The sequence below is a fragment of the Rattus norvegicus genome, chromosome 20 (assembly GCF_036323735.1).
Source record: "Rattus norvegicus strain BN/NHsdMcwi chromosome 20, GRCr8, whole genome shotgun sequence".
Classification (NCBI taxonomy): domain Eukaryota; kingdom Metazoa; phylum Chordata; class Mammalia; order Rodentia; family Muridae; genus Rattus; species Rattus norvegicus.
This window is the reverse complement of record NC_086038.1, coordinates 9,657,418-9,798,016: the sequence shown is the minus strand read 5'-3', so window position 1 is coordinate 9,798,016 and position 140,599 is coordinate 9,657,418. Positions and strand designations below refer to the sequence as shown.

Below are 140,599 nucleotides of genomic sequence, written 5' to 3'. Positions count from 1 at the left end.
AGAGAGGATGGAAGTTTGAATGCCTGTCATTCCCCTAGACTCAAGAATCACCCAGAAGCCACCTCAAAATGGAGGCTGCATGTTATGATTTGTCCATGCTCAGCCAAAGGGAGTGACACTATTAGGGGGTGTGGTCTTTTGGAGTGGGTGTGGTCTTGTTGGAGTGGGCGTGGCCTTGTTGGAGTAGATATATCGCTGTGATCATGGGCTTTAAGACCCTCATTCTAGCTGCCTGGAAGCCAGTCTGCCCTTAGCAGCCTTCAGATGAAGATGTAGAACTCTCAGCTCCTCCCGCACCATGCCTGCCTGGATGCTGCCATGTTCCCACCTTGATGATGATGGACTGAACCTCTCTGAACCCATAAGCCAGCCACAGCCTAAATGTTGTCCTTTATAAGACTTGCCATGGGGGTTGGGGATTTAGCTCAGTGGTAGAGCGCTTGCCTAGCATGTGCAAGGCCCTGAGTTCGGTCCCCAGCTCCGGAAAAAAAAAAAAGACTTGCCATGGTTATGGTGTCTGTTCACAGCAGGAAAACCCTAACTAAGACACTGCCCCTAGCTGTATATGCGTTACCATAGTAACAGAGTCCCAGGAGACAGCTACAGCAGTCTTTGGCCACCCTTGACCCCTGTGAAGATAATTCTACAGTTCAGGAAACCCAGGTGACTTTTGCAGAAAGGGCAAGCCCAGAGCAAAGCAGACACAGCCATGGGGCATGGTGTAAGTTCTTCAGTTAGCCTTCAGCTCTGCCCTGGGACTGAGCCTGCAATGCCTTCTTGGTGTCCAGAAGGGCCAGTGTCCCTCTGACTGACCTGGATGGGTTTTGTCAACTTAACACAATCTATAGTCATCTGGGAAGAGGGAATCTCCTGAGAAGGTACATCCGTCAGATTGCCTATAGGCAAGACCGTAGGGGCTTTCTTGGCTACTAATTGATATGAGGACCCAGCCCATTGTGAGCCCAAGAAAGCGGGCTGAGCAATCGATTTGGAGCACGCCAGCAGGTAGCATTCCTTCACGGTCTCTGGTTCAGTCTCTGGTTCAGTCTCTGCCTCCAGGTTCCGGCATTGACTTCCCTTCATGGAGGGCTACAACCGTAACCTGGAGAAAGCCCTCTCTTACTTGGCCGTGGCGTTTATCACAGCAATCGAAACCTGACCAGGACATTCCCCAAAATAAGGCTTTGTCCAGTCTGCCTCACATGGTATGGCAGGCACGGGGGCTGTGTGGTCGTGGTGGCCGTATGCCACCCCCGCTCACTCCTCCCTAGGACCGGGACTGCCGCCCTGAGGAAAGACAAGAAGGCTCTGAGCAGGCAGGGGCTGTGGCAGCCTGGGCCAGCTTCTCTCCCAATGCTACTTCTGGGTCAGCTCTTCCTCCCTTGTCAAAGAACCACAGGGAATCTGGGGATATTTCCTCTATGCGTTGCCACCTGCAGAAACTCCAAGGACACCCATCCTTACCCTGCATGAAAAGATGGGAGCCTACATCCCTGCTCCACCTTTCCTGGTCAAGCCAAGCCTCCAGCCAAAAGCCTTAGGTATCCTTGACTCCCAAGAACCTTTGGGGTCTAGTTACGAAGCTCCTCACTTGACTCGGTTTCCCGATGGCTGCCAAGAGGACCGCATGGAGAAGGCTGAAATTTGGTAAGGGTATGCCTTCCTGCCTTCTTGCCTTCCTTACTTTTGATCAGATAGCAAGGGCTAGCCTCCAGTTCTTTATGTAGCTGAGGATAGCCTTGACTTCTTGTTCGCCCTAATTCCCTCCCAATAGATTACAGGCATGTGCCAGTAGCCTGGGTTTATAAGAAGCTGAGGACAAAACCCACAGCCTTGTGCGTGTTAGGCAAGCCCTCAACCAGCTGAGCCACATCCCTGGCCCTGGTGCCAATCGATGTAAACCCCTCCCACTTTCCCTTACCTTTACCCCCCCCACACACACACACACACATCTTCCTGGGAAGATGTACCCAGAAACTATGCACACTACAGAGGTTCCCAAAAGACCCCACTCCAACCCAGCCCTTCAGCCCTGCCTCCCCTCCCAGTGCTCAGGGCCAGCCAAAGCCACTGTCTCTGCCATATGGCAGAACTGTGGAAGAGTAACAGGGACCCTAAGTACTATTCAAGGTCATGTTTCCTTCCTGGAAGAAACTGCAGGGTCCCTGTCCTCAGGGGAAGCTCTCTTACATTCGTGGGTTCCTGGAACAAGTGTCAGGGCCAGAGGGTGGCGATACCCCAGGCTAGGTCAGAAGTTGCCTTTAAGCCTGTTAATAGGTGAGTCATGGGACGGACGCTAAACCGGGATCATCTGTGGGTGTGCACTGTGAATCTCCATAGAAACATCTAGAACAGAAACACAGGCTTTTCGTGCATCAGAGTGCAGCTCAGTCCATGGGAATCAGGAGTGGGTGGCCCCTTGCTGACCGCCTCGAGCAGACGTGTCTACGGTCAGCTCTGCAAAGAATCCTGAGGGCGGGAAAACAGGCTGGGCTGCTTTCGTGGTTTGTTGATTTTTTTTTTTTTTTAAGTGCACCACGAGCCATTTGTTTTAATTTACTGAATAAATCTTGAAATTTTTCTCGAGAGAATAAAGGAACTGGGGCCGGAAAAGGTGCCTCGGCAGTTAAAAGCACTTGGTGCTCTTCCAGAAGACCGGGATTCGATTTCCAGCACCCACACAGCGACTTACAACCATCTGTAACTCCAGTTCCAGAGGATCCAACATCCTCTTCTGGCCTCTGCCCAGTCCCTGGCACACATGTCGTGCAGGCAAAAACACTCAAAGAATAATACGATAGATAGTAAGTTTTTAAAAGAATAAATGAACTTAGAGCCCTTGACTTCCTGAACCACTTAGTGTGCTCCTGGCTCAGCCAGCTGAAGGCCTGGGGCTCTCCACCCTATACTTTTATAGGTCTCAAGTTTCTTCATCATTAAAATGTGTTGATATATGTCCTCGGACAGCTGGGGCTTCCTGGGGAGGGCAGGCACAATAGAGAGAGCTCCAAAGGCAAACTCGGGGACACTAGGGACTTGTGAGTGATCTCCTGTTCTCAGAAAGATATGACTTACTTCTAATATCCAGATCCAAATGTGTAACCTTATATGGAAATGAGTCTTCACCGAAATGACTGAGTTAAAGATGGAGTCATGGGGCAGGAGAGATGGCTCAGAGGTTAAGAGCACTGACTGCTCTTCCAGAGGTCTTGAGTTCAATTCCCAGCAACCACATGGTGGCTCACAACCATCTGTAATGGTGCCCTCTTCTGGTGTGTCTGAAGACAGCGACAGTGGATTCATAAAATAAATTAATCTTTAAAAAAAAAAAAAAAGATGGAGTCATTATATCCTGAGTCAATTGACCTTGAGAAGAAGTGGGAGCAGGGACCGATGGGAAGAACCACAGCAGAGGGTAGCAGAGGCTGGGCCATGCTTCCTGATCCCAGAGTGGAAGTCACCTCAGAAGGAGCTTGAAGTATCGGAATGTTAACTTTGGATTTTGCTCCTCTCAGTTCTTTTCTGTTTCCAACCACTGACTCGTGGCCATTTGTTGAAGAAGCGTGGGGCACGCAGGGACCACTGATGGGCGGGGCTCACTGAAAGCCAGCCCATAGCAGCCACCCAGAACACTGATGGGCGGGGCTCACTGAAAGCCAGCCCATAGCAGCCACCCAGAACACCGATGGGCGGGGCTCACTGAAACCCAGCCCATAGCAGCCACCCAGAACACCGATGGGCGGGGCTCACTGAAACCCAGCCCATAGCAGCCACCCAGAACACCGATGGGCGGGGCTCACTGAAACCCAGCCCATAGCAGCCACAGGCGAATAGGTCCGTAGAGCAAGCAGGGAACTCAGAGAGACAGCCCGGAGTTCACATGCCAGACACTGAATTTAATTAACTCAGTTTTACATCACATAATAGGCAAGGGTTCAGTAGCGACCTGGTGGGGGTTCCTGAGTGGGTCCACGCGAAGAATACCAGCTCTGTCCCACTCCAATTCACCCAGCAGCCCACACCACCACCATTGGTTGATGCTGGTCACTGAGCGTGCTCTCTGCTTCTGCACAGCCATAAGGATGTGGCACCAGGGTTTTAGCATAGAGCCTCCACATCCCTACAAGCTGGAAGTGGAATCTGGGGTGTACTGTCTTCTCACCTAGCCCTCCAAGTCTAATGTGCCCTTCTGCAAGGAGCTAAGGGCATGATGTGGGGCTCAGACGAAGAATAGGAATCCCCTCCCCTAACTCCACACAGCCCCTCCTTCCCAGTGACCTTCAGATGCCCTTGAACCTAAGGGAGAGGTACTATTCTCAGTGGAAAAACAAAATCTGTGTGTCTATCTGCATCAAGTTCAAGTACGAACTGGCACAGAAGGAAGCTAACACGAGACAGGCACATAACAGAGGCCAAAGCATGGCTGTGTGTGCCTAGGTGTATGTTATGTGTTTGTGGGGTGTGTGTGTGTGTGTGTGTGTGTGTGTGTGTGTGTGCTATGTGTTTGTGGTTGTGTGTGTGTGTGTGGCAAGTGTTTGTGTGTATGTGAATGTATGTGTGTGTGCTGTGTGTTTGTGCTATATTTGTGGTATATGTGTGTATGTGTGGTATGTCTGTGGTATGTGTATGTGGTATGTTCGTGGTGTGTGCATATGTTATGCTATGTGTTTGTGATGTGTATGTGTGTGATGTGTTTGTGGTGTGTGTGGCATGTGTTTGTGTGTATGTGCATGTATATGTGTGTGTGCTGTGTGTGCTGTATTTGTGGTATATGTGTGTATGTGTATACGTGGTATGTTTGTGGTGTGTGTGTGTGATCTGTTTGGGGTGTGTATATGTATGTGTGTGATGTGTTCGTAGTGTGTGTCTGTGGCATGTGTTTGTGTGTATGTGCATGTATATGTGTGTGTGCTGTGTGTTTGTGGTATGTGTGTGTGTATATGTGTGTGGTATGTTTCTGGTATGTGTGGCATGTGTTTGTGTGTATGTGCATGTATGTGTGTGGTGTGTGTTTGTGGTGTGTGTATATATGTGTGTGGTATGTTTCTGGTGCGGGTGGCATGTGTTTGTGTGTATGTGCATGTACGAGTGTGCAGAGTGAGTTTGTGGTTTATTTGTATTTGGTGTGTTTGTGGTATATACATGTGTGTATGTGTTTGTGCGCAGTGTATTTTTGTGGTGTTTGTGTGTGTGGTGTATTTATGGCATATGTATGTGCGGGTTGTTTTGGTATGTGTATGTATGTGTGTGTGCAGTATGTGGTGTACGTTTGTAGTACACGTTTGCACATGTGTGTCCGCGTATGCATTCTTACATGCCTGTGATATGACGCCTGTGTGCCTGCATGTTTTCCTTTCTGTTCTGCTCTCATGATGACTGCCTGCACACACAGGCTTGTGCCCCGCCTGCCTCTCAGTAAACTCAATCCTCAGCCAGGAATCTTGGAAGAAATCCCATGTCCTTGGGGCTCTCAGCCTCTCAACTAACAACAGCAGCCCCCATCCCCCTGCTGTGGGAGGGAGAAGCAGAGGCTGAGGGACCTCCTAACAGCTGCAGCCTAGGGCAGCATGAATGGGGCTCCCCTCTCAAGCTTCCAGAAGTGAGAGACCTGGGGGGGAGAGATAGAGGTTAGGAGTGGGGAGTTCTACCCTGCAGAGAAGGCTGGTGTCCTGAGGCAGCCTCCAACACTTCCTTAGTGCCTTTCCTTGTAAGCTGGGACTGTTCCACATAGGACCATAGGTCCCTGAGCCGGCTGACATTGACGACAGCAAGCACAGTCAGGCGGACAGAACCTATGATCACAACACGTGTTAGCTGAGGCTGCCTCGTAGGCCCTTCTCTCCCAGCCTCCCAGCCCCCACGCCTCCCAGCCCCCCACATGGGTCTCTGCAGCGTGGCAGGAAGGAAGCTGTTCTGGTTGCCTCTGCCAGAGGCTTCCCAGGAAGAAGCTATAACCCCTGGGGCCTAGCCGGCTCACAGCTCGCGTCATTGCGCGCTGGAGCTGCAGCAGAGAGAGCAGGCCAGCACGATGCTGACCTTGTTAGGCGACCTCCCCTTCCAAAGATCGGTCCATCAGGCTCATTATGAAGAAACACCACGGGGTCTCCAGCTCAGGTTCTCTGCTGGACCAAACTCCTGGGGCCAGGGCCATCTCCTACAGTTCCTTGTCACACAGGCAGTGGTCCCCAGAAGCAGGCCCCGGATGTTTATTGCAACTAGTCTCCTAGTGAAGGTGACCCTTAAGGCTGGGTGTTTTTGAGTCGGTGCTCGCTACGGTCTTGTCTTTGAGGCAATGCCTCTTCTGCCATCTGGTGGCCATACAATGTACCACACCATGTTAAACTTGGTTGCTATTTCATAGCTGTAATTTTTCTACTGCTGTCTGGTCTTTCAACCTCCAGAGGGGTCACCACCCATATATTGAGCTTGACAGAGTCTGAGATTACTGGGGGGCAGGGAAGCGGGGAGGGAAGGGAAGAGTCTCAATTGAGTAATAATCTTTATCAGATTGTCCACTGTGGGCAGCACCATTCCTCAGGCAGGTGATCCTGGGCTGTATAAGAAAGTTAGTTGGGGGGTTGGGGATTTAGCTCAGTGGTAGAGCGCTTGCCTAGCGAGCGCAAGGCCCTGGGTTCAGTCCCCAGCTCTGAAAAAAAGAAAAAAGAAAAAAAAAGAAAGTTAGTTGGGGAGGAGGGGGGGAGAGTTGGGGATTGCAAGCATAAGGCCCTGGGTTTGGTCCTCAGCTCTGGAGGGACAGAGAGAGAGAGAGAGAGAGAGAGAGAGAGAGAGAGAGAGAGAGAGAGAGAGAGAGCGCTAGTTGGGACTGGAGCAACCACTCAGCAGTTAAGACCACTGGCTGCTCTTCCAGGGGTCCTGAGTTCAATTCCCACCAACCACATGGTGGCTCGCAGTCATCTGTAATGAGATCTGATGCCCTCTTCTGATGTGTTTGAAGACCTCAACAGTGTGCACATATGCACAAAATAAATAAATAATTTTTTTTTTTGGAGCTGGGGACCGAACCCAGGGCCTTGCGCTTGCTAGGCAAGCGCTCTACCACTGAGCTAAATCCCCAACCCCAAAATAAATAATTTTTACAAAAAAGAAAGAAAGCTAATTAAATGTGAGACTTGAAGCAAGTCAGCCACCCTCATCTGCCATGATCTCTGTTTCAAGTCCCTGCTTGATTTCCCACACCAACTCCCCTCAATGATGGACCGAGACCTGGAAGTGTAAATAGAAAAAGCCCTCCCTCCCCTAAGTCTCTTTTAGCCAGAGAGTTTTACTAAAGCTACAGAAAGAGACCTAGAACCATGAGGGTGGTCGTGGCGATGACATCATGGTGCTCTTGGTGATAGGGTGATGGCAATGACATCATCAGGTTGCTAGGTCTCAAACCTGAGTGCCTATTAATGTATCCAAATGGATGCTGTCCTCAGCCTCTGCCAGCATCACCAGTACCCATTAGGGCATCATCGTAGCTGGCATGCCCTGCCCTGGTCACTAGGCTCTCCAGCCCAATGGTTCAGGAGTTCTTTCCACAGCCTGTGGGACTAGCAAAGACAGAAGCCCGGGTGCGCACGTGGCTGGGCAACCTCTAACAGCTAATCAAACCCCAAGAGAGCAGCTCGCCCTAGACACAGCTGTCCCCAATGTGTTAGAGCTGGGTCATCATAGCCTCCTACTGGGACCCCAAAAAGGTCAGGGTCACCTGCCACAACTCCTGATGCATACGTAGGGCCTGTGAAAGAAGCCCAAGTGGAGCTGCAGATTTCCAGGCCCTGCCTTTTGCTGCTGCAGGGCCTCACCGTATCCCTGACTAAGTCTGGGTTCCTCCTAGACAAACACGACAGTACTGATCCCCAGAGCTGCCTCAGGATGGCCATCTGCTCTATGCCTGCACAGGCTCTTGTGACCTTGGTCCCATGGTAGCTGTGTTGACATGAAGTCGCCTGGGATCCCGGGTAGGGCAGGCAGCTGGGGAGACATGGGCTACAGGCAGCCTCAGAAGGAGTGGGCAGCCAGGTCCCAAGATTAGTTTTGCCTGTTCTAAGAAAGGGGAGTCTCTTGGGGATCTCCCCTCACCCCAAGAGCCCAGAGCATCTTAGAGGGGAAAGCAGCCCCAACTATAGCCTTTAGGGCTCCCAAGTTTAAGAGGCATGTGCACAGAGGGTGAGAGAGAGGCATAGGAAAGAAATGGAGAAAGGGGGGGAGGGAGGGGGGAGGGAGGGAGGGAGGGAGGAGAAATGGGAAGCCCTGTTCTCCTCTTGGTGCAGTGACACAGTCAGGTTGGGTCAGGGGTCACTTGATGACCTTGTCACACCCAATCACTCCGTACAGATCCTGTCCCCAAAGACATCTTCATTCTGAGGACCAGGTCAGATAACTTTGGATGGTCCCGATACAGCCCACACAACCAAACAACTATGAAGGTCATAAGGCTTGAACGTCCAAGTACAGCTCAGCCTCCTGCGGCAGCCATAGCACCCAAGACCCCACCCCCATGACATCAAGGGATAGGCCAGGTAGTCAATACCTGGCTCAGGATAGAGATTTCCCAACACCAACCCCAAAACCTGGGGTTTGGGGTTCCGCCATGGTGGGAACTCCCTACCGTATGCAAGTGGTGGCATAGCCTGTGGGTGTCCTGTGGTGAGGTAGGGATTGGGCATGGCGGAGGGGGGGGAGGTGTCTTCCCCGGAGGGAAGCCATTTTAGACAAATTCAACAGGTGGGAGTGCTGTGTGCTGTGGTGGACGTGTGCACAGCGTGCAGAGTGTGTCGGATGTGACGTGTCCGATGGGTTCTGTATGTGTGACATAAGTACACTGCATGGGTGCTGTGCAGCGTGTGTGGTACGTTGTATGTTTGGGATGAGTGGTGCATGTGTATGTGTGCATGTGTGTGTGTGACATGTGGTATGCACTGTGGCATGTGTCATGCATGTGATGGGCAATGGGTGCGTTGCATCTCCTGAGTGCCGGGCCACCTGCAGAGCCTGGTTGTTACCCCTAAGAACCTGCCGCCTGCCGCTTCACCCCGAGTGGAAGACTGAGATCCTCTAGACAACACCCCCACCACCGCCACCACTGGGATCTGAACAGGCTGCTGTACACATGTAGACATGAACTTCAAGGTCCCAGATCTACTATGGTGGGGAAGGAGGGAGAGGAGGAGGAGGGCACCACCTCCAGCATGCGTTAGGACATTGCATAGCATTACAGAGCTAGCTGGGGAAGGGACCATGGGCTCAGGAGGCAGGATGGGATGTCAGAAACCCTCTCGGGGCAGGAAGGAAATACCTCCTGCACCCTCCCAGGCGCCCCACCCCAAAGGGAGACAGCACAACGCCAGACTGAAATTGCTTGTCACCTGCTCTTTATTGTCTGCCAGGGGCTCCATTCTCATGGGTGACCAGGGTCCCCAGGAGCGATACTACATAGTAGAGAAAGTCACAGGAAGAGGGCATGAGAGAAGCGGACTGTTGGAGCCCAGCATATACGCCTGCGGTAAGTGTGGGCAAAGGGGGTGGGAGGCTGCCATCCAGGGGCTTGGCAGAGGGCTCTTGGGGTTGGTTAGCCACCATTCACTCTGCCTTTGGAGCAGAGCTCGATGCCACTTTCCAGGAGGACAGGAAATCTTAAGAGTTCAATGCCATCATTCCCTCTGACCGGCTGGTGTTGAGCCTGGGTCACCCTGAACCCGCAGCCATCTCAGGCCAAGACCCCCCAAGCTCTTTAAGCCACTCTCTCAAATCCTCAGCCCTCTGAGAAAGTGGAAAGGAAACAAAGAGAAAGAAAAGAAGTCAGGAAGGCAGACTCTTTGCTGTGGCCCCTGGGCTGGATGGATCAGGGGCCTCAGGGGACAACCAAGGCGAGGCCTGCTCAGGACGAGGGTGCCGAGCTGGGCTTCTCCTCCCGTGACACGGGAATGGCCCTCTCGCTGTGGCCAGCATCCAAGCCAGACTGGACCTTGGGGCCAGAGAAGGTCAGCATGCCATCCGCAGACAAGGAGCAGGAGAGGGCGGACTGGTCCACATTGGAAGGCAGACGGTAGCGACGGTGAAATTCACGGGAAATGTAGCCATGGTCATCCTAGGGGGCCACCAGGGAGAGGCATATCAGGGGAGGATGGGCATCAGTGGCCACCATCCCACATTGGGAAGAACCTCTCAGACCACACAAGGGTGCAGGTGATCTCACGGGGGCTGGGCTTTAGGACCAGAGCACCAGTGCCTAGCTACCTCTCCATGAGATCTACAAAGCTGCAGGCTCCTTAAACCCTGGGCTTACAGCAAGCTCCCGGAGGACCTCTAGAAAGGACCAGCCACAGAGGATAGACCCGCTCAGGGCTCAGGTGTTGAAACAGCTTTTGCAGACTCTGTCCTAACTCCAATGAACTACACTATCCTAGTTCTGCATGTTCCCCAGCTACCTCATACTACAAGGATCTACAAGGACTGTCTGGGAAGCTTCAGCCAGGCAGAAAATTCACTTCCTGTAGAATTCTGGGCCTCTAGATTCAGCTCCCTGGCCCCAACTTCCTCCCTCTCAAGAGGCAAAGGTCAAAGGGTAGAAGATATACTCCCCCCTCCAGCCTGGCCTAGGTCAGGGAAGCCTTGTCCTGGCTTCAGTCACATAAAGACTGTGGTTTATCCAATACCCCTTCTAATGCTGATGGGAAAGCCCAGCTAAGAGAGACTCATACTGGGAATGAGAACCTCGCTCCTGGCCCCTCTCTGTTCCTATGTGCCATGGGCATGACACAACTAGCCAGCCTCGCTGAATTTCCTGCATAGTCCCAGCTCTGACAGGAGACACTATTTTCAGCCGGCTCTAGTGCCCAGGGCTTCCTCGATCCAAAGACCTGAGGGTCCTTCACATGATCGGGAGCCATGGAGCATGGTGGGTGACTGCCCGAGAGAAGCTTGCCCCTCCTGACCAGGGACCTACCTATACCTCAGGACTGCCACCCACTAACGGAAATACTGCAGGGGACTGCTCAACTTTTGGTGCGTGCAAAGCCGGCTCTTCTGTCCCCTCCCTGGCCAGGTTGTTTGTGAAAAACATGACTGTCAGATTTGGGAAGGGGGTCTGAATCTTCAGCTCTTTCCTTTCCTGTGATCATTGCTAATCCTGTCATCTGGAAGATCCAGTGGGAGAGCTAGCCTTGTGCTCATACAAGGGTTCTTATCCTGCATCCCTGAGTCTCACTTATCCTGCTGCCTGGCCCTGCTAGGGCTGAGGACAGTGATCTACATAGTCCTGGGAGGGGCCAGCACAGCACAGGAGGATGTGGCCCCTGCTTGCAGGAGCTGCTAAGCCAGAACAGCCTCCCATGTTCTTTCAGGGGGTGGGGATGGGGATGCTGCCCGAACTCACCTGCCTCTCGTTGTGTTTGCCATGGATCTCCACGAAATCTTCCAGTACCTTCACGGTGAGGTCCTCAGGAGAGAAGTGCTTCACATCCAAGAAGATGACAAACTTGTCCCGGTCAGATCGGACCTGAAACCCAAACCCACGTGTGGAGCTCCCCAAAGGGCCACCAGCTCCAGGGACAAAGGACAAGGAAACAGCTGTATGAGCCCTGATGGGTTGGATGAGACCAGACAAGGAAGAGCCCAGCCATCAGAACCGGTAGTCACTCCTCTACTTTCACAAGTCAAGAAGGCTGGTGTGTCCTGGGTCTGGGACTGTCACTTGGCCCCACAGGTAAGATTCCCCACTGACCGCCAGACCCAAGGACTGAGCAGTGCTGATTCATTGCTGGGTGTATACTGGGTCAGCCAACTGATTATAGGCTGGCTGGCTAATTGGTTATAGATTGGAGGGTTGCTTAGAGTAGAATGGCTGGTTGGTCAGTGGGTGCCTTGGCTGATTAGACTCCAAGTTATTGCTTATGGGTTAGCATAAGTGGCTTGGTCGTCGTCGTCAGACCACCCAGTTATAGGTTGTCCGGTTGTTTGGTTATGGTCTAGTGGCTGGTTATGATGGGTCTTAATGGGTTAAGTAGCTGGTTGATTCAGGGTAGCTGGTTGGTTATGGTTGATTAAGGGTGGCGGGTTCACTAAGGATTGTTTGCCTGGCTAGTTGGGACTGGTCAGCTGGTGGGACAAAAATCTGTGGTATATCCACAGCCCCAGGAGCCCACGTCCATACTACCAACCGTTTGGCCACACTACCGACTGCTAACACAAAGCATTTCCGGCTCCTCTCTTCCTACCCTGGCTAGAACCTGAATGTGGGCAATTTGCTTCCTTAGAGTCATGGCTGAATCTGCCCCGGGAGCCTTCTTTTGAAGCGAAGGGAGACAGCTCTTCCAGAACTGTGTCTCACATGGGTAGGGAGGGATGTGGCCATTCTTGGGGCATCCAGGAAGCTAGAAGGGAGCCCCAGCTACCGAAGGTTCCTGCCCTGTTGTCAGAAAGCCCCTCCTCTCTGGGCTTCAGGACATCCCACCCCCACACCAAGGGGAAAAAAAAGTACAGGGAGTGGCCGGCCCAGCACGTTTGCCTGTGCCACGTAACTTGCCTTGCCGGGGTTGTTCTTGGGGTTTCCAGCATGTGGTTGGTGCATTACAAACCACATATGGGTCATGAGCTGATGGGAGGAAAAGAGAGCAGTCGGGCTCGGGCTGGTTGGTCTCCTCCTCCGACCCCGTTCCCAGTGATGTGGGTGGCTTTGGCATAGGCATGTGGGCACCCACCCAGCCTCTACGGGGTACGAGGCTGGGAGAGGCAGGAACGTTGCTTGAGGAGAGCACAGGGTCGTAGCGCCCCCTCGAGGATCCCTAGCTGTTCTCTAGACAAGACCAAGACCCCTCTGAGCAACTAGGACAAACTGGTGTGGCTGCGTCTTACCTCAGAGATGCCGGAGTCCAACACTGTGCGGAAGAGAGACTGGCGGTAGTAGGGGCTGATGGTGGAAGACAGGAAGGGCAGCAGGTCGTATTCAAAAAGGCCCTCGCCGAAGAACTGGTCGAACAGTCGGCTGGGGTAGAAGGGCCCCAGGGCGCGCTTGAACCAAGGGTGCTGGATGGTGACGTCCATGTTCTGGTTGGTGATGCAGGGACCGAAGGCTGGCAATGAGTCAGGCAGGAGCCTCTGGGCAGTGCAGTGGCTAGCTAGCACTCTGGCCCTCCTTATATACGCCTGCACAGAATGGAGGAATTAAGGGATTTCCCAAAATGCCTACGCTCAGCTAGAGAGGGAGGCTGCACCGTCAGCACTGGAATGCTCACCCGCTGCCCAACCCCAGGGACACACGCGGGAGACAGCTCTTAGAACAGAGGTCGCCAAGAAGGTCTGGGGAGAGAGTCTTATCCTCCAGGCCTGAGACATCACTATTTCTTCACACCTTGTACTGAGGGATCCTCCTGGCCTCCTTTGGTGGAAGAATTCGGAGCCCTGTTTCACGGTTGAGGAGACCTAGGCACAGCTTAACGGGTCATCCGCCGAGGTCAAAACCTCCAGTGAAAGCACATCCTTCAAAGAAGAACACCCTTTTGTTTGTTTTTGTTTTTCCTGCTCAGAACAAAAATTACACAACTCACAAGGTTTCAAGGCAGGGAGAAGACAACGAAGAAACCAGCCAAGAATCCCATCCAAACCCTGCCCCGGTTCCTGCCCTTTCCGGGGTATCTGTATGCTGGATGTGATTCTGGACTTTCCCTTGTGCACCTCACTCTGCGCTCACCTCCCTGTGGCCAGCATCCTCAGCAAAGCCTCAAGTCTTCCCAGCATGACTTTGTGTCATGTGGGTATTAAACCAGCTGCTCCTGCCCAGTCCTGTAAACACAAATCGCTCAGAGGTCTTCTAAGTTCTTATGGCCTCAGCCTGGGGCTCTCATCCAGGTCCCACCAGGTAAAAGACATCCCTGAACTCCAGCTGAATGTGGCACTGGCAGATGTGATGAAATTGTCTGGTGGGCCTCAAAGACCTTTGCCCTGAAAACTTGTCACCCCAAAGGAGTGATTTCCTGGGGTTCTAGAAGCAACGCTAGGGTGCACGTGGTAAGTGCTACAGGAAGCAATGGGCAATCCACAGTCTGCCTCTTGTTGACCATAACTTAGCAGCTCTCTAGACCACACTAGGAGGCAGGTCCAACATCACCTGCAGGGAATCTCTGTGTAGAGCAGAACAATGGTCTTCAGGAGGCAAAGCAGCCGTTCACTTTAACATGACTAAGTAGCTGGTGTTGGTTCAAACTTCAGGAGTCTGACCCAGGGCAGTTTGTTTTAGGCTTATTTAAGCACAGCACAATTTGGTGACATTTTCTGGAGATAATGAATTCACTCCCATGTGCACAGTAGAGCGCACATAAATCTCTTTGGGAATCAAAGCAAGCTAAATACATATCAGATATGACCGCATCAACATTTTTTGTAAAACATGGATGGCAGGGCTGGAGAGATGGCTCAGGGGTTAAGAGCACTGGCTGCTCTTCCAGAGGTCCTGAGCTCAACTCCTAGCAACCACATGGTGGCTCACAACCATCTGTAATGGGATCCGGTGCCCTCTTCTGGTGTGTCTGAAGACAGTGACAGTGTACTCATATACATAAATAAATTTTTTTTCAAGTATGTATGACACCTCCTATACCTTTTGTGATGATGGGGGTCTATAGATTGATTGAGAAAAAGAAACTCATGATAAGGGTCCGGGGAAAGGTCTAGTGTGGTCTCCAGGCACATAGATACTGCCAAGGTCACCAGGCTAGAATACACGTCTGATCCTGGCTTTCTGGGAGAGTGACAGATATCGCATTCCTTCCCTTGAAGGAACGGCCCTGCGTGCTAAGATTCCAGGTTCTCCTGGTGCTTATCTGTGAGCACAGGCACCTCTATTTCCCCTACATCACCCCACTTTACAAACCAAGAAAGTGGGGCTTAGGAAGGCTCAACCGCATGACCACATCACTCCACTTGGAAGAACGGAAGGGCATCCAAGGCAGAGGACCCAGCTGCGTATTGATCTGGGGCTAACATCTAGGTAGTGGCAAGGGGTGAGTAGGGAGGGGCACCTTGCTATGTAGAGGGCCTGAGTTGGTAAGTTGAGAGGGGCTATGTCCTCCATGGGAGGCTCGGTCACACCAGGTCCATGGTCAGGGCTATTCGGGGCTGTCCTAGAGCTTGAGAAAAGACAAGACGGTAGTGTTCGTTTACAGTTGGTCATCTGGGGTTCAGCAAGATGGATCAGGAGGCAAGGGAGGTTGCAGCACAGCCCATTTCTGACCCATGAGAGGGTTGGAAGAGAAGATGGATTCCACAAAGTGAGCTCTAACCTCTGTACAAGGTGGCCACATATACATGCATACGTACACACACACACAATTATTATTACTATCAATTATTAATAACAAACAAAAAAACCCTATCAACTCTAACCTTTGGAGCCTGGTAGCTACTCCAGAAGCTAAGACAGAAGGATCCCAAGTTCAAAGCCGACCTTGGCTAGGGACGCTCAAGGTCACACCGAGTAGCTTAGTGAGTAGTCTCAAGAGAAAAGCAAGAAGGGCTTGGGGATGGGGCTCCGTGGGTAGAACGCTTGCCTGCCAAGCATGAAGCCCTGGGTTTGATCCCCAGCATCACAGAAACTAGGTGTGGTAGTGCACTCCCATAATCCTAACCCTGGCACTTAGGAGGCGGGGAGGCAGGAAGGTTGGGTGTTCAAGGTCCTTCTTGACTACTTAGCACATTCAAGGCCAGCCTGAGCTACATGAAACCCTGCCTATACTTAATCAATCAATCAATCAATCAATCAATTAAATGGGCTGGAGAGCTGGCACTGACTGCTCTTCCAGAGGTCCTGAGTTCAATTCCCAGCAACCACATGGTGGCTCACAACCATCTGTAATGGGATCTGATGCGCTCTTCTGGTGTGCCTGAAGACAGCTACAGTGTACTCATACATAAACTAAATTAATCTAAATAAATAAATAAAGACTTGGGGGAAGATTATGGTAGTGGAACATCTACCTACTTAGCATGAATAAACCCCTAAGTTCACTCGCCAGTATCACACACACACATACACATGCACGTGCACACACACACACACATACACACAATAGTTTCAACATTTTTTTCATCTTTTTTTAATCATAGATTTATTTTTAAGTCACCCTGACTCCTTTAAATGCTGCATTAAGGACCAGGCATGGTGGCTCATGCTTTTAAGGCAGACATAGGCAGATCTCTGCGTTCGAAGCCAGCCTGGGCTACAGAGTCAGTTCCAGGACATCCAGAACTACACAGAGAAACCCTGTCTTTAAAACAAACAAAATAAATAAAAAAAAAAAAACAATGTTGGGTTAAGACAAAAGGACTGTGTATTTTCAATCCCCACCCACAGCACTGAACAGAGAGGACAATATTCTGTTCTGTCTCCTAAACAGACCCTGTGTGTGGACGGAGACCAAGCTGGTACTGCATGCAGGAATAAGGCCAAGGTACCAGCCTGAGACGTTCTCCTGCGGGTCACACGGTTTAGTGTCATGGAGGATAAAGGGAGGATAAAGCAAGCTTTGATACCCCTCATATTCCTGCTCCTAGAAAGATGCTGGATTCCTACGTGCTACGGGCTCCGTGGGCTATGAGAAGCTCAGCTCTCACCACAGGGCTTGCTGTCGGCATAGCCAGGCCTGAGAACACACTGAACAGTAAAGTCTACAGAGGGAAACTAGAAGGTCCCACCCGTTCTACCTCAGCTCAGGTTCCTGTGTGAGCATCCTGTGCCTTCTGGGATACAAAGCCACACTCTGGGTGACTTAAACAACCCAGACGTGTTGTCCTGAAGCTCTGGAAGCTAGACATCCGCAATGTATCTCTTGGAGCTAAAGTCTAACATCCCACCGCTCCAGTTCTCACTCTCTTAGCTTCTTAGAAAGATTTGTCTCAGCCAGACAATGGTGGCACACACCTTTAATCCCAGTCCTCGGGAGGCAGAGGCAGGTGAATCTCTGTGAGTTTAGGGCCAGCCTGGTCCATAGAGCTAGTTCTAAGACAGCCAGGGCTCCACAAAGAAACCCTGTCTCAGGGTCCCCAGTAGAGGGATGGGGTCACCAACCAACTTTCAAAATTTCTGACCCAGAATTGTTCCTGTCTGAAAGAAATGCAGGGACAAAAATGGAGCAGAGATTGAAGAAAAGGCCATCCAGGGACTGGCCCAACTTGGGATCCATCCAATGGGTGGGCACCAAACCCTGGCACTATGACTGATGCTCTGTTGTGCTTATAGACAGGAGCCTAGCATGGCTGTCCTCTGAGAGGCTCTACTGAGGCAGCTGACTGAGACAGATGTAGATCTTTACAGCCAACCATTGGACTGAGGTCAGGGACCCCCATGGAAGAGTTAGGGGAAGAATTGAAAGACTGAAGGGAATGGCAACCCCATAGGAAGACCAACAGCGCCAACTAACCTGGACCCCTAGAAGCTCCCAGCCACCAACCAAAGAGCATACATGGGCTAATTCGAGGTCCCTGTAACATATGTAGCAGAAGACTGCCTTGTCTGGCCTCAGTTGAAGAGGATGGGCCTAATCCTATAGAGACTTGATGCCCCAAGAGAAGGGAGATGCTGGCGGCAGGAGCACCCACTCAGAGGCAAAGGGGAGGGAGAATGAGATGAAGAATTCTGGGACGGGAGCAACATCTGGAATATAATAAAGAAGATGATTGATAACAAAAAATAAAGAAACCCTGTCTCAAAGAGAGGAAGGAAGGAAGAAAAGAAGGAAGGAAGATAGATAAGTAGGTAGATTGATTGATTGATTGATTGATTGATTGATTGATTGATTGATTGATTTGTCCCTGCATACTACAATACCAGCTTTCCAGGCAAGATGAGCTTACTGCTGTAACAGTGCCATGTCTGTTACAGAAGCAACCAAACACCTTCTGCATAGGATTGAGACCAGCTCAACTCCTGCAAACCTCATGAAAAGCTCATGGCGGATGAAGGCCTAGGTGCTAGCACGAAACCTACTACGTTTCACTAAATGGACACATTGTCAAACCACCTTCTAAATGCTGACCTTCAGACCCATAGAGCAGTGCTGCTCTCACCCTGCCTCAGAGAAACTCCTTTTTGCTACAAGTAACAACCTGCGCAGACTCCTAACAAGTCAGAGTACTGAGACTAAGTCAATGAGGAGACTAAGTGACAGTTGAGTAGCGCCGAGGAAATGGGACGTTTACGTCAACATCCACACCTAAGTCACAAGGAGCATCGCAGAAGAAGGGGCGAAAGGGATATAAACTGTGGGATGCTGGCATCTGGACATGACATGGTCCATGTTCCTATGAACACACAGTAGCTACCTGAACAGAACCAAGACAGTCACCCTTTCAGAAAAGAACAAAACTGCTATTGGCAGTTGGTGGCTTCTGAGCAAAAGGGAGTCATTTTTGGGGGGGTGTAGCCAGGCTTGAGCGGATGCCTGTGCACAGCCATGAGCGTGCAGACGGTACTGTAGGACTCAGTGAGTTACAAAGACACAACATAAAAGAAGCCAGGAAGGCAGGAAGGAAAGTATTGGGGGCTCAAAGGAAGTGGGAGGGTAGATTGGGGGTGGAGATGATCAAGATGGGATTTTTTTTGTTTTTTTTTTTTTTTTTGGTTCTTTTTTTCGGAGCTGGGGACCGAACCCAGGGCCTTGCGCTTCCTAGGCAAGCGCTCTACCACTGAGCTAAATCCCCAGCCCTGATCAAGATGTTTATATTGATGTATGAAACTGTCAAAGAATGTTCAAAATGGGAGAAGGAGGAGCTGGGATCAGCCCTGTACCCCAAGACAGCCGCACTTTCCTTCTTCCAAGTGTAACTCTTGGGATCGGGGATCTAGGAGCTTTTAACTCACCTTTGTCCTGTGAGATGACACGATCCAGGTTCTAAAGCTTATAACGTGGATGACCATTGTTCTGCCTGCCACAGTTAAGGATATCTGTAAAATGAGCTGTCACAGAGGGTAGCTTCTAGCCTTCTTACCTTTATGTCACTAGGACAAGGACCAGCTTACAGCAAGGGGGTCATGGGACACCCAACTTCATTCATCTTGCATTTTAATTTTTTAAGATTTATTTATTTATTTTATGTATGAGCACACTGTCTTCAGATATACCAGAAGAGGGCATCAGATCCCATTACAGATGGTTGTGAGCCACCGTGTGGTTGCTGGGAACTGAACTCAGGACCTCTGGAGGAGCAGTCAGTGCTCTTAACTGCTGAGCTTTCTCTCCAGCCCCAGATCTTAAGTTTTTTGAGGACTCCTATTTTCACCTTCAGGCTCCATGGCCTCTCCTCCAGCCAAGGCTGAGCCCCTGCCCACAGCCACCTAGCTGCGTGTAAAATGTCTTCAGTCCTTGACTAGTTGAATGCTATCTACAAAATATACACTTTTTTCCCAGCCAAGGTCTCACAGGCCTTTCTTCAAACAGGCAATCACTACAGAGCTAAACTGGACTCAAACTCGAGATTCCTCTGCCTCAGTTTCCCAAGTGCTGGGCTAACAGGTGTTTGGCTCCTTGAAGGGTCTGTCCCTGCTTGCTACTATACCGACCGTCCAGGTGAGATGTGGACACACCATGATGTCACAGCATGGCTATGGGAACCCTAAAGTTACCGTGAATAATTCAAAGACAAAACATTTACTCTGTGGAGAAAATTTTAGGAGCTGCTAATCCCAAAAGTATCATTGCCCAGTGTCTGGCCAGGCATGTTTCTGTTCTGGAAGGTTCTGCTTTAGCTGTAGGGGAAGCCATGTGCCCTTAATCCTAGCACTCAGGAGGCAGAGGCAGGAAATATCTCTGTGAATCCAGTCTGGTCAACTTAGCAAGTTCCAGCCATGACTACCTAGTGAGACTCTGTCTCTAAAGGGGAGGGTGGGGAGCAGGCTGGAGAGATGAGTTGAAGAGTAACAGTGTTTACTGCTCTTCCAGAGAACCTGAGTTTGGTCCCCAGCACCCACCACAGTCAGCCACAATCACATGTAACTCCAAAACAAAATCAAATGCCCTCTTCTGGCCTCCATGGGCACCCTCACACATAGCATTAACTCACACAGACTTGCATGTACACATAAATAAAATGAATCCCGGAGGCAGGGGGTCAAGACATTTCTCTGTGTAGCCCTGGCTGTCCTGAAACTCGCTCTGTAGACCAGGCTGGCCTCGAACTCAGAGATCCCCCTGCCTCTGCCCCCTGAGTGCCGGGATTAAAGTCATGAGCCACCACCACCCAGCCTAAAATACATCTTCTAAGGCACTAAATAAGCTTCATATGAAAAAGCTTTGCTAATATGACACCTGAGAGGGGACAGTGTCCCCAGTTAACTCTGTTGAGAAAAAAATTTGCCTAGAGAAAAATTCTCCGCCATTCTCCACGCATCTTCAAAAGATGGCAAAGGGCCCGTACCTGTTGATTCTGGTGTCACACATGTTATCTGAGCAAACAGGTGTCAGTGTTCCATGGTTCACACGGGTGAGCTGAGCCCCCAGGTTCACACTCAAGGTCCTAACCTTCAATACCTTTAGAGGGTGTGTTAAGACAAGGCCTTTCAGAGGCTAACAAATGTGGACACAGGCAGAGCCTAATCCAACCCGTAGAATATATCTGGACATATAGAACAAGACTGGAGATGTACACAGGAAAGACCACATCAAGACTCAGCCAAAAGGATGCTCTGCAGGCCAAACAGGGAAGCCTCAGGGACCATGGGCTCCACTGATGTCTTCACCTTGGACATCTGCAGTTGCCCCCACCCCTTCACTAAGATTTTGCTTTCTGCACACCAACCGTGGTCAGAAGCATGATATGGAAGGTTTCGGGGTGGAGGGAGGGGAACCAGGAGAGAGCATCTGTGTGTTTTGAAGCACATACTGTTCCGACGAGTCTGCTGCGTAGCATCCGTCTGCCCAGTGTCTCTGAGCTATGTGCTACCAGCCCTCAGTCACCTCCAAAGTGTGAATTGTCAGAGACAGACTATTGTGACATCCCAGTGTTCCTGTGCTGTCCCCCCCCCACCCCTTTTACTTGCTAATCCCCCACGACAAGCATAGCAATGCTGACGACTGGAAAAACCAGCGAGAAGCTGAGAGGCCTCTCGTGGATGAAAAGGAGAAAGTGCTTAACTCCACAGAGATTGCCAGACTCTAGTAAGAACATCCCAGCCGTGAAACTGGGAGGCAGGGGTCGGGAATTCATGCTGTCACCCCTCAGACTGCAGTGACTGTGGAAAGAGCCCCCATCCCAGGGCTTGGTACCCTACAAGGTGGGTCTAAGGTCTTAGAACGTACTTCTGCCTGCCTGTGGGGAGAACAGAGGGGTCCCTAACCTTGTCCCACAGCCCTGCAGGCTTGCTGTGTAGAGAGCTCACTGTCTCCCGCATGGGCAATGGCTACAAAGCTTTCCTGAGATGGATCTGAAAGTCCAGAACTCCTCTTGGGGGCTCAGAAGAATCCCCGTTACTCCACAGATCTGCTCGAATCAACGGATTTCAAATTATCTCATTTGTGGGGCCGGTGGGGAGGGGGAGCTATTGGATCAGAGCTAATTCCGGAACCCTTGGGACCTTTTGTACTTTACAGCAGGTTTAAAGTTTAAGATTGTGAAACTGAGCCCAAACCAGACATCTTGTTTAAGTGCAAACATTGGCCTGTGCCTGACATACGTCACTGAATAGCAATGTACTCGTCTTCCTAACTGCTAATCGCTTTAAAAATGGGAATGGGGGAAAAAAAACGCCATTATCCACAGCTAACATTTGATTCCACTGGAACTAATTTTGTCCCGTGAAGGGTGAAGTGTTCCTAAAACAAGCAACCCGTGTGCATTCTGCCACCAGAGGGGTGACAGGCTTAATTCCCTGCTTCTCTTTGGCTTACACCAGTTGCCAGCTTTACACTTGAGCTGTGGGACACTATTAAGAAAAGTTTGGCCTTCAGGAGTACAACCACAGCGGCGCTGGCCAGCAGTTTCGACCCCTTGACTTGACCTTGGGAAGCGGCCAGCCCAGCATATCCCATCAACATGACGTCCCACTAGCAGGCTGAAAAAAAAATCTATTTCCCCAAAACCAAAGAAAAACAAAATACCAATCTCCTAGGGGAGAGAATCTGAGAAAAGACATGATTCCCTCTATCTGGAAATTTATATCCTGGATCCATGCTGGAGAACGAGGCTGTTAAAGCCTAGATGCGAATAGCTACCTACTTCTGTCCAGCCTCTGGGACAATCCAGGCTGTAGGGAAAAGGGAAAACCTACAAGGTAGGCCTCAGGCTGCTTAAGCAGCAGGAGCACCAGTCACTCTAGATCAAGGGATGAAGAGTGTGGGCTTGGTGCCAGATATTATGAAGGTAGAAGAGGTTCCAGGAGCCAGGGTGAGACAGAAATGGAGGGCGTTAGAGAAGAACCCCAGTGGACCACGTGTTTGGACTACGGCTCTACTGCGTGCCGCGTGTGCTGAGCGTGGGATGTGTGCTTGATTGTGTGTCTGTGATGTGTGGGGTATGTGATCTGAGTGATACACATGTGGCATATATGTAATATGTGTGTACTTCATGTGTGTGCTTCTGTGTCTATGGAGTGGGGTAGGGTAGAGTTGGGGGTAAATATGTATGTGTGTGAAAGTGGAGTGTAAGCCTCCACCATGGAGACCTTCTTCTCCAGTGTCTAAGCACATCTGGCAAGAAGGCCCTAGTGGGGGCTGGAGAGATTGCTCAGTGGTTAGAGCACTGGCTCCTCTTCCAGAGGTCCAGAGTTCAATTCCCAGCAACCACATGGTGGCTCGATCTGTAATGGGATCCCAAGCCTTCTTCTGGTGTGTGTGAAGACAGCGACAGTGCATTCATATGCATAAATAATTCTTCTAGGGACTTGCTTCCGGGCCCTCCCATCAGCCTTCCACCCAACCTCAGCGTTCTGGCTCGGCTGCACACAGCTCAGCCATCCCACCCTGGCTGAGCTGACATATGCTTGATCCTGAGGATTCCCGCGACGCCAGCAGTCTGCTGCGCAGTCAGAAAACCTCGCTCGATTTTCCACCCCAGGGGCCAGGGCTCCTGTACAAAGCAAGCACAGAACGACCAGCATTGTGGTGGGACAGCAGGAATGCGCCCAGCTAAGCCCTGGCCCCAGCCTCAGGGGTCAGCGGGTCAGACAGGACGCTCCATTGCAGAAACCATCACATCCGGGAAAGGAACGAGGGCCAGCCATGCCTGCCAACCCCTCTCAGGGCAAAGCCATGGCTGCGCATCGGTGGGATGCCCCCACCAAACATCTGAAGAGGCCAGCGTGGGAGTGGACCAGCAATCATCCCACCTTACCCTCGTTAAGGACTCAGACGGACCCTGGCTCCGCACATCTGGCTCACGGTTCCCACCCCCTCTGCTCCCTCATACTTAGTGTCATTGATTTTGACATAGGGGTAAAATGCTGTCTCGGTGGTTTTATTTTCATTACAAAAATATTCATGGGTCTCGGAGGTAGGAAAAACAGCACAATGGGCATCGGGCCAGATTCAGAAATTGGGGGTTTGCCCCAAGTGCTGCTCTTCCTCTCCTCCTCCTCCTCCTCCTCCTCCTCCTCCTCCTCCTCCTCCTCCTCCTCCTCCTCCTCCTCCTCCTCCTCCTCCTCCTTCTCCTTTTCCTCCTCCTCCTTCTCCTTTTCCTCCTCCTCCTCCTTCTCCTTTTCCTCCTCCTCTTTCTCTTCCTCCTCTTCCTCTTTCTCCTCCTCCTTCTCCTTCTCCTTCTCCTTCTCTTTCTCCTTCTTCTCCTCCTCCTCCTCCTTCATCATCATCATTTATTCAATTATTAGTTATTTGTTTTGTTTTGTTCTGTGGGTTTTTGGGGTTTTTTGTTTTGGTTTGGTTTGGGGTTTTTTTGTTTTTTGTTTTGTTTTGTTTTTGTTGTTTGTTTGGTTGGTTTTTTGCAGTTTTGGGGGGTTTTGTTGGTGGTGGTGGTGGTTGTTTTGTTTTGTTTTTTGACAAGGGCCCACTATATAGCCTTGGAACTCATTATATAGAGCAAGCTGAACTCGAACTCACAGAGCTCTGCCTGTCTCTGCCTCCCAAGTATTGGGATTGAAGGGAGGATCCACCACCACACCCAGCCTATTAATCATTTAAAGCAAAACCCAGTCACCAAACCTCTGCTGTCTTTCATGTTCCAGGCAATTCTTTTAAAAATACATGCATTTCCTGGTAAGAGCACAAGATCCATAGTGTAGCTGGCATGACCAGATACTGCCTGCAACTACCTGCATCAAATGATCCTGATTATTCCACGTGGGTCCTTTTGTATTGATCTCAGATACCCCTAGCCCCACTCCCTGCTCTGGTTCTCTCTCTTTTTTTTTTTTCCTTTTCTTTTTTCCGGAGCTGGGGACCGAACCCAGGGCCTTGCGCTTGCTAGGCAAGCGCTCTACCACTGAGCTAAATCCCCAACCCCCCTGCTCTGGTTCTTATGCAAAGCTTTATTTTATTCTGTTTGATCTCATTGTATCTTTGGTTTTTGAGACAGAGGGTTTCTCCATGTCGAGCCTGGCTGTCGTGGAACTCACCATCCTGTAGACCAGGCTGACCTTGAACTCACAGAGATCGCCTGCCTCAGCCTCCTGAGTGCTGGGATTAAAAGCACGCACCATCACCTCCTAGCTTATGCAAAGCCCTTCTAACACTGCTTCTGCATCATGGAAAAGCCATGTCTGCCTTTTTCTTTTCACCTACTCAGCCTGGCTTAGTTACTGCCTTATCCTAGGTCCCTGAAACCAGAACCTAGGGCAACATTTAGGTGTGGATATGTCATAAGCAGAACGAAGGGTCATGTGAGAGTAGACTATGATGGCTGCCTTTGCCTAGAATCTCTCAGGGCACCATATGGTGCTTCTTGGCATCTCTCTCACTAGAAAGATCTCCTCCATAGAGCAAGAAACACTGCCTCCACTTCTTCCTGGTCCTCCCTCCACCCCACCCCCATCCTTTGGGTCTGTAATGTCTTGAATACTTGATGCCCGGCTGGTGACGCTGTTCTGGTTAGCTGTAGAATTTGTGGAGTCATGAAGCCTAGCTAGTGGGTAAATCAACCTTTTTCCGCCTCCTGGTTGGTTATGACGTCAACAGCTGCTCATCCTCACATCCTGCCCCGTGCTCTTAGTTCCATGAGGAGCTGAATCCCAGAGCCAAAAAGAAACCTTCCTCAAGTTGCTTCTGACAGGTGCTTTGTCGCAATGACAGAAAAGTTACAAATGTAGCCAGACTTGGGGGGAACGGGAGAGCTGGAATCCAGGTAGGTCAATCTGTGGTGTTGCTGGTCACGTGAATGAGATCAGAAAAGGAAAATTTCGTGACATGTATTTACCACAGTGTGTAACTATCCTACCTTTAGAGGAATCTGGGCACACCTGCTGAACCCTTCTGGAGGTGGGGAGTTACCATATAGGACACCCCAAAGATACCTCTCCCACACACAGCAGATGAGGATACGCACCAGGGAGCAGAGCAGCTTCAAGGGAACAAACCCATGCTTCAAAGCCATAGCAACCTTCTTGGTCAGACTGAGGCATCTTCCACAAACAGAGCAGACGCTTCCTCTTGGCATCCACTCTGGTTGCTTTTTTTTTTTTTAAGATGTAGGTATGTATGTATGTATGTATGTATGTATGTATGTATGTATGTATGTATTTATGAGTACACTGTTGCCATCTTCAGACTCACCAGAAGAGGGCACCAGATCCCCGTTGCAGATGGTTGTGAGCCACCATGTAGTTGCTGGGATTTGAACTCAGGACCTCTGTTGGAGCAGTCAGTGCTTTTTTTTTTTTTTTTTTTTTTTTTGAGCTGGGGACCAAACCCAGGGCCTTGTACTTGCTAGGCAAGCGCTCTACCACTGAGCTAAATCCCCAACCCCACAGTCAGTGCTCTTAACCACTGAGCCATCTCTCCAGTCCCCACTCTGGTTGCTTTTACAGGTAGCAAATGACTCCAAGGAGGGGGTTTTTGGCATACCTCACATTGATTTTTCTGGGCTATGCAATTCGTCCAGTGATGAGACAGGAAATGGAAGCAGGCCAGGTAGTCAGCTAAGTCAGGCACCTCAAAGCTGCAGTTCTGAGAATATCCTCACTGGAGACAAGAACACCAAGGAGACCATTCTAGTTCCCTGTTTTTTCCACACTTCTGCCTAGAGGATGTACCTGATGTCCTGAAACTGGAAGGAGGCACCTGGTCACCTCACAATTGGGCCAACTGCATTGAGCAGCTCACATCCCTCCCCCTACTTAGTTTCTGCCCAAAATCCTTTAGAAAGCCCCAGAGTTCATGGTCCCCTGTTTCCTGCAATTCAGGAACTCTGGACCCTCCATCCCTGTTCTCCCTCCCTCCCTGTGAAGCTCCTACTTATGAATCTATATCAAATTTATTCCTTTTTTAAAATATCTTACTTACTTAATGTATATGAGTACATTATAGCTCTCTTGAGATACACCAGAATCTGTTACAGATGGTTGTGAGTCACCATGTGGTTGCTGGGAATTGAACTCAGGACCTCTGAAAAGGCAGTCAGTGCTCTTAACCGCTGAGCCCTCTCTCCAACCCTTAAATTTATTCCTAAAGAGTACCCTATGTGGGGGCTGGAGAGAGGGCTCAGCATGTAAGAGCACTTGAGCGCTCTTCCTAGGTGGTCTTGAGATCAATTCGGAAACCACAGCGTAGCAGCTCACACCCATCTGTAATGGGATGTGTTTCCTTCTGATTTGCGTAAAGACAGAGCACTCATATTCCTAAAATACATAAATAAATCTTTTTTTAAAAAAAGACTTTCTTATATAATCCATAAATTCTTCAGGTTTTCACGACAAAACAAAAACAAACAAACAAAAAAAAAACCCAAAACAACCAAAAACAGAAAAGCCTCTAGCTCAGGGTGGCTTTAGGTGACATTTGGTTTGCTGGTACCCTTGCCTCCCAACCCAAGTTCACCAAGAGCCAAGAAAGTTTCCACGGCTCTCAAAGACACCCCAACATTTGCATTTCGTCAAGATGTTCACACTTTCCTGTCCTGAGCAATAAAAGATATTGGCTATGCTTAGGTTCAGGGTTCTGCTCTGAGAAGACATCCCAGGTCATCCAGGTGTCCCCAACGACAAGATGGCTGCAAAGTCCCGGGAGAGAAAGGCTCAGAAATCCAGCATCCTCAGCGCAGATGGCCGTGGGTCAGGGCACCCTGCTTCTTGGGAAAACCTTCCTTGCTGGCCCACTATGGATTCAGACAACAGAACCTTTCTGCTGATCACCAGAAAAGCAGCCGTACCTTCGTGGCCACATGTTTCTCACAGGGAGCTAAGCATCTGTGTTCATCGGACTGACAGCCAAGTGCGTCTTTGAGGGAGACTCAGCTCCATCTTGCTCTGCTTGGCTAATCCCACTGTGTGCAGTGACCTCAAGGTTCTCCCTCGATGGAGGATGGGTAAGAGTTTCCTTCCTTCTCAAGGCTGCATTATGCCCTCTCCTGCTGATTGGCCACATCTTAGGAGGAGCCTGGGGATCCTGGTGGGAAGTAGTCAGGCCAAGATCTGGGCCTCAGGGAACTCACAAAAGAAGAGCAAGCTTTAAGGAGCCTGAGTGAGACAGGACCCCATAGTTCAGTTGGTAGGATGCTTGCCTGGCATGCATGAGGTTCAGGGTTCAATACTGAGCACTGGTTAAAATAGGGAGGGTACTGCATGCCTGTGATCATATTATGTGGGTAGATGCTAGAGGCAGGAGAATTAAGATATAAAAGCCTGGCTGCATAGTGAATTGGAGGCTAGCCTGGGCTACAGGAGACCCTGGCTTTGTGGTCACACACCTTCCTTGCTACAGGAAAAGCTACTGTTATGGTTCCACTCCTACCCTAGTCGGCTATGTTCTCCCCCTAGGGCCCCAGAATGCTGCAACAGGAAGCTGGCCCACAGTGACACAACTGGATTCTCCCCAAAAGTTTGAAGCTAAAGTGGATCCCAAAATCTCCAGGAAATAGTTTAGGTGGGAGTGCAGATGGCAGGATTTGCACCCAAGGAGCCAGAAGGTGTACCCTCACTGTGCCAACTTCCAGAGTGCTGGAGGCTTTTCTGTGCACAAGAACCCAGCCCCAGAGCCCAGAATGCACCCGGCTCCAGGCTCCAGATGGATTGAGGTTCTATTTCCAGGGAGCCTCCAGGTCCTGATGCTGCAGATGATAGAGAGCCCCGCTGTTGACAGAGGGCTGGTGGAAGTGCTGTCTTCAGGGAGTTCTAGACATGGGGAGGAGAAGGAAAGGCCACCTGCAAAGACATTTACATCACCAAAGTCAGGTATGGGGCCCAGAGGAAATGAATTCACCCCCAAGAGTATCCATGAACAAGGAGAAAATTCTTCATTGATGATAGGTAGGACTATGCAAAGCCATGTGGGTCTGGAAGAAACTCTCACACTTTCTAGAGGAATACCTGGGGCAAAAAGGGTGAATGGGGGGTTGGGGATTTAGCTCACTGGTAGAGCGCTTGCCTAGCAAGCACAAGGCCCTGGGTTCGGTCCCCAGCTCTGAAAAAAAAAAGAAAAGAAAAAAAAAAGGGTGAATGGGCACAAAATCCAGGCTTCAACCTAAAATTCTTTGAGATAAGGTTGCCATACAGACCTTCTTGACTGTATGCCATGACAGTGTGAGGCTTCACTGTGCTGTTGGTTCTTTAGACTCCCGTTAGGGCTGTGCCCTGCAGGACGTGTGCAACAGGCATCTGCAGTGTTGCCTCATTTAGGTGTCTTTGCCTTAGGCCATTGTGCAGAATCCCCAAGTATGATGGTTTGCTATGCTCGGCCCAGGGAGTGGCACTATTAGGAGGTGTGGCCTTGTTGGAGTGGGTGTGGCCTTGTTAGAGTGGGTGTGGCCTCATTGGAGTAGGTGTATCACTGTGGGCGTGGGCCTTAAGACCCTCATCTTAGCTGCCTGGAAGCCAGTATTCTGCTAGCAGCCTTCAGATGAAGACGTAGAACTCTCAGTTCCTCCAGCACCATGCCTGCCTGGACGCTGCCATGTTCCCACCTTGATAATAATGGACTGAACCTCTGAGGCTGTAAGCCGGCCCCAATTAAATGTTGTCCTTTATAACACTTGCATTAGTCATGGTGTCTGTTCAAAGCAGAAAACCCTAAGACAACAGGGAAACAGAACCAAAGGGAGATGACAGGTCGTAGCTAAGTAGACAGACAGACAGACAGACAGAGTCTTTTTTTTTTTAAAGATTTATTTGTTTTACTTAGGAGTACACCGTCTCTGTCTTCAGACACACCAGGAGAGGGCATCAGATCCCATTACAGATGGTTGTGAGCCATGTGGTTGCTGGGAATTGAACTCAGGACCTCTGGAAAAGCAGTCAGTGCTCTTAACCTCTGGGTCATTTTGCCAGCCCCAGACAGACAGAGTCTTAGTTTCATTTATATCACTGTGATAAAAAAAAAAAAAAAAAAAAAAAAAAAAAAAAAAAAAAACCATCCTGACAAAAGCAACTTAGGGGAAAAAGAAGGGTTTTTTGTTTTGGTTTGGTTTGGTGTTGCTGTTGTTTGAAACAGAGTCTTACTGTGTAGCCCTGGCTGGCCAAGAACTCACTCAGTAGACCAGGTTGGCCCTCCATCTCAGAAATCCACCTGTCTCTGCCTTCTGAGTGCTGGGATTGAAGGTATGTGCCAACAGCAACTATTTTATTTTCGAGATGTATTTTTATTTGTGTGTGTGTGTGTATGTGTGTGTGTGTGTGTGTGTGTGTGTGTGTGTGTGTGTTGGTATTCCACTTTTGTGTGGATGTCCAAAGAGGCCATGTAAAGGCATCAGATTCCCTCGACCTGGAGTTACAGATGGTTGAGAGCTACCCAATGTGGGTGCTGGGAACCAAACTCAGGTCCTGTGGAAGAGAGGCAAATGCCTTCAACTCCAAAGGGTTTTTCCTAGTTTAGAGTTCCAGGTAACAGTCCATGCTAGCAGGGACGTCATACCAGCAGGAGCTCCAGAGAACGAATCACAATCAACAGTTGGGCAAGCACAGAGAGCAATCAACACAAACATTCCAATGCTAAGCTCCTACTCGCCTTTTCATCCGAGCCAGGGCCCAGCCCATGAATGCTGTCACCCACATTCAGGGTGGGCTCTTCCTCTTTAGCTATCTGGAATTTAAAAAAAGAAAAAGGAAAAGAAAAAAAAAAACCTCCCACTGGGTGTGGTGGCATATGTTTTTTTTTTGTTTTGTTTTGTTTTGTTTTGTTTTGGTTCTTTTTTTTGGAGCCCGGGACCGAACCCAGGGCCTTGCGCTTGCTAGGCAAGCACTCTACCACTGAGAGAAATCCTCAACCCCGGCATATGTTGTTAATCCCAGCACTTGGAAGGCAGAGGCAAGAGGATCTCTGTGATCCTGACCTGAGCCTGATCTCTGTGAGTTCGAGGCCAACCTGCTCTACAGAGCTAGTTCTGAAAGAATAAAAAATGCAGCTAAGAAGTCAGAAGTTTGGGCTGGAGAGATGGCTCAGAGGTTAAGAGCACCCGACTGCTCTTCCAGAGGTCATGAGTTCAATTCCCAGCAACCACATGGTGGCTCACAACCATCTGTAAAGAGATCCGATGCCCTCTTCTAGTGTATCTGAAGACAGCTACAGTGTACTTATATATAATAAATAAAAATAAATCTAAAAAAAAAAGAAGTCAGAAGCTTAAAAAAGCCCTAAATACCTCAAATTCCAGACCCTGCCCTCTACCTGTAAGTAAAAGGTCACATTTCTTGAGCCTCTCCCCCCCAGGATCCAGATAAAAGGGTTTAAGATAGGTGATCCCAACCTAGTAAAGATAAGAGGAAGCTTCTCCCAGGAACTAGCGGACCATAAAGTTAGATTAGAATCTTAGAGGACAACCTTGAGAAGCAGGAAGCTTCTCCTAGGAACTAAAGGGAACACAAAGTTAAGCAATCTTGAGAGACAGGAAGCTTCTTGTGATTTTCCAGTGATACCACCCCTGCCCCCTTGGGTTGTGGTTTCTCCCTTTAAATACCCTTTCTCCCAGCCTCTCGGGGTCGACACCTCTGTCTCCTGCGTGGGATATGTGTCGGCCCGGAGATCTCCGTAATAGATCTTTGTAATAAACCTCGCCTTTGCGTATTACATCCAAAATGGCCTCTCTGTGTCTGGGGTCCGCGATTTCCCGAGACTTGAGTAAGGGTCTCTCTTCAGGGATCTTTCAGTTCCAGGGCAGTCAGGGCTCCACAGAGAAACTCTGTCTTGAAAAACAACAACCAAAGGATATTAATTCTCTTGACCAAAGGACTTTCTATGGTGACCCCTGCAATGAGCCAAGATCCAGAGGGTCCCAGAAACAAGGCTTAAGGACTTTAAAAGAATATCCATTCAGGGCTGGAGAGATGGCTCAGCGGTTAAGAGCACTGACTGCTCTTCCAGAGGTCCTGAGTTCAAATCCCAGCAACCACATGGTGGCTCACAACCATCTGTAACAGGGATCCGATGCCCTCTTCTGGTGTGTCTGAAGACAGCTACAGTGTATTCATATACATGAAATAAACAAAATCTTAAAAAAAAAAAGAAAAAAAATAGAATCAAAAAAAAAAAAAAAAGAATATCCATTCAAGGGGTTGGGGATTTAGCTCAGTGGTAGAGCATTTGCCTAGCAAGCGCAAGGCCCTGGGTTCGGTCCCCAGCTCTGAGAAAAAAAAAAGAGAATATTCATTCGATATCCATTTTTTTTGTTGCTCTACCAGACTGCTTGAGACCAGATAATTTATAAAGAGCAGAGACTTATTTGGACCAAGGTTTTTGAGGTGGAGAAATCAAGGAGCATAGGTTTGGCACCTGACAAAGATCTTGGTGCCACATCATGCCACAACAAAACACAAAGCAGAAGGGCAGGGAATAGGAAAGAGGAAAAGCATGCGACCCCTGCAATGGCTATTCCTAGTTGTCACTTTGACTACACTTGGAATGAGCTACAATCTAGAATTGGAGGGCTCACCTGTGATCCAGATCTTGAGGCTGGAAGACACAAGTTTTAAAAGGTAAAAGTTTTAAAGTTGCCCCCCCCACCCAGACACAAAGTTTAGAGCAGAAGAAACAGGTCAGGCCTCAGAATTGTATGTTCCAGGAAGCTTCTCCTAGGAACAAGTGGACCATGAAGTTAAACAATCTGAGAAGCAGGAGACAGCTTCTCCTAGGAAACAATCTTGAAAAAACAGAGTTTTTCCTTGTGATTTTTCACTGTTATTCTACACACCTTCCAATGACGCCATCCCTGCCCCCTCGGGTTGTGGTTTCTCCCTTTAAATACCTCTTCTCCCAGCCTCTCAGGGTCGAACTCCATTGCCCCTGGGTGGGATATGAGTCTCAACCCCAGTGCACTGGTTCCTATCAATAAACCCCATGTGATTACAAGGATGGTCTTGTGTGAGTTCTTGGGGGGGTCGCGTCATCCCGAGACTTGAGTGAGGGTCTCCCCGCTCTGGGGGGTCTTTCAGTTTCTGACCTGGATCTTGGCATGGAGATCTTGAGGCATGGTGGCTATGAAAAGCTTAGACCCAGGAAAGGGAGTGAATGCCTTTAATCCCAGGAGACTGAGGCAAGGAGATCTCTGAGTTCAAGGTCAACCTGGAACAAAACAAGTCCCAGATCCACGGGTGGTGGTACACACCTTTAATCTGGGCCATACCTTCTGCTGGAGACCTGCATAAGGACATTGGAAAAAGGAAGATTCACTCTTCTTCCCCTGGCTTGCCCTTCCTTGCCAGCACATGTGGTGGAATCCACTTCTACAGAAGAGCAGCTCAAACACCCAGCCTCGTGGGACTGAGCAAATACTAGATCCTTGGACTTCCCATCCACAGGTGCCCATTGTTGGGGAGTTGGGACTGTAGACTGTAAGTCAATCCAATAAATTCCCTCACTATATAGAGACTATCCATACATTCTGTGACTCTTGAGAACCACGATTAATACAACACCCAAGCATCTGGCTCCCAAGTCTTTACTGACAACATTGAACCTGTGAGATTTTGTGAAAAACACTAGACCCATGACACCTTTATCAGGACCCTGACCCCACCATCACCATAAATAGCAGTATTCATCTGGTCACCCTCTTGGTTCACACCTTGAAAATGCCCCTCCTCTCCACTAGGTGGCACTGGGGACTAGGTTTCCCACATGAGATCTGCCTGGGCAGGCTGCGGCAGCTGGACTGACTGCTTTGGTGAGAAGTGGGCAGAACCCAGCAGAAACCCACCAGCCATGGTTTCTTTATACCCAGGCAACCCAAATAAAAGTCTTTCCCCTGATTGCCCATGGCCTCTGCCTCCAGGCCAGCCCAGCCCAGCCCAGCCCAAACTCCCCGGAGTGTCCTTCCTGAGTGTCCACTAGCCTCCCACCAGGTTCCTCCTGGTTCTAAATTCTTCTGCTCCCCGAAGGAGTCACCCCACCCATCTCCTCCTGCACCCTCCTCCTGCATCTTCCTCCCAGCATCCCAAGCTCCACTTCTCAAGCACCAGTATTGAGACATGTCTGACACACCATCAATTTCAGCTCTAAGAGCAACCAGTGCCTCGTGTTTAAAGTAGCACAGAGTCGCACGCTCCCCTCCCCACTACCAAGTTCCCGGATACTCTCAGGATTGATTTCTTTGCTTGTTTGGCCTGGTGGTGGTGGTGGTGGTGGTGGTGGTGGTGGTGGTGGTGGTGGTGGTGGTGGTGGTGGTGGTTTCCGTTTGTTTTTTGTTTTTGTTTTATTTGGTTGGGACAGGGTTTTATTACGACCCCCAGGTTAATCTGAAACTAAGTAGCCCAAGACAATCCTGAACTGAATCTTTCCTCGGACTCCTAAATTCTAGTACTACAGATGTGAGTCACCACACCCAGCAAGTTCCAGGATGTATTTATCACCCCCCCCAAAAGGAATCCCAGACGGTTGCAGAATATTCGATCACCCTGTGAACCCCCGAGATTTTGTTATTTACTGGGAAAACCTAGTTGTGGTGTGGCTCAGTCGTCACACACACCTTTAATCCAAGATCCTTCTGCCTGAATAATGTACAGGATTGAAGAAAGTCAACAGTAGGTCAAGAGGCGGAGCAAGCAGCCAGTTGACCGGAAGCGAACACCGGGGAAAGAAAAAAAATACAGAGCAAGAGGAAGTCCGGAGGACATAGAGAGAAGTACACCGGAAGTCGAAGGGAGGGGCATTCTGTTTGAGACTTTTTTTGAGATGATGTAAAGAACCCCCTTTTGGAGACATAGGCTGTAAAGAAAGGTCAGCTGTGTGCTTTCTGTGCCTCTCTGAGCTAGCAGACTTTCACCCAAACATCTGGCTCCCCAGTCGTTTTTTTTTTTTCCCCTTCGGAGCTGAGGACCGAACACAGGGCCTTGTGCTTGCTAGGCAAGCGCTCTACCACTGATCTAAATCCCCAACCCTCCCGAGGGTTAGCAAACCTGTGAGATCTTGTGAAAAACAGCAACCAGACTCATGAGTGGTCATCCCCTGCTGTCCTCCCCTCGCCCTGGGCAGTCTTAAATCTGCGCGCACACGCACGCGCGCACACACACACACACACACAAATAAACACATTTAAAACCTAAACCTAAAGAAAGCAATCAAGGGGTTGGGGATTTAGCTCAGTGGTAGAGCGCTTGCCTAGTAAGTGCAAGGCCCTGGGTTCGGTCTCCAGCTCCGGAAAAAAAGAAAAAAGAAAAAAAAGAAAAAAAAAAAGAAAGCAATCAAAAGGGGGGGGGGGGCTGGAGAGATGGCTCAGAGGTTAAGAGCACTAACTGCTGTTCCAGAGGCCCTGAGTTCAAATCCCAGCAACCACGTGGTGGCTCACGACCATCTGTCATAGGATCTGATGCCCTCTTCTGGTGTGTCTAAAGATAGCAGCACTGTAGTTATGTATAATAAATAAATAATTTTTTAAAGATTTATTCATTTATTATATATAAGTACACTGTAGCTGTCTTCAGATACACCAGAAGAGGGCATCGGATCTCTTTACAGATGGTTGTAAGCTACCATGTGGTTGCTAGGAATTGAACTCAGGACCTCTGGAAGAGTAGTCGGGTGCTCTTAACCGCTGAGCCATCTCTCCAGCCCCAATAAATAATTTTTTTAAAAAAAGAAAGAAAGAAAGAAAGCAATCTAGTTTAAAAACTGGCTGTGTAGGGCCTGAAGAAATGGCTCAGCAGTTAAGAGCACTGGTTGCTCTTCCAGAGGTTCTGAGTTCTATTCCCGGCAATCACAAGATGGCTCAAAACCATCTACAGTGGGATCTAATGCCCTCTTCTGATGTGTCTAAAGATAGCAACAGTGTACTCAGATCCGTAAAATAAATCTTTTTTAAAAAATTGGCTGGGCGGGGTTGGGGATTTAGCTCAGTGGTAGAGCGCTTGCCTAGGAAGCACAAGGCCCTGGGTTCGGTCCCCAGCTCCGAAAAAAAGAACCAAAAAAAAAAAAAAATTGGCTGGGCAACTAATTAGAATCACAAATAGTTAAGAGATTGTTTTTAGGGGTTGGGGATTTAGCTCAGTGGTAGAGCGCTTGCCTAGCAAGCGCAAGGCCCTGGGTTCAGTCCCCAGCTCCGGAAAAAAAAAGAAAAGAAAAAAAGAGATTGTTTTTAAGGGGTTGGGGATTTAGCTCAGTGGTAGAGTGCTTGCCTAGCAAGCGCAAGGCCCTGGGTTTGGTCCCCAGCTGGGGGGGGGGGGTTGTTTTTAGGCCTGCCGTGATGGCTCCAAGGTTGGAAGAACTTTCTGTGGACCCAAATTCTATTCCAGCACCCCTATGGTGGGTCACAAATACCCTGCGAATCTAGTTCCAAAGGACCTGTTGTTCTCCTCTGGCTTCCTTGGGCATGCAATTGGTTCCCAGGCATACATGCATGCCAAACATTCATACATAAAACATTAAAATGAATTTAAAAAACAGTTTAAAAGAAAACAAACTCCATGGAACGCTAAACAAAACTCAAACTAGTAAATATGGCAGAGGATTTGAAAGAAAAGAGAACAGGCAAAGGTGGGAGGGTAATGGTGAGGGATAGTATCCAGAATGCATCGTACACGTATACTTAATTGCTAGTGGTTGATATCTACTACTAAAGGAAGAAATGTTGTCTCCATGCTGGCAGTCTGCTCAGCCAATGTTAATTGTGCTGGAATTCCTGATTCTCAGCTGGCAAGAGGCTTCACTAGAACTCTGAAATAAGAAACATCTTTCCATTCTCGTAGCTGCGTAATTTCCCCTACCTTCTATCCTGCCTCAGGAAGGCTAGTTCTAGGCCGGTCTGGTTGATTTACCAACCCCCAAAATAAATAGTAAAGGCATAGATCAGATCTCCATTCTCAGTTAAACTCTTCAGTGGCGCCCCCTTCAGGATGGACTTAGAATGGCTTACCAATGTTCCTCCCCGGGCCCTTGCTCAACGGTACAGACGCCCCCTCCCACCCCTCTACATCTTTTTTCCCAACATCAACTCGAATTATCAGTGGGACTTGGAATCTCTCTCAATGGCTGTCTTTCCTTCACTGAGCGTGGTTGGCCCATGAATCAAGCCCTGGTTTCCTGCCCTGGAATCTTTCGTGCCTGAAGCCCTAGGGTTTCTGGGAAAGGATCCTAAGTATACACGGAGAAACGAAAGGAGAGACAATCAGGAAAACCCTAGGACCTGACCAGTTCTTTATTTTTTTTAAAGATTTATTTATTGTATATGAATACACTGCAGCTGTCTTCAGACACACCAGAAGAGGGCATCAGATCCCATTACAGATGGTTGTGAGCCACCATGTGGTTGCTGGGATTTGAACTCAGGACCTCTCAAAGAGCAGTTAGTTCTCTTAACTGCTGAGTCGTCTCTCTAGCCATTTATTTGTTTGGTTGGTTGGTTGGTTTGATTTTTGGGTTTTTTTTTTTCTTTTTCTTTTTTTCAGAGCTGGGGACCGAACCCAGGGCCTTGCGTTTGCTAGCCAAGCGCTCTACCACTGAGCTAAATCCCCAACCCCGGGTGTTTGTTTGTTTGTTTGTTTGTTTGTTTGTTTTTGGTTCGGTTTGGTTTGGTTTGGTTTTGAGACGAGATTTCTCTGAGTAACGGAGCCTTGGCTATCCTGGACTTACTTTGTAGACCAGGCTATCCTTGAACTTACATAGATTCACCTACTTCTGCCTCCCAAGAGCTGGGACTAAAGATGTGCACCTCATGCCCGTTCTTAAGGGCTTGCTTTTCTTTCTTAAGTGGTTGACTTCTGAAAAATCCCTGCAGTTTATTATCCTGCCTTATGGGGGTGTTGTTAGTGTAATGGGTGGGCTGATGTTGCCTTGGGTCTTTTCTATGATTCTATTTTCTTTGTAATGCATATGAGTACTTTGCCTGCATGTGTGTCTGTGTACCATGTATTTGTGCAGTTCACAAGGACACCAGAAAAGGGCACTGGATTCCCTGGAACTGGAGTTACAGATGCTTGTGAGCTGCCATGTGGGGCCCAAGAATCGAACTCTAGTCTTCTAGAAAAGCTTTTGTTTTGTTTTGTTTTTAGATTTATTTATTTTATGTGTGTATGAGTGCACACCACAAGAGGGCATTAGATCCCATTACAAATACAGCCAGTGCTCTGAATGGCTGGGGCCATGGTTCCAGCACCAGCTTTTCACCTATGCTAAACCATCAGAGCACATCGTGTCTCCTTTTTCATCAGCAAGCTGGGTTTTAAAGGTGTGTACCATGACCACCCGACTTCAAATGCCAAAAGTTTAAAAGGGGGGCTGGGGAGCAGGACATGTTGATGCACACCTTTAATCCCATGTTTGGGAGGCAGAGACTGGTGTCAGGGGGTGTACATGCTGCTGGCATGCCCTTCTCCTTAGAACATGAGAAAGACCATACTTTGTGGAAGCCATCCCAGTCAGCAAAGATAGTACAGGATGCCAAGTCATCTGGGGGAGTGAGGTCCCACTGGGGTGATGTGGCAGCTGCTTTGCGTGCTTTCACCTGCCCCAAAGCTCTTCCACACTGGCTCACAGCAGTCTTGGGAACTGGCAGCTCCTGTTTCGAGTCTCCCTATGTCCTCCTTCCGGGAAGGATGAAGCAGCAATTACCAAGAGATAATGTGGATCAGGCAGGGTTCTGCTGTAGCCCTGCCACTGTTCCAATAGTTTACGCGGTATTCAAGTCAGTCTGAACAGCCTGACAGCTAGGTGGTCGGTGAGTGCTTAACTTCCACATGCCACAGAATGGCCAGGCACCTTACACAGCAGCTAGGGGCCCAAGACAGGAAGAACCCAGTCCTGGGAAACCCAGGCTCAGACGGAAGCCAAAGTCACTCTACCACAAGTTCATTCTGCCACATGTGTGTGCAGAAGCAATTCTGGAAATGCCAAACTCAAGGAAGTTAAAAACAGAAGTCACTTTAAAAAACAAAACTATAACACCAAATATTGTAACTTTTATTTTATGTGCGTCTGAATGTGTGCCTACATGTGGGTGTGCACATCGAGTGTATGCAGTGCAGAAGGAGACCAGAAGGAGGCGTTGGAACTAGAATTACCGGCAGCTCTGAACTGCCCTGCCACTGAACTCTCTCTAGCCCTAAGAGGATACATTTTGACACACATAGTTACAAAGTCTCATTTGCAGGAGTCTTGGAACTAGAAGGAAATTAGGGGCAGTCTTTCAGAAAATATTGAAACAAACTATCCAGTATCAAATGAAAACTAAGAACAAATAGTATATATTTCACCAGGCCTGGGCCAGGATTTCAAACCAAATACATTCACATTTTTATAATTAAATTACTTATTCTCTGTGAGATAAATAGCAGAGGGCTAGTGTTATACCTGGCTTCCAGTTGACGATCCCGTCACTACTCCCTAAATAGTAACAAAGTAACTTGTTAAACAGCAAGATAATTATACACTGTAACATTTCTTATGCTGATTTGGGGAAGGAGGAGTTGGACTTAAGTGGGCTACTTAGAAGCTAAATGCCAGTCTGTATTGATATCTTATGAGCCAGCAATCATGTGTTGATGGCCCTAAGGTTAATGGTGAGCATCAGAGGGATTAAGTAGAAATCTCAAATTCTGAGCAGCATCAAGAAGGTATTGTTCTGCCCAAGACAGCAAATCACCAGATTTATGACTGGGTTGGTCTTTTTTCCCCTGTTATTTGTTTGGTTGTTTTTTGTTTGTTTTGATTTTGAGAAAGGGTCTCTATTAGTCCTGCCTGTCATGTAGCTTGCTATGTAGACCAGGCTGGCCTCAAATTAAAAGAGATTTTGGCTCTGATTTTTTTTTTTTCCCGGAGCTGGGGACTGAACCCAGGGCCTTGCGCTTGCTAGGCAAGCGCTCTACCACTGAGCTAAATCCCCAACCCTTGGCTCTGATTCTTGAGGACCAGGCTTAAAGGTGTTTGCTACCAGGCAAAAGCTAGGCTGTAGCGTTTTGGTTTGATTTGATTTAGTTGTGGTGGTGATGATATCAGTGGTTTTGGTTTACTCTGGTTTGTTTACTTTTAGTTTGGTTTGGTTTGGTTTTTCGGGACAGGATTTTTCTGTGTAGCCCTGGCTGTCCTAGAACTCATCTGCAGACTCTAACTCACAAGAGATCTGCCTTCCTCTGCCTCCCAAGTGCTGGGACTAAAGGTTTTCGCCACCGCTGCTTGGCTCTGACTTGGGTTGTTTCTAACACACCGATCCCAGGTTAGGTATGGTGGTACATGCCTATAGTACCAGCACTGGGAAGGCAGAGGCAAGTGGATCTCTGTCAGTTTGGGGCTATCCTGGTCTACAGAGTGAACTCTAGGCCAGCCAAGGCTGCATAGTGAGACCCTGTCTCAAAAAAAAATAAGACAAAGTCAGGCAGTAGTAGCCCTTCCCTTTAATCCCAGCACTCGGAAGACATAGGCAGGTGGATCTCTGAGTTCCAGGCCAGCCTCGTCTACAGAGGGAGTAGACTAGGAGTACAAAGAAACCTTGTGTTGAAAAACTATCAAAATAAAAACAAAACCAGAAGGCTGGGGAGATGGCTCAGAGGTTAAGAGCACTGACTGCTCTTCCAGAGGTCCTGAGTTCAATTCCCAGCAACCACATGGTGGTTCACAACCATATGTAATTGGGATCTGATGCCCTCCTCTCATCAGATGACAGTGACACATATATTAAATAAATATTTTAGAAAAAACAAAAAACAAAACCAGAGACCATGAAAGTATGTGCTGATGGGATTAGCCAATTGTCTAAACACTTACAATTGTGAAAGTGGTAACTATTGGTATTGACCTTGCAAAGACAGTGCCAATATCTGTCAGTGATGGGCCATCCCAATACTTCTCCAGTCACTTATCTTCCCTCTTCTTAAAGTATATAAAACTCCTTTCATAAAGGGAAGGAAAGTAAATGTCAAGAACATGACTATTCAAAAGACATTCAGGATGCATTGAGTGGCAGTGCAGAATACCAAAGGCTGGGTTTTCTTCCAAGCTTATCTGTTAGGCATTTATGGGACGTATACCAGAAAGTCAAGCAGGAAACATTTCCTGGTTTCCTTTGCATAAGAGGCAAAATGCCCATGCTTACACCTGTAGCCTTTCCAACCTGCCAAGCTTTGAGATGCCACCTGTTCCTCTGTTAGCCCACCCTGCCTCACTAGAAATGGAGCCGGCACAGCACGCTGTCTCCTCAGCCCCTGGTGCTTGTTCAAACTCTAGTTTTCATGTAGCAGATTCACAGAAAACCTGTCAGTGTGGTTTTCAGCTGCTTCCGGATCAGAAGTTTCCCTTCTAAGCAGGTTGCTTTACCCCTGGGCACTTTTGCATATTTTTGCATATTCATGCTCACCTTTAAAGATCAACTGCTCCTGCTACTTTGCAGCTTGTCACGGGCCAGACTATTGCTCTCCCTGGCATATGGTAGCATCCTCATGCCAGCTCCATTGCTGGCAAAGATATTCTTACATATGCACTTATAAATTCCATTTATCTGCAGCTTTCCCCCCTCCAGACAGGGCTTCTCTGTGTAGCCCTGGCTGTCCCAGACTCATTCTATAGACCAGGCTGGCCTTGAACTCACAGAGATCTGCTTGTCTCTGCTTCAAGTGTTGAGATTAAAGGCTTGTACCATCACTGAGCCACTCCTTTATCTGTATCCTTAAAAACAAAGCTGCTAGGGACTGAGCCTAGAGCCTTATGAATGCTAAACAAGCATTCGTTCCACTGAGTAACTCCACCAGCCCTCTTCCTTCCTTTATGGAGGAGTTCACTGTGTAGATCTCTCTGGTCTGTAATTCTCTATGTACACCAGGCTGGCCCTTAAACTCATATATATTCACTAGTCTCTGTCTCCCAAACATGGGATTAAAGGTGTGCATCAGCATGCCTTGCTCCCCAACCCACCCCCCCTTTAAACTTTTTGCATTTGAAGCCAGGTGGTGGTGGCACACACCTTTAAAACTCAGCACTCAGGAGCCAGAGGCAGGTGAATCTCTGTGAGTTTCAAGTCAGCCTGATCTACAAAGTGAGTTCCAGGATAGCCAGGACTACACAGAAAAAACAAAAAAACAAAACAAACAAACAAACAAACAAAAAAAACCCCAAAAAAACCTGTCTTGAAAACCAAAACCAGCCAGACAAACAAACAAGAAGTGACAAGATGCTGTATACTTAGGGCCTTGGGAGCCGTGGAGGACCACCAGCAGGAATTGATGTCTGTATTCTTTTAAACTCTGTCAGTTGGACCAGTTACTGAACTTCCTATGTGGGCATCTGTCTTCCCAGCTGTATTAGTTCCTTTCAGTTGAGGGATAGAGCCCAATGATACGACACACGAAGGAGTAAGGAGTGGCTGCACTTGCCTTCACGGACCTACCCAGAAGCCTCTTCTCCATAACTTAGAGAAGTCCACTTAAAGATTAAGCACCACACCAGCCAAGGCTGGGGATGTAATTCAGTTGCTTTTGTAATGGAGTGCTTGCTTAACACACAGCATCATATAAACCTGTCTGGTAGCGCACACCGGTAACCCTAGCACTCAGGAGGTAGAGGTTCAGAAGGATCGGAAGTTCAAGGTCATAGTAGCCATATAGCCTGATGCTTACATATGACCATCTCATGGAGAAATAAAACAAAACACGCACAATAAAGGAAGTATCACAGGAGCCTGTGATATATATGTGAGCTATATTCGTGTCACAGGGCTTGCTCTTCTGTCTCCAAATAAAAGATAAAAAGATGCGACATGAGTAGATGAATGAGACATGGATAGTTGGGTGGATTAATTAGTAAGGGGTGAATGGGCGTATAGGACGACAGAACGATGAACAAACTAATGGTCTGGTCATCGGTCCTGGTTCCAGTAACCAGGTTAATTCGTAAGAGCCTGTGTGGAGACCCCCAACTTCTTCAACCCTCTCCCACGGTTCGTCCTCGGGTGGAACTGGCTCTATAGCCAGAGAGAGCAAACAAAGTCATCAAACCAAGATGACCCAACAGCCTGGGATAACAAGATCAGGCTCTGCCTGGAAATTTAGTGACTTGAAGGTGAGCTGGTGACTGTGAGGATGCTGTGGGCTTAAACCCCTCCAGGAGGCCTAACAAGGCCCCTATGGACAGCCGCACCAGTGGGAGGCCTGGGACAGGAGGGCCAGCAAGGGGAGAGGGCGCGGTTCCAGCGGCAGGAGCGGGAAACAGCGGTGCTGAGCACGCGCGGAGCGGCTGCCCACAGCCTAAGCAGCGAGCAATGCGCGGGACCCGCCCGGGCAGCAGGGAGTACGCAGGCGCCGGGGAAGGAGGGCGGAGCCTCCGCGCGCTCTTCGTCCCGCCCCCGCGCTGACAGCGCCTTTCTCAATTGGACAGAACTTCTACGACGGGCGGGGAGAGCGTCGTCGCGTCCGGTGACGTCACGGGGGAACGTCGGCACAGTCGGCAGCGTCGGCTGCCGTGCCGGAGTCGTCCGCTGGAAAATGGCGGAATACTTGGCCTCCATCTTCGGCACCGAGAAAGACAAGTGAGTAGGGGCGACCTGCCGGGACTTGAGCTAGGAGGGCGACGGGCAGCGGGTGCCGGCTGAGGCAAGCGGCGCGGGCGTACAGGCGTAGCCGGTGGCTCGGGCCTGGCGGCCTCGCGCGGCAAGGCGCCCCCGCCTCGTGGGCCGGGCGGCGGGACCTGGCGGGCGGCTCGAGCTGGGCCTCAGCGCCTAGAGCTCCACGGCGGGCGCTCCACGGTTCCCGGGTTCTACACGGGACCCTGCTCCACGCCGCGCTCCCACCGCTGCCCTGGGCTTCTGTGGCGAGATAACACGTTTCTTGCAACTTTAGGCTTTGAGTGGTCGTGTCGGAAGTGCTATGGCACCATCCTCGCTAGCATTCAGTCGCTGGGGCCGACCTTTGGGAGCGGTTTCGACCGAATAAACCTCGGGCCTGCCTAAGCGTTGGCGGACCCGCTTTTCATTTTAAATTAATGTTTGCATATCCGTAGCCAACTGTTAGGGTAAGAGGAAAAGAAATAACAATATTCCCGCCTGTATTCGTATGCCGCCGTGGCACATACTCATTTCCAGCGTGTTGGCTGAAGTTTAGGTTATGAGGAATGCCTTCAGACGCTTTGAAGGATAATTCCTACTTTGGAAACCTAAAGATTTAAGTGTCTGGCTTAATCTGCCTGCTCCCAGTAAGTAGTCACCATCTTTATGTTTCCGAGTCTTGTACAAGGTTCATGCAGATGTCAGTCATGGTGGTAAGCCTTTGCGATAGGTATCATTTTTGGTGCCACATTCTCACTGTTAAAATGTTCTGTTTTCCAGGATGGAGGCTGTCCGATCAGGCACCTTTATACAGTCTACAGTGTTTGAAAAGAGGGGATGTTTCTAAAAGCCTAATGCCCGAATCGGCAGTCACTCGGGAGACATTTTATTGGATGTCAGGTCTAGGCCAGTCTTGGAGAATCAGATGGGTTGAAGTCTGGGTTCTCAGGAAGTCATGGAGGAAGGCTGTGCCTTGTGTTAAGGGTGACTGAACTACATTGAAGGGCCTGGGGGGATGACTCAGTCGTTCAGAGTGTGAACTGCACTTCAAGAGACCAGTAGTTTGGCTCCCTGAATCCCCTTCATTGCAATCTGATGTCTCACAGCCACCTGTAATGCCAGCTCCCCCAGGCACCTGCACTTGGGTATACACCCATACCCCCCCCCCCATATATGTAATATAAAATAAGACCTTTAAAGTACTTTAAATCAACACTCAAAGTCAGGTGTGATGGGTTATATTTAGTGTCAGCACTCCAGAAAGCAGAGGTAGGTAGGTAGAGCTCTTGAGTTCCAGCCTGGTCTACATAACAAGTTCCAGGACAAAGCAACTATCTCAGAAATACCTGTAAATGTGTTTGGTTCCATGGAATAGTGTCTTCTCCAAGTTCTGACATTACAGAGAAGATGGGCCTGGAACGTGGTGAAATGTGTGTGCCAGCTCTGACACAAGAGGTTTTCCCTGCATTGGTGCCCGAAGGCTGGGGCTTCAAAACCAGAGGCATAGCAGTTCTGGCCCTGTGTTGATATCTGTGTAGTGAAGGGCCTTCTCAGCAAAGTATTCAGAATTTTTCTTTTTAAATCTAGATTACTTATTTTAGCTGAAACAGGAATGTTGGGGTGCCTATTTGGGGCTTTTTATGTGGTGAGTCTTTACCAACGGAAAATGTAGCTGTGACTTTGTTGCTAGACTCAGCTTTTCTGGCAGAAATCACCCTTTTCCTTGTACTTCTCCTGGCTGCCCCAAATCAGGGTTTCTCTGCATAGCCCTGGCTGTCCTGCAATTCTTTGTAGACCAGGCTGGTGTCAAACTCAGATTTCCCTGCTTCTGCCTCCCGAGTGCTAGGATTAAAGGTGTGTGCCACCACTGTGCCAAAGCAGAGTGTCTGCTGGGGGAGCAGGTTTGAGAGCTATTTCATGTGGAACACTCCGGTATTTTCAGAGAGAAGTTTGTCCGTTCCGAGGTTTTTTTTTAAACAGGTTTTTTGGTTTCTGTTGATCTTCCTAGAGAGAGATCACCTGGTGGAGTTAGGTTGTGTAAAGTAAGGAGATTATTAGCAAACATTCTCCTTTCCAGATAAACTCAGACTTAGTGTCTGATATCAACAGAGGATAGATAACTGGTCTTCATGGTCTACTATGAGACCAACCTTCAGTCTTTACTCCAGGGCAAGGACTTAAGCATGCGGCTCTTGCTAAAAGTATCTATGGGGCAGCATTCCTGCCTCTGCATAGGGAAGCTGCAGCAGTTCAAGCCACAGATCTTGTAGACCAGCCAGCACCTGATGAGTCTGGTTGCTTGTGGCTCTGCAGAGCAAGACTTTTTGGCAGGTGAAATGATCATGTGTGGTTTGTCAGGTAGGCTAGCTCTCCACATAGCACATTTGCACTGAGGTGAAGCCAAGAGACCTGCTTGCTTCAGACCAATTTGGAAATTTCCTCTTGGTTTGGTACATGAGTTAGAGAGAGCCTGGACTTTGTTTTCTGTTTTCCTTACATGATGACGGCACTCAGGCCTGTGAGCAAGCACACATCCTCGTCTTAGGAACAGAGCCTCCATGGCACTGTCCTCATCTATAGGTAGTACCCAGGACCCACAGAATGGGCCAATCTTGAAGGGAAAGAAAATGTTCAAAGGCTAGGGGGCTTGGGTTAGAGGGAGGCAGGTTAGAATTAGAGCCCTTCTGTGGGGAGCTAGAGTAGTGATCTCTCTCATACTGGCTGCAAGGGGACACAGCCAGCAGGAGCTGCCTGACTTCTACATCGTGGAAGAGGGTAGATGGGAAGTAGCTTCGAGTTCATGATGTTTCTGCCACATCTTCCTAGAAATAATCAGTTCTTATTTTCCCTTTACAGAGTCAACTGTTCATTTTATTTCAAAATTGGAGCGTGTCGTCATGGAGACAGATGTTCTCGGTTGCACAATAAACCGACCTTTAGCCAGGTTTGTGTGTTGTTGGGTTTTTTGTTTTTTATTTTATTTTTTTCACAAATTATCCACAGTTCTTGTGTTTCAGGAGTGACTAATGTTCCCACAACACTCAGCAAGTCAAATCTTCCCTCTGGTTTTATTTTGCATTTGTTGCAGAGGGTGATGGACCTACCCCAATGGGATGTCTTCTTGTTCTTGACCTTAGAGGAGCTTCTTAAAATATGGTTGGGTGTTGGCTGAAGTTCTCTGCCCTTTTCTTCTCCCTTACGGAGAGACAGTGGATGCAGAGAGATCTCTGCTCACCAGTCAGTAGTGGTGCAGTCACTGGGTGAGGCAGGCTGTCATGGGTGTCTTATCAGCAGACCCAGCGTGCTCATGCCCCAGTGAGGCCCATGGTTTGACACCACAAGGCATCATGGGCATAGAAACTTAAGATGGGCATAAATTGATCCTGTCAGGGTTTTTTTGGATTCACTGAGATGTGTTTGTTAGCTTAGGTTTTTAGGTCTGCCCAAGTTAAACTTAGTCCCATGTTATTTCGTTTGCTGGAGCAGTAGGGGTTGTTGGGATAAGGCATTTTGGTCCTAGCACAGACTTGCTAATAAATGAAGAGGTGAGAGATTGGAAAGTCTCACTGAGTCTGTCTAGATTGGACTGTTGAGTTCATCATTGTCCAGTCCCCGCCTCCTTACAGCAACCCTAAAGCTACAGATGCATCTTTTTAAAGGATGCATCTTTCATGTGTTTTTCCTTCTTGCGTACTATATTTTTTTCTGTAGATTGTTAAGACATTTGCCAGTTATATAAGGAGATACAAGGAATAAAGGAACCTTGTTTTAGAATGTTAAGTCCCCAGGAAACCACAACATTGATGTCTTTAGAGGGGAGAGCATGATAGGTTTTTCTTCCCACTCATCCTTGACTACCCCATGGTTAGTATAGGAGGTATCAGTCCTCTAATGACCCTAAAGGGCCCTTTTCTTTGTGATTTGTAAGGTTTATCAAAGCATCTGCTTTAAACTGTTATGAGTGTATTGTTTTTCTGACTATTTACAAAATCTCCCAGCTGACCCAGTGGTCTTAGGCTGCTGACTCTGCATGCCTTCGGTGTCTTTGTGCTTGGTCAACAGGCATGTGAGGTGGCGGGTAGACAGGCTGCTCTCCATGCTCTCTGAGCCAGAGCTGCATAGTTACCTCAAGAGCACTAAGCACTGTGGCCTAGAACAAAGCAGGGAGGTGGGCCCCATATACTGTGCTGAGCTCAACACTACAGCAGTTACCTCAGTTGGATTTGGTTGACTAGTCAGAGAACTACAGCTTCCCCTTTCTACATTGCTTTCCCTATATCGAGTAGCCTTTGTCTGCCCCAGTTTTGGGGAGACCTGCAGGGGACCAGCCATCTGCTTGCTACTATGCTCCCAGTAGGAAGCTGGGTAAACTCAGCTCTGGGAAAGCCCTGAAGGTGCAGACCCACCCCAGGGTGCTTGAGGGCTGGCTACTTTAACTCAGTGGTCCGGTGTAAGTGGTCTGATGTTCAGCCTTCCTCCCAAGTGGGTTCCAGCAGCAGACCTGCCTCCCAAACACTGTTACACACCCTACGCCCTTTGAGCACAGCTAGAAGCTGAGCTCTGGGCTGCAGAGCACTTAGAACTGCTTGCTTTCCTGCAGGTTGTTGAGAGGCAGTCTGCTGTAGGTCATGCAGTCTGTTGGCTAGCATAATCGTAGTGAATTCAGGGTGGGTTTCTTTGTAAGCTCTAGTGATGTGGACGTGAGATTGATGTACCATATTAGCTTACTAACTTAAACATGGTTTGTTTTTTCAGACAACTTGATTTTAAGAAGAACGGTACAGTGTAAGGTTTCAAGTCTGCCTGATCCAGTTAAAAGCACAAGGGTTAAAAGGATTTTTTTCCTTAAAAAGAAGGATCGCAAAAGAGCAAATGTTTTAACTATTGTATTATGTAAACAGAGACCCACCAAGAAAGTGTAAATAAGACTCAGGTATCCAAGACAACTGGCGTGGCTGCTTTGCTAAGAGACCAGAGACCTTTGGTACTGCATACAGTTGAAGTATGCATTTGGTTAAGACCGATAACTTTGTGTGGGGAATACGATTATGTGACTTTTTTAATATGTGTGCTGGCTTGAAGTACAAGAAAGTGTTAGTGTTTTCTTATCTTGTATTGAAGCACTTTATTATTGGTAACGGGGACCACTCAAAACAACAGATACAATTCCTTCTTGGTTGCTGGCTGACTTGACCCAAGTCACTGCTCAAACTCTGTTTTCATAATATGATGGTTTTGGTATACTCTGCACAAGACACAAGTGTCTGACTTGTGAGAAAAACAACAAACAAACGTTAACCGTTTGCAAACAAACTGTCTCTTTGCAATTGTCTAATATATGCACAGCAGCCAGTAGAATTCCCCTTTTTATTTTTTTTCCCCGCAGACCATCTTGATTCAAAACATCTATCGTAATCCCCAAAACAGTGCACAGACGGCTGACGGCTCACACTGTAAGTCCCACAGTTGGAGAAATTTTTTTAAACGATGGTGTTCAAGAGCCCACTCTTAATTGAGACATAACGCTGGCTCTGAGCTGCTGACATAGAGCTGTTGCAAACAGGACACGGTGCTGGAACCTCGTGGCGCACAGCCAGAACTTGACAGGGGCCACAGCGCTCAGGAGGCTCTCTCCTAGGGAAAGTCACTGGCCGGCCTCTCCTGTTGACTTACGTTTGTCACGAGAGTGTCCGCCTACACGAAGCGGGTCCTAACCCGGGTAGCCAATTGTTGGCCTTTACTGTGACTTGAACCCTGGCCTTTCTTAAGTTCTTTCTGTAAAGTTAAAATGGTAGGAATTTTAAGGAGTCAACAAGGTAAGTTGCCCAGTACGTGTGGGTTTTATTTCACCATTATAATTTTTCCTCTAGGAAGTGGAGATTTCATGACATGAGATATTGTATTTCTCTGGTACAGCGCTTGGTTCGTCGCAGGTGCGAGCACTTTTCCTCTCAGTCTCGGTCAGCTAAGAGCCAGTGCCGTCCTTGCTCGGCTGGCACTTGGCAGTGGAGAGTCCGCTGTGGGCAGAAGTGCGATATTGACATCTCATGAGATCTCCCAGCACTGCAGTGTTAGCGTAGTTCAAGACAGCCACCAACTAAGGGGACACCTGCTCGAGGGAAATAACCTGCTCTCTTTCAGCACTGACTCAACTGAAGTGATCGATCGTCACAGGCAGCCGGTTAAGTGTGTACATTTAATTTCCATAATATAAAGTTGTTGCGTTTTGTATTTCAGACCATTGCCCTCTTGAACATTTACCGTAACCCTCAAAACTCTTCCCAGTCTGCTGACGGTTTGCGCTGTAAGTTCATACAAGTTCCTTCCCTGGTTCCCTGGGCTTGCGTGTCAGAGCTCAGTGTCCATCCACCCGGTCTGCTGTGCTAGTGTCAAGAACCGCGTCCTAGACATGGCAGGAGCTGTTGTCCCCACTGACCTGCTGGAGCGCTGAACTCCTGCCCCTTAGTCAGGATGACAGTGACTGGCACGGGCACCCTTGAAGTAGTTGGGACTCACTGCTCTTGCTCCCTCCGCAAGGACCGTCACCCTGGGATGCACTGGGACTGAGTTGGAGGTCTGCTCTTCCCTCTGAAGAGCGGCGGCATCTGATGGCTCTCTCGCTTTCTGGACCTCGAGTGGAAATTGCTTAGAAATTTTAAGATGTTGTTGCTCGTTAGCCTCATTTCCATAAGCTGCATGTCAGAGGTCATGCTCTTGTGTGAGGGCCTTGTTCTGAGTGTTTCCCAGGTGAGGGTCTGCAGCCCGCACTGACCCATGCAGGTGTGCTAACCAGAGCGCACTCGGCAGGAGCCATGCTCGGTGCCTAGCCACCGCTTTCCATAGGCAGCATCTTGAGCTTCGGGAGGTAGAGCGTTGTTTGGTGATGAAGGGTGCTCCATGGGGCAACAGTAAGCTGTGCGCATCTCTCCTGTGGCTCTACAGTGGAGCACTGGGGTGCAGCTGTGTCCAAACCCAGATAGACTCCCCTTCGATGGCCACAGGCTAAGTCCACCACACCCCTCACCAAACCTTCATCTCTTGTCCTGCCCTGGGTAAATAAATGGTCCCAGGACCACCGCCTGCTGGCACTGCCCAGGCTGGGAACCTCTGGTGCACGTGTCTGTGTAGGTGGGGCTTTCCATGTGTTTTTCCTGCTGAGGTGCTGGGTGTTGGTGATGCTAACCCTGATGTGACGATAGAGCGCTCTAAACTGACTGGGACAGCCTTCACCTGGCAGTCAGTCCCTGGCTTAAATACTCGGTTTTGTTTTATTGTTAGAAATAAGGATTGTAGGAGGGGGGAAATGTTTATGTGTGGCTTTATTAAGTAACGTTTGTTCATGTCCCTGCCCTGGGGTACAAGCAAATGGAAAACAGGTGATTGCTAACAGTGGTTGTTCACTTGGGGACTCTGCTTTCCCGACAGGGTTGTGTTTGCTGTCTCTATTTGCAATTCACAGTATGTTTGGGGGTGTACTGTAAACTTAATTTTCAGCTCTTATTAAATCTTCCAGTCCTGGGGTCCCTCCTGGTTGTAGAAAGTAAATGAAACTAACTTTATTTTAGGGACAATTAGTTCCCAGCTTGACATGTGTAGAAAAATGCACTTCACATGCACAAAATAAAGTTAAATGGGAGTCTCAGTTTTAAGAATAATATTCCTGTAAGAAAAGTAGTCGTTTCCTACGTTGTAGTACTTAAAATATCCTGAGCCCACTGGTGTTCTGACCAGGGTCTTGGTGTGCTGGCCTCAGCCTTTGGGTCGTTTTAACAGATGGGAACTGGAACAGAGTAGGGTCAGTCATGAAACCACCAGCAAGTGGTTGTCAGCTCTGAGCATGGCAATATTTTCCCTGTTCTCCTTCGACCTGAGGGCAGAAGGCTTTGACTTTAGCTGCTACAGTCCCCTCTGGAGCAGCTTCTCTGACTTTGGCTGTTGCCTGTGACCTCTTCCTTCTCCGGTGGGGCCAGACACCCCTGAAGGTTTGGTCAGGTAGCTCCTGTCAAGAGAGGCTGGTGCATTCAATAATATTTGGATTTTCAGGCCAATTTGTTTCCTCAAAAGTCAAAATAGCTAAAACAACTCCAGATAAGTTGGAAAGGGAGCTGCAGTTACTCAAGTCAGAGCATAGGTTAGCTCTCACTTTCAGTTACCAAATGAGTTTTGAGCGGACTTCAAGGTACTGCCCCACACCCAACCTAATGCCTATTGTGGGATGCACCAAAGAGGCCCGTGAGCTCTCTGCTCGCACAGGAATGTGCCTCATAGAAGGGTTCGATTGAATTCAGACCCAGCATGGCACCAAACCCCCCACCCCGTAAGGTCCTTGTCAGCTCCTCACCCAGCTGTTTGGAGCCTGACTATTAACACACCAGTTGTGTGGTGTCCTGGGCGGAGGTTGAGGAGTGGTCTTTGGGATAGGTTGGGCAGAAGTGCCCGCGAGCAGCGTGACTTCAGTTACTGCATGTGGCTTGTGGAGAGGAAACTTGTGCAGAGGTTGGGAACACCTTCAACAGGGTCTAACTATCTTTATAGCAAGACATCCAAACTGCTGGAGTCTGGTGGCTTTGGTTTCCATCCCATCAGGAAGAGTTGGCTAGCGTTCAGTGGCTGGCAGTGTTCAAAGGCACGCGAGCTCCTGATCACTCACCCGTGTTTCAGCTTCCATTTTGACCTAACAGAGGGGAAATCAGTGCACTTCCTGGCCTCCAGTCTTAAGGAATACATTTTTATTTTTAAAAGGTCTTAATCCAAGAGTCACCTTTTCCCGTGAACTTTGCGTGGTCCTTTTGGTACCAACTAAAGCTGGCTGTGGTTTTGATAGCCAGGACTGAGGCTGTGGGCATTTAAGATCTCAGCAACTCCAAGGCACAAGCAAGTCGGTGCTCCTGTAGCATGCAGCTCTGGCCTGGCGTCCTCTAGACAGTCACTGTAGCAGCTGAGCTTGAGAGCAGCCAGGCCACAGGGCTCACCAGCTGGGTGTCTTTGACTGCAGGTGCGGTGAGCGACGTGGAGATGCAGGAGCACTATGACGAGTTCTTTGAGGTAAGTGCCGGGTGTGAGGCAGGGGTGGTCCTGAGAGATGGGGCTCTGTGCAGTGTGCTTCAACTCGTGTTCTCCTTCAGGAAGTCTTCACTGAGATGGAAGAGAAGTACGGGGAGGTCGAGGAGATGAACGTCTGTGACAACCTAGGAGACCACCTGGTGGGGAATGTGTATGTCAAGGTACAGACTGGTGGGGGCTGGGGGCTGCCATCCTGGTGGCTGTGGCTTTAGTGAGGAGTAAGAGCTCTAGGGTTGAAGCTGCTCAGATTGGCATGGCTTAGCCTGATTACTTTGTTTCCTTTTCTTAAGTAACTGTGGGCACAGTCTCACATCTGCTCATAGTGGGTTAGACTTGAAAAGGAAGGTAATACTGGGCTGTCCTGGATGCCATTGGGCAGAGCGGGAAGCGTTGGCTAGTTTAGTTTGCCTGCAGCATCCATAAGTGTCTGCTCAGTGAGTGTGGCAGGCGTGGGGTGGAGAATCAACCCTTAGAAACAAAGCAGTGGAGTGTCAAACACTCTGTTTTGCCTTCTCAGTTCCGACGTGAGGAGGATGCGGAGAAAGCAGTGATCGACTTGAACAACCGCTGGTTTAATGGGCAGCCAATCCACGCAGAGCTGTCCCCAGTAACTGACTTCAGGGAAGCTTGCTGCCGCCAGTATGAAATGGGGTAAGGACGAGCCTATGTGACTGGTGTGGTGGGCAGAGCTCAGTCAGCATGGGCACGGTGTAACATGTCTGGATCTGACCCACAGGGAGTGCACAAGAGGGGGCTTCTGCAACTTCATGCATCTGAAGCCGATCTCAAGAGAGCTGCGACGGGAGCTGTATGGGCGCCGGCGCAAGAAGTGAGTCCTCCTGGGTGCAGGATGAAGTGGGGGTCGGGGTGGAGGTGTGAACTGGGAAGCTTCCCCAGGGCTGAAGGAAAGCCAGGCCTGAGACTGCCTCGTTCCTAGTATGTTTGCTCAGATCCTGGTGCATTGTCTCAAATATAAAATGCCTGGAAGACTCCTGCCCCTGCTGTACAGAGGGGCATTCTGATCTGGTTTTGCCTGCTATAGGCAGTGGCACTAGGGCCATCTTGGCTATACTGCTAACAGATGGGCACTGTGCTTCTGTTTTCCTGGCCCTGTGTCACAGCGAGAGTCAGGGTGAATCAAGTGACTACTCATTCTAGATGGTTCTCTCCTACCCTAAAAAAAAAATGGCCTGATAGGCTCTACCTAGCAAGTGATGAGGTGGGCCAGGTTGGAGAAGGGCTAAGCTTAGCAAGCCAGTGGGTGTTTTCTGGGTGTGCGTCCAGAATTCATTGCTGCCAGCCTGCATTTGCGATGTGGCTGCCCACAACATTTGGGGTTCTGAAAGCTATATCATATTCAGCATCCACTGACCTCTTGTCATCTCTGCAGTCAGGGCTGTCACTCTGTTTCTGATGCCATTTTCTTCTCGGTCCAGGCATAGATCCAGGTCCCGATCCAGGGAGCGGCGTTCCCGATCGAGAGACCGTGGACGCGGTGGTGGAGGTGGAGGTGGAGGCGGTGGAGGACGTGAGCGTGACAGGAGGCGGTCAAGAGACCGGGAGAGATCTGGGCGATTCTGAGCCGAGCCGTTTTTACCATGTGCTAGACAGTGTTGTAGTTGGTTGGCAAGCCAGTTCATAGTGGGATTTTTTTTTTAAAAAACAACAAAAAAAAACAAAGATGGGTTTCTGAATAAAATTTGTAGTGATACAGTATTGGTGTGTCTTGTAAAGTCTTTGTCTACAACTTTTAGAAAAAGCGCTAGCCCTGTGTCCTTGAAGTAGGTTTATATCACTTGGTATAAACAAAAATTTAAATCTGGGGCATAAAATCCCAGCAGGTGAGGGGTGAGGGAGGGTAAGGAGCTTCTCTAGTACCCTTAGTGACCAGGAGTTTCTCCTCGAGGCTTGTGGGGTCTCTGCCTTTCTCTGCTGGTCAACAGCCAATGAACCATTGTCCTGCTATACAACCCTTTGAACACCCAGCCTCAGGCCAGGGCCTGAGGGACAGGATGACTGGCGTGTGTTTACATGCCCAGGATATGATCCGAGTGAAAATGTCCCATCACTCACCATTGTCTGAGGTCTTTCTGTGTGGTGTCTCTTGCCCTAAACCACCAGTGCTGGGAGCTAGGGTGTTGCTGCCTAGGTTCTGAGAGGGGTTGACATACCTCGGCCACACCACACCTCAATGCCAGGCCTGAGTGACACTTAGCTACCTCTGAGAGTTCACATGTGGCATCTGGACAACTTCACCCTGGACTGGAACCCACTCTGGGTGTCCCATGGATAACTCTGGTAAGTATCTGGTCACTGGATATGTTCAGAGCATTGCTCTTAGGGTAAGAGGACATGGGTCTGTCCTTAGACCTCACAACACATCAGGAGTTACTACCCCGTCTGTCATGCTTTATGACAGGATCCAGAAAGGTTTAAAAACATGTACTGCTTTTTTCTTTTTAAAAAGTTTATTATATATGAGTACACTGTCGCTATCTTCAGACACACCAGAAGAGGGCATCTGATCTCATTACAGATGGTTGTGAGCCACCATGTGTTTGCTGGGATTTGAACTCGGGGCCTCTGGAAGAGCAGTCAGTGCTTTTTTTTTTTTTTTTTTTTAATTTAATCCTATTTGATTTTCTTTTGTTTTTTAAAGATTTATTTTATTTATTATATATATATATAAGTACACTGTAGCTGTCTTCAGATACACCAGAAGAGGGCATCAGATCTTACAGATGGTTGTGAGCCACCATATGGTTGCTGGGAATTGAACTCATGACCTCTGGAAGAGCAGTCGGGTGCTCTTAACCACTGAGCCATCTCTCTAGCCCTTTTTTTTTTTTTCTTCTTCTTACTTTCTTTTTTTTTTTTCTGGAGCTGGGGACCAAACCCAGGGCCTTACGGTTGCTAGGCAAGCGCTCTACCAGAGCTAAATCCCCAACCCCAGTGCTTTTTTTTTTTTAATTATATTTCTTACATTTCAAATGTTATTCTCTTTCCCGGTTTCCTGTCCATAAGCCCCCATCCCCTCCCTCTCCCCAGTCAGTGCTCTTAACCACTGAGCCATCTCTCCAGCACTCAGAAGTTTTTTTTTTTTTTTTTTTTTTTAGTTCTTTTTTTCGGAGCTGGGGACCGAACCCAGGGCCTTGCGCTTCCTAGGCAAGCGCTCTACCACTGAGCTAAATCCCCAACCCCTCAGAAGTTCTTAATTTTTGGGTCACAACTCCTTTTGGGTGTCAAATGACCCTTTCACAGCATGATTCATAACAGCAAAATTTCAGTTACATGAACTAGCAACAGGGACAGTTTCACGGGTTGGGGTCACCACAAGGTGAAGAATTGTATGAAACTGTATTAAAAGATCACTGCATTAGGGAGGTTGAGAACCACTCAACCTAGACTAGACTTAGCTCTTCCTCTGAGTCTGCAGGATAAGCCAAAATGGCATCAGCAGTGTCTTCAAACCGTGTTAGGGAAGGGTTTATTTTGCCTCAGAATGTGAGGGGTACTGCCTATGGTGGTATGAGAGACATGGTGGGGCAGGAGTGTGAGGTCCAGCATGTCCACAATGAAGAGGTAGAGAGAGATGAACGCCACTGTTCAGCTCACTTCCTCATTGTCAGGGTGCAGCCCATATTTAGGGTGTTTCCCCACTGTAATTAATGTAATCTTCACGAATGTGCCCAGAGATCTGTTTCTAAATCTCATTAATGTCATTGTCACAATTCCCGATTGGGACTACTTTCCCATCAAAATGATGAGAGTAAATGTTAACAACCTATTTAGCAAAACAAGCCCTCCTGGCAGAAGAAAAGAACCGTGACTTCCCTTCCCTTGAGAAAGGGACAGTGTTCGGTCCTGAAGATGATGTAACATCAGAAGGCTGTGACACCACCTGCTGCTGTACCTTATCAAACCTTGAGCCTTCGAGTTACCTTGGTCAGAGATCAAAGTTTCAAGAAAAGCCACCAATGCAGGTAGATAGAAAAGTGTCTTCTCCAACAGGGTCTGTCCCAAGTTCACCTTGTATCCGTGGCATGAACAAAACGTCTGGTAAATGATGGGTGTTTGGTGGGGGGAGGATGGGGAGGGGAAGCCCATATAGAAGGGGAGGGGGAGGGGTTGGGGGATGTTGGCCCGGAAACCGGGAAGGGGAATAACAATCGAAATGTAAATAAGAAATACTCAAGTTGGGGCTGGAGAGATGGCTCAGTGGTTAGGAGCCCCGACTGCTCTTCCAGAGGTCCTGAGTTCGATTCCCAGCAACCACATGGTGGCTCACAACCATCTGTAAGGAGATCCAATGCCCTCTTCTGGTGTATCTGAAGACAGCTACAGTGTACTTATATATAATAAATGAATAAATCTTTAAAAAAAAGAAATACTCAAGTTAATAAAGATTAAAAAAAATGATGGGTGTTTGACACCTCTTCCGCCTCAACTTTGAGTCAGAATCTACCTCTGATCAAGCCGTTTGTCCCCTTCCTGTCACCTGGCAATGTCTACAGGTTCAAGTAAAAGGTTGTGGGGGTTTTTGCTTTGCATTCTTTGGTTTAGCAAAAGCGGCTCTCAAGTTTCTGCAAAGGAATGTGAACTGTCGGGGTCGTGACCTGGTGCGAGGCTCATTCACGGTCTACGGGCCGGACGACAACCTTAACAGACCAGCATTGCCCACACGCAAGAGGCCAATTAAAAATAAATAGGGAAAGGTAGAAAAGGGAAATTTATTGAACGTGGCCGGCTTGAGAAGCGAGTCAAAGCAGCTTGATGTACTGCCCCCTCCCCTAACCTCACAACCGCCCCTGCCACCGCCTCAGCTTTTTCAAGGGACTCCAGGATGGACATTTTGTTCTTTTATTACATGTGGAGGGTGCACATGTGGTGACACACATGTGGAGTTCAAGGACAACCTTCAGGATTTGGTTCTGCGTCCACCTGAGGTGTGATGGGGCGGGGTCTCATCTGGTCCCACCCTGATGGGGCGGAGTCTCCTCTAGTCCCATCCTAATGGGGGTGGGTCGGGGTCTCCTTGTTTCTGTGTACTCAGTCCACGCTAGCTGGCCCATAAGCTGTAAGCCTCTTGCTATGAGTACCAAGTCTCCATAGATCTGTACCGCACAGATACATCTGCCTTTTTTTTTTTAATTTTTTACTTATTGTATGTATGTGAGAACACTGTCGCTCTCTTCAGACACACCAGAATAGGGCACCGGATCCCATTACAGATGGTTGTGAGCCACCGTGTGGTTGCTGGGAATTGAACTCGGGACCTCTGGAAGTGCAGCCAATGCTCTTAACCGCTGAGCCATCTCTCCAGCCCCTTATCTGGCTTTTTAAAGGCTCTGGGACTTGAGTGCCTTTCCTGGGGCATCTACATCAACAGCCTGAAGTTTAGGTTTGAATGGAGGCCAGAGGTGTGAACAGCAAAGGTGTCTCGTCAAGGCATGCTCCTGCCTGTCTTTATTCTCAGCTCCAAGGTTCTCCTGCAGGGCTTTCTCACAAGTTGTCAGAACTGAGAGAAATCTCTGTGTGTGCGTGACAAGTTGCCTTCTCGTTGGCTTTGTCACAACATTGGACTCCTGAAGGAATTCCAGACCTATGGAGTCCACTGTCTCAATCTGGGGGGCTGGAGGCTAGGGAACAGGGTTTCTCTGTGTAACCCTGGCTGTCCTGGAACTCACTCTGTAGACCAGGCTGGCCTCGAACTCACAGAGATACACCTGTCTCTGCCTCTTGAGTCCTGGGATTAAAGGTGTCCATCACCGCCACCTGGCTCTTTGTCTCAGTTTTTGTGGCCAAATGGAGTCTCTGAAGGATTTTTTTTTTCCTGGTCTGGACCTTATACTGGTACTGCACAGCTGTGTGGTCTCCAAACTCAGTGACTTGTAAGTCAAATTGGAGAAAAGATAAGGATTCTCCTCTGACGTATTGGAGACAGCCTCACAGGGACACTGCGTGAACAAGGGTTTTCTCCACCACTCATTCCTATCCATGTGTGCCACTGTGGCTTGTGAGTGACGACGGGCTCCCCAGACAGTAAGCAGGCACACAAGTGCTTATGATGGCTGTCCAGCGAGGACAAAAATGGAAAACAGAGATGGCTCAGTGGTTAAGAGCACTGACTGCTTCCAGAGGTTCTGAGTTCAAATCCCAGCAACGACATGGTGGCTCACAACCGTCTGTAATGGGATCCGATGCCCTCTTCTGGTGTGTCTGAAGACAGTGGCAGTGAACTCACATACATAACAAATAAATAAATCCAAAACCAAAAAAAAGGAGAGACACAAAGTATGCATTTCATGAGGGACAGGTTAAGGGCTCTCTGGCTTTGTCCCGTGATTTCTCATCCAGATCATGAACTGTCCCAAAGGGAAATGAAAATATTTGGAAGCATAAGGTCCTATTTGGTCCAGCTGAGGGCAGGGAGTGAAGGTCGGTGATGTTGGGTTTCCTTTGGAGTTGATGGAGTATAAAACTTAAATGACAATGATGTCGAGATTCTATGAACACTATTGTGTTTATTTTAAATTTCATTGAGAGCACAGGTGGGGGGGAGTGTTATAAAACTCTGAGTCTGAGGCCAGCCTCAGCTACCCAGTGATGGTCTATAAAAACAAATGATTCCACAGTGCATTTTCAATAATAAAATTCTGCTTGGTAACAAGTGATAAATCCATTTCTTCACTGGTGGAATAAGCCAATTCGGTTCCGTTTAGGTTCTATTAAATGCAGGTTTATTGGGAAGCTGCTCTCCGGTGGGTTCCCTGGCCCCAGGACTGAGACCAGGGAACTCACCGTGGGGAGTGGGAAGGGGGAAGAGAAAGACAAAAAGGGCGCCTGCACACCGAGAGGAGAGAGGAGAGACCAAAATGTCTGGATTGTACAGTGAGGAGCCTCGTGGGGGAAGGGCAGCCCAGCCGGGGGGGAGGGGCGCCTGGAAAGTTCACGGTTAGGGGCTGGGTATGCCATGATTGAGGGAGGCTGGGAGAACCTGAAGGCTAGGTCCGCTTAGTTATGTAAAATATTCACTTCAGTCCTAGTCCTGAAATCGAACAACAAGCAAACAACAACAAAAATGGATTCACAGACACACGAATGAGTAAGCCACCTCAGTGGAGTATTCCTGTAATCTCAGTTCCTACCTGGTAACGTTGTGTCTAAGCTCCACCCACAGTTACCTGGCAACATCCAGGTTTGCCTGACACTATAAAAGGCGCTGCTTGCCCCCTCCTCTCTCTCTTGTTCTCTCTTGCTCCTCTCTTGCTCTTTGCCTTCCTGCCCCCACTCTCTCTCCATTTCCTTTCCCCCTCCTCACGTGCTCATGGCTGGAACCCCTCTACTTCTCTCTCTCTCTGTCTCTCTGTCTGTCTCTCTGTCTGTCTGTCTGTCTGTCTCTCCCTCTCTCTCTCTGCCTCTACTACCCTTTAACTCCCCTCCCCATGACCTGAATAAACTCTATTCTATATTATACCATCATGTGACTGGTCCTTCAAGGGGAAGGGATGTCTCAGCACGGGCCCACTGAGGCACCCCTTTCACCCATACCTCACCACACCTCCATAGAACATATCCCCCTTCTCTTTACCTTTTTAGAAGCACATCACTACTGAGGTAGCTAGGCTTCCGGGACAGCTAGATCCTGTCTCAAAACACGTACTAAAAGAGCCAGGCCTGGTGGCACACTCCTTTAATGGCAACACTCAGGAGACAGAGGTAGGAGGATCTCTGTGAGTTTGAAACCAGCCTGGTCTACATAGGGAGTTCCAGGACAGCCAGGGCTGTGGAGAGAGATTCTGTCTAAACCAAAAAGCCAAAATCAAAGTATACAATCAATGATCCACGAATGAGGGCAACTCTTACAGGTAAGGGCCAATGGTTAATGTAGAAAATGATGTGATTAAAAAGTCAATTGTTGGGCTGGAGAGATGGCTCAGTGGTTAAGAGCACTGACTGCTCTTCCAGAGGTCCTGAGTTCAAATCCTAGCAACCACATGGTGGCTCACAACCATCTGTAATGGGATCCGAAACAGCTGAAAACAGCTACAGTGTACTCATGTAAATAAAATAAATCTTTTTTTAAAAAAAAAAGTCAATTGTTAACACCGTCAGTAAAAATGGGTTCAATGTTGATCTTAGAGTGTGAAAGACCGAAGTGTCTCCATGGTTACAAAATCTCCTCACCAGATACTTAGTACAAAGGGTGGCAGAGGGACTTCTCAAGAAGATAGAGGGCAGATCGACTCAGCCGTACCCTTAGAGTTGGCCTCAGAATTGGAGATGGAGCCCAGTTGTCGGCATGCTGGCCAAGGGTGCATGATGTCAAGCGGTGGACAAACTCTCCTCCAGGAACTCAGGAGGCGAGACAAGATCTAAAATTCAAGGTTAACGCCGGCTATGCAGGGAGCGTAAGACTGTTCTGGACCGCAGGAAATCTTGTCGCAAACATGAGCAAAAAGTTGGCAGCAGCAAGGAGACAAGAGAAGCCCTGATGGAAGCTGTGGGCTCAAAACTCAGCATCTCTTTCACCAGCTCCCAGAAAAGTGCGTCATCCCTGTGACTGGGCAAGAGGAAGGAAAAGCACACAAATTAAAACGAGTGGATATTCTGCAAGCTGTCCCGGGCGCTTGCAAAACGCTGCTGTTCTTCAAACACAGAGGAGTAACCTTGGAACTGTTCCAGATTTTTTAAAAAAAGGGTGTGTGGGGTGGGGGGGGGGGAGAGGCACAAACCCAGGGACTTGGCAGAGGGCAGTGTTGGGGATTCTGGCAAACTCTGAGTAGTGGCAGGCAACTGGAGCACAGTGTGTGACCCTGTCAGGGTCCTGATTTGGCAGGTGCATTGTGGGTATGGAAAGCTGTCCTGTTTTTAGGAACTACTTGAGTATAAGGGGGAACGGTGACTGTGAGGGCTAGGTTTTGTTTGTTTTGTTTTGTTTAGTCTATTTGACACAAACTAGAGTCCTCTGAGAAGGAAAAAAGAACCTCCATCAGGGGTTGGGGATTTAGCTCAGTGGTAGAGCGCTTACCTAGGAAGCGCCAGGCCCTGAGTTCGGTCCCCAGCTCTGAAAAAAAAGAACCAAAAAAAAAAAAAAGAACCTCCATCAAACTGGCCTGTAGGCAGGCCTGTGGGAAATTTTCTTTCTTTCTTTTTTTTTTTTTTTTTTGGTTCTTTTTTTCGGAGCTGGGGACCGAACCCAGGGCCTTGCGCTTCCTAGGCAAGCGCCCTACCACTGAGCTAAATCCCCAACCCCGGGAAATTTTCTTAATGACAGATGTGGGAGGGCCCAGGCCACTAAGTGGTCCTGGGTGCTGTAAGGAAGCAGGCTGAGCAAGCCAGGAGTAAAGCAGTAAGCGGCACTCCTCCATGGCCTCTGCGTCCATTCCTGCATCTGGGTTCTTCTTCTCCTGAGTTCCCCCAAAGATGAGCTATTAACCTGTAAGCCATAAAAACCTGTGCTTCTCCAAGTCACTTTGGTCATGGTGTTTATCACAGCAAGGGAAAGCCAACTAGGACAGTGTTTTACCTGTATGCACACGGGCATGTGTGAGTATGTGCGTGTGTATGTGTGTGCATGTGTGCGTTTGTGTGTGTGTGTTTGTGTGTGTGTGTGTGTGTGTGAGAGAGAGAGAGAGAGAGAGAGAAAGAGAGAGAGAGAGAGAGAGAGAGAGAGAGAGAGAGAGAGACCAAAATGTCTGGTTTGTATACAGAGGAGCCTCTGGGAGAAGGACGGCTGAGAAGTTCAGGGCTGGGGACAGGGAATGTCAGGTAGGGACTGAGGGATTCTGGGAGAACCCGGAAGCCAGGTCTGCTTTGGTATGTAAAATAAGCACCTCAGTCCCTTGTCCTGAGTGTGAAACCAAACACTATCCATGTCACTTTTCTGACTGTCTGAAATTAGGTCAAAATTGTCAATTTTAAACAAAACGAGACTTATCAGAAACTTGATTTAAAACTGAAATACTTGCATGGGACAGAACTGCAAACTGGGGTACGTTGAGGGGAGGCAGTATTTCAGGATGCTGGAGACTGGGGGAAGGGCTTCCTCCGTCCTCCTCCTCCTCTTTGCTGGAGGTGGCAGCCGGCCAGGGGCAAGCAGTCCTGGCTGCTTGTGCGTCTTCACTAACTCCAATGTCTGCCTGCATCTTCACAGGGCTGTTTCTCCATTCAAACTCTCACCTTCTCCCCCCCACCCCCCCAGAGCTGAGGACCGAACCCAGGGCCTTGCACTTGCTAGGAAAGCGCTCTACCACTGAGCTAAATCCCCAACCCCTCTCACCTTCTCTCAAGGATGTCGCCCATAACCGTGGGTTTAAGTTACATCCCCTGAGACCTGGCCAAACCTTCAAGGGCCAAACCCTCGAGAGAAGGGTTCCTGGGAATTCCGGTTAGCGTTCTTGCCCTGACAAAATAAGATACACTGGAAGGCAAAACAGCTCGGCATAGTAACGGGCTCCCTAACAAGCAACCTCCCTCTCAAGCTAGTTTCCAGATCCCTAGCCTCAAACTCCACCCCTCCCCCCTCTCTCCAGCCCCCTTCCGGGTTGGCATGAGGTTTGTCAGACCCACCAGGCTCTTGCCCCAGGCGCTTACATTTTCCAGCCCAGAAGATTTCCTCCTGGAACAAGAGGTGGCCCTTCTAACAGAATGTCACATTCGGCTGGGCACGGTGGCTCAGATCTGCAATCCCAGCTCTGAGGAGGCAGGGGGATCTGGAGTTGGAGCTCAGCCTATTTCAACAAGCTAAACACAGGGCTGGAGAGACGGCTCACCAGTTAAGAATGGGTGCTGCTCTTGGAGAGAACTGGAGTTTGGTTCCCAGTTCCCCCGTTGGTATTAAAGATGTATGCCACCACCGCCTGGTAATAAAATAAAAAAGCAAAACAAATTACAAAGAGCCAGGCGTGGTGGCGCACAGCTTTAATCTCACCACTCTGGTGGCAGAAGCAGGCAAATCTTTTGAGTTCCAGCCTGGTCTGCAGAGCGAGTTCCAGGACAGTTAGTGCTGCACAGGGAAACCCTGTCTCGAAAAACATAGAGAAAGAAAGAAAGGAAGGAAGGAAGAAAGGAAGGATGGATGGAAGGGGGAGAGAGAGAGAAGGAGAGAGAGAGAGAGAGAGAGAGAGAGAGAGAGAGAGAGAGAGAGAGAGAGAACTGAGGTCACCTACTTAACCACAGGATGAGACTTGTCCAAACCAACCCATTTATATAGGTGCCCCCCCCCCGACTCTCCACCTTCCCCTAGCCTTCCCCCCCAGGTCTCTATATAGGCCAGGTTGACCTTGAACTCAAACTTGAGATTCTCCTCCCTGGACCCCATTCCACAGGCTGGGACTGCATGCACCACCACGCCCATTTTAACGTCCTACGGATATCGCTATTGGGGCGTCCTTGCAGTGGCACCACTGATCCAGGCCCCTCAGGCCGGTTGCTTGGGAGAGCTGTGGGAGAGTTTGTGAGCGTCAGGCTCCTGCCGTTCAGAGCAGCGGGTGCGTGACTCGACCACGCCAAGCCAGGAAGCCCCACGAGGCACGTCCTCGAGTGGAACGGGTCCTGGGAAACGAGGCTCCCTGACACACTTGGCCAGGCTGTGCCGCAGGGTGCAGACCTTTGGGCACAGACCTGCGGCCCTTCCAGCGCTTCACGACAAACGTTTGTTAGACGGCAGAGCCTTTCAAACTTTTCGAGCACAGCTCCCTGAATTCTCAAAGAGCAAGCAGACACTCCGTTGTGGAGGCCGGGCGTCCAGCGGGCCCCTGGGGGGGAGCCAGAGTGGGGGTGGGAAGGGGGTGTGTGTGGGCGGGGTGGGTGGGCGGCCGTTCTACGGCCGGGGATTGGCGGGTGCCAGCCTTCCGCCCCCGTCTCTGGGCCAATCACCTGAGCCTGTTGTGGGTGGCCGGGTCGGTGCTAAACCGGCTGCCTTCCCACAGGTCCCCTATCTGAGCTGTGATCCTGTCCGAGCGCGCGCTCCAGCCCAGCCCAGGTCCAGCCGTTTTCCCGCGTCTGAGTCTAGGTGAGCTCGGGCTGCACTGACTCCCACGTCGCGCACACAGCGAGATCCTCGCTGGGGTTCGGTAACCCGCGGGCACTCCCCATCCCTGGGCACGGAATTGGCTTCAGCTGCACCTAGACGCGCAGAGCAGTGCCAGCTCGCGAGCTCGGTGTCCCGGCTCGCTAAGGTCCCCGTGATCCCACCGGGGGGGCCTGACTTGTCCAGCCACTCCGCTGCCACCTGCATCCGTTGCCCACTTCCCGCAAGTATCCACCTCCCCGCAGCCCTATGCTGAGCACCCACGTGGCCCCAGGCCCCACGACCCAGTGTCTCTGAGCGTGGAGCCGGGTTCTAGGGTGACGCGATGCCCCGGTACCGGTCATCGATTTCCCCTGTTTTGGATGGAGACCGCTGTTTCGCAAATTGTTCTTTGGGGCACTGGTGCCGGGGTGGGGGTAAATATTGAAGTAGTGTCGTGCGGGGTGGCTGAGGCGCGGGGAAGGCAGGTCCTCCACTTTGTGCGGGACCTGGTGAGGGCGGGGGAGGGCGCGAGACTTAGGGCTGTACAACTTGCAACTTGCGGAGGGTTTCCCACATCACTGCCACACACTGTCCCCAGCCCACCGCCCCTTCCGAAGGTCGAGTGGCCAGGCGGTCTGTGCTGGAACGTGATAGTCCTACGAAAAACCTACTGGAAGAGTGGCCTCTCCGTGCTAGCCGGGAGGGATGCAGGATGCCCTGGGCCACGTTCGCCAAGACAAGTTTGGGTTTGGGTTGTTCAACGGCTTTCTGTTCCGTGAGGACACTTAAGGAATGGCACTGGGCGAAATGCGGGTTCTGGAGAGTTCTGCAGCCCAGTTGTTCGCCTAGCAAGAGGATGTTTTAGAGAGGGGTCTTGGAGCTAAGGAGAGAAGCACCTGCCTAGGCCACCGACTGGGCGCATGCGTTTTAATGTTAGTTGCCCCTCCTCCGCCAAGGGAAGGAATAAGATGGGGCAGGGCTAGGTGGGGCTCCTGACTTCACATGGGAGTGCTAGGTCACATCTAGCATACTTAGAACACCCTCAAGGTGTCCATGTTAGGCAAACAAAAGTTCGGGAATATGGAGAGATGGCTCAGTGATTAAGAAAGAGCCCTTCAGTTCTCGCAGAAGGCCCTAGTGGCTCACGATCATACGTAACTACATTTCCAGGGGATCTGACCCTCTCCTCTCTTCCCGCCTCCAAGAGCAGCAGGCACATATGCAGTGCACATACATATATGCGAGCCAAACACCCCCATACATATTAGTAAATCTTAAAAAAAAATTCATTGTTTTTGTTTGAGGCAGGATCTCTGCATAGCCCTGGCTGTCTTGGAACTTACTAAGTAGACCAAGCTGACCTTGAACTCACAAGAGTGTCACCTGCCTCCTGAATGCTGGGATTATGACACCCAGCTTAAATTTTTTTTTCCAAAGCAGCTGTGATGCTGCTCTCTTCATGGAATAATGACAAGAAAATGTGTACATGTTATGTGCACACACGTTTTCCCCCTTGCCAGTTGGCTTGGCACTTGACAGCCGTCACATCTCCTCCCATCAAGCTACACATCCAACCTCTGGATAATTTGAATCTGCAGCTTAGTCTGATGTGCAGAGATGGCCGACAGGAAGGCTGCACCTTTCCACTTTGTCCAGAAGATTGTGCAACTGCTGTCGCTGTCTATACAAGGCTTTGGCTCATGTTAAATGTCACCTCGACACAGTTTAGAGTCACCTGAGAAGGGGTCTCAACAGAGGAACTGCCTAGGTCAGACTGGCCTGGGGGGGGGGCCAGGTCTGTAGAAAATTGACTTGCTCGTTACTTGATGTAAAAAGAGCCGATCAGTGAGCTGCACTATCCTCCAGGCAGGGATTCCTGAACTGTATGTATAAGGCCAGGGAAGGAGAGATGAGAGCAGGCAGCATGGGTACCTTTGTTTCTCTCCCTTCTTGACTGTGGAAACAAACAGTGTGACTACTGCTTTCCCTGACGGTCCTAGAACTGAAATCGAAATAAACCTTTTCTCCCTGCAGTTGCTTTTGGTCAGTGTGTTCTGTTTTGTTTTAATCACAGCTACAGAATGAAAAATAGGACCAGACTCGTATTTTTTTTTCATCATCTTCAAAGACCCTGTGCATTCAACAATCTCTGTTGGCATTTTGTCTAGGCTCTGCCCCACAGTTACCTGGCAACGGCTAGGTGTGCCTGACACTCTGTAAAAGGGGCTGCTGGCCCCCTCCTCTCTCTCACTCTTGCTCTCTCCTTTTCTCTCTGTTCCCTCTCTCCTTATTCCCCGCCCCCATGTGCTATTGGCCAGCCTCTTCTCTCTCTCTCTCTCTCTCTCTCTCTCTCTCTCTCTCTCTCTCTCTCTCTCTCTCTGTGTGTGTGTGTGTGTGTGTGTCTACTACCCCTTCAACTTCCCTCTCCATACTCTAAATGAACTCTATTATTCTATACTATACCATCAGGGGCAAGGGATACCTCAGCATGGACTCAAAGAGGCACTCCTTCCCCCACACCATACCGAGCCTCTACCAAACATATCCCTGGCTTCTTTTTCTTTTTCTTTTTTATAAACCACGACATTCTTGCCAGCCTCTAATGTCCTCTCTGCTGTGTTCCCATTGGTTTACTTGCTCTGGGACCCTCAGATGTGAAATCACAGGACATTTGATTACTCTACTCACTCCGTGTAAACGAAACCTCCTTGAGTGTATGATTGACTCCTTTCGCTGAACACTCTGCCTTTGGAGTTAGTCCATCCCTTTTAAAAAAAACACAAGAAGATTTACTTATTTGTGTCTATGACTGTGTGTACATGCATGCTAAACTCCAGTCCTCATGGTCATAAAAGCAAGCGCTTTTAACCGCTGGGCCATCTCTCCAGCCGCCAGCCATTCCTCTATGTGGCTGGAGAGTACTCTGTCTCATGGACAGGACACATTTTTGTACAGCCATTCCTCAGTGACTTTGGGTGATGGTCACCTTTGGGCTGGGACAGCCATTATAAATATCTCTTTTCGTGGCTTTTGGATCTCTGCCTCAGGATCGAATTGCTGGGTCATTCAGTTTATGTTTAACTTTCTGAAAGGAACCTAACCGTTTTTCCACAGCAGCTGCACCCTGCTCCTTGTCTCCCATCCTTGCAAAGCTTGTCTGAGTGGAGCCAACACGCCCAGAGGGGGACAGGAGAGTCAACTACTAAACCAACAGGTTTCTGCGACCTCAGCAAATCCCAGCATGCCTTCAGGGACATCCCAGTGTGAAGATGGCTCTGCAGGGTGCCCCCAGGACTTGGAGGTACAGCCAGAAAAAGGGCAACTGGAGAAGGGAGCCTCAGGGGACAAGGAAAGAGTCTGGATCTCGCCTGATACCCCAAGCAGATGTACTTGGCAGCTGGGCAGGCCCATGGCGGATTCCCCACATTACCACACAGTGCCGTAAGTCTCTGTCTTTGATCCCAAGATGGTGGGTTTATTTCCTTAGGGGGTGGGGGAGGGATGTGGAGGCCATACCTGCAGATCACTGTGTGGGTGGGGGTTGGGGGGTTAGAAACAATGAAGGCTAAGCCAAGAGAGGCCTAGGCTTCTTTTGGTACTGTGTGTTTCGCTCTGGTGAGCTTCTTTTATGGTTGGGCAAAGACTGTCTTTGGCACTGATAGATAATAGAAACCATTCCAAACACAGTCAGTTAGGTCAGTAGTTAGTTGGCTTAGGAACATGGGCAGTGTCCCGCCCTGTTCTAAAGCACCCAGGTTAAAGCCATGCAGGTTCCCACCCTGGTTGTAAAAAACTCTTAGGATTGTCATTTCCTTAATGTCTTCGAATTCAAACAGGTGGGTGAAAGGATTTGTGTTTTAAATTTGGGAGTCCTGTTCCCTGTGGGTGGCCGCCAACATTTATGGTTATATTGGTTCAGAAGTCTGAGTGAGGCCTGGCCTGGTGTGGAAGGTAGCACTTATTAAGGGACCAAAGGGGGGAGAAAATGAAAATTTGTAAACTAGAATCTCTGCCTATTGAATGGACTCCAGTTCTGGGAAGTCAGGAGACAAGTGGGAGCTGGTTAGATGAGTTCTTGCCAGGACAACACAGCAAGGGGTGAGAGCCCTGCGGCTGCAGGAAGCACAAGAGAGCTGACCCCATCCTTCAACCCCTCCCAAGGGCTCCTGAGGGCCTGGGAACTGCTTGTTCAAAGATGTGTATGACTTAAGGGCAGGTTTGTCATCCCGCTGATTGGCCCTGCTTTGTTAAGAGTCATTGGGAGGCTCCCACACTCTGCTGGGAGGCACTGGCTCCGGGCACCTGGTATGGGGGCAGATGTGGGCAGAGAGAAAGATGAGACAGGTTGATTAGGGTGAGACAAACCACCCACTTCCAGAGGCTCTTGATGCCTGTAACTGCAGAGTGAGGGATAGGTAGGCTGCAGGCAGCCCTGTTGAGGAATTGGGGTTCCTGAGACCCCGCGGAGCTGCCCTTCTGCGCTGGCAAAGTACAGACAGTTGGGATGGATGACAGACCATCACCTGAACAAACTTCTGATAACTTGCGGAGTGAGCACGCCTGAGCCTGTATCCTAAAGCCGGTCCCTGCCTGGCTCCCCGGGGTTCAGGTCAAGGACAGCCAGGAAGAGAACACATCCAGCTCTTCTCCATGACATGACTCTGCCTCTCTTGTAGATCTGGTTAGAGTCCAACCTGTTGCGCCTGTTGGCCCCCAGGCAGCTTCTTCTTCCACCCCGACACTCCAGCTTCTTGACTCCTCCCCCGACTCGGGGCCAAAGGTGACTGAGGCTTCTCTCTAGTTAGTTAGTTTGGCTCCAGTGTGAGAAGCCTGGGGCAGGAGGGCAGGAAGCCAGGGCCCAGTAGCCCGGCAAGCCTTGAAGCCTGAGCGGGGTTGATGAGTGTAACACAGGCAGGGAGTGCGTGGGCGTGCAGCCACCCCGGAGCCTGGAGGCCGTGCATGGAGAGCATGGAGAGACTGCTCTGGAAACCGTTCTGGTCACACTGTGCTACCGTCGAAATGCTGCCAGAGGCTTGACCCGTCACAGGCTTATAGCTCTGGGCCCTTTGTTTCTTGGCACCACTTCTGCCTTGCTGGCCCGGTAACGCCAGGCTTCTGGGGACTCTGAGAGCATGATACCGGAGGACCTACCCCTGCGAGGGACCTGAGCGGAAGGCAGTTGGGATGTTCTGGCGGCCCGGGGCTGAGGGATCAGAGGGTTAAAATTCTCAAGCAAGGGGTTGGGGATTTAGCTCAGTGGTAGAGCGCTTGCCTAGCAAGCGCAAGGCCCTGGGTTCGGTCCCCAGCTCCGAAAAAAAAGAAAAAAAAATTCTCAAGCAAGACAGAGGCTGGGTCTATGGTCTACAAGGCAGGGCGTTTGAGACAAGGTCTTGTTTTAAACCCTAGATTGGCCTGGGCCTTGAATTTAGAGCAATCCTCCTGCCTCAGCCTCCCCAAGTACTAGCTAGGATTAAAGGCATATGGCATCATGCCTGGCTGTTTGTAGTTTGAGACAGTCGCTTGCTGTTATAGGACACAGCAACCGGAAGACTGGTGACGTGAGCAGTCAAAGAATTTTACCAGGGCTCAAAAGAGAGGAAGAGAGAGAATTAACTACAATGTGTTATCTATAGCAGGTGAATTCCCAGAGAGGGAGGGACCATGAGGCTGAGAGGGAGTGAGATCTGGGTACGGATGTCCCAGACAGGATCTCGATGTATCTCCAGGCTAGCTTCAAAGTCATTATGTAGCCAAGAATGACCTGGAAACCCAGATTGTCCAGCTCTGTGTCCTAAGGGTTGGAATTACAGTGTGCCATTTTGCCTGCTGAGAGCTCTCCTATAAATTAGGGAGAAGTTACATGATGTCTTAGTCAGGGTTTTACTGCTGTGAACAGGCACCATGACCAAGGCAAGTCTTATAAAGAGCAACATTTAATTGGAGCTGGCCTACAGGTTCAGAGGTTCAGTCCATCATCATCAAGGTAAGAACACGGCAGCGTCCAGGCAGGCATAGTGCAGGAGGAGCTGAGAGTTCTACACCTTCATCTGAAGGCTGCAGGCAGCATACAGACTTCCAGACAGCTAGGATGAGGGTCTTAAAGCCCACGCCCACGGTGACACACCTACTCCAATAAGGTCATACCTATTCCAACAAGGCCACACCTTCTAAAAGTGCCACTCTCTGGGCCGAGCATTTATAAGCCATCCTCACACATGGTCTCACCTCATGGGCCGTCTGCACTGGGTCTGAATTTGGGTCTGTGGACAGGGTGCCATTCTCTCTCTCGTTAAGTAATTTTTTTTTCTTTTCGGAGCTGGGGACTGAACCCAGGGCCTTATGCTTGCTAAGCAAGCGCTCTACCACTGAGCTAAATCCCCAACCCTTGTTAAGTAATTTTATAGCATGTCTCTTTTAAGGGTAGCCATTCATTCAGGTAGCACAGGTTGTTAGGAGTTAGCAGAAGGTGACTTAAGCATAGGGCGAGGCCTGGCCTGGAGTCACAGGCCTTAGGTCCCTTGTATCAATGTAAGATGTCACTAAGTCACCAGGAGCCAGACTCCTAAGTAGTCACACTTGTTATTAGAACAAGCAGCGTTTTGATCTTACTTTTGGCCTTTTACATGTCTTTTTCTGACAGATTAGCAAAGCCAAGTCATTAATGGTGTGTGGTAGCACGGAGCAGATGTCTTCTCGAATTGTTTTAGGTCTCGATAAGGACATGGGTGTGGCTAGTCGGCCTCACTGATCAATCATAAGGTCACAAGACAGGAAGTTGAGGAAGACTGGCATTTTAGAGAGAGGAGGAGGAGATGGAGGGATCCCAGGGGTGAGAGACAGCACAGATGTGGTTGGCAATGGTTGTCATCCCTAAGATAGTCCCGTCTGGAGCTGTAACCCTGTGAGATACCAGTCCTTCCAGAAGGCTGAGTAGAGGCTGAAAACAAGAGAGGGACTTTGGAGTCCATTGGTATAATGAACTTGTGACACTGTTGAGAGGAGGGACCCCCTGGGATTTTTTCTTTTTCTTTTCCTTTCTTTCTTCCTTCTTTCTTCCTTCCTTTCTTTCTTCCTTCCTTCCTTTCTTTCTTTCTTCCTTCCTTTCTTCCTTCCTTCCTTCCTTTCTTTCTTTCTTTCTTCCTTCCTTTCTTTCTTTCTTTTTTGTCCTTTGGCCCAGTGTAGAGTATGATGTTTTGTGAGCCAATCTGGAAGGGAGAGCCGGTGCCTATCTTGTAGGACCATTTGAAGGGTAATAAAAGGAATTTTGGAAGAAACTAACCAAACTAGACGTTGAAGAGGTGTGTTAATTGGGGTTTTATTTCTGTGAAGAGACGCCATGACCATTTAATTGGGCTGGCTTGCAGTCTCAGAGGTTTAGTTCTTTACTATCATGGCGGGGAGCATGTCCTTAATTTAGCTTCCTATCCATAACATCCTATGAGATGCAAGGGCACAGTCAGACCCAGGGAATGGAAGTTACTTGGAGGTCCAGTCCCTCAAACTGGCTTCAAATGTCACTGTCCTTGGGTGGGTGACTGTGTGTGCTATTTATGCCGGCTGTGGATCTGCCAGGCCTTCCACAGCCCAGGCCTTACCCGAGGCACTCCTTTAATTCTTGATTTCCTAAATGCACACCATGCCAGGGTATAACAGTATCTTTTATTTGCCTGAAGTAATTGTCCTCTCGGAGGCTTAAGGCCTCTGTCTGGTGACCTAGGCCTAGTCCTGGAAGCTTCTAGCCTCCATACAAGCTAGTCTAGTCCTAGAGTGTTTTCAGCCTCTGAGACTTACTGCTGAATCAGCTCACCCCTTCCTAGTTCTTTCTGACATCTGGCTGGCTGACGCAATCTGCCTTCTCTCTTGACCTCTGACTTTTTGCTCTGCTTGGCTTCAAATCAACTCTGGCAATCTGTTCTAATCTTCTGGCTCCTTCTCGTTCTCTGACTTGTTCTGTCTTCACCTGTGAAAACCTGTCTCTCCCTCTCTCCCTTTCCTTCTCTTTCCTTCTCTTCCTCTCTCCCTCCTCTCTCTCTCTCTCTCTCTGTCTCTCTCTCTCTCTCTCTCTCTCTCTCTCTCTCTCTCTCCACTCCTTTCCCTTAAGTAGTCTCTTCTCTCTTTTTTCCTAAGAGTTGGGCCTATCCTCTTCTGTCAAATCTTTCTCCAATCTGTCACTTTGTCTCTTTGTCTGCCACTTTCTTTCTTTCTTTCTTTCTTTTTTTTTTTTTTTTTTTTTTGGTTCTTTTTTTCGGAGCTGGGGACCGAACCCAGAGGGCCTTGCGCTTCCTAGGCAAGCGCTCTACCACTGAGCTAAATCCCCAACCCTAACTCTCCCTTCATTGTTTGGAATTAAAGGTGTGTGCTAAGAGCATTTCTGTATTCCAGCCAGAGGAATAAGGCTGAGCCGCACCACAACGAGAAACTGCTTTCTTCAGTAAATGACCCAATGTCGGGGTTCACAGTGTGATCAAATATCCCACAACAGCAAGGCTCAACTGTTACTCTGTTTTGTTTCCCGAATGGCCTCTTCTCTCTGTTTTAGGACAAAATCCCCGAAAATTTTGCCAGATATTCTGAGGAAAATTGGCAACACCCCTATGGTCAGAATCAACAGGATCTCCAAGAATGCAGGACTCAAGTGCGAGCTGTGTGAGTGTTTGGCTCTCCTGGAGCTACCTCCATCCTGGACTGGAGCCCTAGGGTGACCCTTAGCTGAGGCTCTGGGGGTGCTGGCAGTGGGAGTCCTGCTGGGATGAAGGATGTGTGTTAGTGACTGAGATGGTCCCTTTCCAACTGATGGCCAGGGAAATCTGGGGCTATGGTGGCAGTCTGGTAAGGTCCTGCAGAGAAAAGGCAAAGGTAGAAGTGAAGCAATAGATAGATAGATAGATGATAGATAGATAGATAGATAGATAGATAGATATATACATACATACATACATACTACAAATAATAAGATAGACTGGATAGATGATAGACGGATGGATGGACAGATGGATATATAGATATATGGATAGACAGATCGATAGATAGATAAATAGATACATACATATATACATACTACATACATAAGATAGACTAGATAGATGATAGACAGATGGATGGACAGATGGATATATAGATATATGGATAGACAGATAGATACATACATAGATAGATAGATAGATACATACATACATACATACATACATACATACTACAAATAATAAGATAGACTGGATAGATGATAGACGGATGGATGGACAGATGGATATATAGATATATGGATAGACAGATAGATAGATCGATAGATAGATAAATAGATACATACATATATACATACTACATACATAAGATAGACTAGATAGATGATAGATGGATGGATGGACAGATGGATATATAGATATATGGATAGATAGATAGATAGATAGATAGATAGATAGATAGATAGACGCTGTCTTCAGCCACACCAGAAGAGGGCATCAGATTTCATTACAGATTACAGATGGTTGTGAGCCACCATGTGGTTGCTGGGAATTGAACTCAGGACCTCTGGAAGAGCAGTCAGTGCTCTTAACCATTGAGCCGTCTCTCCACCCTGTTTTTTTGTTTATTGAGACAGATTCTCTGGGTAGCCCTGTCGGTCCTGGAACTCACTCTGCAGACCAGGCTGGCCCCCAGCTCAAGAGATTCACCTGCCTCTGCCACCCAAGTGCTGGCATTAAAGGCATACACCACCAGTGCCCCACTTTGTTTTATGCTTTGAGACAAGGTTTCACTGTATAGTTCTGGCTGACCTGGAATTCACTGTGTAGCCCAGGCTGGCCCTGAACCATAGAGATTGCCTGCCTCTCTCTCCCAAGTGCTAGAGTGGGATTAGGTCCCAGATGAATGCAGCTCATCCAGGAATGGGAGCTGTTCCCAAGCAGGGGTGTAGGTATTCATAGCCCGCGCTATTAATTGAGGTAAGGGCTAAGTTGGCTCGGCCTGGAGGGCAGTGTCACAGATCTGAGGAGATGTATGATGTGGCCTAGGGCTGGGGCCAAGTGAGCAGACGTCAGAGCCCCTCTGTGCCCACAGAATCTCCTCCAGCTCTAGGGGACAGTGTGTTCGTGGTAGGATTCAGAACCAAGAACCAGCCAAGATGGCGGTCTGTGCATGTTTTAGAGTACCTCGCGCTTATCCAGCCCTGTGGTGGGAGGAAGGGTCCAGATTGGAAGGAGGTGATGTCCGCTGGGGGCGGGGCTGAGCGTGAGGGTTGGGCTAGCTGACCAAGGATGATAGAAGCACTCCAGGATAGAGAAGTTTGGGGCAGCTGAGGCAGAGGCTTAAGGTGGTCTGACTGGGGTTGCTTGAGCTGGCTACGCTGCTGGAGTGTGGGGCCTCAAATCCAGACGCCTGCTTCGTGTGCTCCTGCTGCTGGGACACGTTTTCCAACCACCCACCCACGGGCTCTTGACTGTCTTCTCACTCAGTGTTGCCCTGGGTCTGCAGGGCAGGTGGGAGACAGGCCCACTGTAACCAGGAGTGTCCAGGTACAGAGGGGGCCAGTGGATATGGAGTGGCAAACACCAAGGCCAGCCTTCATCCTGGACGCGTATCAGGTAGCTGAGGATGGTAGGAATGTGCTGGGACCAGAGTCCTTTCTCTGCCTCGTGTTTGCTTCTCAGTGGCCAAGTGTGAGTTCTTCAACGCCGGTGGGAGTGTGAAGGACCGCATCAGCCTCCGGATGATTGAAGACGCTGAGCGAGCCGGAACCTTGAAGCCCGGAGACACGATCATTGAGCCAACTTCTGGCAACACAGGTGGGGGCAGGACCGCTTGGGGCAGAGCAGAGGCTTAAGGTCCCTGACCCATGCACACCCATAGAGAGATCAAAAGGCTAGCCACTGGCTGCCTCTTTCCAGATGTGCATGTTCTGTTCTGCCTAAGACCCAGAAGCGCATTGGTGTACCTGGCTGTCAGATCGCCATCAGAGTGTGGGGTTCCTTCCCAGAACAGGGGCCCTTTGACCTTCCGTGCTTCTGGGGTTTATCCCTGGTATCCCAGGCAGGTGGTAGGGAGGCACAGGGCTTTAGGCACAGGCCCCTCTTAACGCTCCGCATGTGACCCTCAGGGATCGGGCTGGCTCTGGCAGCTGCTGTGAAGGGCTATCGCTGCATTATCGTGATGCCTGAGAAGATGAGTATGGAGAAGGTGCACCAAGGGTAGCCTAGCAAGGGACTAGGTGGAGGGCGTGGCCGGCGGGAGGTCACGGGTTGAAGGGCTATTGCTATTTCAGATAGAGCTGCGGGAGCGGGGCGGGGCGGGGGCGTGCCTGCATGCGTGCCTGCATGCGTGCCTGCGTGCGTGCCCGCGTGCGTGCCTGCGTCCTTGTGTGACCTCAGCTTTAATAAAAGTCTTTCTTTACCAACTAAAAGCAAAGGCGAGCTGGGGTAGGTGCAAGGGCAGGGACCCCGGAGGGTGCCACTTAGGCCGGTGCCCAGGCACAGTGATAAAGGCGTGGTTTTTCCCACCCCGGGACAGGTGGATGTGCTGCGAGCTCTGGGAGCTGAGATTGTGAGGACGCCCACCAACGCCAGATTCGATTCCCCCGAGTCCCACGTAGGAGTGGCATGGCGACTGAAGAACGAAATCCCCAATTCTCACATTCTGGACCAGGTCAGCTGTCTTCTCCACCAGCTCAATGCCCGAGGAGGCAAATCTGTGGTCAGAGATTTGTGTTCAAGTGGGACTCTTTTGGGAGACCGAGGGATTGGTTTTTGCCCAGCAACAAACTTCTTCCTCTGGGGAGTTGCTCCAGGCCATACTCAGTGGTAGAGCCTTTGGTTTCTGCTGTCTCAGTGTCAGCGTTGGAGAGCTGTCCCATTGGACACAACCCCCGGACCTTCAGATGACCCCCCCCCCAGCTCTGAAGATGTAAAATGTCTAAGAACCTGCCCTCTGCTCCCCAAGGCCTCCCCCTCTGTTCATTTCTCTTCTGGATTACTTTCACACTATGGCGACCAGGTTTTAATATCTTGTATGTGAGGGCCTGAGATAAGGTTCTTTAGGCCGTTTGCTGTGGAACTTGCTGGCCAGCACGGAGCTCACCGTCCAGTGTCCATGCACGATGCCGGCTGTTTTGACCAGCTCACAACTCTGTTTTCCCGCACAGTACCGCAATGCCAGCAACCCCTTGGCGCACTACGATGACACCGCAGAGGAGATCCTGCAGCAGTGCGACGGTGCGTGCTTCCTACCCCTCCACCCAACTTGATTACAGCCACACCTTTTTTTTTTTTTTTTTTTTTTTTTTGTTCTTTTTTTCGGAGCTGGGGACCGAACCCAGGGCCTTGAGCTTCCTAGGCAAGCGCTCTACCACTGAGCTAAATCCCCAACCCCCCCTGCTCCTTGTTAAACTCAGCCTAAACATCCCTCTCTGGGAAATGGTTTCTAGAGAAGTTTCCCCTTCCTCTGAGCCCTCTTGCCCTCTGCCTCTGCCTCACCTGTGTCTGAGACACGGGGCTCAGTCTGTGTTCCACCCCTGTGTCCTCCCGGCTGTAGAAACTGTTCAGCTCCTGCTGGTGCTGGCTTCCTATCAGGGGATCGAGGGACATTGAATTTGGCGGTTAGCTTTTCTCACCTTCAGAGTTTCCATGGTGATAGCTGCGACTCGCTTCCTCTCAGTATAGGCATGAGATGTATCCTGACTGCCTAGCTCCTGGGACTGGTGGGACACATGTCTCTAAAAGGTCCTCGGTGAGAGAAGGTGCTGGAAAGTACCAGCCTTGGCCTCCCATTTGGAACCTGATGTTGGCATTGTCCTGGGTGTAGACTCGTTCCATGCCCAGGAGCTGGATGGTAAAAGCCCAAGTGTTTGCTCACCCAGGTTTATGAGTGAGAATTCTCTCATTTGGCAGGCTCCAGGCACATTCCTGAGTTTGCCTGGCTCAGACTTGTCAGGTGCTGAGCATTGGCGATGTGAGAGTCTGGGTCAGTTCTCAGCCTCAACGCTGGCCATTTTTCCTGTGTCGTAAAAATCTAGTTTGCTGCTCTGCGATCGCCCAAGAATCAAACGGCCTAGGAAGGCACACCATCCACAGCTTACCTCTGCCAGACTTTGAGCTCCCCAGCTGTCCCATCCTTGTAGATTCACCTACATGGGTAGTTCAAAGGCCAAGGACACAGTGCAGACAGCAGCCCTGTAGTCATCCCGTCCACAGACAGAGGCACTGACGGTCGATGTTTAAGTTTATCTCACTGACCTGATTTCGATGGAGTGGTTGTTTTTGGTTCTTTTTTTTTTTTTTTTTTCTCCCGGAGCTGGGGACCGAACCCAGGGCCTTGTGCTTCCTAGGCAAGCGCTCTACCACTGAGCTAAATCCCCAACCCCCTGATGGAGTGGTTGTTAAGAGTGATGGGCTCAGGCTGGAGAGATGGCTCAGTGGTTAGAGCACTGACTGCTCCTCCAGAGGTCCTGAGTTCAATTCCCAGCAACCACATGGTGACTCACAACCATCTGCAATGGGATCTGATGCCCTCTTCTGGTGTGTCTGAAGACAGTGACAGTGTACTTATAGATAATAAATAAATAAATCTTAAAAATAACAAGAAGAGTGGTGGGCTGGCTTGGCTGTGGCCTGAGAATGTCCTCCCTCCTCCAGGGAAGGTGGACATGCTGGTGGCTTCAGCAGGCACGGGTGGCACCATCACGGGTATCGCGAGGAAGCTGAAGGAGAAGTGCCCAGGTTGTAAAGTGAGTGTGGTAGGCTGGGTGGTGCTGGCACAGACAGGGTGTCTGAGAGGGTGGGCCTGGACCTAACCTGTGTTCAGAGGCGCATAGCTGCTAGGTGTCTCCCCTGAGTGGGATGAAACCCTTTGGATTAGCCCAGAAGCCACCTAACACAGTCCCAGGTTGGGTTAGGGGGCGATGGTTCTCAACCTGTGGGTCACAAGCCCTTTAGGGGATTGCATATCAGATAGCCTGTATGTCAGATGTTTACATTATGATTCATAACAGCAAAATTAGAGTTACTAAATAACAACAAATAATTGACGAACTTGTATTAAAGGGCCTCAGCATTAAGAAGGTTATGAACCACTGGGCTAGGGGTAGGCACATAGAAACAGGCATTTTCACCCCATAAGACTGCCCACCCTCCAGGAAGAGGTCAGTGTCCAGAGTCCCCAAAGGCTCTCCAAATGCCCACGACTGGGACCCTTCCTAGAGCAGCACTGGAAAGACCTTTCCAAATACCTTGTGCTGGATAATAGCCCCAGTAGGGTGTGGCCTTCCTGTTTCTTGCCTGGGATTCTGGGAGACTTACCCTCCTCTGATCTGGGACTAGCATGTGCATCCTGTGAGCCAGTCATTAACAGATGGATATCAGTGGGGCAATATCCTTTCTGATGGGAGTGGCCATCAGATGGGTTGGACTTCTCCATGACCTGAACCCTAAAGCTGCCCACCCTGCAGATCATCGGTGTAGATCCCGAGGGGTCCATCCTCGCGGAGCCCGAGGAGCTGAACCAGACGGAGCAAACAGCCTATGAGGTGGAAGGGATCGGCTACGACTTCATCCCCACCGTCCTGGACAGGGCGGTAGGTTGAGCCAAAGTGCTAGCCACGGGCTGCTGCCGGGTCCTTAACTTACTTCTGCATTCTGGCACTCCAGCTGCCCCAGATATTGAGGGACGGAAGAGGGAGGTGCTGGTACAGGGGCTGAGACAGGCTGAAACACAATACCCTGTTCAAGTTTGCGTCTGACGCAGCTCTGAGATGCAAAGGGAAGGACAGACAGAGGCGAAGGACAGACAGACAAAGGCGATGTTAGCAGAGGCCACCAAACCAAAAAAGATGTTGATGGTCTGAGTTACTCCGCAAAGCATAATGGGTCTCGGAAGGGCAGAGAAGTCTAGGCTTGCTGATCAGGGGTGGGATGGGTTGGGGGCGTGTCTTCTGTGAGGTTGCCCCGCCCCCCAGATCCTTTGTCCTGACCTCAGGCCTTGACCCCGGTTGCCACAGGTGGTGGATAGGTGGTTCAAGAGCAATGATGACGATTCCTTCGCCTTCGCCCGCATGCTCATCTCCCAGGAGGGACTGCTGTGCGGTGAGTGGCTGAGCAAGCCCCGTGGGCGACTGGGTAGAAGACCATCCAGGATGTGTGTGCTGCCTTCGAGGAAAAAGTGTATGAAATTCATGGTCATTCTGAGGCTGGGTGACAGCTGGGGGCGTTTGTCTGTCCAGGTTCTTCTTACCTTCCTTAGCTCAGTTTGCTTGTCCTCTGCAGCTCCCTGGAGTCACCTGTGGAGACCAGGGCAGGATGCACAGGCATAGACCTTCTAGGTTTTTAATTTGTTTTTAAGATTTATTTATGGGCTGGAGAGATGGCTCAGTGGTTAGAGCACTATACTCTTCCAGAGGTCCTGAGTTCAAATCCCAGCAACCACATGGTGCCTCACAACCATCTGTAATGGGATCTGATGCCCTTTTCTGATATGTCTGAAGATAGTTACAGTGTGCTTATATATAATAAATAAATCTTTTTTAAAAAATCTATTTATTTATTTTATGCGAGTACACTGTAGATGTTTTCAAACGCACCAGAAGAGGGCATCAGATCCCATTACAGATGATTGTAAGCCACCATGTGGTTGCTGGGAATTGAACTCAGGACCTCTGGAGGAGCAGTCAGTGCTCTAACCACTGGGCCATCTTTCCAGTAGTTGCCTTCCCTCCCCCTAGCCTCCCCACACTTCTAGTTTTTTTGTTTGTTTTTTGTTGTTGTTTTTGAGACAGGGTTTTACTGTGCAGCCCTGACTGTCCTGGAATCGCTCTGTAGAGCAGGCTGGTCTTGAACTTATAGAGATCTGCCTCCTTTTGCCTTCCAAGTGCTGGCATTGAAGGTGTGAGCCGCCACCACCTTCCAGTCTTTTGGGGCAAGCTCTTCTGGCTTTTTTCCTATCCCTGGAATGAGGGAGTGGGGCTCAGTCCATAGCAGCTCCAGGTTAGGACATGCTGGGACCTGGTCCCTTGAAGGAGTTGAGGAGAGAGCCCAGAGGGAACTGGGGTAGCACTTTTTGCCTTCCTAGTTTTCTGTGCAGCTGAGGTACATCTAAAAGTGACCTCTCCACCTTTCCTCCCACCCCGAGCTCCTCGGTCACTCTCTTTAGGGTGGACAGCTCACCACTGCCTGACTGCAGGGCAGCAGAAACCCTAGTGGCTTGCGTTAAACCTGACATGTGGCGAACACCAAGTGTGCCTGGGCTTGCTCTATAAATATGGCCCCATGTTTTAGCCGTGTTGGAGCGGGGAAGGGGAAGGCAGTCAGCCCCAGCATGGCCAAGCACTCAGAAGAAAGGGAATAAGCCCTCTCTCCTGACTGAAAATAACTTTGAGCGTAACCACTACGGGGAGTCTTGGGGTACTTGAGCCCTTGGTGTAAGTGGTATAACCCTGGGCCTCCAGAAGAACCACGGTCTTCTGTGAGAGACACCAGGATGACCTCTCTAAACCCTGATGAGCCCCAATTGGAGAGCTTTTGGCTCTCTCTGGAGGTCCCAGGTCTAGGCCTCTATATGGTCAGTGTCGCAGTGAGCTTGGGGCTCTTACGATGGTCCCTAATGTCACCTATTTGCCTTGCGTGGCGGTTATGGGTAGTCAGTGAGACACACGTCCTTGGTTGGCTCTTTGCTTAGGTCAAGGCGTTGGCTCAGAGGATCCTGCCATCAGCCCCTGTTCTGGCTGAGCACGAAGGCTCACTTGCCCCAGGGTCTCCCCAATCAATGCCTTAGTGAGGGTTTAATTAGGAGATGGGCACAAGCTTCATCGACTGTGAGGAGGAAGGTGATCCAGAGTGATGGTGTCCTTTCGGTTTTTGGCTAGAGATTCCTACAGATCCTTCCCGAGCGTGTCCAAATCATTCCAGAGCACGTATGGACATGCGCGATACGCACAGGGATGGGGTATTCATATCTATGTGTGAATGACTCCCACAGATATTTCTACAGTGTTGGCATAGATGTGTGTGCAAACACACGTGCAGGTGCAAACAGATGGGCAGGTCTGACGGTCCTCTCCACAGGTGGGAGTTCAGGCAGCGCTATGGCCGTGGCTGTGAAGGCTGCCCAGGAGCTAAAGGAAGGACAGCGCTGTGTGGTCATCCTGCCCGACTCTGTGCGCAACTACATGTAAGGCACACCCCTGGTCCCCATCGCCCTCCTGGCTACTGTCCCCTAAGCGCTGTCTGTGGGATGCAGAGAAAGGGGTAGACGGGAGCTGGGCCTCATAAGCCTGCGAGTCCCAGGATCCTCTATGTCTTCGGAGCCAGTGTTCACTTTGTACCGCTCCATCCTGAGCCTGTGTGTGCGCACATGCGCTCTACGTGTGTCCATGGCGACGGCTTAAGTGACGGATAAGTGTTCTCCTTATGTACCCCTTCTGTCCTGTTTTCTTCCGTTTGGCTTCGTTAACCCTTGGGGGTTTCTGGGTGCCTTGGGCCAAGCTGTACTGACATGGGATGATTCTCCGCCCCTTCACCAGCTCTGCCACTTCATTGGCTGTCCTAAACTGGACCTGGGAGGGTGAGTGTTCCCTGGCTGGGTTCTCATAGGACTTTTCGGGATGCGCTCAGTAAGTAGCCGGTGAAGCTTGTTGGTACCAATAGATAACAGCACTTGCAGGTCAGTCCCCAGCTCCCTGCCTGGCCACCTGTGTCCAGCAGGTTTGAAGTTCTGCCAGATGCCCGGGGTTCCTGGCTGAGCTAGGGGGAGCCACTCTGCAACAGGGCTCACAAGCAACGGGAGCGGTTGAGATGGGAAACCCACACTTTCCTCACCTTGGGCTTTACCCACAGACTGTGTGAGCTATATAGAGTAATGTCTGTGTAGAGCTTCTCAGCCTGGCAGGACCAGGCATGGTCCATGGGCATCCTGCTGGCTTCCAGGTAGGGGGACAAACAAACTAGAAGCCATCTGTCTCTCCCAACGTATGGCGGGCCTGTTGTGCATGGTTCTAGTGGTGAGAGCATGTGTGTGTTCAAGGGTCCCAAAGCACTTGGGCATTTTCTTTTTTTCTTTTTTTGTTCTTTTTTTTTTTTTTTTTTTTCTTTTTTTCGGAGCTGGGGACCGAACCCAGGACCTTCGCTTGCTAGGCAAGCGCTCTACCGCTGAGCTAAATCCCCAACCCCCCTTGGGCATTTTCTATGAGAGTGCATGAGTGTGTGCTGGGGGGTAGTGGCCATCTCTGTCCTGTACTGCCATTTCTCAGCAGCCTCTGGGCAGACCTAGGGGTCCAAGGAGGAGCCTGCCCAGGAACCTGCAAGAGAGGTTCTGATCACAGAGGCTTCTAGAAGCAACCTCCTTGGTTGCATTTTTAAAAATAAAGATTTATTTATCATATATAAGTACACTGAAGGGGTTTGCAACCCCATAAGAAGAACAACAATATCAACTAATGAGACACACCGCCCCCCAAACCTCCCAGGGACTAAACCACCAATCCCAAGAGAACATAGGGATAGACCTATGGGTCCATCTGCATATGTAGCAGAGGATGGTCTTGTTGGACATCAATGGGAAGCGAGACCCATGGTACTGCCAAGGCTCGATGCCCCAGTGTAGGGGAATGTCATGGCAGGGAGGTGGGAAGTGGTGGGTGGGTGGGTGAGGGAGATCCCTCATAGAAGCAGGGTGGGGGATAGGATAGCATGTTTCTGGAGGGGAAATGGGATAACATTTAAATTGTAAATTTGGGGTTGGGGATTTAGCTCAGCGGTAGAGCGCTTGCCTAGGAAGCGCAAGGCCCTGGGTTCGATCCCCAGCTCCGAAAAAAAGAAGCAAAAAAAAAAAAAAAAAAACATTAAATTGTAAATTTAAATAAAAGAAAAAAAATTAAAGCACACTGTAGCAGTCTTCAGACACACCAGAAGAGGCTATCAGATCACATTATAGATCAGATGCCCATTACAGATGGTTGTGAGCCACCCTGTGGTTGCTGGGATTTGAACTCAGGACCTTCGATCCAGATACCCAGTAACCCTGAGTTCTCTGTCTCCCTGGAGCTCTGGCATCCTTTCGATATATGCAGAAACAGTAAGACCCAAGACAGAACCTCACCCCTGACCATGGTTGTACCTCCAACTGGGGTCAGAGGCCTTGGTGACACACTGACCCTGCAGGTCCAAGTTCTTGAGTGACAAATGGATGCTGCAGAAAGGCTTCATGAAGGAGGAGCTCTCCGTGAAGAGACCCTGGTAAGAATGCCCTGCCCCATCCCTGGGTGAGCAGGAAAGGAGGCCTTCCGGTATCCCATCGTGGTGGTTCTCTCCTGGCCTTATCTCCTGCTCCATTGCTGCCCTGTCCCGCCCCTTCCTTCAGGTGGTGGCATCTGCGTGTCCAAGAGCTGAGCCTATCAGCACCGCTGACCGTGTTGCCCACTGTCACCTGTGAGCACACCATCGCCATCCTCCGGGAGAAGGGTTTTGACCAGGCACCTGTGGTCAACGAGTCTGGGTCAGTCTCTCCCTCACTGCAGTCCAGGGCTCTGACTTTAGACTGTGCCAGGATCCAAGATCCCGTTCCCCAGGTCTCTGTCTCCGTGTCACTAAATGGGAAGGACAGCGACAGGCTGAGCGTGGTCAGTTCGAGTACGCTGTCCAGAGCCACAGACAGCCTGCTGACCACCTTGTCCCTGAGCAGCTGACACTGGGCCATAGTAACTCTTCAGGTCTCAGTGTTTCTGTCCCCCTGCCTTCCAGTTCATTGGAAATATGCAGGCCCTCAGACTGCCCTAGGAAGAAGGGGGTGGCACCCAGAGAATGCATGGTAAGGAGGCCTGGTTGACCAGCATCCTCAAAAGTCTGATGGCGGGGCTGGAGATATTGCTCAGTGGTTAGAGCACTGACTGCTCTTCCTGAGGTCCTGAGTTCAAATCCCAGCAACCACATGGTGGCTCACAACCATCTGTAATGGGATTTGATGCCCTCTTCTGGTGTGTCTGAAGACAGTTACAGTGTACTTATACATAAAATAAATAAATAAAGTCTGATGGCTGGTCACCCTGGACCCCTGGGGAGACATCATAGAACTTTTTTTTCTTTTTTTTCTTTTTTCTTTTTTCTTTTTTTCAGAGCTGGGGACCAAACCCAGGGCCTTGCGCTCCCTAGGCAAGGGCTCTACCACTGAGCTAAATCCCCAACCCCAAGCTTTATGTCCCTCCTCTGTGGGTTCCTCTGTTCTACCTCCCCAATTACATTTTTATGCGTACAAGTGTTTTGCCTCTGTGTGTGTGTGTGTGTGTGTGTGTGGTGCCTAAGCTTTTATAAATAATAATAAATCTTGGTGTCATTATTTGGGATCTGGGAAGTCTAAGACAGTCCAAAGATATTTGCCATCCAACGAAGAGGCACATAATCCAAGCACATGGCCTGAGAAAAGTTCCAGACACCGAAGCCTGATGAGGTTTCCTAGCAACAGAGCCAGGTGGGAGGCTTGGCCCCTTTAAGAGTGAGTGGTGTGAGGGGTTGGGGATTTAGCTCAGTGGTAGAGCGCTTGGCTTGGCTTGGCAAGGCCCTGGGTTCGGTCCCCCACTTGGGGGGGGGGGGAGAGTGAGTGGTGTGGGCTGGAGAGATGGCTCAGTGGTTAGAGTTCAATTCCCAGCAACCACATGGTGGCTCACAACCATCTATAAATATAAAATAAATAAATCTTGGGCTGGAGAGATGGCTCAGTGGTTAAGAGCACCCGACTACTCTTCCAGAGGTCCTGAGTTCAACTCCCAGCAACTACATGGTGGCTCACAACCATCTGTAAGAGATCTGATGCCCTCTTCTGGTGTGTCTGAAGACAGCTACAGTGTACTTATATAAAATAAATGAATAAATCTTTAAAAAATAAGTAAATAAATCTTAAAAAAAGAGAGCGAGTGGTGTGTGTGTGTGTGTGTGTGTGTGTGTGTGTGTGTGTGTGTGTACACCACCTGTATGCTTAGTGCTTGTGGCCCTTACAGATGGTTGTGAACTGCCATGCGGGTGCTGGGAACTGAACCCAGGTCTTCTCTCTGAAAGAGCAGTCAGTGTTCTTGGTCACTGAGCCATTTCTCCAGCTCTTGGGTCAGGTCCTTAAGAGGAACTCCATGTTAGCCAGAGACCCCCTCTTTCACCCTTGTCTCTCTCCCCCGCTAAATCCTGTGCTCTCTCCAGGGCCATCCTAGGGATGGTGACTCTCGGGAACATGTTGTCCTCCCTGCTTGCTGGGAAGGTGCGGCCATCAGACGAAGTCTGCAAAGTCCTCTACAAGCAGTTCAAGCCGGTACGATTTTCCAGAGGGGCGGAAGGAAGTTGGGCCTTCAAGGCAGGGGGGATATCATGTCCTGACCTTCACCATCCCTAGGAAACCAGACAGCTTGCTTACGGGGTTCAAGGTCCCTTCAGCTGAAGGTCACCACTGTCACATAAACCTTGGGTGCAGTCCAGTAAAAACTCTAGACTCTTGGTTCATCTTTTATAGACCTCACAACCACTGGCCTGCCCGCTAGTTTGGCCTCCAAACAGAAGCCATGGGGTTGGAGTCAAATCTCAAGGCAGCATTCAGGCAGGTTGCCAGAACACTGAACGTGATACGGCTCTGTGCGCTCGTGGCTTTTTGTTTACTTGAATCTCACCTGAGCAGCTATTGAGAGTGTCGTGCTGTCTTGCCTTCCAGTCTATGGGGGGCTGATGGCTCTGAGGGCCAGCATGGACACAGCTTCTCTTGCAGATCCACCTGACCGACACACTGGGCATGCTCTCCCACATCCTGGAGATGGACCACTTCGCCCTGGTGGTCCATGAGCAGATCCAATGTGAGTGGAACCCCACTTTTGGTGCTGGGTTCTTTTTGGGTGGGGGGGCAGGATGTCAAGCCCTGGACATTGGCCATGCCTGGCCCAGGCTCTCGTGGTATGCATGCGTGCTATGTGCGGTAGCCAGACATGCTCCCTAGTGGGTGATGGGGAGTCCATGGTCCTCGTCTTCCCACCGTAGCTTCTGACATCCTGAGTCTCTCCCTGTGTGCCTGTTAAGTCTAGTCACGTGCCCAAAGGGCACCTCCTGCTCCAGTGAGTCCCCATGTCACTTGTTTAAATAGAATAGAATTATACTAGACCCATAGGCTAAGACAGCAGGCAGCCTGAAGGACGCTGGGGGACCAGTCTGACAGGAACTGGGGACAGCGGACATTCTTGACCCTTGATGACACTCCCCAGGAGATACTGATCTTGTGAGCCACGGGCTGTGCGTATGGAATAGTCAGTCTGTCCTTCCTGCTCTCAGCTCCTTTTCCAATGTCAACATCCGTAGGAGGGGATGACACCCTTAAGTCTCAGTGGGGTGAGACTTTCATTCTTCCATTTTGGGAGGGCCTTATATCCGGCCCTAAGGCTGGCCTGCATGTGGGGGATGGCCCCTTGTCTAACCCCTCTCCCGTCCTTGGCTTCTACAGCACGAGACCAGGCCTGGTCAGGAGTGGTGGGGGGGCCCACAGGTATGTACAACTCGCCCATCCCAGCCCCTAGGAAGCGGCCCTCAGGGTCAGAGTCACAGCTTCTCAAGGGCATCTAGGGACCTGGACCTCTAAAGTTGGGTTAAGGGGGGTGGGGACACTCCTAATTTTTGAACATCTCAAACAAACAGGACAACAGCAGCAGCAGCAGCAGCAATGACAGGGGCAGCTGGGGTAAAAGACAGAGCCGAGTGTTACCACAACTCCCTAACCCTGTGTGGGGAACTAGGCTGCCTAACTGGAGCTTGCTGTGGCTTGCTCTGTGGGGGTCCCAGAACCAGACAAATGGTCCCTCGGCTTCAGTGTTTCCCATGCAACAGCTGATTTCTTCAGGGTTTCTCTGTCCTTTGCTGGGGTTCCAGATAGACCAGTGAGATGCCTGTCCCTGATGGGTCTCCCCCAAGGGGGCCTCTGTCTTAATTCGTTTGTGTGGACTGCTGAGCCTCCCGAGGAGTCATGCCAGCATGGGCTCTCCTGAGGACAGACCTGACAGGACATGTATCTGCAGAGAGAGGGATCTGGCACCAAGGGCCCAGCCCACCATTATGGTGATGGGTACATGCCAAGGACTGTAGGCCAAGTTGGCAGCCTAGCGCCCCTTAGAACTGGTGAACCAGGCCAGGTCCTAGGCCCTGCTCATGGGAAGCCCCTATGTTCCTCTCAGGCCCTCACATGCCTGGATGACTGTGTGGACAGAAGCCTGGGCTCCCTGCATCCTCCCGAATTGATATAAAACTGTTAGCCTGGCCCTCTCTGTAGGCCGTGGGGTATAGGGCCAGGCCCAAGCTGATTATGAAACTCCGGTCTCCTCAGATGAAGTGAACTAAAAACGTCCTGGTTGCCAGGCAGGGTTCTGGGCCAGAAAGAGAGCCTGAGGCTTGTCCTGGTAGTGTGGCACTGCACATGGCCTGTGGACATAGGCTGAGAAGAGGCACCTGCCAGGCCATCCATTCTGGGGAGCCTGGGTTGGTTTCCGGTTCTCTGTCCCAGACAGCATTCAGCATTCTGCTGGTGAGAGGAGCTGCTCTCTGGCTTCATCCACGTGGCTCAGCTGGAACAAGGGTAGCTGGTACTTTGCTCCAGCTTGGAGTCTGGGGAATGGTCTCTTGGTGGCCTCAGAACAGCTCTGTGTCCCGCCTTGTCACCTTTAATCCAGCAGCTATTTCTCTTCCCTAGACCGCAACAATGGCGTGTCCAGCAAGCAGCTGATGGTGTTTGGTGTTGTCACCGCCATTGACCTGCTAAACTTCGTGGCAGCCCGTGAGCAGACCCGGAAATAGAGTTCAGAAGTCAGGACTGGCTTCCATCCTCCCTGCTGGGACTTCTTGGCTTTCAGAGACACCGACTGGTTTCCACACCCAAGTCCAGCAGGTGGCTGCTGAGGCCAGCACCCTCCCCTCCTAACGCTCAGCTCCCTATAGGAATCCTCTATGTCCGAGTAGCTTACGTGGGCTTTCCTCTGGTGTCCCAGAACCAAGGAATGGCAGCCAGGAAAGATAGGCACAGACTACACTCGCCACAAGACTCAGGGTGCCTAGGAAAGTGTCCTCTCCAGAGAGGGCTCCAGCCTGAGAAAGGGCAAACCCTGGACTGACTGTGCTCATCCTCAGGGGGCAGTGCTGGCCCCAGCAAGGGAGCATGTGGGTTTTAAATGAAGGTGCGTTCCAGTGACCTGAGACCCACAGCTGTGAAGTAAACGTCGTGCCTGTACGGAGTGTCACCACCTGGGTCATGACCCTGCTTAGCAGTTCCTCCTCACATCTCCCTCCTTTCCCGACAAGCACCTACTTTCTGTCTCAACTCTTCCTATAAATGAATCACATACCTGTGGTCATGTCTACCTAATTTTCCTGGAATGAGTGCCTTGTGTTTTCCTGTTATGGCCTGTGTCAGAGTTTCGTTCCTTTCCATGGCTGAGGGAGCCCATTGTGTGGATGGGTGGTTCTTATTTTCTGGGCATCGGTATGCTTGAATACATTTCCCCGCTGGGGTGTAGCCCGGTTGGGCTCACTGCAGTCCTGTGTTCATTTGCTGCACTGTTTCACAAGTGTGTCCCTGGGCACCGCTCTCAGTCCTCCCCAGCCTTGGGTCTCTCTTACTCTTTCCTGTGGTCCTGTCCTGCCCCAAGGTTTGGATTTGTTGCCTAGCAACTGTACATCCCTCCACCACCACCTCCCAGTGCTCCGCCCATGTTTAAGTTGGGTCTTTGTTTCTGTACTTACTGGAGGGACTTTGCTTTGGGGCGGGGCCTCAGGGTCTCACTGTGTAGCCCGGGATGGCCTCAACCTCACTTAGTTTTGCTGAGGTCAAACCTATTTCTCTTCTTCTGGTGTCATCCCCATCACCACATCTAAGGCGTGGTCAGCCATTTTTGCTAGGAGTTGTGCCCACTGTTGCATTTTAAGAGGAGAGATTGGCTATCCACAGTGACATATGATCCCAAGACTCAGGAGGCTGAGGCAGGGCTGCCACAAGTCTTGAAGCTAACTAGAGCTGCGTGGCGAGACTTGTTTCGAATCTGTGTGAACATTTTAAAGAGTACCCGGGCCGGCGTGGTGGCTGAGCAGGGAAAGACTTGCAGTTGCTAAGCTTGGTGAACTGAGCTTCACTCCTGGATCCCAAATGGTCGAAGAGAACGGACTCCCAACGTTTTCCTCGGACTGCCCCAGGAGGGGGTGGGGTTTGGTAAAGGTCCACACTCTGAGGAAGGTAAGCAGTGCCAGAGTTGGGAGTTGGTAGGGAGTACGCAGACAGGGATGAAAGATGGGGTATGAAAGGATAAACCGGGAAACAGCTATTCGGCTATGCAGGCAACACGTACATAGAAATGCATGCCAAACCCATGGTATTGAGGCCAGCGGGAGATTGGAAGGATGTGCCACAGAGGACGACTGGCAACATCACCAGATGTGGGCACTGAGCTGTTGCGTCCAACCGGCAACATCGGGAACAGGAGTCCACGTGGGCTTCACGCAGGTCCCAGCCATATGTGACTAGGTCTAATGGCTTACGGGGAGAACTGGGTCTCTCTCAGGACTTGGGTGGCCAGCTCCATTTCATACGTCCCTATTCCAGTTCTACCAAAGGCGAGGAGGTAACTAAGAGCCGCTGCTGTCATTTAAGTTGTCGTTTAAGGGGCCGGAGAGACGGGTTAGCTGCTAGGAGCACTGGCTGTTCTTCCAGAGGGCCACTCCTAGCAGCCACATGGTGGTTCACGACCATCTGCAACACCAGCTCCAGAGAATCTGAGGCCTCCATGGGCATTAGGCCATCCGTGCGGGCAAAACACCCATACAAGTACAATTATTAAAAACTGGGCTGGCTTGGCAGTTAAGAGTACTGGCTGCTCTTCCAGAGGTCCTGAGTTCAATTCCCAGCAACCGCATGGTGGCTCACGACCATTTATAATGGGAGTTGATGCCCTCTTCTGTCTAGTCCCCTTCTGTCATTCAGGCAAACATGCAAACAGAGCACTCAGATACATAAGACATAAGCAGATACATCTTCAAAAAACAATCAAAACCTGTCCAGGTATGATTACCATTGCTATTTTTACATGGCCAAGCGGAGATCAAACAATGGGACTCAGAATGGCAACCCTCGTATAGACTATGCCACTAACTGCTGCTTGCCTATCAAATATTTACCAGACCGTTCCTTGAGCTCGGGTCACGCCGGCCCTCCAGACCATCAAGAGGCCAGAAAGGAAAAGACTGGGAGGGAAGAGTCTAACAGGGTCCCAGACCTTAGCACAACCGACTCTATGGTGGCAGTACCATCCAGGCCATGAATGTCAGCATGTACTACAGCACCATCCACCAAGATGAAAATAGAGACCTGATCCATCAAAGTCCTGGCAAAGTCTCCAAATGTACTAAACATTGCTTTTACGGCTTCTGTAGTTCCATGTGCTGTCGCCAAGGCTATCCTTGGAACTGCAATCCCCTTGCCTCAGCATCCCAAATACTGGGATTATCGGCATGAGACACTGTACCGGCAACATTTAGGTCTGAAAAAGGGAAGAGGCTCATAATAGGACCCAGCAAAGGTTAGAGATCCGACAGCACAAGGGACACATAACTGTGATGCAAAGGCTTCCTCTGAGTCTACAGGAAGGCTTGCGGGCTAAGCACTGTATAAGTCAACAAAATGCGAAACCCTAAGCTCTAATCCAAACGTGTCGCCTACCTGAAGTATCTGCTAGGCCACCATTCACCTGCTTGTGTCTGTCTAAATAGCTAGGTTGGATCTTGTTAGCCACGGACGTCACTTTAACGCTCGATGACGACTAGATGCCAGATTCTCCCTTCTCACCAAGGAAACCCTTGAGAGCCTGGTATTGGTGGCCCAAGGTCTCATCTACTCACCTCAGACAGCAGACAACAACGGCAGGCCTCTTCCTTCTGAAAGTCAAATACTTCCTTTCCTGCCACTGGCCACCCAGAGTCCTAATCTCAGATGTCCTTCTGTCTGAGAAGGTCTCTCCTGTCTCAGATTTAGGATGCAGTCAGGTTTGAGCGTGGCCTTCTGCTTTCCTGACCCTCTAACTGCCAACTGCCAGGACTATGGGGTTATGCCGCATTTATGGGTGCTGGCCACTGAACCCAGGGTTCTGTATATGCCAGGCAAGTGAGAGCTTCACCCCCAGCCCTCAGACACACTTCTGAAGGAAAGAGGCCCCTTGGTCCACTGCTCTAAGCACAAGCTGGGGACCTGCAACCCCTGGACCATATCCTGTCCACCTGGATGTGCCCATGATACACCTTGAAAGGGGTTTTACAGTGTGGGACCAGCAAAGGTTACAGGTCTGCACCCATGAATCATTCTCCTGTTACGTCAAAACAGTTTGGCGTATGAAAAGTTACAATGAAAAATCGGCTTCACAACTTTTTCCTTAAAAAATGCCAACTAATGGAAGCCCACACCCTTGAAGGTGTGAATGTGGCTGAACAGCTGGGTAGCCTCGGCTTGTTCCACCCTCACTGTCACTGCAAGATGTACGGCACTCTGAGAGTCTCGCCTAGGAGTGAAGAAGTCCGCTTTGGTGGCACAAGCTTTACAGAATCAATCAGCCACGAGGCATGTTTCTGGTTTTAATTTTTTTTTCTTTGATAAATCAGTTGCTTCACAAAAAATCCTTTTAAAGACAACAATCCAAGAAAACATATTGTTACAGTATTCACATTTTAAAGATTGTCAGTTTCAAAGACGGAACTTAACTGAAGAAGGCAGCCTGCGGGTTCCGTCACTACCTGTGGGAGGGGCCTGCGGGATGGGCGTTCCCTGCCAGCCATGGGGGAGGAGCAAGTCTCCCGCAGCCCCCACAGGTGCGCCGGCCACGCAGCAGGCTACACAGTGGCCCATCAGCCCTAGCGGGAAGGGTCACGGTGCATATTGCATATACACTTCTATTCGACAATCTGGACTCAAGGAAGCAGAAAACCGGAGCCCACCAGATGGGTGGGTCAACCAGTCTAGATTTTCTGCTAGGCAGCCAAACAGCAGGTATGACACGGGTTGACTGTAGGTCTCAGAAGACATTCAAAGGGCTCCAATGTTAGGGAGAACTTTAACGGGAACGAATGCTAGAATCCGGCCATTTAAACAAAGCTCAAAGGAGATGTACTTTCAGGTTTTCTCCACTGGCCAGGGGAAAGGAGAGCAGGAATTTTGCTTGGTTTTGTGAGACAGGGTTTCCCTAGGCACCAGAGGCAGATTCAACCTCCCAGCAATCCTCCTGCTTCAGCTTCCTAAGTGCTTGTATACAGGCAAATGCCACAATGCCCAGTAATCAGGTGTCTTGAAAAGGTGCAACGGGGAGACAAGTCTGCTGGACAGGAACTCTATGAACCAGCAAGGCTTGCCTCACAGGACTCACTCTATGCATCTCTATGCATGGGGAGGTGGAAGGATATGACCCTGTGCCAGCTCTTTTACAACCCTTTTTTATTTTTTTTTTAGACAGGGTCAAGTTAAATAGCCCAGGCTTACCTCCTGTCTCAGGCTCCTGAGTGTTGGGATAACAGGAGTGTGTCACCATGCCCAGGATCTCTTATGATCTTCATGGTTTCCTCTGGGGTTAGCAGGTGAGAGTTCAGTGCTTAGGGAAGATGATCTCAACTGGGAAGGACACGAGAGTCATGGTGTTCAAATCCCAGCTAGAGCAGCTGGGACAGAGGCGGGACGGCAGGGGCTGTGCATCCTTTGCGGAGGGGAGTGGCAGACTTCTGCAGGGCTCGCAGGGTGATGTACCTCTGCTCTAAACCCAGTGTAGCCAGCTGACTGTGAGGCTTCCGTGCGCCTGACTTAAATCCTAAAGCAGTCGTGAATAGGGAGGAGAAGGGCTGCTTAAGATGTCCTTCTCTCCTCTAAGGAGTTGCTGGGAGCTTTTAGGTTTTGTTTATTTTGCTGTTTTCTTTTTCTTGTAGTGGAGGCACCGTAAGTGGTTCTAAAGGAGCCCCCACTTTTCGTGCTGACTACTTGGCTGTCCAGGTGTGCTCAATGGCTGAAGAGAATCAAGACATTTGGGGGGACTGTGAAGTGTTCCAGAAAAGTGTGAATTGGCTAACGAGCTCCCCTTAGGGTAACCTTGGTCCATAAGCAATTACCACCCATGGGGCCCAAGGCACAGCGGTTCCCTTTCAGCAGGTGGGCCTCGGCGCACTGTGGAAACAGACGCTCAGCATGAAGCGGGCACTTGTTTCCTAAGAGAAAGCTTCCCAAGTAAACCAAAATGAATCAAACCAGACCTCAGCCTACAGTCTGCTCTGCCTTGACACTGGGAAATGAAGTTCCCAAACTGTCCTGAAGCTGGAGTGGGAACGGAGAGGGGAGGACCCAAGAAGGAGGGGAGTGGCAGTGAGAGCCACCAGTGGCCCACCGCCATGGCACCTCCACAGTTCTAACTTCCAGGTGTCTTCTAGTCAGAAGGACAGTTTAGGGGTTTGCTGTTTACCCCAGCTCTGAGCCAGTGGTGTAGAGCACACTTTATATTAGTTTATAATAAACATTCTATGTATAACGGGTTTTAACTAAAAAAAAAAATCTAAAATTACCACCCAGTTAACATGGCCAGGCGGCAGCCACGTAACTGCAGTCAGACGAGGCACGGCAGAGCCCTCACTAACCGTACGTCCTACAGAGCACACTCTGTAAGATGCTAGCACACTCTGTGAGATGCTAGCACACTCTGTGAGATGCTAGCACACTCTGTGAGATGCTACAGCGAGTGTAAAACACAATCTGCACATCATATATGAACAGAAACTGGAGATATCAAAGCTCACGTGACAGTTGTTCCCTTTTAGCAGCTAAGGTGAGCCTCCTCCTCTTCCGCAGGGAGCAGGAGGCCATGCATGGGTGGCTGCCTTTCACAACTTTCCGAGTAGAAAGACAAGCGTGTGCTGTTGCTTCTCTAGAAATTTATCCTCAATATAGTCATAATCCAATTAATAACTGATTTATAAAAATAGCTTTTTATCCAATAATCCCAGCAAGGTAAAAATAGGAGTTTCTTTTTCTATATAGCAAATGAAACAGGCAAATGCTGCCCGAGAGAACTGAAGTGTGTTGTGAGCACTCACCGCCCACCAGGGCCAGCGTCCTCTCGCTCTGCAGCCCGAGTGCAGGTCATCTTTCAGACCCGTGGGCGACACTGGCAGCAGCCCCCAGACCTGCTGTAAACCACAGAACTCAATTGCAACTGCATAATTTTTTAGAAAATGGCAGCACTGTTCCTTAATCTCGTCAGGGACTCAAGGGGCAGGGGCCACTCATCACGTTTCTAGCATTAAAAACCCATACACGCACATCTGAAGGAAGCTGCTGCACCAGCGAAGACGTCTTGAAGCTGTGAGATACAAAAGTGCACTCTTCTATATCTACATATAAAACATGTTACAAAGAAAACTGTAAAATGTTTGCTGTGCAAACAGTAAAGAGTCCGGCGTCCAGGCTCCACACTGGCCGTTCCACTCCGTTCCTACTGAAGGGAGTCGCTGTTCTCCAGCACCAGCCCGCTGATGTGTGTGGGTGCCAGGGCGCCACCCTCATCTTCTGTGCTATCCACCGACTCGTCCTCACTCTGCCCCGCCATCATGACCTGCTGTACCGCCAGGGTGGCCCCGTCTGAGGACAGGGACTGAAGGCTGTCCACATTCATGTTTACAGGTGTGGTGATGGTCACAACGGCACCTGCAGCAGAGCACACAGTGTCACTGCCTTCGAGGTCCTCAGAGCAAAGCACTTAGCACAGCTGGCCTGCTTGTTCAGCCTACACCTGCGTGTCAGTCAGGAAAGGAGGGCACAAAACCCCCACACACTTCTGGAAAGCTGAGGTATATAGAACGCCTAAGAGAAAGTCATGTTGTACAGGATCAGTGTCATGTGAAGGAAGGGCAGTGGCAGTAAGGATTCCAGAGACAACTCAGCATGAAGCAGATAGGAAAGAACACCAATGCCAATGACTGCTGTGTGCATGTGTGTGTGTGGGCGCACGCACACTCTCACGTGCGTGGGGGCTGGGGTGGGCTCAGTGGGACAGTAGCAGTGAGGCCAGTGGTTCCACATCTAGCATTCCAAAAACATAAATTAAAAACTGTCCCCAAAGCTCCTTGCACATAGCAGAATATTGCCATAGTGAAGGAAGAAGATGGGGATGGGGGTGGGGAAGATGGGGCTCTGCACAGACACTCACACACACCCAGCTGCAGGTGTGCATACCCTAGCCAGAGCCCAGGGGTTCAAGGCCACCCAGGGCAGCATGCCTGGGCCTTGTCCCAAAACAAAACTCATCACATACAAAAGAAGCCAGACTCTGCAGAGCTCACGCAAACGGCTGCTGCTGGAGACACGTCGGAATGATGGCTGGGACGGGGAGAGGAGGAGGAGGAGGAGGAGGAGGAGGAGGAGGAGGAGGAGGAGGAGGAGGAGGAGGAGGAGGAGGAGGAGGAGGAGGTGGTCAAAAGCAAGAGACGGGCACAAAGAAAGCGGCCAGGTGAACAGGCCTGACTGCTGTCCATGCTGAGGCTGGAGAGCAAAGCAAACCTGGATGGAGGAGAGCGCTGTGCAGAGGACGCCTGGAGACGGGCACCTGTTCTCACGGGCAGCAGACATGCCTTACTTCCCTCTCACCCCATCCGGGTGAGCCTCCACACCCACCCGTGACCATCTCCTCCCATCTTGCTCACTTCCATGAGCATGTGAGAGTATAATATACTTTAGGCCTGGTGTGCAGGTCAGAGGACAACTTGTGAGAGTTGGTCCTCCCCTGGGATCCTAACTTAGGTCATTAGGCTTGGTGGCAAATGCCTTTACCCAGTGAGCCGTCTTCCCAGCCTTGAATCTGAGATGCAAAGACAGGGGCCTGTACTCAGGCACACAGCTCTGCGTGGGCTCACGGCTGACAAGCAGCTGACTTGGCTGTTGTCCCCACCTTTACCACCTGAAGTGGCGGACGTACCTTCCGACATGGCGAGCTCTCCGGGTGTTGCTTGTGCCACTCCTGATGCAAGAGAATCCGGCCAAAACCTCTGAACTGGCCTGTTCTGAGCAGGCTTTTTCTTTGTTTTTGGAGTCTCTGAACAGCTGGAATCCAACATTGGCTGGAGAATCCGTCTTCGGGCATTGATGAACCTGAGCATGGACAGAGGGGCACCCAAGCCAAACGGCTTGTGAGGATCTGGGACAGGACGGCGTCCTTTAGGAGCCATGCTGACAAGAGGAACAAGTGACAAACAAGCACAGACTGTCTAGGTCTACAGAAAAGCGGGGCAGATCTTTCTTAAAAACTTAATTTAGTTGGGCATGGTGGCATGCGCATGCCTTTAACCCTAGCACCTGGGAGGCAAAGGTACATGGATCTCTCTGTGAGTTCGAGGCTATCCAGGTCTACAGAGTGAGTTCTAGACAGCCAGGGCTACACAAGGAGAAGAGAAAAAGGAGGAGGAGGAGGAGGAGGGAGAGGAGGGAGAAGGGGAAGAGGAGGAGGAGGAAAAGCATTTTTTCCATGATGCTGTCATGGTTTAACCTGTCTAATTCACTCCTGTGGATTATATATAATTATATATTCACAATAACATGAACCCATGGACTTGACTCTTCTCTGAAGACTAGAGATGTTAATGTAGGGAGCCTCTAGGGGCTATGCTGCAGAACCTTCTTCCGCCTGTGCTACCAGCAGCAGGCTGAGCCACCATCAGCGCTCTGTGGTCACCACAGGCTGGGGTCTGGGGTAAGAAGTGTGTCTTGGGGCCAGTGAGATGGCTCAACTGGTACAGGCCCTGCTGACCTGAGTTCCATTTCCAGATTCACAGAAGGTGCAAAGGCAGAGCCGACTCCATTAAGTTCTCCTCTGACCTCCACACGCGTGTCACAGCACATGTGATCTTCCACCCCATCATGCACACATAAAAGGATGTGTAAAGAAGACGATTTCAAACGAGAAGACTGGGACTGCCTGCCCCTCACCCCAGCAGCGAAGCCCTCGAACGCCGTGATGAAATCACTGTAGGTCTTGCTGCTCTGTGAGACCAAGAACTCACCTGAGCTGTGAACCACAGAGACAGACAGAGCAGCAGGCAGAAGAGCTGACCAGGCTGGACACAGCTTCCCACTGACTACATGCTAAGAAGACACAGCTTAACCTCTGGCCTCCAGGACACCAAAGTAGTCCACTTTAAACATGAGAATGTGGCGAGTGGGGTACAGGAAGGAGCCCAGACCCCCAAGTCAGCTTTTCCTGACACAGATGCTGGCTTGTTAGGGCGGACACCTGCTGCCTGGGGCTCTCCTGGTGACCCTGCTCCAATCGCATCAGAACCTGGAGTGACAAGCCTGTGACAGGCTTGCTCTGCTCACCCTCCTCAGCGCTGAGAGGGATGAGGGGCTTGGCCCACCCTACATTCACATGAGCCCTCCACAGGAGCCAGACAATGTCTTGGACTCAGAGACAAGCACCGGCCTTTGTGCTCAGGTTCTGTGGTGGTGACACACGCTCTCTGAGAACCCTCATCTGTGCAGTATCAGGATGAGAACAGGTCACGGAAGTCCTAGATTCCTACCCAACAACCTGAGGACAATTAATGCCCCGGCTGCCATCTCAGGGCTTCACTGGGTGCTCAGAGGCCGGTGCTAACACTGGGCACATCCCCACCCCCACGTGACAAGAGGAAGGTCAGCCAAGTGAGAGGGGCTACAGACATGAGGAGCTTTTACAACTCCAGCTCCAAGGCCACTTCACTAGCTTTAAACACCGAAAGCTGGTTTTGATCCTTCCAGAGCAGACAGTCCTGCGAGGGGGCAGAGAGGCAAGGTGGGGACCTAGGAAGTGGATGGGGAGGTCGAGGTCCAATAGACAGAAGGCCCAGCAGCACCAGTCGCCTCTCGGAACATCTGTCAGTGGGTGACGCATCAACTAAATGTGACACCATGTTGTAACCAGGTAAAAATAACCACAGAGGCACTCAGATGGTCACAGGAGGAGCGCCAGCCTGGGCTACACAGCATGATACTATGTCACCAATAACCCCACCAGAGGGGGCAGGGGGCAGAGGGTCAGCCAGCTAAGAACAGTTCCCAGTATTCATAGTGACATGCTTGATCCCTGGACATGTTTGCCAGCATTGCATTTAAAGGATTTAGTAGGAAAGGACTCAGGCAGCATGATCAAAATAATTACTAATCAAATAATAAATAATGAACCAAATGCAACGCCTTTGCACCTCTGTGTGACTAAACAGGCTGACTGACGGTTATTCCAGAACTGCAACAGGCAGGCACGGTGGCACAGCTATGATATGAGGCCAGGAATGCTTCCGAGTGGAAGCGTGTGCTTATGCATGCTAATTCTATGAAGCTGACAACTTCATAGACAGGGAGACACAGGATGGACAGCAGAGTGCAGCCGTCACGTGTGCACTACTTTGATGGATGCTGGCTCTCACAACAGGGAGCGCCTGCCCAGGCCCCCGACCACCCAACAGTGTGACCCAAGCTCAGCAGAGACGCTTCGCCTGTAAGCACGGGGGGCTTCTCTAGGCGGGCCTTTCTGGGGAATACCTCTAAGTCCTGCCACGCAGCAGAATGACTGCAGACTCGTGTGGGACTGGGTCCCCGAGCTGTGGGCTGAGAGTAATAGTACAGCTTTTTTTTGAGATGGAGTTTCTCGACAAAGCTCTCTTGGAACTCAGAACATAGACCACAGGACTGGACTCAAACCCACAGAGATCCACTGGCTCTGCCCCCTGAGTGCTGGGTTAAAGGTGCAAGTTTCTAAAGGAGAGCAGAGGGTCACTGGGTCAGCACACTGGACAGGTAAAAACACACGCCAGTATACCCAACCCACGCTGTGTCTGGCCGCAGTCCCTGACGCAGCGCAGAACACGTCAGGAGACCGGGCTCTGGCGAAGGGGTGGGTGCGGTGTGGGAGCAGCCATCTTACCAGTTGTTGACTTGAAGCAGTGTCAAGTTTGTCTGAGCAGCAATCTGCTTCTTCTCATCCTCGGTGGGGTAGGGATGCTAAAAATAGAGACAGTTACCCTTACCATGGGCTTTCCTGTTTTAGAAAGGGAAACCCAAGATTATCTAGGCCAGTGATTCTCAACCTGTAAGTCGTGACCCCTTTGGGTGTGACAAATCAGATACCCTGCATATCAGACGTTTACATTACAATTCCTGACAGTAACCAAATTAGAGTTCTGAAGTAGCAACAAAATAACATTGTGGTTGGGGGTCACCACAACATGAGCACACTGGACTCTAGCCTCACAAGTCCTTGTTTTGGAAACATTCAGGTAGGAAGGCAGCAGCTCTTTCCGAGAATATCCAGCACTAGAGCAGCCGTCAGTGTGTGGTGAGAAGACAGTCAGTCAGCCAGGGTCCCACGGTGCTCAAGTAGCAGGAATGGCAGTGCGAGCTGCAGCCCTGCCTGGGGTGTCCTCTGTGCCCAGCGTCAGCGGAGCCCTGACACAGCACATCTGTATCAACTGAGATTTAATGCATGAGTGACACATGACACCTACCTCAACCATGAGAATAAACTGACGCCTGGGTGGGCTGACATCACTGAGCGCTTTCTCATGGTCAAGTCTGCTGGATTCACATGAAGCTGAAGTACTCACCCTGACCACCCCTTGTGCTGCTACTGTTGTGAGCTGGTGAAAAGGGGAGGACCTTATGCCACCGGGGCTTGTCCCCTTAAAAGGCACACTGGAAGCCAACCCTCTCCTTTCCTACCTCCTGGCTGTGAGGTGCGTACTTTGTTCTATGTCCCACCATAGCCATTAGATACCCCCACCGAAGGCGTACAATCATGATGCTACCAATCACGGGCTGGGATTCTAAAACTGTGAGCCAACGCAAACCCTTTCCCCTTTGAGGTGGCTGTCCCAGATGTCGATTATAATTTTGGAAAGCAGACTGATACCTATGTGGTCGGTAAAGAAACGAACTAAGCGCCAGTCTGGGTAGAGAGTGTCCGCTCTACTGTCTTCCCTTGACGCATGTTCAGAACACTTCACTGAAAACAAAACTGAAAGCAGAACGAGGGGCTGGGCCATGGCTCCGTGTGTGGAGTGCCTCTGACCAGGATGAAGATCTGAGCTCAGACCCAGCACCATGTAAAACCTGAGCATGGCGAGTGGCCTGGAATCCCTGTGCGGAGCAGGATGGTGACGGAAGCTGGAGAGCAGCGGAGGAGACGCCCAGTGTTGACACCCGGTCTCCATACACACATGCACACACCAAGAATGATACCCAGGCTAGCCCAAACCTAAGCCAGAAATAAGCATCAGAACGCCTGGACATACTCTAATAATTTTGATTCCACTAAAACAAAACAAAACAACCCAAACCACTCCTCAGGACTGATGACTGCTGTGTGTGGAGACAAAGAAGCCACGCTCTCTAGAACCACAGGGTCAAATCCCTTAGTTTGGAGCGCTGGGCCCCGGTGTGAGTGGCACCTGTAAAAAAGCAGTATCACCAGGTAGGGTGGTGCGCACCCTTAACCCCAGCACACAGGAGGCAGAGGCAGGTGGATCTCTGTGGATTTGAGGCCAGCCTTGTCTAGGAAGTGATTTCTTTTTTTTTTTTTTTTGGTTCTTTTTTTTCCGGAGCTGGGGACCGAACCCAGGGCCTTGCGCTTCCTAGGTAAGCGCTCTACCACTGAGCTAAATCCCCAGCCCCATAAATCTTTAAAAAAAGGAAGAAGTAGCCATGAAAATATGTTATGGTTGGGGTCAGCGCGACATGAGGAACTGTATTAAAGGGTCGCAGTGTTAGGAAAGCTGAGAACCACTGTCCTACACAAAATTCATAAACTAATGGGATCAGCAGTGCTGTGCAAACCTGCAGCATGAGCACCGAGATGCGGGAGAGCAGCAAGTCTGAGGCCAGCTAGCCACACACTGAGAGCTTGTTCCAGAAATTAGCCAGAGGAAAGCACTTGCCTGTCCTTAGAACACATGTAAAAACAAGAGATGAGAAGTGCGGTCAGACACAGAAGCACGGAGCCAGCCTCAGACAGTAGTCACTGCGGCCCACCGCTTAGATACCTAGGTGCTGTAAAGAAACGAGGACAAGGAGAATCGGCAGCACAGCCTGACAGGAGAGGGGTCCTCACTGGTCCTTATGACAGGGTTGATGGAGAAATCAAAAACTCACTAAGGGGAAGTGTGCTAAGACACTGACAGCTGAATAGGGAGGGGGCGCTCCCAATGCTGCACTTCTGTGAGGAACCCTGACTGGCACCACACACAATCACTGCACTGGTCGTCACTTCCTGTCCTTTACCCGACACACCCTCACTGGCAGCTCTATCGCATACACTGTGTGCTCCCTTTCCGCCTGGGTCACTCATTTTCAACTAAATAAACTAATAAACTAAATGGGCTCTCCTCACTGTGCCCAAATGTGCCCGTGGCTCCCGGCATCTCCCTCTTGGATCCATGGCTGGCCTGTTTGTTCCGACGTCCTTTCCTCTGCCTCTTCTCCAGTCAGCCCCATCAGACCCAAAGACACACAAGTGACTTGATTCTCTTTCCACCAGTGGGGATCCCTGCCGCATTTTAAGTTTCTTGAAGCCATTATTAGGGACCTGTGCTCAATCCCCACTGTGGCCGCAGCATAGTATCAACACCTAGACCTAGGCTGCAATCAGCGCTAGTCAGTCTCCCCAGGGACACAGCCAGGAGGGCAGTCGTCCCAGGGTCCCTCGTGGCGTAGCCAGCGCACACTCACCCCTATGTGCTGGAAGAGCCAGGAACGCATCACGTTGGTGGCGTGCTTCGGCAGGACGCCCCTCTTGTTCTTGGAGGAGCCGTCCTCTTGATGCAAGATGCTGAGATCCTGGTTCAACTGCAATTGAAGCTTTCACACAATCGACAAATAACGTCAAGGCCTTGAGATGCCAACACACAGAATAGCTTACCACTCAGATGGGGCGTTCCCAAGGCTCTCCTGGGCTTGCTTACAGTAGCGAGGCGTGTGCTGAAACTCCGGGCAGACTAACCTTTTGACGGTACGCCTGGCACTTGGGTTCATTCCCGTTTTTTCATCATGCAAGCCCTACAGTCCTCAGAGTGTTCACACTGATAAGGACTAAACTGTTGACTGTTGACCTACACCTCCAGGCCGGGACTGGACACAGATCCCAACCTCTGCAGTGCACCGAGGGGCTACAGTTTAGGGTGATCACAACTGTCAGTGTGGGTTCATGTACCCCACTATGTCAAGAAGCTTCCATGTTCCCGGAGGGTGCCACACTAGAGGGGACCCTGGGAGCTCTCACACCCCACTATTCCCATCTCTGTCTGTGTCCTCTGCCACAGCCTTCAGAATAAGGACCAGCACAACAGAATAAGAAAGTAGCACGCAGGGGGCTGGAGAGATGACTCAGTGGTTAAGAGCACTGACTGCTCCTCCAGAGGTCCTGAGTTCAATTCCCAGCAACCACATGGTGGCTCACAACCATCTATAATCAGGTCTGGTGCCCTCTTCTGGCCTGCAGGCATACATGTAGGCAGAAAGCTGTATGATGTATACATAATAAATAAATAAATGTTTAAAAAAAAAAAAAAGAAAGTAGCACGCAAGCCAGTGCAGCACAAAGCTGCTGCTGACCGCACAGCACGGGCTGCTGCTGGTGCCACCAATGCAGCTGGCATGATGCAACTGCAGACAGACGGTGTGTGGGTCAGAGAGAAGCCCTGCCGCAGTGAAAGGTGGCGAGCAGGGCATTGAGAGGTAAGCTTTCCTTACAAGTGCATGGCAATAAAGGGCTGGAGGATTCAGCAGGCCTGGGAAGGCTGGAGAACTGTTCAGATCTGTGGTCTGTCTAGGGCACCCTGAGGGCTAAGCACCCTGAGGACACACTCCACCTCATACAAACACCCCAAGTAAGGGTGAAAGGGGAGGAGTCGAAGCCTGACACTCCAGTCTGGTGGTAAGGGCTGCCGGACAGGGGGCTGCAGCTATGCAGGGACTCGAGCTCCATGACACACTGAGAAGGTGGAGGCAGAGGATGACAGGTTCACAGTTATTCTTCGTTCTACAGAGGCTAAGGCCAGCCTGTGATTCATGAAAACCTCCCTCTGCCTTCTCCTCACTCCCAAAACCATCTTTCCACGGGTGCACCCTAGCAGTGGAAAGACTTCTCAGTGGGCGCCTCCCGGAAGTCCCAGCTCTCGTCTGCTGTCATTACCAGGCCATACAGAGCCAGGTCAGAGTGTCCCGACCCAGGCTGACATCCCCCCAGAGAGCAGCAACTCCAGCACTCTCTGACCAGAGCCTGTCTGCCATGTGCTGTGCCACACAGAGCATCCGAGTGACGGGAAGTTGGTGGAAAGCTGTGGGAACGGGGGTCAGAAAGCATGGCCCGTCCCGAAGCGCTCAGACCTGGAATGTTTGCTATTCAAGCGAGTGACCTTATGTCCTAAGGAAATTCTGGCACATGGAAGACTTTCCGGGCCGGGCAGGGTACAGAGTGAACCCTGTCCCAATCCCCCGAAGCAAACGAAACCCTTTTCTTTTCCAACAAGACAAATGAGTACATGTACAGTTCTAGCTCATCATCGGACTTAGAGCAGCTTCCTCCTAGAGGAAGCACAACTCAACCCTAGAAAACTCGTCAGAAAGTCGACAGGGCTCTGCTGTTGCCAGCATTTCACATGGAAAGCCACCAGGGACGAGGGCTGGCATGGAGATGCGGCAGCGTCAGGGAGACCTAACTCTCCGCTACGCCTGGGCCCGAGCGGTCACAGCTCAGACGGGCTCTGAAGCCCCACCTATGTCAGTGTCGCCTGCGTCTCTTTCTCTAGTGTGGCCTGATGGCAGCTCCAGACTTCCCATACACTGAGAGTCACTGTAGCCCATGAGGACCACACCAGGGCTCGGTATTGAGAATCCTTCATGAGGACATGGACAGAGACCTCACAAAGTGAATCTGTGTGCACCAAGTGAGAACTATACTTTAAACCTTGTCTTAAATTATTCAAAACAAAACAAAACAAACAAAAAACCACGCTTCCAGAACTTCCGGGGTCTTCCAGTCAGGAAGGTCAAAGGAACAGGAACTGCAGAATGACCATGGCCATGGCAAGTCACAGGTCACCTCTTGTTCTGGAAGCCAAACGCCTGAAGGTGAGAGCCTGGCTCCAACACAGAACCCCAGCCACGCCAAGGATGCCAAGCAGAGCCCTGGGATGCTTCCAGAGCTTGGGGTGCTGCCCTGGGCTAGGGGTACAGACTGGGCTTTGTGGTTCTGGAAACTCTGCCTGGCTGTGCTGCACCTCCAGGACTGGGAGTCTTGCGGAGCACACACAGCGGACACTCACGGAAGCCAGCCTTGCCTCTGGCCACGGCTGCTTCCAGGGCCATGAATAGCTTCCCTGGTGTCTCAGACTGCTCTGAAGATTGCAAATTTCCACAATAAGGGGATGAAGCATGAAAGGAAACAAACTGGACAACAACAGTCACAAGGAGACAACAGCTTAGCCCTCAACACTGCTCCCTACCCAGCAGCAGTTATAATGAGTCTGTCTGGAAGGCTGCACACACCTGCGAGTTCTGGATCCTAATTGTCCCAGGAGATAATGCCTGCGTGACCACTTGGCCTTGTGGAGTGACGACGGTGACAGGCTGGTACACTGTGCCACCTCAAGAAGGAAAAGAGAATTTAAGATTAACTACGTTTCAGTCATTAAAGCCATTCGTTAAAGCCATTCTTCCTGATGTGCTTATGGAAGAAATAAAAAGCCAGTTGGTGAGCCTCTTAACAACTGCAAATGGTCAGCAATACTTGTCAAACTATTTGGTCAGATGAATTATCCCCCCCAGCACAGGCCCTTGGCAGGTCCCTCCTTTTCTCGTCTATGCTTCCCTCTCCTACAGATAGCACATATGCAGAGCTTGGTTAAAAATACTGGGTAATGGACACCGTCATTCCAGTCTTCTGGTGGTCTTTTCCTTTTCGTTTGTGTTTAGAAACAGAGTCTTGCATATAGCCCTGGCTGTCCTGGAGACCACGGAACTCCGCCTGCCTCTGCCTTCTGGTACATTACACGCTGCACCCTAGTTATGTCTCATAGTAACTGTTCTCTTTCTGGTGCTGTCCCCTTTACTCGGCTCTGTGACCCATGCTGAGCACGTTTGTCACTCCCTACAAACGGTCCCGTTTCCTGATACTTCTATCTGCAGTCATCTACACAGCAGAAAATGCCTCATCTGCCCTTGTCCTACAATGATTTTATTATAAAAATAAATCTAAGACAAAGGCTTGTGGAAAAAGTGTCCATTTGACGTGGTCCTACCTGCCACTGTTGCCATGGTTACATTCCCCTGTTGCAGGGCTGATGCTGGCACCACGATTCCCTGGGGGCTGAGAGTGCCTGTGATGGCGCTTTGAATCTGCTGAATGGCAGAACAGTCGCATCGTGAGAATTATTACAACACAGACAAACCATGCTCGAAACGCCAAAGGAAGCCATATCATAATGAGGTTGCGATAAGGAAGGGGGGGCAGGGCCCCAGAGTAGACTCAGCTGGCAGGGTTCTAGAAAGCAAGTGTCCCACTGGGAACGAGAGAGATGCAACCAACCACACTGCATATGATCATCTTGCTGTTCAAGCCAAGGAGGTGAGCAGAGACCGTGCTTCAAATCACAGCTTCCGGGGTTGGGGATTTAGCTCAGTGGTAGAGCGCTTGCCTAGGAAGCGCAAGGCCCTGGGTTGGATCCCCAGCTCCGAAAAAAAAAGAACCAAAAAAAAAAAAAAATCACAGCTTCCTTAGACGCGGCTTGGGCAACAGTTCTCTATGACCAAACCCTTCAGGACAGAATGAACACAAGAAAAGCTGACACTGCAGGCTGGGAGGCACCAGAATCGACCAGGGACAAGAGGAGGAAGTCTGCCTTCGCACTTAGTCAGCACTGGACACTTCAGCTGATGCAATGAGGCAAGAAACCCCAACAAATGGCACAGAGGTCAGGAAGGGAGCAAACAGAGCTGTTCCTATGTGTACAGAACCCAGTGAAAGGAACAAACAAACTAGGGAATGGCCAAATAAACACCTTACTTAGGGTGGAGAAATGAACTCATCAGGGCCACAGGATCCACTGTTGGGAGAGGCTCTGACAGATGGGGAAGAGGGTAAGAAAGTTAACAGACCCGTACGCATGACCAAAGCATCGCATACACATGTGTGGAATGTCAAAATAAAATCCATGGGGGCTGGAGAGATGGCTCAGCGGTTAAGAGCACTGACTGCTCTTCCAGAGGTCCTGAGTTCAAATCCCAACAACCACATGGTGGCTACAACCATCTGTAATGGGATCTGATGCCCTCTTCTGGTGTGTCTGAAGACAGCTGCAGTGTACTCATATGCATAAGTAAATAAACAAATCTTTCTTTAAAAAAATGAAATCCACTACTTTCTACAACCGACACCTGCTTACAGAAACACACAGGCTTATATGCTTTGTATGGTTTTCTTATGAATCTTCCTAGGGCACTTTAAAAACTAGCCCCACCCTAAAAAAAGAAAGAAGAAAGAAGAAAGAAGCCATATGGTGACGTGCAGCTTTAATTCCAGCACTTGGAAGGCAGAGGCAGGCACATCTCTATGAGTTTGAGGCCAGCCTGGTGTACAGAGATACAGAGTTCTTTTTTTTAAGATTTATTTATTATGTATAAGTACACTGTAGCTGTCTTCAGACACACCAGAAGAGGGCATCAGATCCCATTACAGATGGTTGTGAGCCACCATGTGGTTGCTGAGAATTGAACTCAGGACCTCTGGAAGAGCAGTCAGTGCTCTTAACCTCTGAGCTAAGATAAGTCCCTCCAGCCCAAGATACAGAGTTCTAAGGCAGCCTGGGCTACACAAAGAACCCATGCCTCAAAAAAACAAAAAGAAAACCAAACCAAAACTTAACTGCTTTTCTTCAGAAAACAAAAACCTAAAACTGCCATCCCGGGCTGCAGGGGCGGCTCAGGAGATAAGGGCACACAGGGCGGTTCCAGGAAGCAGGATTTGGTTCCCAGAACTACATGGCAGCTCCCTCACGGTGGTTCCAGGGAGCCTGACACCTTCCTCTGTCCTCCTCAGAATCCAGACAAGGTAGGTATTCATGTAGGCTACACCCACACATCTAAAAACAAGTGAATCTTTACAAACACAACCCATGTACAGTCACTCAGAGAAACACCCCTGTGCACTAAGTCGGAGTCTCAGCGTGTGTAGCTCTGCCTGCTCTAGGACTTATAGGAAGACCAGGCTAGCCTCAAACTCACCGAGATCTGCCCGCCTCTGTCTCCCTCGTGCTGGCGCTAGGGGTGCCACTACACCCAGCTCCTCGTGTGTACTTCCGAAAGCTCAGGGGTCACTGTGCTGAGCTACAAAGCACTGATGAAAAGGCCCCGGTGATGCAGCCGTGTGCCGTGTTTCTGGACTGAAGAGTCACAGAGTAAAGAAGTCAGCTCCCCTAACCGAGGCACAGGGTCAGTGCATTCTGTCAGTGCCCACGGGGCATTTGTTCTATAGGTCTACACAGCAGCACTGACCGTTTATATGGGAGAGCAAAGCCACCGGAAGAGAGCGAAAACAGTTCCAAGGAAAATGTAGAGGGAGGAGACCATCTCTCCGATGCCCGAGACTCGCCAAGAGCTGTAATAATCACGGCCGGCCTCATGGTACAGAACATCAAACACCCACCCGGCTTTTGACAAACAGGAAGGAAAAGCAGTCCAGCAGGAGAGCTCCTAGCAGCAGGCGTCAAAGCAGATAAACACTGGCAGACAATTAGAACGTTCAAAACTCAGAAATTTAAGGGAAATAAAAGTTTACAAAATGAGCAAAGACGTAAGCCGTCTTTTAGCAAAGACGTCACACAGACGGCAGATCAGCACGTGAAAATACCATTTGCTGTCAGGGATAAACAAACAAAGTTCATGACGAAACAGCACATACCACAGTGGTGCCTCATCCCTGACTAGGCTTCAGGGAGCTCTGAGAAGTTTGCCAGATACTGTATGAGTCTACTTCTGTGAGGAACCCAGCTAGTCAATTCAGAGATGAGAAAGAGAATGGCAGGGCCATGGAGAGCAGGAGGAGTTGTATCTAATGAGAGAGGACTTCCCCTGGGAAGACGGGAGAGTCCTGGAGTTACAGTGGTGGCGATGGTTACACAACAGTGAGGATGCACTTGGTACCCTGACTACATTCCCTGAAATGGCTACAGTGACGACAACAAGGTAAGGGTCTTACGTCATCACGGAAGCCAGCGATTGTGTAGGAGCAGGAGGTCGGGAGTTAACGCCAAGTGACCAATACCACAATGACCAAGAAGCACACTGGGCCCCAAAGTACCTGGGACTGCACTGGGGAGTACGGACTTCCAGGCTCCCCACTCAGCAGGGTCTCGCTGTTCATTTTTGTCTTCAGACAGGCAATGTACCGACTACAGAAGTCTTTACAGAGCTCGTTCACCTTCTCCAGTTCAAGAAGATGAATACGCAGGACCTGGATTGCTTTCACCATCTAGAGGTAGGGAAAATACAGACTTTGAAGTGGGAAACAGTGTGCCATCGTCTGTATGAGAAGCTGCCATCGTCATACACTGCTTACTTATTAGATGGAGACAGCGGCAGTGCTAGCGAGAGGAGAGGAGCAGCGTTGTGTCCTGGCCTCTGCCCTACTCGGGCTGCACCTGGGCCGCACGCAGAGCAGGGTGCCCCTTTCAGCATGGCTGTGCTGCAGCCTCGCCCTACTCCATCTCCACATCTTCATCTGTCCTGTAGGTGGCTCTCAAAGGCCAACCTCCAGCTCTGCCCTTTCTGGATCATGTGTCTGGTGTCAAGTCTGAGAACTCTGCATAGCTCTAGATCCCAACCTCTTGTGTTATTTCTCTCCTGTTTAATATGATGTCATCAAGCACCGAGGAGACTTGCTCCCAAGCAATGGGTCACAAATGCCAACAGTGCCCTGTCATTGGTACTCCTTGCTGGGAGCACAGGCCAGCCCCTCAGCCACAGGCTCATGTATGAAGTCATCTACATTCTTGATGCAGTGAGAGACCGGTCAGAAGCAAAAGCTATGGAGTGTGAACTGGGCTTAGATGGTGCTGCCAGTCAAAACACCGACTGAGCCAGGCCAGGGATGGGCCAGAACCAAAAGCTCTTCTGATTCTTGCTCAAATGACAGGCATTTCAGAGCACACGAGGCAGAGTCTGACACGGCCCACCTCGGAAGCCTCTCAGGTGGTAAAGATCAAGTAAGAAATGTAAAGCATCAGACCTAACACTGACACACTTTATCCACAGACAATAACGCTTCCAAAGACCCACTGAGTCCTGAGTCCCACAGGGAATTCACAAAACCCAGAGAAGGCCTTGCTGTGGGGTATCTGAGTCTGGCAGAGGCTCAGGCTCAAAGGCAGGCAGTGTAGGTGCCTTGAAGAAGGACGCTGTGTCCTCAAAGACCTCTCTCCACTGCGCTGGACAGGAAGAAGGCAGAGCAACTAGTGTCAGTGTTGGGAGGGAGCTGCTTTGCAGATGACGACTCAAGCCTGTTTCTAAGATTAGACCTGTACTCACGGCTCAAGTGGAGCAGACTCCCCCCGCCCCCTGTGGGAGCAGTCGGCCCCAAGGAATCTTCAGACACCCACCTCACGAGGAGGTGAGCCCCACCTCACGAGGAGGCACAATTAGTTAGATTGTTAAAGGGAAAATTAGCTAGAAACCAGGAGACCAGGAAGGTAAACTTCAAGAACAGATTTAAATCACAAAAAGTAGAAACAAAACACCAACTTTACTCACTAAGTTGTCTGTTTCCGGATCTTCACAGAAGAAGGGCTTCCCGTCCTTTTCTTGCTTCCTGACAAAGTTCTCAATGTCCACATCGAAGCTGGCGGACGTCGTGCCTTCTGATCCCTGTGTGGACTGCTCACATTTCTCAAACAGCAAAGCTAGCAATGGAAATAGCGGGTGCCTGTGGGGAAACAGAGCAAGGGTGTGCCACATCCCTCCAGGAACACTCTGGGATGTGTGCACCAATGGGCCTCTGCCCACACTGTCACAGGGATCTGTTTTTCAGTCAGGCTTCTAACTTGAGGCTCTCCTGCCTCAGCCTCAAGTCCCTGAAGTTACAGATGTGCATTGTCTGGCCTGTATGAATGATGTTTAAACAGCCTGTTACTTGTTTCTGTATATTCTTTTACAATTTTATGCTATGTGCATGCACACCTGGTGCCCATGGAGGCCAGAAGAGGGCGCCAGATCCCTCAGGTCCTCTGGAAGAACAATCTGTGCTCTTCCCCACTGAGCCATCTCTCTCAACCCATCCATCACTTGTTTTTTAATTCGTTTAGTAGTCAGAGTATGGCTACTCTGAGTAGAACTGTTTCATGAAATTTTTTTTTTTTTGGTTCTTTTTTTCGGAGCTGGGGACCGAACCCAGGGCCTTGCGCTTCCTAGGCAAGCGCTCTACCACTGAGCTAAATCCCCAACCCCTCATGAAATATTTTTAATGAGTTAGCTTTACACTATATGAAAATATCTTTTCAAAATTCCTAATCATTTCATTAACTTTTCCTTGTTATTTGTTTGCTATTTGACAGGGTCTTATTACATAGTCCAGACGGGCCTTGATTCCTGCTCCTCTCAGGCCAGCCTTCTGAGGCCTGGGCTATAGCATGGACTACCATGCCTGATTTCAATTTGTATGTGTGAACTATCCAACAATAAAATGGACCATTCTCGGTTCTTAGACCCTTACAAGTGTGTCTAGTCACCACTGTAAACAGGACACAGAGCAGCTCTAGGACACCCAGCCTTTCTTGTTCTCCCTTCCGTGTGCCATGCTGGAAGCCCTAGTTCCAGCAGAGGTCACCATCGTCAAGTTTTCTCTTGGTGTCATGGAAAAGCAATTATACAAAATGCAAGGCTTCTGAGAAGGGCTTAAGATAGCTGGGGTTCCTGTGAACACGTGTTGCAGCCATATACCTTCCTTTCCATGGGCCCACCACTGTCGAGAAACATCCAGGCTGTTTCTAGTCTGAGGATCATGAGTGAAGCTTCTAACACCCCGTGTACAGCTAGCTGTGCATCTACAGACCTGTGTTCACAGGACACTACAGTCAAAGGGAGGACGCACAGCCGGGTGTGTAGAACACTTGGGTGGTAGAGGCAGGTGGATCGTTGTGAGTTCAAGGCCAGCTTTACCTATATAGTGAGTTCCAGGGCAGGCTAGGACTACAGAGAGATCCCATCTTAAAAAGGACGAGGCAACCCAACCCCAAGTGCCCAGTATCTGCTGAAGGATAAACGTGGTGTATAAACAGGATACAGCCTCAAAGAGGAAGAAAGTCCCAGCAGGCTCTATATTACAGTCCTCACATAAACCATTTGATGTGAAGGAAGCCAGTCAAGAAAAGATATTACTTAACTGAAGTGAGTCCTCACTCAGGAGATACCTGGGTATAAGGTCAAGAGAGCAAAATGACAGTTTCCAGAACTGCATGTAGAGGTCAGAGGACAAATCTATGGCATTTTCCTCACCCTCTGTGGGTTCTAGGACTCAAACTCAGGTCATCTCATTTACATGGTAAGACTTTCCTTGCTGACCCATTCTCTAGGCCTCCTCTTTCCCTTTTAGGGTTTTGTTAGGTAGTCCAGACTGGCCTGCAACTGGCTTTGAACTGTCTATCCCCGTGCTGAGAGTCTAAGTGTGCACCACCATGCTTGTTCTGAAGACTTCCTGGAAGGTTACCTGAGTTTAGGTCTCTATTACTACTCGTGCGTTATTATAAGAGCCATCGCAATCCGCAAAGGGCTCAGTGTAGATCCCAGCCCTGAGTTCCACCTCACACTGTATTCTCTCTAGTCCACACCCAGTCACTACCTATAAATGGCCTGCTTGTCGGCATCCATCGGGGTCTGAGACTCGATGGGAGGAGGACTCACTCCTTCTGCATCCGGGTCAGAGCAGTTGGGATCCTGCTCTGTTTTCAACTCAGTGACCACCTGCATCTGGAAAAGGAGAAGTTCTGTTACAGAAGACATGTACAGTGCTGCTATCCTGTCAGAAGATCAGATAACTGCCCATAACATGAACAACACTAGCGGCAAACCTTTGACTCTCGTATGCTCCAAGAGCAGACAGTATGAAGGGCAAATGTATGAGGAAGTGTGATGGCTTCCAAGCCCTGTGCGTGGCTGACAGGGACACAGTGTAAGCTGACTCTTCTAGCCACTCTCCCAATGAGTAACTTGGGGAGAGGGAGAACAGAAGGTCTGCTCTTCTTATATTCACTCACAAAAACCTCAAACGCAACACTACAGTTCTGTGACAGGGTTCAGGTTCTCCCACGTGTAACCCTGCGCCATTATGCAAATATGAACAAGGGCTGGGCATGTAGCTCGTGTGCAACTTCCTTCCTAATCTGACCCCAGCACACACTCTCGTATACACGGTTTTGCATAAGACAGTGTGTGTATGTCTGTGTGCACGCACAAGTGGTGTTATAGATGGTCGTAAACCATACCACGTGGTTGTAGGAAGCGAACTCCAGCCCTCTGCAAGAACGGGATGAGCTCCTAACCAGTGAGCCGCGACACACAGCTTTAAACAAAGGGCAGCTTATCCAGACAGTGAAGAGACCAGGTGTGTTTACTAGGGTTGTAACATGTTCTCTGTGTTACACAAGCTATGTCTCTGCCTCTCAGATAGACTTATCTTAGGAAGAGGCCACCCTGTCTCCACACTAGCCAGGGGCCCCACCCCCAACGCTGCCCCCAATGCTTTCCGGCAGCCCAGAAGGACATCCATTCTGTCGCCATCTTTAGAATTACTTGGAGAATTCTTTTTTGTTTTTCCTTTCAAAAAACAAGGCAACCTGGGGCTAGAGAATTAAGAGCGCTCTCTAGCTATTCTTCCAGAGAACCTGGTTTTGGTTCCTGGCACCCACAGAACTCCAAGCACCTGTGAACTCCAGTTCTAGGGGACCCAGTACCTTCTTCTGGCCTCTGAGGACTCCTCCACAGGTATGGAACACATAAGCTCACTCACACAGGCTCACACATAATAACAAAGCCAGGAGCCAGGCAAGGTGGCCAACCTTTAATCCCAGCACTGGGGGGGGGGGGGGGGGGGTAAGGCCACTCTGGTCTACACAGTGAACTCCAGGCAAGCCAGGGCTATGCAGTGAGATGCCATCTCAGAATCTCAGAAAATTAAATGAATAAATATGTAATGAAAGCCTAACAGACAATCCTTTAAAGGTGGCCTGACCGTGTGTATAAAAAACCATCACAGGGGCTGCATCACAGGCTCAGCAGCTAAAAGCACTGACTGATCTTCTAAAGGACCCGGGTTCAATTCCCAGCACCCACATGGCAACCCACAACTGTCTGTATGTCTAAGATCTGACACTCTCACACAGACATACATGCAGACAAAACACCAGTGCACATAAAATAAAAATAATAAATACTTTTTAAAAAAGCATTACAGGGGGCTGGATAGATGGCTCAGTGGTTAAGAGCTCCGACTGCAGGTTGGGGATTTAGCTCAGTGGTAGAGCGCTTGCCTAGCAAGTGCAAGGCCCTGGGTTCGGTCCCCAGCTTCGAAAAAAAGAAAAAAAAAAAAAAAAAAAAGCTCCGACTGCTCTCCCAGAGGTCCTGAGTTCAATTCCCAGCAACCACATGGTGGCTCACAACCATCTGTAATGAGATCTGATGCCCTTTTCTGGTGTGTCTGAAGATAGCTACAGTGTACTCATATATAATAAATAAATCTTTAAAAAAAAAAAAAGAATCCTAAACAACAAAAGACTAAAAAAAAAAAAAAATTACAGGATGCCGTGACTATCCACACAGGGGACATGGAATGTCCCTGAAAGAGCAGCGGGCGTGCTGCAGGAGGCTGTCACCACTCTGTCTGGTACAAGATACACACAGAAGGCAGGTCTAGTCTGAACAAAGACCTAAAGACTGGAGGGAGGGCAACTGCAGCAGCCAGAGGCAGAGCCTCCGGGCAGAGATTCCTGAGCCGTCTGAAGGCGATGGCTGCCCCGGCGCTCCATCCGGCCTGCTCCTGCGCATGCACGCAGAGCTGGGGCAGTTCGGATCTTGCCTGACATGGGTGGAGGATCATTCCAGGCCTTAGGGAGGAGATATATTATTAGATTTGCATTATAAAAAAAACCACCCAGTGCTGGGTGTGGTAGCACATACCTGTAATTCCAGTACTTAGGAGGGAGGCTGGAGGACCATCCACAGACACCAAGAAGGTTTGAGGCCAACCTGAGCTCCACACACGAGGCCCTCCCCGTACTAAAACAATAACTAGAGAACTGGGAAGTGCATGGGGGAGGAGGAAGAGCAGGAAAAGAAGGGGAGAGGGGGAAAGGGAGGGGAGGGGAGGGGAGGGGAGGGGAGGGGAGGGGAGGGGAGGGGAGGGGAGGGGAGGAAAAAGGTCTAAGGCAGACTCGAAATAGTAAAAACACTAAAGAAAAGTGTCTGCAAACAGACAGAAATGGTGCAAAACTGGTCACCAAGGAAAGGGAGGCAGAGCTTGCCTCAGCTTCCAGACACCCTTGACAGACTCCCTGGTCTCCCTCAAATCCTGTGGCTGGGGCAAAAGAGGGCAGGTGGCGTTCCTTCTCTGCCAACTCTGTCCGGTAGGCACTCAACAGCCCAACTGGGAACACCCAGGGAGCACTGAGAAGGACCCAGCTGTACGGAGGGGACAGTCCGTCAGCTGAGCTTCTCCTCAGCTGCTGTGGGTGCACACACGGCACCTATGAGAACACTGTCCAGTGACAGCCTCAGTGAGCGGACCAGCAAGAGGTTACCAACATCAAAACACAGCAGTGCAAGCACACACAAGACACAAGGTCTGGAGTGAAGCTCCACTAAGGGTGGCGTTCCTGGGATGGTGCCAGCCTGTGCTTACACTGGGAAGATAAAGCCACAGGGTTCCCATCTTGTTTTATTTCGATTTACTTATATTTTAAAATCACGCGTCTGCACGGGGTGGGTGGGTATATGTAAGTATGAGTAAAGGTGACCCTGAAGGCCAAAAGAGCACACTGGGTACTACAGAGCTGGAGTTGCAGGCAGTTGTAGGCTGCCAGGGTATCTCAGAGTCTCTGAGCTCAGAATGTCTGTAAGAGAAGCATACAATCTTAATGCTGTGCCATCTCTCCGGACCAGGACGCCATACTGGTAACCTCATACTCAGAAGGCCGAGGCAGTACTGTCACAAGTTCAAGGCCAAGAGCCTGAGACCCTGTCTCACCAAACAACAAATAGGGGCTGGCCGGATGGCTCAGTCGATAAAGGCACTTGCTGCCAAGACAGACATGCAGAGTTCAGAGCCTGGCCCCCGCACAGTGGAAGGAGAACTGACTCTTGCCACTTGTCCTCTGACCTCTACACATGCCCTGCGGTACACAGGCACCTAAATGCAACAAACAAGCGTTCTAAGCAAACCAGAGCCAGGTGTGCAGTGCACACCTCTGCTCCAGCACTCAGGACACCAACACAGGTAGATCGAGAGGTCAAGTCCAGTCTCGGCTGCACAGAAAGACTGTCTCAACATCAAAACCTTCAGCACACCTAGCCGAGGAGACCGGCATAAAGTGTTTGCCAAGCATGAGGCTCTAAACTCTATTACTAACACTGCAAAAACACAATAAAAAAAAAATCCAGTTTTTCTGTCTTTTTTTTTTCCCTTCCCAGAGCTGAGATCAACCCAGGTCTTCACAAATGCTAGGTCAGTGCCTGTTTTGGTTTGGCTTTTGTTGTTGTTGTTGTTGTTGTTGTTGTTGTTGTTGTTGTTGTTTTGTATTGTGTTGTTTTTGAAACAGGGTTTTTCTGTGTAGCCCTGGCTGTCCTGGAACTCCCTCCATAGACCGGTTGGTGGCTGGTCAGGAGGTGGTGTCACTTCAGGAGTTAGCATAAACAGCCAATAGCTCTTAGCTCTGGTAAGTAATGGATGCATTTAAAGGTGGATGTGCAAGAGCATGGACACTAAACGGTCACATAAAGTGCTGTGTGAATTTATGGTCAGGCTGCCTGGCAGTTGTCAGGATGCAGAATAAGTCAGGGCCTTACTTGTTGTCCATCTTGATAGCTGTCTATACTTAGCGTCTGTGTAGCCATCATGGTTGATGAGAGTTCACTTCAGACATCAGATCATCTTGAGTGAGAAGCGAATGGTGTCTAGGGGAAGAGAGCAGAGAGCACCGGTTAACACTGCCTCGACAGGCCCTGTCTTTCATCCCACAGCACCATGTAATGTCTAAAAACCATACTTCTACAGGGAGAGGGCAATCCCTTAACTCTAAGCAAACCCTCCGTGGAACACTACACTTGCTTAGCAGCCACTCATCTTACTGTGCTGGGCCCCAACCCGCTAGTATATGGTCAACCACACCCTTTATCCCCTAACAAGGAGCCAGTAAATTCCTCCACATAAAAGGCATTGGGTAGGGTCCCGGGACAATCATAAACACTGGAGTCAGCCTAGAGAGGCCCAGCCCTCCTTGAGTATATGACAATGGGGGGCAGAATAGGAGACAGTAGGAGAGACACCAGGGGCACCACAAGACAGGAGCATGAGGAGAAAAGGAAGGTATGGAGGGGTTCCCAGGATGTGTGGGCAGAGCAGGGCTCCCCAGGGAAGGGCCGTCTAAGAAAGGCTGGATGACCTGCTGAGAGCAGAGGGAAAAGAAAAAGGAAACAGCGAGGGCAAGGTGAAAACAATGAGCCCCGTAGGACAGTCAACACCCGACAGATCTGTGTGTAGACAAGTAAGTAAGCAGTGGGCGTTGCTCAGCGGAGGTAGAAACCTTCAGACAGGGCTGCAATGACGGCCAGGGTCTGACAAGCACGGGAGGGGGACCGGCTGATGCAGTGCAACAGCACAGGGTCAGCCCCAGCTGGCCTGGACCAGCAAGCTGGAGCTTGCCTAGTCACTCCAAGGCCAAGGATATGGCTTGTTCTGCACTAGCACAAGCAACTAAGGGTCACCAAAGGAAGCACAGTTATACTCGATACTGTGCAAAACAGAAGCAGATACAGCCCCGAGCAGGGCAAGCCAAGGGCAAGAATGAGCAGCATACCTTGAGATAGCTCAAAGAAGGGTGAGGTGTTTTGCCCTAAAGCAATGTAGTGGTAGCAAGAGCTAGGCCACCTCTTGAGCACATGGTAGCCCCTGGGGGTTCTTACATGATGCTCACTTTACATCTGAGAAGTCAGAATAATGGGGCCAAGGCCACATGGTTGATTAAACATGAGCTAGATACATCTCAGCAGCTTCGCTCTGAGGCTGTCCTCAGGTACCAGAGCTTTTCACAGGCCCAGGACCTAACACTAGGGGAAGGAACTAATACGTAAATTCACTGGACGCTATGAGGACAGATAGCTTGGGCACAGACACAAATTACTGACAAAGCGGCCAGTCAGTGTCAGGAGTGATGAGGTACAGGGTCCAGGTTGAGATGGAGGATGATTATGGGAGCAGACACCTTAGAGGAGGGTCTGCCTACTGAAGTGGTAGCAGGTCACCTACCACCCCTGTGAGAAGGAAGCCAGGAGACAAGATAGTTGAACGGAGGGAGTGGAGCAGACGGTAGGGATGTGTCTGGTCAGGGGAGTTTGTGGCTACAGTGAGGGCAGCAAGTCGGTGGATAGAAAGCAACAGCAGGTGTGAGCAGTGGGTGACTCACTCGCTGACCGCATGTACGGACCACAGTGAATGGCTGAGGGGCACAGGAACCAAGGTGGGGAGCTGTAGGCAGAAGAGTCAGAGACGGTGAGCCAGGAACCTGCAGGTGGACTAAGGGAGCAGGGATGGGTCCGAGCTTCCCACCTGAGCACCTGGAAGAACAGAGCCGTGGGTCCCGAGGTGAGCAAACAGCTAAGAACAGCTCCGTGGCTTGGGAGGGAGACAAAGCAGGACATCTCAGGCTGCAGACGGGTCTCAAGATACCTTCCCGGAAACTGAGCAGAGGAGCCTGGGCTGGAATCACTTGGTCATCATCAGGGTACAGGGGGTACACATGGAGATAAGCCGAGTCCTCCACAAGACACGTCCCACTCTAACACCCAGCACCTAAGCATGGACCAGATTTAGAAACAGGGTCTTACAGATGGAATGCCACTGAACTTGGGATGGAGAAACTGATTGTCTAGATAAGAGGAGAGAGAAAGATTTGAGACACACTAAGAGGCTCACCATGGCAAGATGGCGGTACACACTGAAGTGGAAGCCTATGTACTGCTCCGGTCACCAGAAGCTGCAAGAGGGAAGGACTGACACCAGAGCCTTCAGAGGGAGAGTAGTCTTGTCTACACCTTGACCACGGGCTCTAGGACCATGAGAGAGCCCATTTCCGGGGGTGGGAGGGTGGTGGTGGTGAGTTTAGTAGACCAGCTTGTGGTCATTTGGCACCGCAGCCCGAGAGAGCAAATGCACGTAACACACGATATGAAGCTAAGGGACTGAAGAGACCAAAAGGAAGACAGAAGACAGTGTGGGAGGGGACAACCTGGAGGTCAGAGGATAAGAGGGCACAGTATGATGTGAGAATCAGAATAGAACTGCTTACTCGACATAAGACAGGGGGCCATGGTGGGGGAGTGCCAACCATGTTAAGAACTTCCTCAGGATCAGGAAGAGGAGGACTGAGTCAACAGCTGGTAAGCAGAAGGACTGTGGGGGACAAAAAAGGAACCATGGCCCCCAAACCCTACCATCATAGCACCATGTTCCTATGAGCTGTCTGTACTGGGAGGGGGAGGAAAACACTTTAAAGGAGCAGTGTACGAACAACCACTCAGAAGACAGGGTGAGTGCACTGTGGCAACTAAGTTAAATATTCTTGTCTTGGGGTTGGGGATTTGGCTCAGTGGTAGAGCGCTTGCCTAGCAAGCGCAAGGTCCTGGGTTTGGTCCCCAGCTCCGAAAAAAAAAATATTCTTGTCTTTTCCTTTGGTGACAAGGTCTCACTGTGTAGCCCAGGCTATCCTAGAACCCACTATGTAGACCAGGCTGGCTTCAAACTCAGAGACTCATCTGCCTCTGCCTCCCAAGTGCTGGGATTAAAGTCATATGCAGTTATGCCTGGCTTCCAAGTTGAATCTAAAATGCTGTTACGTCTGTTAAATCTGTGTTCCACCTATCCCCGGACCCCGTTCTTGAGACAGAGACCCACAGGCCTGCAGCTTGCTCCAGAGCATCTCTCACTGTCCTTGGCTGTGGTCACTCTGGCTATCTTCCAGCTCTGGCTTCTCCCTCAGCTCCAGCACAGCACAGTCCCCTCCGGCTTCCATCTCTGCAGCTTCCACCTGCCTGCCAGAGCCTGAGTCCCGCCCTGCTCCAAACCTGGCTTTCTACAATGCAAATCTGGGCACATGACTATTGCCTCTACCCAAGTCCATCCCCAGCCATCAGTCCACCCCACCTTCCTTCTAGTCTCCAAGGGCACACACCCTTGAACCCACCACCCTGTCTTCATTCTCTCCCCAGTGGTGGAGTGTCCTACCTCCCCACCCCCCAGCAGCTCTGCCCACCCTCTCTTCCATTCTGTGTGCATGGCTGGCTATGAGCTCTACCATCCATCCCACCTTCCTCCTGGGTTTTGTCTAAGAAGCCAGAAGCCCACATGGAGGCTGGGGACTGAATGAGGGTCTTCGACCATCAGTCAGCTGGGGGTGTAAGTCTCTGAAGGTCTGAGATACTTAAGCCATACAAGTATCGCTCTTAATGATTAATTATCTTACGGTAGAGCTGGAGATTTGCCTTAGCAGTTAAGAGCACTGACTGCTCTTCCAGAGGTCCTGAGTTCAAATCCCAGCAACCACATGGTGGCTCACAGCCATCTGTAATGGGATCCGATGCCCTCTTCTGGTGTGTCTGAAGACAATGATAGTATATTCACATACATACATAAAATAAAATCTCTAAAAAGTTTATCTTAGTGTGTGTATGTGCCTGTGTGAGTTTATGTGTACCATGTAGAGGCCAGAGGACACAACCTCAGGGAATAGAGCTGTAGCTGTCACGTGGGGACTGGGGACCGAGCAGGTCCCCTGCAAGCTCTTAATCATTTACAATCCTTATAAAATTTTGTTGTTGTTTTTGAAATAGGGTTTCTCTCCATAGTTCTCGCTGTCCCGGAACTCAGAGATCTGCCCAACTTTGCCTCCTGTATACTAGGATTGAAGGTGTGTGCCGCCATACCCAACCTCTTCTAAAAGTATTTTAAACAACTTGCTTTCCAGAAATAGCTAGAGTCACTGGACTCCCTTTCCCCGGCCATGCTGGGTGAAGAGGGGCTCGGCTGTGGATGGCACTGTATCTTCCAGGGTAGTCAGCCCTCGAATCCACTGGTATATTGACAGTTCTCCTTCAAAATCAGGTCAGTCTGGAAGTGACTGCGTCACACAAATGGCTGGTGCTGCACTGCTTCCGGACAGCTCTCGATGGACACTTCCCATGCGTGGCAAGGGGGCCACTGCTGCGAGATAGTTTTCCACAAACGACTTTAAGTCTCACTGAGGAGGCTTCCTGGGCAAACCCGGCTAAAGACGATGGCCAGTGGACACGTGTGGGAAGCCAGGGACAGTGCAACAACCGAGACTTCGCCTCCCCATGCCTGTTCTCCAGAGCACATCATGTGTGCTTATGGCTGTACTCAGTGACACACCACTGGGTCACACTCCCTGGGTACACTGGGCCAGTATTTAGTACCTACAGTCGTCCCCAGTCTCACAGTCGCATAGCTCTTTTCCAGAGACACCTGTCTTTTATTGCATCATCCTGGGGGATCGGGATACGGGAGAACAGAGTGACCGAGAGACCTATCTCCCATCTGAACCCATGAATACACACCCACACATATGACGTATTTTCCCACTACCGTAGGGACGGAGGGAACATTGAAAGCGGAAAGGACAGGCATCCTCAGCCGACTGCGTGACTCTCACAACCCACACAGAGATCAGCTCTGCAATTGCTCTCAACTCCTCCAAGAACAGAATGGCCATTTCCTATAAACCCCTCTCACAATGCATGCCCAGCAGGCCCTGCACAAGTGTCTACACAGAGCTCCCTGGAGCAAACAAGTGACTGACAGACTGAGGGGCCTACTTTGGGCTAAGGTAGGGAACGACTGAATATGCTGGAGGCCTTTTAGTGTTTTGTTTTTGCTTTTTTAAGACCAGGAGATTCCAGTAGGTGAAGGGAAATACCAGAGCTCCCTACTAGAGCCAGGCTTCCCAGTGATGGGGAACAGAGGTGGGCTCAAGGCGCTCTACAGTGCTGTGGAAATGGAATGTGAGTGTGAGTGCATGGTTTTAACACAGGGAAACACAGAAGTAGATATGCATGGGTGATATGCACCCACACATATCTGTTCCACCCACTGAAGGGACACAGTACCAACAGCAATGGTATATAACATGAGCCTAGACCTTATGCTCAAAAACGGAGGGAGGATACTTCAAACTTGCAGGAGCTTCCCTAGGCTGACTGGAGTGAGAGGCTGTGGGGCACTCCTCCTGGCTCTGGCCAGGCTCCTCTGACCCCCAATGTGACAAATGCAAGATTTACAGGGCCCTTCACAGAGACTTGTACCCAGTGTTCAAAGGAAGGTCTAGGAGGCCGGGTGAAATGTGAAACTGAGCATTAACTGACATTAGATGGGAGGCCCTATATGTGGGAGACCGATGGTGCAGAATTTCTGTGGGGAAAGCTACAAGCAATGAATGGAGCCAGCTTAAGAATGAGGACTGCAAACAGCAGATCCAGTGGTGGAGTTGTGAAGTGGAAATGGAAGGGTGCTTTGGAAAGTCAGTTGGATGGTGTTTTGCTGGGGCAAACGTGTGAAAGTCGACACAGGTGTGAAAGGCTCAGGCAGACTCATGAAGGACTGTTTCCTGAAGCAGACACAGGAGAGAGGGTGTTCTGCTAAAACAAGCATGTGAAAGGACACGTGATGAAGGATTCTTTGCTAAGGACACGCACGTATTGGTCTGCCTTGCACTGCAGAGTTGAGCTGCATTTGTGGGGACTCCCTAGAGAGAAACTTCTGGTGGTGTGCCACTTCCACAGACTCAGGCTGATTGGCAGTGATGGCAGCTGAGGCAAGGCACATGGAGGACACGTGATGTTTGCAGGGTGTAAATAGAACTAAATGGCGTGATGAAGAGAGGGCTTGGCTTGCTTGTACAGCCAGCTGTGCAATACTTGTGGATCTTGAGTCTTGCTGATTTTTGCTTCCCTGAACTTCTCCTGGTGTCCCTCCAGCTCCCTCCTGCTGACTTGAGCAGAGGCAAAGGCCTTGCTGTCTCTGTTAGGTCAAGTCATCGTGTCACCTGACTCTACAAAACTGGGCTGCTGGTGTATCAGTGAGGTGTTTGCGAGTGGATCGAGCTGCCGCTGCCTGCTAATCTGTGAACTGAACTGCCGATTTCCAGACAACCCAGACAGGAGTTGCTCCAAAGAACCTTTCTAAATAGGTCCATTTCCCCCATATCCTTTCTTTCCCACTACCTCTGGTTGGGTGGTGGGCCAACAGGGAAGTTCAAGTGTTTAAGAACCATCATTAAAAATAAGATTTTAATAAGCGCAAGGTCCTGGGTTCGGTCCCCAGCTCCGAAAAAAAGAACAAAAAAAAAAAAAAAAAAAAAAAAAAAAGATTTAAAAAACTAAAGTTATAGAGCTGCCCAAGCCCTTTCAAGGGCCCATCAGGATACCAGGTGCCTAGGTATGGCACATGCCCTACAAGGTTTAATGTTTCTTAATGAGCTCTCATTCTTGCTTAGATTCCAAGTCTTTTTTTTTTTTTTTTTTTTTTTGGTTCTTTTTTTCCGGAGCTGAGGACTGAACCCAGGGCCTTGCGCTTCCTAGGTAAGCGCTCTACCACTGAGCTAAATCCCCAGCCCCTAAACCACTTCTCTTCCCCCCCCCACCCCCAGCTGGGGACCGAACCCAGGGCCTTGCGCTTCCTAGGCAAGCGCTCTACCACTGAGCTAAATCCCCAACCCCCTAAACCACTTCTCTTGATGAGTCGCTGATGAGCTCATTTCCTTCCAGGCACAAACTTCGGTGCATTCCAGACAGGAACTTTAGCTGCTTCTAGTCATCTACTATTCCCAACGCTGGGTACACAGCAGGAGCTCAATTATTTAGTTAAGTGACTCCTGAAGTCTGAACAATACAGGAATTACTTGTTCTACGAAAATTCCATAGAGCTCCCTCCTCTGTGCCTGGAGCCTGTTCAAGATGCTCTCTACCTGGAAGGTTAGCTCAAACCCTGCTTTCTTCATACATGACCCACAGCTCCCCAGAGGCAGTGCCATCGAGCAGCATGTGTGTTCCTTTTATTATTATACATACATGAATGTTTTGCCTGCATTCTGTGTACCATGTGTGTGCCCAATGCCTTCGGAAGTGAGAAGCGTGCACCAGATCCCACGAACTCCTACAGTTGTGAGCGGCCACACAGGTGCTGAGAACAGAACTCAGGTCATTTGGAAGAGCAGCCAGTGCCCCTAACCTCTGGGCCATCTCTCCAGCCCAATGTGATGTGCTCCTATTTGTCACCTTCAATCTACCTTCATATCTTTTTTGAAAGTATCTGTCTCTAATTTCTTCGTGATCAAATTTAACAAACACCAAATCAGATTTCCCCTCGTTGGATTACTTCAATCTGCTTATGCTCTTATTTTCCAGTAATACACTTGTGGATTTAGTTCCTCCAGAATACTGTCTGCTTTATCCTGGTGGTGAGGATGTATACTGTAGTTATTCATTTGTAAGACAGAAAACAGCTATAGTCGTTGTTTATTCAGAGTCAGAAAAAGAGTTCCGTTTTTTGAGACCAGGTCTGGGTAGCCCTAACTGGCCTGGAACTCACCATGTGTCTTGGTCTCAAACACTTAAGATCCTTTTGGCTTTGCTCGGTGAGTGCTGAGATTAAACCCCATTTCAAAGGGATAGTTTCTGAATCTCTTTTTTTGTTTCCTTTTATTGGATTTTTTTAAATTTACATTTTAAATGTTATCCCCTATCCTGTGTTTCCCCTCCAGAAACTCTCTATCCCATCCCCCCTCCCCTTGCTTCTATGAGGATGCTCCATCACCCACCCACCCACTCCCTCCTATGTCCCCGCCCTGACAATCCCCTACACTGGGGCATCGAGCCTTGACAGGACCAAAGACCTCTTCTCCCATTGATGGCTGACAAGGCCATCCTCTGCTACATAGGCAGCTGGAGCCATGGGTCCCTCCCTGTTCTCTTGGATGGTGGTTTAGTCCCTGAGAGCTCTGGAATGTCTGGTTGGTTGATATTGTTGTTGTTCTCATGGAGTTGCAAACCCCTTCAGCTCCTTCAGTCCTTTCATTGGGGACCCCATTCTCAGTTCAATGTTTAGCTGCGAGCATCCATCCTTCAGCTCCTTCAGTCCTTTCACTGGGGACCCCATTCTCAGTTCAATGTTTAGCTGCGAGCATCCATCTCTGTATTTGTCATGCTCTGGCAGAGCCTCTCAGGAAACAGCTATATCAGGCTCCTGTCAGCAAGTACTTCTTGGGGTCTGCAATATTGTCTGGGTTTGGTGGCTGCATGTGGGATGGATCCCCAGGTGGGGCAGTCTCTGGATGGCCTTTCCTTCAGTCTCTGCTCCATACTCTGTATTTCTTTATTCTTTTTTTTTTTCTTCTTTTTTTTTTTTTTTTTTTCGGAGCTGGGGATCAAACCCAGGGCCTTGCGCTTGCTAAGCAAGCGCTCTACCACTGAGCCAAATCCCCAACCCCTCATACTCTGTATTTCTTCCTATAATTATTTTGTTCTTCCTTCTAAGGACTGAAGCATCCACACTTTGGTCATCTTTCTTTTTTCTTTTTTTTTTTTTTTGGAGCTGGGGACCGAACCCAGGGCCTTGCACTTGCTAGGCAAGCGCTCTACCACTGAGCTAAATCCCCAGCGGTCATCTTTCTTCTTGAGCTTCATGTGGTCTGTGGATTGTATCATTGGGTAATCTGAGCTTTTGGACTAATATCCACTTATCAGTGAGTGCATGCCATGTGTGTTTTGTGATTGGGTTACCTCACTCAGGATGATAGTTTCTAGTTCCATCGATTTGCCTATGAATTTCATGAAGTCATTGTTTTTAATAGCTGAGTAGTACTCCGTTGTGTAAATCAGTATTTACTGTATCCATTCCTCTGCTGAGGGACATCTGGGTTCTTTCCAGCTTCAGGCTAGTATAAATAAGGCTGCTATGAACATAGTGGAGCATGTGTCCTTGTTATATGCTGGAGCATCTTTTGGGTATATGTCTAGGACAGGTATAGCTGGGTCCTCAGGTAGCGTAGTACTATGTCCAATTTTCTGAGGAACCACCAGACTGATTTCCAGAGTGGTTGTACCAGCTTTCAATCTCTTTTTTTTTTTTTTTTTGGTTCTTTTTTTCGGAGCTGGGGACCGAACCCAGGGTCTTGCGCTTCCTAGGCAAGCGCTCTACCACTGAGCTAAATCCCCAACCCCCAATCTCTTTATTCCAAGAAATACACAGAAGTTACACACACACACACACACACACACACACACACACACACACACACACAAAGTTCCTACATAGGAATCTTTAGCTTCCCTTTCAAAGTTCTAACTAGGTTGTGTTACTGTGGTCTCAAATTCTCATTTATAGAATTGATTGTTCAAGTTTTTGAGACTAGCTCTTGTGACTGAAGAGAACTTTGAACCCCCAATGCGGCTTCTACTTCCTAGAACTGGAATCACAGGCAGACGTTACCATACCCAGTCTCTCTTCTCTCCATTTTAGGGGATGGGTCTGTTTTTTTAAGACAAGATTTCACTGTGTAGCCCAGGTTATCCTTGAACTTACAGCAATTCTCCTGCCTCTGCCTCATGACTGCTAAAAACCTGGCTAGGATTTAATTTTCTGAAACTTGAGATTTTTTTTTTTTTTAATCCTAACACAGGGCTTATTTTGCTAAGTGTTTATGTGGTGAAGACAATTTACATTTTATTTATTAAACACAAATTTCTATCCATGTTTATTGGTTCGTTTGCCATATTGTTTAAATCCTCTGTATCAGCAGTTCTCAACGGTAGACAATTTTGGCACCCAGGGGACATCCAGCAATATCCAGAGATATTTCTGATTAGTGAAGCATGTGAGATCCTGACAGAGTGACCTGACTCATGTCCTTCCTGAAACTAACTCTCCCCCCCACCCCTACCTGGGAGACATCTGTCTGCCAGTGTATGTATGTTAGTATACTTGCTATAATCAGTTTGGGTAAAGATAATGAGACATAGAAAGTTTAACATTAGTACTGATACTCTGAGTGACACACAGTGGCCCCCAGGACTTTTCTGTCTAGTACTGACACTAGGAGTTTGTCTTGCCCAGCACTTGCTCCTGGTAGGCTGTGTTTCCACCCCTTATTTCCCTTCTACCTGTCAGTCGTAGCTGCCTTATATAGCCAGATCGTTCGGCCAGATGTCATCTTTCTGCTTGATTTGGAGCTTTATCAGATGAGAGACTGAGTCCCTTCAAACTAGTTGTGATTCCTGATGTTTTGGGCTTATGTCACCTGGTCTTATTTCCCAGTTCTCCTTTGTTAAAAAGTCTTTCTGGCTGGGCTTGGTGGAACACGATTTTAATTCCAATACTCAGGAGACAAAGGCAGGCAGATTTCTGGGAGTTTGAGGCCAGCCTGGTCTACAAAGCAAGTCCAGGACAGCCAGGGCTCTATTACACAAAAGAAACCTATCTCATAAAAAAACAAACTTTTTTCTGTCTGGTCATCCTGTATGTGTGGTATGGTCCCTGTCCTCGCCTATCTTCAGTTATCAACTGATTATTTTCACACTACACTAACTAAAGTCAATAGCAACCCTTCGATTCCAGTTGGTTTCCATAACAATCCTGTATTATCAGTTACACATAAACATGTTTATCAGGCAGGTGTACAGGTGCTCACCTGCATTCCCAGCTACCCAAGAAGCTGCTTCAGGTCAATCCCTCGTGCCCAGTTCAAGGTGAGCCTGGGCAACATGGGATGATGCTCAAGAGGACAGACGTCTGCTTCTCAGAATCTACATGGCAGATCACAATCATGTGTAACTCCACTTCCAGGGGATCCAGTGCTATCTTCTAACCTCCATAGGCCCCAGGCACATATGTGGTACACAAACATACATGTGGGGAAAAACACTCATACACATATCTTTTTAAAATATCCACTAAAATGTACAAGGGAACACAATTAAAAAAAAAAAAAGTTGAATCAGGCTGGTCTCCAACACACATGCATGAATGCTCGCACGCTTGCTCTCGTTGCACTCCCTCCCCCGCACCTCTCTCTGATTGCCCCTTAGCTATAGGGTCATACAAATAGTCACAAAATAACTCCTAGCTCTTGGGCCACATAAACACAAACCACAGCTAACCAAGGAGAATCTAATCTCTCTCTCCCCACTGGGTTCTCTATGTAGCCCTAGCTGTTCTGGAATACTCAACTTCTCACCCACCTAAAATCTTTATCAACTCAGGTGGTGGCATCTCAGGTCACTGGGTAGCCCAGCTTCCTGTGGTCCTCTCCAGGATGCTGACACAGGACAGCTCCCCGTCCTGCCTGCTTTCAAAGGGAGCCCAACGACGGCAATCTGGAAATCTGCATGCTCTAGACGAGCCCAGTTCTAGTGTCTGCGGAAAGCAGACTCAGCACTAAAGACAGACAGGACAGCAGAAGGCGGCTGAAGACTGCACTCCAGTGTGTTAGGCTGTCTCCACATTTTCTTCTATTACTAATCCTCCTTACCAATTGATGGTCCTTGTCCCAACTAAACCTGCTTTTAATAGAAAGTGCCAGGACCCTAGGAAAACTGGCAAAGGTCTGTCTTCGAAAGGACACCTTCTCTAGGAGCTTTTTCAGGGCATTAGTCACCTAAGCACAAAGTCAAGGGAGTTTTGTTGTGTAAGAAATCTTAAGTGGGGGTTGGGGATTTAGCTCAGTGGTAGAGCGCTTGCCTAGGAAGCGCAAGGCCCTGGGTTCTGTCCCCAGCTCCGAAAAAAAGAACCAAAAAAAAAAAAAAAAAAAAAAAAAAAAGAAAGAAATCTTAAGTGGCCCTGGAGAGACAGCTCAGCAGTTAAGAACACTGACTGCTCTTCCAGAGGTCCTGAGTTCAATTCCCAGCAACCACATGGTGGCTCACAACCATCTGTAATGGGATCTGATGCCCTCTTCTGGTGTGTCTGAAGACAGCTACAGTGTATTTCATATACTTAAAATAAATCTAAAAAAAAAAAAAAAAAAAAAATAGGGAGGGGTTAGGGGGATGTTGGCCTGGAAACTGGGAAAGGGAATAACAATGAAAATGTAAAGAAGAAATACCCGTTAATAAAGATGAAAAAAATGATAAAAAAAAAAAACAAACAAAAAACAAAAAACCCTAAAATAAATCAAGTCCCAAGTGACTAGGGCTCATAAATCACAAACAACCCTGGTTCTCATCCCCAGCACAGAAATGGCCAGTCAATGAGTAACTCGTTTGAAGGAAAACATCTGCCAAGAAATCGCTTTACTTTTCAAACAAAGCTTGAAAACATACCATTTAAAGCTTGACATCCAAATAAAGTCAGATATTAAATCGTATTAAAACAAAAGCTGTGCCAGGCACAGTGGCATGCTTGCAACCCCCAACTCAGACAGCTCAGCCAATGGGAGACTCAAGAATGGTTTGAGGCAAGCCTGGGCTACACAACAAATAAAAATGTACAGAATCCAACTAAAGACCTAACAAAACTCTAACGACAAAGGCCCTGTGTTAGTGTGAGGGTGAGTGCTGGCATGTATGTGACAGCTCGTGTATGCAGGTCAGTCATCTTCCACTCTGTCTGTGGCTGCATTGCCAGGCAGGCTGGCCCAGGGATTCTCGGTCTCTTTGCAGTCCACCTCACGGGAGTGCTAGGATTTACAGATGTGCTGCCACATCAGCCCCATGTGGGTTCCTGGGGGTCTGAGCTTGGGGTCTCACACGTGTGCAGCAAGCACTTACCTACTATCTCCTTGGCCCTAACAAAGGGCATTTTATGGGTTTTAGAATTTGTTTTGAGGCTGAGTCCAACCAACCTCAATACAAACTGCCACACAAAACTTGCATAGCTGTCCCCAGGACAAACTTTCTCCCTTGGGCACTGCCAGTGTTGCTCAGGGACACCGACAATGCATGGTAGAAAGAGGCCCCAGTGGGCCCTTCTTCCAGCAGCGGCTGCTTTCCATACCAGATTCCCTGTCAAGCCAGCTGGTACCATGTTGAGTGGATCAGAAGAAAGCCAGTTTTCAGACTGAAGACACAAAGTCAAAGGTTAGATGCTCAAAGGCCCTGATATGTCAGGCATAACCATAAGATATTAAAAAAAACCAAACTGTGACACTTAACACTGTTTTAAATTAATTTCTTTATTGTATGTGTGTACAATGTAATAGCTAGTGTGGACGTTAAAGGGAAGCTTGTAGAAATCATTTCTCTTCTTAAACCATGTGGGATCTGGGACTGAACTCAGCTTGTCAAGCTTGGGGACAACTTTTTTTACCTGCTGAGCCATTTCTCTGGCCCAACTTTAAATTTTTAAAGTAAGAAACATTAATGTTAACATGCATTTGCCAGACACAGAAATGCTTTTGACAATTTATATAAAATATATGCACATAAGCTTAAAGAATTTCTCCAAAGAAAACACACAAATGTCAAATAAACCCAACCTCACCAATCATTAGAAAATGCAATTAATACAATAAAGTGCCACCTCACATACAAGGACAACAATTTAAAAAACAACCACACAGAGAACTGATGCTGTAAGTGCAGCTCAGTGGTGGCGAGCCTGTCTGTTTACAAAGCTCTGGTCTACTGCCACAAAACAACCAAACACCCAAATGCCAGGATGGGGGGAATCTGGAAACCTTGAGTACAGCACTGGAAAAACAGCACAATGGCTCTTTAACCAATGTGTAACCAATGACATGTGGAAATCTACTCCCGAGACTGTATCAAACGCCCCAAAAGCAGAGCCCAGACATCCACACACTCGTGTACATGGCCACATTACCCACAATAGCCAAAACGCAGGCGGAACCAAAATTTCAGCAATGGTAGATGAACAAAATGCAGGGCATACATAGAATGGAACTTTGTTAGGCTTAAAAATATAGAAATGCGGGGTTGGGGATTTAGCTCAGTGGTAGAGCGCTTGCCTAGCAAGCTCAAGGCCCTGGGTTCGGTCCTCAGCTCCGGAAAAAAAAAATAGAAATGCAAACACAAGCTAAGATATTATGCAATTTTAGTGAAATTTAAGTGAAATGAGTCAACCACAAAAAGGAAAATTATTATTCCACTTACATGGGGTATCTAAAATCGGCACCTTTAGACATACGGAAAGGTGCTGGAAGAACATACGGAAAGGTGCTGGAAGAAAAAGAAGGGGCGTCTGATGTCTAAAAAGGCAGCTCGAGCACAGAGGTCAGTGTGCAGATGGTGATATGTAGGAAGACAGCGCTCAGAAGACTCATGTCCATGGCTAACAAAAGGGGAAAAGGCAAAAGTGAGGACTGAGAGAAGGTGAGGTGGAGCGGGGTGATGACCCGACAACATGGTGACTACAGAGGGAGCCCACTGGATTCCGTTGTCTTACCCCACTGAGCACATGTATAGTCAGCAGAGAAGGCTTACCTCTATCGGAAGGTGGGCCAAATAACTTATAGAGGCCTTTAGGTGACAGGATTACCCTGAGCCGAAATTACCTTATATACACAGAGCACTGACAACCCATGTCTACACTCAAGAGGGAAGAATGGCCTCGTGACTTTACCCATCAGGGTGACCACACTCTCTCATTCCAGAGAAAGGCCCAAGATGATAAAATCATCTGGAGTAGGGATGTTTGGAATCACATCAGGGCTTTGTAAAGCAAGAGCTCTATCAGTGAACTCTATCTCCTACCTTGTGGTTTTCAGGATTCTGCAGATGTTTTTCCTCACCCCCCACACCTCCCTGAAAATACTTGGAATAAGAAGCTACTCCATCTTCTTCCCATGATGCTGTCCCAAGAACCAAAGAACGTCAGAGAAACAGTTCTCAACCACAAGCCAGCCACCACACTGACTACACTGCCTGCCTTCTGGGGGAAATTCCCAGAAATAGCTGAACAGCAGGGGCTGTAGCAGGCGAGGTACCTAGCATCCTCTCAGTAATATAACACTTACCAGCCTTTGTGGCCAGGCCTGTGTCTGCTTTGCACCAAATGACCATCCAGTCCAGACTCTGTTCATTCTACCAATCAACTTTTTCTACACACAACATACTTCCACTCTAGACAAGACTGAAACAGAACTCAGACACTTGGTTTCAGCATAGCTATCTGGAAGCCTTACACACCAAAGGCTGTTGGCTAACCTCTCTTATCCTCCACCACAGTTAGACCACACCATGACATCAGGACATCAAATTCTCCTGACTGTTGTATGACTTGAATTACTTGTCACCTCTGCCAACAAAAAGCCAGATCATGAAGAAGGCCCTAACCATTCATTCATCCGTATTCCAACCAAAGACAGCTGAATGTACATGGGTTTCTAACAAGGACAGAAACTGACAAAAACAAAATTATCTACAGTAGCTTCAACCAGGAAGGCAATCAGATCAAGAGATGAGCAGGGCCAGTGTGAGGTATGTCTACAAAACATTTGAGTTGTCAAAGAATTCTCACCACAGTCCCAAAGGACTTGGAGGGCTCTCCTCAGACCAGCTGCACAGTGAGACTCTCCACACTTTGGCCCAATACTTTTCTTTTTAGACAGGGTTCTCTATGCACTCATGGCTATCTTGGGACTCACTCTATAGACCAGGCTAAAGAGATCTACCTGCCTCCGCCTCCTGAGTGCTGGGATTAGGGGGATGCCACTACCACCTCCCTGCTAGGTCAGATACTTTGAGAGCTATTTCAATATGATTGGTACTTTTTTTGACCCTGGGAAAAGTTTCAGCTTCTGGATCCACACTTTGAACTTTGGCAAATCTCTTTTCCTCTCAACAGTTCTGGTTTTAACAACGCCAGGCCAAAGTCAAGCTTGTAACTGAATGTTACTACTCTTGTAGTGACTTTGTTTCCACAATTCACAATTCGGACTTCCTAAAGTTAGGATACAAGGCGACAGAACCGTTACTAAATGTAAACTGGAGGCCAGGCAACCTGCTGCCCCCTGAATCACAGAGACCGTTGTGGGGAACAAGCTATCTTTCCAGCCATGCTTCCTCTATTCTAAAGCACAGGGAAATCTCTTAAGAAGCATCAGCTGCTGGTGCCCTGGTGCCCAAGTTCGCCAGGAAGAACCGTGGGTTTCAACGGTACCTCACACAATGGTGGATCTAAGACTCGACGCGCTACTGCCAACGGGATGCCCCGCACACACAGGCCACAGGCTGGAAGGATTTGCAGACTCTTTTGCCTGCCTCACCTGGACATAGAATGAGCAACAAAAAGCGTGCTAGCAACGCGTTCCCGCCTCAGTCAGATCCTTCCCTGGAGTGTTTAGAGAAAGCTCATTTTTTTTCTAGCGCCAAGACAGGCGGCTTGCTTAGGGGCGTGTTCTTCCATCCTTTAGTGGAAAGCACCCACATCTTTAAAACAAAACAAAAAAAGCAAAACAAAAAAAAAACAAAAAAACAAAAAAACCCAGTCACTTCTGGAAGAACCTTCCCTGTCGAGCCGACACCTACGTCTCAACTATCCAGAATCCCTGATGTGTGCTCAAACTTGGCCCCCGCGGCCCGCGCTCCCGGGTGGCACGGCGGGACCAACCGCGCAGGCCGCGGCCTCCGGAGCCTGAAGCCGCGACGTCGCCCGGCTCGGTGCTCCTAGCTGCACAGCTTCCCTTTACAGAAACACACGGAGCAGGCACAGCGGGACAAACACTCCCCGAGAAGCTCTTCCCAACGGGCGGTGGACACGCGCGACACGCTGTCACCGTCCGCGGACTCCCGGGGGAAGCCTCACACCGGCTCGGGCCGCCCCTTAGGGCCACCGACCCCGCCGCCATCTTCCTGCCGCGCCGCCCCCGGCCCTCGGCCCGCCGCCGCGCGCCCCCGCCGGCCCGCGCGCCCCCGCAGCCCGCGAGCCGCGCTCCGTGAGCGACGGTTAGGCGCGCGCCTCGAGCGGGCCCAGCGCGGAGGCCCTGCCGCCTTCGAGAAATTTCCGCGCCCCTGAACCCACACTGGAAAAACAAGCCGGGCGCGCCCCCGCGCCGCGGCCTCAGCGCCCCCTCCCCCATCGATGCACCCCTCCCCCGCCCCCGCCCCCGCCCCGGGCGCGGGTCAAGTGGGGCCCCGGGCACCGCCCGCCCGACCGCCCGCCTGGCCCGCGGCGGAAGAGGCAGTGGCGGAGGCGGCGGCAGCGGCGGCCTCGGCCGGTGTGATTGATAGGGACGGCGGCGGCGAGAGCGGCGGCGGCGGCGGCGGAGCGGTTGAGTGACAGCTTACCTGGGTGCCAATCTTCATCACACTGACAAGCGGCTGCAGCAATCGGGACCCGCAGTGCCGCGCCCGCGTCCAACCGTCACGCCGACGCCGGGCCACGCGACACAGCCTCGCTCAATGGGAGGAGGGCGACGCCGACGCGCGCCGCATCAATATTCACCGCGGGGGCGGGGCCTGCCGGCCCCGGGCCCCGCCCCCGCCCAGCGCGACGGCGGGCAGGGGGCGGGGCGGGGGCGAGGCAGGGGGCGGGGAGGGCCCAGGAGGGGCGGGGCAGAGGCCGGTCCCGCCCCGCGGCGCGCACTCAGCCTGGCCCCACCCAGTGGCCCAGCCCCGGCGCCAGTAGCAGCCTGCCCCGCCCCAGAGGCAGAGCTTACATTTCAGGACCATGCAGTGGGTGTGGCCTAGAGGGCTACAGACCACGCCTTCTCTGCTCACTCCTCTGCTCCCTCCCTTCGGGAAAAGGTTTGTGGAGCTGGGTGGAACCATCTGCAGCTCGGGCGGGGAGTACGGGCTGTACCATCTGAGGACCTTCTACTCAAGGCCTCCCGGCTCCAGCTCTTCGTCCTGACCGGCGCCTTGCAATCAAGGTTCTGGAGCTAGGGTAGGCGCGCGGCGAGGGAGGGAGAGAGGAAGGGGTAGTCATTCACCTTTGAAGACTGGAGGACAGAGCGCCTGAGATGTCTGCCCTGGAACCTGACCATGGAACTGACCACTGACCGTGAAGTGACTGAGGTCTGACATCTGGTCCGTTAGGACTTCAGGACAAAAAAAAAATGAGCCTTTTCTCAGGAGGAGTGGACAATGTCTCTAGTTGGAGCTTTGCCTAGCCAGATCATCTGCAGCAGCGTACCCCGGGACACGTGGCTTCCCTGATAGCTGTAAAGACAGAGCGATGGAAGCCCTCAGTTTGCCTGGCTTGTCTAAGTTCACTCGTTTTATGCAGTGGCCACCTGAGTGTGTTATGGGTACTTTGCATCCGCGCACAGCTTAGCGGTTCTGATGACCCTACACTCCTCAGGAGGAACCTTGTACACCAGGACTGATAGCTGAAGTCCCTCCTGTGTCCTCAGGGCCCCACAGACACCCCCAGGGCATCCCTCTCTTTGTAGCTACAGTTCAGTTCAGCACAGAACCCCCGTGGAAGGAGAGACCAACTACCAACATTTGTGTGGTATGCACAAACATTTACACACATACAATAGCAACGACAATAATAATTAAAATTTGAAAAACTGGTTTTTGGGGCTGGAGATAGGGCTCAGTTGATAAGCATACACAAAACCCTAGGTTGGATCCCCAACAACAAGGTATGGTGACACATGCCTGTCACCCCAGCACGTAGGTAGTGGAAGCAGAAAGATCAGCAGTTCAAAGTCATTTTTTTAAGATTTATTTATTATATATAAGTACACCTCAGAAGAGGGCATCAGAGCTCATTACAGATGGTTGTGAGCCACCATGTGGTTGCTGGGATTTGAACTCAGGACCTCTGGAAGAGCAGTCAGTGCTCTTAACCACTGAGCCACCTCTCCAGCCCTCAAAGTCATTCTTATCTACCTTCTGAGGTCCTGGCCAGCATGGAATACATAGGGACCATGTCTCCAAAAACAAAGTTATTAAGAATTGCAAGGGATCGGGGCTGGGGATTTAGCTCAGTGGTAGAGCACTTACCTAGGAAGCGCAAGGCCCTGGGTTCGGTCCCCAGCTCCGAAAGAAAAGGAAAGAAAAAAAAAAAAACAAAAAAACAAAACACTAACCAAAACAACCTGGGAGAGGGGAGAGGAAAGGGCTCATTTGGTTTTTATTTCCACATTACAGCCTGTCATTGAGGGACCTTAAGGCAAGAACTGAAGCAGAAACCATAAAGGGCTGTCACTCCTCTCCATGGTGTGACCAGCGTGTTTTCTTATACAACTCTGGACCACCCGACAAGCACCTGCCACATCGGTCTGGGTCATTAGATCATCAAACCATAGGCCACCGGAATCCTTTGCTTCTCTCAAACCCTGTGAAGCCACACAGGACCTCCTCTGAGGGCAGAGATCCAGGGTGGCTTCTAAGGAAAGAATAATATACATTTAACTCTATTTATGGTCCATTCTGCGACTTTACAACGCCCATTAAAACTTCACTATAGGGGCTGGAGAAATGGCTCTGGGGTCCTCCAAGGGATTCCACATCCTTCTCAGGCATCTGCGGGTACCCAGATAAATAAAAATAAATTATTTTAAAAGCCCCAGCGCTATTTATTCTAAGGACCATGTTTCCGAGCACGAAGGGAAAAGACACACATACAGTAACCATCAGCAGAAATTCAAGAGGATTCTTTCCCGTTTTTAAAAGGAATAATCCTGGGAACATAAGTTTGCAACCTGTTCTTCCCCGACTCAAGAAGCACCCGGACATGACCTCACTTGGGAACCTAAAAATTTATCATGTCTCTGATTTTATTTATCCCGTTTCTGATTTTACCCCAACTGTCACTGACAGAAAAGAGGATTTTAGTCCTCTGAGCGTAGGTGCTCGTGAACACATATCTGCAGGTATAACAGAGGAAGGGGGTGGGGCGGATAGCCACCTGCACTGAGTGTACAGCAGCCACATCGGGCAGTAAGAAAGGATTGACGGGATCGGAGCCAGGCAGGTGGTAGTGTGTTCCATGAAAAACCAAGGGAAGGGCAGAATTGACAAAGGCAGCAGCTTGAAGGGCTGAGCTTCCGCTCTGGCCCAGCCAGGGCTCAGGCTTGCAGGGGACCTCACAGAAAAAGATACATATGGTGGTCCCTGACCACCAGGGCTTCGGTGTGCATATCAGCCTAGCAACGGTCAGATGGACACAAGCAGTCGTGGGCTAGAGAAGAAGGACTTTGGGTGTCCTTAAGGGATCTGGGGATCTGGAAGGAGGGCTATGATGAATGAGTAGAGCTTGCCATGATGTAGGGTACTTGTAATCCCAGCTACTCAAGAGGCTGAGTCCGGAAGATTGGGAGTTCGGATCCGGCCTGGGCGATTTTAGCAAGACACCTACCTCTGTCCCTTGTCTCAGAATCAACCAGCTAAGCACGGTGTTGCCTATCTGTAATCCTAGCACTCGGTGATGGAGGCAGGAGGGTCAAAGGTCAAGAATGTCCTTGGCTACATATCGAGTTCCAAGCCAGCCAGCAGGGCCTATATGAGGCACTGTCTCTGAAGGATGAGAAGTAAGGGAAAAACCCGAAACAACCAGATAAGTCGGTTATAACGTGTAGGTTCTATTGGAGTTGTTCCTTTTTCTGTTTTAATTTTATCTTCGTGTGCATAGTGTGTAGTATCTGAGCTTGTGTGCATGGGCACATGTATGTGTGTGGGTGCGTGAGGTGTGTAGATCAAGGGGCTAACATTGGCTGTCTTCCTCAGTCAGTCTCCACCCTAGTTTTTTGAGTCAAAATCTCTCACTGGACCTATACTACCTGCCAATTGGGTCATCCCCCTGTCTCTACCTTCCCAGCTCTGGGATTATAGGTATGTAAACCTGTCTGGGGCTTTTCACGTGAGTGGTAAGGATCAAAGTCAGACCCTCCATCTCTCTAGGCTCTAAAGTGTTTCTCTTTTTTTTTTTTTTTTTTGGTTCTTTTTTTCCCGGAGCTGGGGACCGAACCCAGGGCCTTGCGCTTCCTAGGTAAGCGCTCTACCACTGAGCTAAATCCCCAGCCCCATCCCAATCTCTTTATACCGGGAATATAAAGTTTCCCAGAGATACCATAACTGACCGAATGATTTAACATCTGAGGAGGCCAGAAGGGCCTCAAGGTTCAGTCAGGAATGCCCTCCCTGACAAGGCTCTGGAGGGTCTGCTCCCTGAACCACAGCTTCTCTCAAGGTTTCTGACAGGAGTGGGTGCTCTCTGGTCCCCAAATGCTTTGTCCTGTCCTTACCTCTCCTGCTCTTTTGTAAGGACACAGGCCAGACTGCATCAGTGTCCACCTGAGGATCTCATTTTAACTTGGCGATAGACACTACTAACAAAACCTGCCCTGGCCTTGTCTTCCTTGCCCCTAAGAACCATTTGCTAACCACTTTAGTATATGACCTGTGTTGTGGTTTGCCCTGGAGTCCCCAAGGACGGCTGCCTAGTCACCTACTCAGGACTCAAGTGACTTCATCAGAACCTTCCCCCCCATTTAATTTGTAAAATACAGGTGAGGGCTGGTACAGGATAGAACGAGGCCTGTCACTGGATGAGAAGGAAGGATGGGTGGGAGAAAAGTTCGAAGCAAGAGGAGGAGACGGGAATGGAAAGGCAGAAGAGAGAGGAGGGAGGGCTGAAGAAATGGCTCAGCAATTAAGAGCACTGACTGCAAAAAAAAAAAAAAAAGAGCACTGACTGCTCTTCCAGAGGTCCTGAGTTCAATTCCCACCAACCACATGGTGGCTCAAAACCATCTGTAATGGGATCCGATGTCCTCTTTGGTGTGTCTGCAGTTAGCGACAGTGTACTCAGATACATGAAATAAATAAAATAAATCTTTAAAAAAAAGAGAGAGAGAGACAGAGAGGAGGGAGAGGGACATTAAGATTCCACTCTGTGTATTTACAGGTTGTTATGAATATTCTTAAGGGATGGATGTGTACAGGGCTTTGTACGTTCAGGTAGGCAATTATATCTATCAGAGATATATCACAATAACCCTGGATCAGAGGTTATTGTGTTGTGTGTTCTTTCTTGTGGCGATTTAAGTGTAAGAGAGAGTGCAGTGTCTGGGACACTGAGCCGCCACGGAATTAGGATGTATATTTCTGCCATGGTGTCAGCCTGCCTTGGGGACTGGATGGGTAGAGAGATTGTTGCCAAGCTCAGAGAGAAGCCTTCCGCAGATTGAAATGGGATGGAACAAAGCCAGTGAGAGGCTTTGCTGACTGAGATTAAGATATCGAGCAGAGGGGTTGGGGATTTAGCTCAGTGGTAGAGCACTTCACTAGCAAGCACAAGGCCCTGGGTTCAGTCCCCAGCTCCAAAAAAAAAAAAAAAAAAAAAAAAAAGACATTTTATTTTTTATGATTTTACAATAGACCTGAATGTTTGTGACCGTTGAGGAAGCTTTGGGAGAACACTGTTGAACATAGCAGACCTGTGCTAGCCCAAAAGCTAAAACTGCCCTCAAAGAACATCTGAGACCTATAGAAGAGACCCTTCCACCCGCTAACCTGCCCAACTCAAGTCCCCACCAGTGTAGACCATTGGTGAATGCACAGGTCTTATGACTGTCCTCTGTTTGGGTGACCTCTTCCACCATGTGCCATGTCATTGAGTACGGTCTGAATCTGTGTCCCTGGGCCACTGTTCTCAGATTTGACTCAAAATGAACCCTCTCTTATTTTAGAATGACAGCTACGTCTCTCATCAACAATTACCCAAAACGTCCATTTTTGGCTTCGTCCTGGTTCCTAGCATCTGTATAGTTTCCTAGGTAACAAGCCCTGGAAAGTACTTCTTGTTATCTTAGGGTTACTATCGCTGTGATAAAACACCATGACCAAAGCAACATGAGGGGAAATAGTTTATTTGGCCTACTCTTCCCATCACTGTTGATCTCTGACAGGACAGGAGCTCAAACAGGGCAGGAACCAGGAGGCAGGAGCTGATGCAGAGGCCACAGAGGGGTGCTGCTTACTGGCTTGCTTCTCATGATTTCCTCAGCCTGCTTTCTTATAGAACCCAGGACTTCCAGCCCAAAAATAGCATAGTGGGCTGGGCTCTCCCCCAATCAAACACTCATTAAGAAAATGCCCGGGGGCTGGAGAGATGGCTCAGTGGTTAAGAGCACTGATTGCTCTTCCAGAGGTCCTGAGTTCAAATCCCAGCAACCACATGGTGGCTCACAACCATCTGTAATGGGATCTGTTGCCCTCTTCTGGTCTGTCTGAAGACAGTTATGGTGTACTTATATATAATAAGTAAATAAGTCTTAAAAAAAAAAAAAAAAGAAAATGCCCGGGTTGGGGATTTAGCTCAGTGGTAGAGCACTTGCCTAGCAAGCACAAGGCCCTGGGTTCGGTCCCCAGCTCTGGAAAAAAAAAAAAAGAAAAGAAAAGAAAAGAAGAAAATGCCCAACAGGCTAGCCTACAGCCTGATCTTATGAAGGCATTGTCTCAGTTGAGTTTCTCTCCCCTCTGAGAGCTTTCGCTTGTGTCAAGTTGATTTAAAACTAGTCAGTGCGGGGCTGGGGATTTAGCTCAGTGGTAGAGCGCTTGCCTAGGAAGCGCAAGGCCCTGGGTTCGGTCCCCAGCTCCGAAAAAAAGAACCAAAAAAAAAACCAAAAAACTAGTCAGTGCATTTGTTTTGATACTTGGTCTCCAGCCCTGGCCCCTGGCCCAGAGTTCCTGAGCCCTTGAGTTTTGCTGGGAGATGGAAGGACCTTTTGTCTTAATGAGACAACTTTTGATGTCTCCTAAATTTGGGAAGACTACCCAAAAGACAAGCTCTGATCAGGAGCCTGGAGCCTTCTGCCCCACCTCTTCCTCTGAGAAGCAGAGTGTAGTGGTTTGAATGAGACATGTGCCCCATAGTCTCAGACATTCGAACACTTAGTCCCCGGTTGGTGGTTCCATTTGTGGAGGTTAAGGTGCGGCCTTGCTGGAAAAAGTCCATCACTGAGTAGGAGGCTGGAGGTGTTTGAGATTAAAAAACAAAACAAAGGGTTGGGGATTTAGCTCAGTGGTAGAGCATTTGCCTAGCAAGCGCAAGGCTGTGGAGTTCGGGTCCTCATCTCCAAAAACAAAACAAAACAAAAACAAAAACAAACACCTCATGTGGGTCCCACTTGACCCCCTCTGACTTTGTTCATGTGGCTGAAGATATGAGCTCTCAGCTTCCTGCTGTAGCCACCACGCCTGCTTCTTGCTGCCCTGCTGTCTTAGTTAGGGTTTCATTGCTGTGAACAG

The 140,599-nt window shown here is 49.8% G+C and overlaps 4 protein-coding genes across 16 annotated transcripts; 2 read left to right on the top strand and 2 right to left on the bottom strand.

The window, feature by feature from the left end:
* Positions 1-9,360: 9,360 nt before the first annotated feature.
* Positions 9,361-13,145, bottom strand: Cryaa (crystallin, alpha A). Of its 3 annotated transcripts, none has more exons than XM_063278950.1 (4): positions 12,859-13,145; positions 12,512-12,598; positions 11,381-11,503; positions 9,361-10,093 (listed from the first exon to the last, which is right to left on the bottom strand). In XM_063278950.1, exons 1-4 carry the CDS (start codon positions 13,045-13,047, stop codon positions 9,884-9,886), a joined length of 609 nt encoding a protein of 202 aa, XP_063135020.1. In that variant the 5' UTR covers positions 13,048-13,145; the 3' UTR covers positions 9,361-9,883. The 3 variants fall into 3 exon arrangements, with proteins under 3 accessions (XP_063135020.1, NP_036666.2, NP_001276666.1); NM_001289737.1 differs by having other exon boundaries at positions 9,369-10,093; positions 12,530-12,598; positions 12,859-13,061; NM_012534.4 differs by lacking the exon at positions 12,512-12,598 and having other exon boundaries at positions 12,859-13,106.
* A 29,725-nt stretch (positions 13,146-42,870) lies between these two features.
* U2af1 (U2 small nuclear RNA auxiliary factor 1) lies at positions 42,871-53,811 on the top strand. 3 transcript variants are annotated; one of them, XM_006256228.5, is made up of 8 exons: positions 42,871-43,017; positions 45,889-45,976; positions 48,419-48,485; positions 52,028-52,077; positions 52,158-52,256; positions 52,613-52,746; positions 52,832-52,924; positions 53,532-53,811. In XM_006256228.5, exons 1-8 carry the CDS (start codon positions 42,974-42,976, stop codon positions 53,674-53,676), a joined length of 720 nt encoding a protein of 239 aa, XP_006256290.1. In that variant the 5' UTR covers positions 42,871-42,973; the 3' UTR covers positions 53,677-53,811. The 3 variants fall into 3 exon arrangements, with proteins under 3 accessions (XP_006256290.1, NP_001037756.1, XP_063135589.1); NM_001044291.1 differs by lacking the exon at positions 48,419-48,485 and adding an exon at positions 49,270-49,336 and having other exon boundaries at positions 42,923-43,017; XM_063279519.1 differs by lacking the exon at positions 42,871-43,017 and adding an exon at positions 49,270-49,336 and having other exon boundaries at positions 45,962-45,976.
* A 10,280-nt stretch (positions 53,812-64,091) lies between these two features.
* On the top strand, positions 64,092-88,623 carry Cbs (cystathionine beta synthase). The gene is made up of 16 exons (NM_012522.2): positions 64,092-64,111; positions 67,229-67,552; positions 72,651-72,757; positions 74,758-74,892; positions 75,204-75,283; positions 75,614-75,748; positions 76,245-76,314; positions 77,734-77,825; positions 78,546-78,671; positions 79,095-79,179; positions 81,154-81,259; positions 83,248-83,322; positions 83,447-83,581; positions 85,270-85,378; positions 85,826-85,910; positions 87,785-88,623. Exons 2-16 carry the CDS (start codon positions 67,353-67,355, stop codon positions 87,886-87,888), a joined length of 1,644 nt encoding a protein of 547 aa, NP_036654.2. The 5' UTR covers positions 64,092-64,111; positions 67,229-67,352; the 3' UTR covers positions 87,889-88,623.
* A 3,065-nt stretch (positions 88,624-91,688) lies between these two features.
* Pknox1 (PBX/knotted 1 homeobox 1) lies at positions 91,689-133,897 on the bottom strand. 9 transcript variants are annotated; one of them, XM_039098547.2, is made up of 13 exons: positions 133,682-133,833; positions 117,978-118,220; positions 117,835-117,896; positions 116,219-116,326; positions 112,002-112,129; positions 109,919-110,090; positions 108,471-108,641; positions 105,415-105,514; positions 104,663-104,760; positions 101,846-101,974; positions 99,048-99,124; positions 96,069-96,241; positions 91,689-94,801 (listed from the first exon to the last, which is right to left on the bottom strand). In XM_039098547.2, exons 4-13 carry the CDS (start codon positions 116,267-116,269, stop codon positions 94,590-94,592), a joined length of 1,311 nt encoding a protein of 436 aa, XP_038954475.1. In that variant the 5' UTR covers positions 116,270-116,326; positions 117,835-117,896; positions 117,978-118,220; positions 133,682-133,833; the 3' UTR covers positions 91,689-94,589. The 9 variants fall into 9 exon arrangements, with proteins under 9 accessions (XP_038954475.1, XP_038954474.1, XP_038954472.1 ...); XM_039098546.2 differs by having other exon boundaries at positions 117,986-118,220; XM_039098544.2 differs by lacking the exon at positions 117,835-117,896.
* Between the last annotated feature and the right edge of the window lie 6,702 nt (positions 133,898-140,599).

Coding starts and splice junctions, on each gene's coding strand:
- Cryaa (XM_063278950.1), bottom strand. CDS start 13,047: ATGGACGTCACCATCCAGCACCCTTGGTTCAAGCGCGCCCTGGGGCCC. Junction 11,504..12,511: donor AGGCAAGTTACGTGGCACAG/GCAAACGTGCTG, acceptor TTTGGGTTTCAG/GTCCGATCTGACCGGGACAA. Junction 10,094..11,380: donor GCAAACACAACGAGAGGCAG/GTGAGTTCGGGC, acceptor GTGGCCCCCTAG/GATGACCATGGCTACATTTC.
- Pknox1 (XM_039098545.2), bottom strand. CDS start 116,269: ATGATGGCTACACAGACGCTAAGTATAGACAGCTATCAAGATGGACAA. Junction 101,975..104,662: donor TTAGGATCCAGAACTCGCAG/GTGTGTGCAGCC, acceptor ATTGTGTGAAAG/CTTCAATTGCAGTTGAACCA. Junction 96,242..99,047: donor CTGCTTCAAGTCAACAACTG/GTAAGATGGCTG, acceptor GTCCATGCTCAG/GTTCATCAATGCCCGAAGAC.
- U2af1 (XM_006256228.5), top strand. CDS start 42,974: ATGGCGGAATACTTGGCCTCCATCTTCGGCACCGAGAAAGACAA. Junction 43,018..45,888: donor TTCGGCACCGAGAAAGACAA/GTGAGTAGGGGC, acceptor TTCCCTTTACAG/AGTCAACTGTTCATTTTATT. Junction 52,257..52,612: donor TGGGGAATGTGTATGTCAAG/GTACAGACTGGT, acceptor TTGCCTTCTCAG/TTCCGACGTGAGGAGGATGC.
- Cbs (NM_012522.2), top strand. CDS start 67,353: ATGCCTTCAGGGACATCCCAGTGTGAAGATGGCTCTGCAGGGTGCCCC. Junction 67,553..72,650: donor CCACATTACCACACAGTGCC/GTAAGTCTCTGT, acceptor TCTCTGTTTTAG/GACAAAATCCCCGAAAATTT. Junction 79,180..81,153: donor CCAGGAGGGACTGCTGTGCG/GTGAGTGGCTGA, acceptor TCCTCTCCACAG/GTGGGAGTTCAGGCAGCGCT.